At 42.1% G+C, this 144,179-nt stretch overlaps 2 protein-coding genes across 6 annotated transcripts; both read left to right on the top strand.

Moving 5' to 3' along the window:
* The first annotated feature begins 25,825 nt into the window (after window positions 1-25,825).
* On the top strand, window positions 25,826-36,123 carry LOC135558718 (E3 ubiquitin-protein ligase RNF31-like). 5 transcript variants are annotated; one of them, XM_064992784.1, is made up of 23 exons: window positions 25,826-26,106; window positions 26,442-26,643; window positions 26,844-26,990; window positions 27,655-27,810; window positions 27,894-27,950; window positions 28,120-28,288; window positions 28,654-28,813; window positions 28,956-29,098; window positions 29,334-29,506; window positions 29,673-29,906; window positions 30,196-30,543; window positions 30,779-30,964; window positions 31,273-31,479; window positions 31,672-31,845; window positions 32,066-32,164; window positions 32,366-32,455; window positions 32,613-32,727; window positions 33,137-33,249; window positions 33,483-33,593; window positions 34,766-34,814; window positions 34,909-35,005; window positions 35,105-35,270; window positions 35,360-36,123. In XM_064992784.1, the coding sequence occupies exons 2-23, from the start codon at window positions 26,443-26,445 to the stop codon at window positions 35,408-35,410; spliced, it is 3,246 nt and encodes a 1,081-aa protein (XP_064848856.1). In that variant the 5' UTR covers window positions 25,826-26,106; window position 26,442; the 3' UTR covers window positions 35,411-36,123. The 5 variants fall into 5 exon arrangements, with proteins under 5 accessions (XP_064848856.1, XP_064848858.1, XP_064848857.1 ...); XM_064992786.1 differs by having other exon boundaries at window positions 26,844-27,011; window positions 28,756-28,813; window positions 28,959-29,098; XM_064992785.1 differs by having other exon boundaries at window positions 26,844-27,011; window positions 28,756-28,813.
* A 17,392-nt stretch (window positions 36,124-53,515) lies between these two features.
* Window positions 53,516-138,172, top strand: LOC135558178 (XK-related protein 4-like). Its single transcript, XM_064991914.1, has 3 exons — window positions 53,516-54,318; window positions 120,037-120,236; window positions 135,208-138,172. The coding sequence occupies exons 1-3, from the start codon at window positions 53,633-53,635 to the stop codon at window positions 136,164-136,166; spliced, it is 1,845 nt and encodes a 614-aa protein (XP_064847986.1). The 5' UTR covers window positions 53,516-53,632; the 3' UTR covers window positions 136,167-138,172.
* Window positions 138,173-144,179: the final 6,007 nt, after the last annotated feature.

Below are 144,179 nucleotides of genomic sequence, written 5' to 3'. Positions count from 1 at the left end.
TATTTGGTTACACCTGAGCCGCTTCAATATGTGTCTCATGGAGAGAGATATATATATATATATGACTTTGAATACATTTAAGAGCTACAGAGAGCTCTTTAGCCTATATATTCTGGAATCAATCATACAGCTCCTATAACAACATAGTTAAGTTTCACATCTTCGTGTGACATCTTATTTTTTATTTTTTTAGATGAATCATTAAAACACTCATATGCCTAAATTCCATTGCTATTGGGAAACCAGTTGCTGATTCTGCTCCAATACTTGACAATGGTGGGTCTGGAAACACAGACTTGCCAGGTGTTGATGTTGATTCTTTCCTTTCATGAATGAAAAATTACATTTCAAGTTCAAAAATATTTCTAGAGCTTTGACATCAAGTAATGAAGCCCAGTTCAGATACAACAACCGACATGAGATGAGACGAGACCAAACTAGCTAGTTTTAGAATGTTGTGTTGTACAACCAGCCTGGTCTCAGACTAGACGTAACATAGTAAAGGAAATCTGGGACTATCAAAATTAGTATGATATGTTATGTTTGGTATGGTTATATAAGAAAAAGCGTTACTTAAGGCAAAAATAATTAGGGTGGTTGGTCGAGGTGGAAAGGTGGGCGTATAACGCGAATGTCTAGCAACCCAAAGCTTGCGTGTTTGAATCTCATCACGGACAACTTTAGCATTTTAGCTAATTAGTAACAACTACTTAGTATGTTAAGTAACCCTTCCCTTAACCTTAACCCCTTGCATAGCTAACGTTGGTCATCTAGCCAACATTAGCAACAACAGATTGGAATTCGTTACATATTATATGTTTTGCAAATTCATAACATATTGTAAAAATTGGAATTCAGAACATATTGTACGAATTGGAATTTGGAACATATCATACGGAATAGATGATGCACATCCACAAATGAATACATACCATACGAAACCTAACATAGCAGACTAATTGGAGTGTCCCGGATTTAGTTTACTATGTTACATCAACAACAACAGCTGACTAAAGACGGGGGAATTCAGATCAAGAAGACGAGACGATATTTGCAGTTTCCACTGTGTAACTCTTTACAATGAGGTGATCAAACATTGAAACAAAGTTGGCAGTTGTTGCAGCAAGGTGTTGTAGCAAACGAGTGTCATGACATATGTGCACCAGAAACAAGGTACCATTTGTGACTTGTCAGATAAATATCGAGATGCATCCAGCTGCAGCCCCACAGCAGCCTGTGACTAAACCTAGCCTGTCATTAAAACCAATACTATCGCCATCTCCTGGCCGTGGTAAATCCTTATCACATACATGTGAACTCCTTTCATTTCCTAGATTATTTTCTTACTTTCATAATTTATTGTCCTTCTTGCTTTCCTTTCTACTGGCCGTATTTAATCCCTACCACATACAGGTAACTGTGTGTGTGTGTCTCAGTCACCAGATCTCAACCCAATTGAACACTTATGGGAGATTCTGGAGCTGCGCTCCACCATCATCAACAAAACACCAAATTATGGAGTTTCTTGTGGAAGTATGATGTCGCATCCCTTCAATAGAGTTCCAGACAGTTGTAGAATCTATGCCATGGTTCTGGCGGAAGCTGTTCTGGCGGCTCGTGGTGGCCCAGCACCATATTAAGTAATGTTATGTTGGTGTTTCCTTTATTTTGGCAGTTATCTGTACATGTGAAATCCTACTTTTTTATACTAGATTCCTTCTTTGCTCCCTTTCCATTACTCTTTTCCTAGCTCTTTTTCTTTTCCTACATTCCTCTGCTCTCATTCCTTTCCTAACTTCATTTCCTCTCTACTGGTGGTTAATCACTGACATATACATGTGAACTCCTCCTTTTCTTTCATATATTCCTATCCTCACTACCTTTTTTTGCCTGCTTTCATAGCTTCCTTTCCTCCTTTCCTATCTATCTATCTATCTATCTATCTTTCTTTTCCTAGATCATTTACTCCTATTCCAGCTTCAAGTTATTTTCTTTACTCCATTCTTTCCTAGATTCCTTTACCCGTTCCCTTTTTTTCTTCCTTGCTAGCTTCCTCATCTCCCTTTCCCTATCCCAATTATTTTCCTAGCTCCCTCTCCTATCCCCCTTTCCTCTCTACTGCCTGAGACAATCCCGGGAAAGGAGGAAAGGAAGCTACTGTAGGAAAGGCGGACAAGAAAGGGAGCTAGGGAAGGAGGAAATTAATCTAGGAAAGAAAAGGAGGAAATTAAAGGAAGAAGGAAAGGGTGCTAGGTAAGAAAGGAAAGGAAGCTAGGAAAGTAAAAGGGAGGTAGGGAAGGAGCAGAGGAAAAGGAAGCTAGGAAAGGTGAAAAGGAGCTACGAAAGGAAAGGGAGATCAGGAGAGAAGCGATGACAGGGAAGTAGGGAAGGATAGGAGGAAATTAAGTTAGGAAAAGAGGAAAGGAAAGGGAGCAACTAAAGGAATCTAGGAAATGGGACCTAGAGAAAGGAGGAAAGGAACTAGGAAAGGTAAGGAGATGGGGAAGAAGGAAGGAAATTAATTTAGGAAATTAGGAAAGGGAGCAAGGAAAGAGCAAGGGAAGGAAGAATTGAATCGAGGGGAAAAAAAGGAGGAGTTCACATGTATGTTGTAGGGATTAAGACTGGATAGTATATAGTAGTTTTATTCACAGGCTGGAGTTAGTCACAGGCTGCAGCTGGATACTATTCTTAATATCAGCAAGCTATGCTAGCTATGTGCAGCAAAATAGCTAGCTAGCTTTCTGCTTGGAAAGCTAGCTGCTTGGCTGAACAAAGAACGTTAGCGCACTGTTCAAGTTTTAGTTTTACGTTTTAATGTGCGATAACATTCCGTGTATCAAATTAAAGGACTCATTACATGTTAGTATAACTTGAAGCATAATTTAACATTTTTATCCAAATTTTTCTGTCATTAAAAAGGATATAATGTATATTTGCTGTAACATTGAATATACAGTGTGTCTTTTACCCAAAGCATGTTTTTAATCTACAGGCCACATATTTCATCCTAGGGACAGTTTAACTGTTTTCTGTACAATAGGAACATGTTGTAGAAATCTCAGGTTTGTGTCAATAGGGATGTGCTGAATTCTCAGAATCTACGGGGTGGTCGTGACACCGTGTCCGGCCTATCAGAGCCCGCCCTCTGTGAATATCCCTATAAATTACAGGACTTGCTAACAGACAGTGGATCAAGTTTCTTTATAGCGAGGCCACTCGAAGTTGAACAGAATGATCCAATCTCCTTGGAAGTCAAACTCCTACTCAGACAGAAGCAATCATTCCAGAGTTGATCCTGCAGAACGTACTGTTTGCATTCGAGACTGACGGAGTTCACAATCCATCCCGGCTGGAAAGAGCTCTCATAGACTTCACTTTCGTGAGTGAGTGAGTGAGTGAGTGAGTGAGTGAGTGAGTGAGTGAGTGAGTGAGTGAGTGAGTGAGTGAGTGAGGCAGGCAGGCAGGCAGGCAGGCAGTGCTCTTTTTCCAGGCTCCATCCCAGCTTTATTCCATCCTAATGGAATAACTGATATACAAGTAAATTCCCCGGTTACATTCTAAATTTCCTCTGAAAGGGGTGTTGTGTGTGTAAAGTACTGGAAGTCCTTGAGTATTGTAAGGTCTCATTTACAAATCATAGCCTAGTTCATGTCTATTCCTGGTTGGTGTGTTCTATAATTTCACGGTTGTGAAAGCCTATGCATCCTTCTCACAATTTCTTTTAATGAATAAGAGCACAACATTCTCAAACGCCCTCAGAATGTGGTGGTGTATTTGCCTGAGTTGAGTACAGATGTTCATTTATATTGACCCGTGGAGCCTCTCTACGTGAATACCTGTGTTAAATCCCTTTGTACCCTATTTTATATTGTATCTTTTAACTACCTAATTTTGTAACTTATTTAGTCTAGTAAATTAAACCTTGAATTCATTATTTGTGGCACTGAAGTGCAAAGTATTTGTGGCACTGCGAGTGACTCTTTGCTATGAGACTCGAAATTGAGCTCAGGTGCATCCTGTTCCCATTTATCATCGAGATGTTTCTTGATTGGAGGCCACCTGTGGTAAATTCATTTGATTCGACATGATCTTGAAAGGACCACACCTATCTATATAAGGTCCCACAGTTGATAGTGCATGTCAGAGCAAAAACCAAGCCATGAGGTGAAAGGAATTGTCTGTAGAGCTCCGAGACAGGATTGTGTCGAGGCACAGATATGGTGAAGGGCAACCAAAAAATCTGCAGCATTGAAGGTCCTCAAGAACACAGTAGCCTCCATCATTCTTAAATGGAAGAAGTTCGGAACCACCAAGACTCTTCCTAGAGCTGACTACCCAGCCAAACTGAGCAATCAAGGGAGAAGCACCTTGGTCAGGGAGGTGACCAAGAACCCGATGATCACTCTGACAGAGCTCCAGAGGTTCCTCTGTGGAGATGGGAGAATCATCCAGAAGAACAACCATCTCTGCAGCACTCCACCAATCACACCTTTATGGTAGAGTGGCCAGACAGAAGCCATTCCTCAGTAAAAGGCACATGACAGCTTGCTTGGAAAAGGCACATAAAGGACTCTCAGACCATCAGAAACAAGATTCTCTGGTATGATGAAACCAAGATTGAACTCTTTGTCCTGAATGCCAAGCATCACGTCTGGAGGAAACACGTCACCATCCCCACAGTGACACATGGTGGTGGTGGCAGCATCATTCTGTGGGATGTTTTTCAGCTGCAGGAACTGGGAGACTAGTCAGGCACTCCTCTGATTTCAAAACTCGGTCAACCTCTTCCATGACAATGACATCGTTTCTTCCCTACCACTGTCATCAGAAGACTACAATGTCTGGTTCAATTAAAATGTTTTTACCTAAATCAGGGATTTCCTCATTGTCTGATTAATTTCCAGAATCAGAGTCAGCATGGTACATCTTTGTCAATAGCACAATTAATTCAGGGCAGCAATATTGAGAGCAGTAGAAAACCTTTTTCAGTTCTTCAAGATATCTTTCAAAAAAATTATCCACACACACTGAACAGCTCATTTTATAGACAGAAGCAGGCTACATGGCAGACCAATCCGAACTCATCTCTCAGACACCGAGAGGTGTAATTGATAGGCCAGGTAGCCAGCCCAAAGCTATGTGAAGCGCTGACTGAGTCAGAGGTGTGATTCATCTTAGGACAGGGAAGGCTGCACAACAATGTAATATATTCAACAACTGGGGATTAATGATTAGGCTACAAGCACACTTCCAGTAAAGCTGATTGCTTGAAACATAGTGGGAGTTAGGATACAGTTCCTAAATGTTATTGCTACATTTAAATCACCTCTGTGAATGCTTTTCAAAAGACCTCGATCAAGACTCACATTTCTGACAATGATAAAATCATCAATTGAATTGATTAAATTGGCACATGCTGCAAGGACAACCTGTATGTGCTGTGAGGTGAGGTGCAGCAGGGCAGGGCTCAAACAGCTTCTTGTTCCTATGGATCGGACTACCTCCCAGCGCCTCAGACTAAACTTCACTGCCCAGTGTCTGCCTAGCACTCAAAGCTAAAGAGCTTTAAGGTAGCAGCTCTTCGTTAGTCCCAGCAACATTCTGGACGGATGACGGGAATAATGAAGAAAGAAGTGTGCTGAAGAGTACTGACTGAAGAGACCCTACAAAAACAATGAATGCCACGCATCAGCATCACCATGGACAGTTTCACCTACGGAACCACAGCTCTGGAGGTCTGTTTCTCAGCCATCAGCAGTCCCATGCTGCTTTCCGCATCTGTTGTAGACCCACTTAGAAACTAAAACGAATACAAACATAAAGTAAATGCCAGTAGAATAGAATATATATTTGATCAGTTGTGATGTATGTGTAGCATGAATGTATATGTGTGTGTGCATGTGTGCTAAGGTGCGTAGAATCAGAGCAGGTTGTCAGTCCAGTTCAAGTGTTCAGCAGTCTGATGGCTTGTAGATAGAAACTGTCTCTGAGCCTGTTGGTATCAGACCTCATGCTCCAATACCGTCTGCCCGATGGTAAGGGGGAGAACAGCTGGGGTGTGTGGGGTCCTTGATGATGCTGTGTGATTCCTCAGGCACCGTTTCGAGTAGTTGTCCTGGATGGGTGGGAGTACGGTCCTTGTGATGTACTGGGTCATCTTCACCACCCACTGAAGGGCCTGGTGGACGTGGATGGAGCAATTCCTGTACCAGGCGATGATGCAACCAGTCAAGACACTCTCTATGGTGCAGCAGTAGTATTTAGACCCAGGGCTGCATGCTGAATTTTTTCAGCTGTCTTAGGAAGTAAAGATGCTGTTGGGCCCTCTTGACAATAATGGTGGTGGTGTTGGTCCATGACATCGTATTCTAGATTGGGATTGATGAGTTTATTGATTTGTTACCAAGGTCAGGGATGGGCAACACCAGTCCTTGGGGGCTTGATTGGTGATACTGTGTCTGGGAAACTTTTGCCTCAGCCCCAACTGACACACCTGACTCCAATAATCAACTCAAGTTCATTTTTTTTAAATCAGTCATATGTATGGGATACACATGGTTTATATCTTCCAAAGAAATGCTTACAATCATACACTGGATCTAGTTTTGTCCCGTGGAATAGATATTGTGGATCTAAATGCTTTTCCTCATAATCATGCACTATTACATTTGCAAATCGCCACAAATAATTTGCTCAGACCCCAACCAAGGATTATCAAAACCGTGCTATAAATTCCCAGACAATCCAAAGATTCCAAGATATCCTTCGAGACTCCCTTCACAAACGCAAGGACGTCAGAGTGAAAAATCAGTTAACCACCTAACTGAGGATCTAAACTTAGCCTTGTGTAATACTTTAGACAGTCACACCGCTAAAACATTTGTCATAAGAAACTAGCTCCATGGTATACATAAAATGCCTGAGCCCTGAAGCAAACTTTCAGAAGAATGGAACTGAAATGGCTCTCCGCCAAATTGGAAGTTCTGACTAGCTTGGAAAGGCGGTACCGTGCAATATCGAAAAGGGCTCACTGCTGCTCGATCAGCCAACTTTTCCAACCTGATTGAGGAAAATAAAAACAATCCAAAATGTATTTTTGATACTGTCAACTAAAAAGCAGCCTTCCCCAAGTGAGTTTGGCCTTCACTTCAGCAGTGATGTATTTATGAACTTATTTGACGAAAAGATAATGATCATTATAAAGCAAATTATTGGAAGGGGGGAGTTAGAGTTCCTTACTAATTAGTGACCTTAATTCATCAATCAAGTACAAGGGTGCCACTTTTGACACCATCGATCACCACATTATATTGCAGAGATTGGAAACACTAATTGGTCTACATGGACAAGTTCTCGCTTGGTTAAGATCTTATGTGTCAGAAAAATATAAATTAGTCACTGTGGATGGTTTGTCCTCTGACAAATAAAATGGTAAGTTTGTGTTCCTCAAGGTTCTGTTTTAGGACCACTATTGTTTTCACTATATATGCTTCCCGTTGATGATGTCATTCAGAAACACAATGTCAACTGTCACTGCTATGCAGACAACACCGCTGTACATTTTGATGAAACATGGTGAAGCCCCAAAATTGCCTACCCTTGAAGCCTATGTTTGACAAAATAAAATAACATTTTATTTGTCACATACACATGGTTAGCAGATGTTATTGTGAGTGTTTTGAAATGCTTGTGCTTCTAGTTCCGACAGTGCAGAAATATCAACAAGTAATCAAACAATTCCACAACAACTACCTAGTACACACAAATCTAAGTAAAGGGATGGATTAAGAATGTGTACATATAAATATATGGATGAACAATGACCGAGCAGCATAGGCAAGCTGCAATAGATAAAATACAATAGGTATAAAATACAGTATATAAAGTACATATGGGATGAGTAATGCAAGATATGTAAACATCATTATTAAAGTGGAATTAATAAAGCGAATGGTGATCCATTTGTTAAAGTGGCCAATGATTTCAAGTCTATGTAGGCAGCAGCCGCTCTGTGTTAGTGATGGCTATTTAACAGTCTGATGGGCTTGAGATTGAAAAACAGCTTCTATCTCTCGGGCCCTGCTTGATGCACCTGTGCTGACTTTGCATCCTGGATGGTAACGGGGTGAACAGGTAGTGGCTCGGGTGGTTGTTGTCCTTGATTATCTTTTTGGCCTTCCTGTGACATCGTGTGCTGTAGTTGTCCTGGAGGGCAGGTAGTTTGCCCCATGCATTGTGCAGACCGCGCCACCCTCTGGAGAGCCGTGTGGTTGTGGGCGGTGCAGTTGCAGTATCAGGCAGTGATACAGCCCGCCAGGATGCTCTCGGTTGTGCATCTGTAGAAGTTTGTGAGTGCTTTTGGTGACAAGCCGAATTTCTTCAGCCTCCTGAGGTTGAAGAGCCGCTGCTGCGATGATATGTTTATTCCTGTCGGAGCAACGCACAAAGAACCCCGGTGGCTGTACCGACTCTGACAGTATGTTTCCAGAGAGCCATGTTTCCGTGAAACAGAGTATGTTACAATCCCTGAAGTCTCTCTGGAAAGCAAACCTTGCCATAATGATGTTTACCTTATTATCTAGAGACTGGACATTAGCGAGTAATATACGCAGAAGCGGTGGGTGGTGTGCGCGCCTCCGTAGTCCGACCAGAAGGCCGCTCCGTCTAAAGGCGGTGATACAGCCCGCCAGGATGCTCTCGATTGTGCATCTGTAGAAGTTTGTGAGTGCTTTTGGTGACAAGCCAAATTTCTTCAGCCTCCTGAGGTTGAAGAGGCGCTGCTGCGCCTTCTTCACGATGCTGTCTGTGTGAGTGGACCAATTCAGTTTGTCTGTGATGTATATGCCGAGGAACTTGAAACTTACTACCCTCTCCACTACTGTTCCATCGGTGTGGATAGGGGGGTGTTCCCTCTGCTGTTTCCTGAAGTCCACAATCATCTCCTTAGTTTTGTTGACGTTGAGTGTGAGGTTATTGTCATGACACCTCCTCCCTGTCGGTCGTCTCGTCGTTGTCGGTAATCAAGCCTACCACTGGTTGATGTCACTCTGATATCCAATAGTTCTTCCCGGCTGTATGGAAGCGATGCGACCCTCTGTCAGCTCCATCTTGCTATACTCCCTAGCCTTGTAGCTCTATGAAGACCAGTCAGCTGGACTGGGGACAGGGAGGGTCGCCTCGCTTCATAAGGAAATGGATGGCAGCATTTATTTTACTTTTAAACTTGGACAAAACAGAGATGCTAGTTCTAGGTCCGGTGCTAGCCACTGGCTTCCTGTTAAGGCTAGGGGTGATTAAGGTTTTACTGCTAACCCACAAATAATTACATGTACTTGGCTCCTACACATCCCTCCAATTTGGTCCTGCCAAACATACCTACAAGTACACTACAGTCACAAGATGCAGGTCTCCTTGTTGTTCCTAAAATTTCTAAGCAAACAGATGAAGGCAGGGCTTTACCTACATTTTTATGGAATAGTCTGCCAATCCATGCGAGAGACGCAGACTGGAGTGACGAACCACCCTTGTCTCTGCCAAGATGGGTCCCCTCTCCCCACTGGGATTTTGTTCCTATTACAGGGGCCGAGTAACTGGCTTGCTAGTGTTTTCCCATGCTGTCCCTAGGAGGGGTGTGTCACGTCTTGCCAGGATTTCTTCGTTATACTCAACTTGAGTGGGTTGAGTCACTGTCGTGATCGTCCTGTCCGGTTTTGGGCCCCCCTCGGGCTCGTGCGGTGGGGTGAGATTAACGTGGGCTATACTCTGTCTTCTCTCAGTCTGTCCTCTTGGGTGTAATTCTCTTGTCTTATCTGGTGTCCTGTGTGATCTTAAGTATTCTCCCTCTAATTCTCATGTCTCTCGTTTTCTCCCCTCCTGGAGGACCTGAGCCCTAGGACCTACCTGGCTTGATGATGACTCCTGGCTGTCCATGTCCCCAATCGAACTGGTCGTGCTGCTGCTCTTGTTTCTGCTGTTCTGTCTGTGGCTATGGAACCCTGACCTCTTCATCTGACGTGGTACCTTAACCTGGACCTGCTGTTTTGACCCCCTCTCTCCCTCGCTCTTTCTTTTTACCCCGCTATCATCCAGAAGGCGAGGTCAGTACAGGTGCATCAAAGCTGGGACTGAGAGACTGAAAAACAGCTTCTATCTCAAGGCCATCAGACTGTTAAACAGCCACCACTAACATTGAGTGGCTGCTGCCAACACACTGACTCAACTCCAGCCACTTTAATAATGGGAATTGATGGGAATTGATGTAAAATATATCACTAGCCACTTTAAACAATGCTACCTAATATAATGTTTACATACCCTACATTATTCATCTCATATGTATACGTATATACTGTACTCTATATCATCTACCGCATCTTTATGTAATACATGTATCACTAGCCACTTTAACTATGCCACTTTGTTTACATACTCATCTCATATGTATATACTGTACTCGATACCATCTACTGTATCTTGCCTATGCTGCTCTGTACCATCACTCATTCATATATCTTTATGTACATATTCTGGGACAGGTTGAAGATGTCTGAGAAGACGCCTGCCAGCTGGTCAGAACACACTCTGATGATGCGGCCGGCAGCATTGTGCCATCTGGCCGCCGACATTGTGAGTATTCACTCATTTGAGTCAATGTGTGAAAGCATCTGGTTGTCCGGAGCAGCGAGAGTCTTCCTGTCTGGCTCTGTAATGTCTGCCTCGAAGTGAGCATAGAATGTGTTTGGCACGTCCCCCACCCTCCCTTCATCAAATCTGAGCACGACGCCATCTTGCTCATCCCGGCTTAATAGGAGGAATCTCAAACAGGATGTACCGGGGACGAGAACCATTCAACACCGGTCTGACCAATCGGAAAGCCACGCTCCAAGATTGTTTTGATCACGCGGACTAGAATATGTTCTGATCAGCCTCAGAGGACTATATTGACCTATACGCTGACTCGGTGAGTGCGTTTATAAATAAGTGCATTTGAGACGTCGTACCCACTGTGACCATTAAAACCTACCCTAACCAGAAACCGGGGATGGATGGCGCCATTTGTGTAAAACTGAAAGCGCAATCCACCGCATTTAACCATGGAAAGAGTTCTGGAGATATGGCTGAATATAAACAGTGAAGTTATTCTCTACGCAAGAAAATCAAACAAGCAAAATGCCGGGACAGAGACAAGGTGGAGTTGCAATTCAATGGCTCAGACATGAGACATATGTGGCAGGGTCTACAGGAAATCATGGACTACAAAAACATAAACAGCCACGTCACGGATGCCGATGTCACGCTTCCAGATAAACTAAACACCTTCTTTGCCCGCTTTGAGGATAATGCAGTGCCACCGTCGCGGATCGCTAACAGACAGCGGCCCCCCCTCTCCTTCTCAGTGGCTCACGTGAGTAAAACATTTAAACTTGTCAACCCTCGCAAGACTGCTGGCCCAGACGACATCCCTAGCCGCATCCTCAGACCAGCTGGCTGGTGTGTTTACAGACATATTTAATCGCTCCCTAACCCAGTCTGTTGTCCCCACATGCTTCAAGATGGCTACCATTGTTCGTGTACCCAATAAGGCAAAGATAACTGAACTGAATGACCACCACCGCGTAGCAGTCACATCTGTCATCATGAAGTGCTTTGAGAGGCTAGTCAAGGATCATATCACCACCACCTTACTGGCCACACTAGACTCAATTCACTGCATACCGCCCCAACAGGTCCACAGATGACGCAATAGCCATCACACTGCCCTATCCCATCTGGATAAAAATAATACCCATGTAAGAATGCTGTTCATTGACTACAGCTCAGCATTCAACACCATAGTACCCTACAAGCTCATCATCAAGCTGGAGGCCCTGCCTATGCAACTGGGTCCTGGACATTCTTACGGGATGCCCCCAGGTGGTGAAGGTAGGAAACAACATCTCCACTTCACTGACCCTCAACACTGGGGCCCCACAAGGGTGTGTGCTCAGCCCTCTCCTGTACTCCCTGTTCACCCACGACTGCGTGGCCATGCACGCCTCCAACTCAATCATCAAGTTTGCAGATGACACAACAGTAGTGAGCTTGATCACCAACAACAACGAGACAGCCTACAGGGAGGAGGTGAGGGCACTCGTTGTGTGGTGTCAGGAAACAAACTCTCACTCAACAACATAACAAAGGAGATGATCGTGGACTGTAGGAGACAGCAGATGGAGCACCCCTCTATCCACATCGAAGGGACAGTAGTGGAGGTGGAAGGTTTTAACTTCCTCGGCGTACACATCACAGACAAACTGAAATGGTCCACCCACACAGTCAGTATGGTGAAGAAGTCGCAACAGCGCCTCTTCAACCTCAGGAGGCTGAAGAAATTTGGCCTGTCAACCAAAACCCTGACAAACTTCTACAGATGCACAATCGAGAGCATCCTGTTGGGCTGTATCACCGCCTAGTACGGCAACTGCACCTCCCTCAACTGCAAGGCTCTCCAGAGGGTGGCGCGGTCTGCATAACGCATCACCGGGGGCAAACTACCTGCCCTCCATGACACCTACACCACCTTATGTCACAGGAAGGCCAAAAAGATCATCAAGGACAACAACCACCCGAGCCACTGCCTATTCACACCGCTATCATCCAGAAGGCGAGGTCAATACAGGTGCGTCAAAGCAGGGACCGAGAGATTGAAAAACAGCTTCTATCTCAAGGCCAACAGACTGTTAAATAGCCATCACTAACTCTGTGAGGCTGCTGCCTACACTGAGAACCAATCACTGGACACTTTAATAAATGGATCACTAGTCATTTTAAATAATGCCACTTTAATGTTTACATATCTTACATTACTCATATCACATGTATATACTGTATTTTATACCATCTTACTGCACCTTGCCTATGCCACTCGGCCCTCCATATACATATTCTCATTCACCCCTTTAGATATGTGTATTAAGTAGTTGTTGGAATTGTTGGATTACTTGTTAGATATTACTGCACTGTTGGAATTAGAAGCAAAAGCATTTCACTACACTCGCATTAACATCTGCTAACCATGTGTATGTGACCAATCAAATTTGATTTGCCTTGCAAGCGCCACTCTCAGCATTGTTCGGATATTGTGGTTGGGGTAAGTCCAGATTGTTGTGCCGACAACACATTTCCTAATGAAGCCTGTGACTGACGCTGTTTATTCCTCAATGTTGATGGATTTGTCCTGGATGGATCTTTGAGCATATTCCAATCAGTATTTTCAAAACAATCATGCAGCATTGAGTCTGCCTCCTCTGTCGTACTCCTCACTATTCTCTGTGTTGGTGGCTCCCTCGAGTTGCTGCTTGTAGGCGTAGAGTAGGAACAGAGAGACATGATCTGATTGGCTGAAGTGGGGCGAGGGATGGATTTGTATGCATCACAGATGTTCAAGGACACCTGGTCAACCACGCTGAATCCTCGTGGGACAGGATACGAGAGCATTAGTGAAGTCAGGCGATTAGGCGACACTAATGAATTCCAATTCATCCCAAAGGTGTTCGATGGGGTTGAGCCAGTCAAGTTATTCCACACCGATCTTGACAAACCATTTCTGTATGGTCCTCACTTTGTGCAAAGGGGCATTGTCATGCTAAAATAGGAAGCATTAAGATTTCACCTTGTCTGAAACTAAGGGACCTAGCCAGAAGTATGAACAACAGCCCCAGACCATTATTCCTCCTCCACCAAACTTGACACTATGCATTCAGGCAGGTACCGTTCCCCTGGCATCCGCCAAACCCGGATTCGTCTGTCAGACTGCCAGATGGTAAACGCATTTCCACTGCTCCAGAGTCCAATGGCGTGAGCTTTACACCACTCCAGCTGACACTTGGCATTGCGCATGGTGATCTTAGGCTTGTGTGCGGCTGCTCAGACATTGAGCTCCTTAGTAAGGCCATTCTACTGACATTGTCTGTTTAGATTGCATGGCTGTGTGCTCGATTTTATACACCGGTCAACAACGGGTGTGGCTGATGTAGCCGAATCCACTAATTTGAAGGGTGTCCACATGCACTAGATATACACAAAAGTATATGAAAAATAAAAACATATCTTGAATACATAAGTATTTACACCCCTGAGTCAATGCATGTTAGAATCACCTTTGGCAGCAAAATCTAAGCGCTTTTGCACACCTGGATTGTACCATATTTACACATTATTTTTAAAATTCTTCAAGCTATGTCAAGTTAGTTATTGATCATTCTAAGCTGAAATATGTAACTGTTTTAATTAAGGCCATGACATGGATCATTCAGATATTTGATTGAGAATTTTAGGAACTCTTTAGTTATTTTAGGAAATATTGAATTTGGCCTTCACTACAATAGCCCATATAAATGCACAGACATTATAAATGGCATAACATTCATAAATGGCAAAAGACAGTCAAAAAATAAATCACAAGGAATAAGGTTTTGAAGTGTCTGTCCTATCTAGGAGATAAAAGAGATCAGAGGGGGAAAAAATGGTGGGACACATTTAACCCCTTATTTATGTTCCTGCAAAACTACCTCCATTCATTTGTAGAGGTTGCCTTCAGACATGTCCCATGACACGTGTGAGGGTCATAGAGAAAAACTGAGAACATCATGTTTGTGAGAGTCTCCCCTTTCTACATTAGAGTCATATTAGTCCGTAGCCAAAACGGTTCAGACAAAAGCCGCCACATCAGTATTACCGACTTCAGACGCGTCCCCTGTGGCTGTGGGGGTCGTAGGGCAAAACTGAGAACAGCATGTTTGTGAGAGACTCCCCTTTTGAAGGCCAAACCATTTTCGTGAGAAGATCGTTTGGAGACATTTTCAGGACGTCTCCTGGTCTGACAAACAGCGCTGTAGCTCTGCCACTTTCGAGAAGGCGACATAGTCAGATGCGGATTGAGACATAGCCCATATATAAAACATCTCAAAATGTTATGAACTTGAAGGTGTCAGTCTGGTCATGATTTCACTTCTGTGGCCATGCAGAGCAGAGGGGGGCTGGGAAGGGTAGCCTAAAAGAAAATGGCATATAGGCAACTACAACATTACAACACTTTACTCTGCTCAACAGTGCAAAATTGAGGGATGAACTAATTTCACAAGCTAGTCAAAACACCCAGTCGCTCATCTTTGAAAGCAAGCTAGCTAATTAAAACAATTGTTTTGCCCTTACAACTTTCCTTAGCACGTTTTTATATCAATGGCCAGCAAGCACAAATTCCATTTGACAGCTAGGTTTATTACTGTAGAGACACGTAGTTTGAGACGGCTTTGTGTTTGTTAACAAAGGGGATGCAGTGGCGTTAGTACTGGTGGAGCAGTGATTTACTCACTGAGCTATACATGAACTTGGCTACTTCTTATGGATTTACTCCACCGCAGTTAACTACAATAGATAGCTAGCCAAACGTGTTAGTGACCCATAGGCCTACTCTAGCTGCTAATGTTACTGTAGCACTGCTGTGCATAACATGTCTCCAGAAACAACTACGAATCCCAGCTGTGTTGACATTTCAACTATCCACGTCTTCATATACTTTTGTCACTAGCTAGCTTACAGCTAATGTTAGCTAGGTAGCCGTGCTCCTGATAATTCAGCGAACGTGTGCCTTGCCAGGCTGCTTACTGTAGCCAAGTGACCTTCAGTAGCTCATCCGAATAATGGCCATTTTCTTACTTCAATGGCTCCAGACCGAACTAAGTGCATTACAGACAGAAGCCGTATCACCAGGTTGTAAACCGGAGGTAATGAGCCCACGTGTACATGTTTTGTAGGTGGTTCCAAATTAGCTAAAGCCAACCCTCGCAAGACACGTGTAGTCAGATCGAAATGTGCGTAATTATATCTGTTGACTTGACTTAAATCATTGTGCAACATTATGGGTAAACTCCGGGCATACCTTCGTCTTTCCGCTGAAAAAAAAAAAATCGGTTTAGGCATAAGTTTAGCAGTATTATTGGGGTTAGGTTTAGTTGAGGCAGGCAGAAGAGGCGCATTATCAAATAAAGAAACTAATTGGAGAGTCAAATAACAGGTTCAACGGTGTGCTGGTGCAACCAACAAAATAAGTTGTTGAGAGGCGTGGTTGATGACTGTAGGCTGTAGCTCGGAGACAGACCACTGACTGTCGTAGCGAGCATGGGGGGAGACAGGGTTGTATTCACTAAACAGAGGCAAACAGGATGAAATTGTGGAAGATACTAGGTCAACTTGTCCAATAAGAAACGTCAGCTTTCCGTTTCAAAACATGTGTTTGTATGAAGTGAACTTAAGATATCTGGTAAACAGATTGAAAAGTACTGGGGTCGATTGCGGTCTCATTTCCCAGCAGTGCTGATTCTTGTAGTAGCCTGCTTGTTTAAATCAAGTTAAACACAGACCCTCGATCTCCTGTGTGCAGTCGAAACATTGTCCCGTCTGAAATTAGACACGCTTACCAACCACATGGTGGGTAGGCAACTTCACAGCCCTATCAGTAAGAGTGTTGGGTAGGCTACTTTTTAGATAACCTTTATGGGAGTGTCTAAATTCATATTTCACTTGGGACTCCTTGACAATGAATATATGCTGTGCCTTTTGCAATTGATAGTGAATAAATCTTGCTTTTGTGAAGTCTTTATAGAGTTCAGCAGTCATGACGAGTCCAAATTCCCTTACTGATCATAAGCCCCATTTCATGAACATTTTCTACTTTTAATTTCAAATTCCTCCACCACTTCAAAACTCAAGGAGTTAATTTGGAGAAAAAAATAACTTTATTTTAGATAGGCCTATAAATAGGGTTATTAAAAATGTCTTCATTGTCATTTGTTGACAGTCTCTGGTCAGTCAGTACCTTGGGTTTCTTCCATTTGCTCCTGTAGAGAAAACACAGCATTAATAAATAACAATTAAAAATAACTTCAGCATAGGGCTTCATCTTGGAATGTTAATTGATGCTAACCCGGCCTCTGTAGGTAGAAATCTGAGGCTGAAGAAATGTAACAACGCAAATTCATACAGAGCTATTGATGCAAGCACTGACAATCCATGATATAAATATTAGTTTTAATCATGTTTTGAGATTATACAGTGTTTGTTTCCATTTACTTTTACAAACATTGGAGTAAATCAACCTTATATTTTTGGTTCTGAACGAGGTACAATACATAGATCCATGTATTTAATTTGCATGTCTAAAAATTAATTTGGCAATTAACAATTTCCCCTTTAAAAAGGGGTAATCTACAGTTGCTACATACATTTTTGTACTTAAATGAATTAATCGTACCTATTGATTCTGGAAAAATATAACTTATACATGCCTCATGTGGACTGTCGTACCCCATCAGAACCAAAACTATAAGCTTGTTTTACTCCAATGTTTGTAAGAGTAAATGGAAACAATGTGTAGTCTCAAAACATGTTTAAAACTAATGATATCAGATTGTCAGTCCTTGCATCCATAGTTCGGTCTATGAATTTGAGTGGTTACATTTCTCCAGCCTCATACCTCAGCTTTTTACAGAGACGGAGCAAGGGAAAACACTTTGTTATTGTTTCAACTGCTGATTGACAATTTAACCTTACTTTATGAAACAGACAGAATGGCGTGACTGGCCGTTCATAGAACGCATCCGTATCAGTCTAAACCATAAATCATCCATCAAGGTTGTTATCCTTGCCTCTTGTTTTACCAGATCTGCCATAATACCCAGTCCAGGGTTCTTCGTCACCATTCCTCTGGGTGTTCTGCTGTCCAAAAGGCTTGTTTGATGGGTTAGTCTGTGCTCTGTCTGGTGAAGAAACCAGTAACACCATCAGGTATTCAGCATTGAAATAACTAACAATACCGTGGAAAATAGTCAGTAGAATGACTAACATTATACAGAACAAAAATATAAAAATGCAACAATGATTTTACTGAGTTACGGTTCATATAAGGAGATCGGTAAATTGAAATATATTCATTAGACCCTAATCTTTGGATTTCACATGACTGGGCAGGGGCACAGCCACGGGTGGGCATAGGCCCACCCACTGGTGAGCCAGGCCCAGCCAATCAGAATGGGTTTTCCCCAAAAAAATTATATACAGAAATAATCCTCAGTTTCATCAGCTGTCCGGGTGGCTGGTCTCAGACAATCCCGCAGGTGAAAAAGCCGAATGTGGAGGTCCTGGGGTGGAGTGGGTCTGCGCTTGTGAGGCCGGTCGGAAGTACTGCCAAATTCTCTAAAACAACATTGAGACTGCTTATGGTAGAGAAATGAACATTCAATTCTCTGGCAACAGCTCTGGTGGACATGTCTACAGTCAGCATGCCAATTGCATCTGTGCCATTGTGTTGTGTGACAAAACTGCACATTTTAAAGTGGCCTTTTGTCCCCAGTGCAAGGTGCACCTGTGTAATGGTCATGCTGTTTAATGAGCTTCTTGATTTGCCACACCTGTCAGGTGGATGGATTATCTTGGCAAAAGAGAAATGCTCACTAACAGGGCTGTAAACAAATTTGTGCACAAAAAATGATAGAAAAGCTTTTTGTGCGTATGGAAAACATATGGAAAATGTCTGGGATCTTTTATTTCAGGACCTGAAACATGGGACCAACACTTTATATGTTACATTTGTATTTTTGTTCAGTATACATACCCTGTGGTCTATTCTGCCATCGTCCCCGTTTCTTTGAGTTGTTCAGCCCATATCCATTATCACAAGTTACATGATCAGGCATGGCCTTCTTTGCTCCCCTGGAATCTGCAGGAGAAAGATACTATATAAAGTGTCATTTTACAGCATTGTTTCAGTGTGCATTTGTGTAAGAATATATCAAAGCAGACTAACTTAGACCAAGTTTAGGAATTATCAAAAAGTATGGTATGCCCTCTTTACCCATCTGTCGTCTCTGATTCTGTGGAATGAGACGCTGCTGTGCCTGAGGCTTGATGAGATCGGCGGCCATCTTGGCCACATTTCCCTTATTCAGTCTGCCTGTGTGGCGCTTCCTGAAACTCACTCCGTTTGGCTTCGGCGCATCACAGTAGCAGTTCCTCTCCTGTAGCTTTGAACACATCAGACCACACGTCTTAAAGTGTCCGTTTGATGAGGTAGCCGTTGGCATCCTAACATCTGCAATCTGCTCACAGTTCTGTCGACTGGGTACAATAGGCCTAGTCTGTTTGGCAGGTTCCATCACCTCCGCCTCCATTTTCTGGTTGCAGCGACCTGTACAACTGCAGCCAGGTGCTTTGTCTCCTGCTAGGTATTTGGAGGAATATGGTTCAGGGTCATCTGGAGAGCCGGGAGGGCTCAGGACCCTGGGCTCTGTAACTTTCAGAGCCTTCTGATTTGGGCTACGTTGAGCCTTGGGTTTCACTGACCCTTGAGTGCTATTCAAAGATCCTTCAACACTTGGGATCATTGCACTTTGGCTTGTAGGATAACCTTTTTCCACAAGCTCCTTGTGTAGGTTGTGACTAAGTTTGAGCTGCCTTTTCCTCCTGGGAAGAGCTTCAGAGTTCAGCCTCTTTGATGGGATGAATTTATCCGTTGGCGTGCTGAAAACTTGCTTATGCTCTGCAGTGCCTAGTTGATGCTTTCTATAGTACATTTTTCCCATGTCGGCCAGCAAACAGGAAAAGGGAACATAAGGGGGAAGTGTGTCTACCGATGACAGGGACAACCTTTGACTTCTCTCGGTTATAGCCAACAGTTGACTAGCTGTGTGGCCTCGACTGACATTCGCATCTGATTCTTTCGCAGTCGACACTTCATGATCCAAAAGCCCATTCTGTATCAGCCACTCTGTGGAGGGGACATACGGCGCCAACGACTGCACTGACCAAACAGACGCATTAGCCTTTTGCTGTATTTGGCTATAATGGAAGGACTCTTGGCATGAAGAAGTATTCACATCAGCCATGTTTTCTGCCTCGTTCACATTTTCTAAAGTCAGCGAAAACCTCAGACTTCTCCTCCTCTCTGTTATAGCTATGACCTGACTGGCTGCGAGGTCTTGACTGACGTTGGAAGGATCTGCTTCTTTCTCAGTCACCACAATGCCGTTCTCCATAAGCAACTCTTTGGAGGGGACATACGGGGCCAAAGACTGCACTGACCATACGGACTCATTCAACTTTTTGGGTACCTGACTATAAAAGGACATCTGGCTTTGATTAGGATGATCATCTGACACTTTTTCAGACAACTCTTGTGCCACATCTTCTGGCACCATCAGTCCATTCTGTGTCATCCACTCTATAGAGATGCTACGTGAGTGGATGGTCTTTGTTCCTGCAGGTGGGTCTTTGCCAGTACCCTGGCTCCTCAGTATCCCCTGGAATCCAGTTTTGGAGGCAATGGGGGAATTAGGTTCTTCTTCTGGGCAGCTCTGGTTCTCTGCTTTGGAGCTTAGAGATGAGGGGGTGGTAGAGTTGGTGCCTCTTCCAAAGTCTGACCTCGCCCGTAGTCTAGCCAAGGGGAGACCATCCTTCACCACTTCAGGTGGTGGTTCAGTCTGTACTTCAGAGTTGACCATCTCTATGGGTGTGGCGTTGTGGTAAAACGTTCTGGACATCCTGCTGTTGTTCTGGTAGGCCATGGCAGCAGGACGGAATTGGTATTGTCTGTATTCTGCAGGGTGCAGCTGGGAATGAGGAAGAACATAACCTGGAACCTCCATGTATGGGTGGGGAAGGAAAGGTGGCATAACCATTCCCGGCATACCGTAACCTAAATACAAAATTACAAGGAATGAGTGTCATTGGATCTTTGAATTGTATTGAATACATTTTTTTTTAACTGACGGCAGAAAAGCATGGAGTTCCTCAAATTATGGAGGTATATATTTGAGCTGTACAATACATGTAGTAGATCAGAAGAAAAATGTGGTTTACTGATCATGAATATTACTTTATACCTCCAGACTGGACATTATACAGCATTTATACTACTGGGTAAGAAAAACATATTTAAACTTAGCCATCCCTGGAAATCCAGAGCAGGGGTTGTAGGGCATGGGCCACTGGTAGTGGTAGAGGGGGAGAGGAGGAGGGGGCTGCACATAGAAGTAGGGTCGAGACTGGTGCACATGAGGATGGGGCTGATGATCGGTTAGATGGGGCCCTGATCCTTCGGGTCCATGCACTGGGTGCCATGTGCCAGGGTTGGGCTGAGGAACTGGCTGGTGTGGTCCAATGTGCTCCGCTGCCACATGTGGTCCATTGTCAAATTGTGTTTCTGCCATACCTAAACTAAGGAAAGAAACAGATGGAAAGTAAATGGAAATGCATAAAAAATAAAAAAAATCAATGAACAGTCTAACAATTAGTGATGTCACGGAGCGCTGAGGTGTGTCGAAATCGCTAAACAGTTTACCTCAAACCAGTGTGCCGATGCCTGTATCACTATCAGAAGCACATGATCAATGACATCTGAAGCTTTGTTTCATCAAACAACCCAATTGGTCCTGTATTGGTTTCGGTAGAAGACAAAAAAGGCTACGCTTCGAATGCACTATGGTGTGTGGCACAACTATAAATGTGCCACAAGTGTACACTTTGTTGATCAAAGCCTTGATGAACCTACAGTATAACACAATTAGATGGAAAGCCTCAACACTTCAGGAAGCTTTGTTTGCCCATCAGTACCAACAAGGTGATTAAGTGAATTCAGGTCATTAAATAATTCCATTGAAAAATATGTGCATCTTACAAATGGTGACACCACCAATTAAATATAATGACCCTGAATAAGAAAATAACTGCAATACAGAGCACACAAATGTAAGAAATTACCTGCTCACCACCAGAACAATAGATCAACTTGACTTGCCTCACAACAAACTGATTAAAAGTGTGAGCCAGACACACCTGGCCTTAAATTGATGATTACCAAAGGTGTGGTTTCAGTTTGAAAAACAGTTCCTGGGATGTCTGGGGAAGCGACAGTTTTACTTCCACGCTGATTCAGTCATTTCAGTCATTCTAGTGCATTCTGGAAAAACAAGCACACATCAAAAGTCAACCCTCATCCCATTTTATTAACCTCTTCCAGTGCTTGACTTGGACTAGAACAGGTTCCGGTACTGTTTATATTTAGGTGCAAGAGCTCCACAATACTTTTGAGCTAATGATCTACAAGAGGAACAGGAGCTCCAGTATTAAAACATGAGGTGCCAGTACTCAGCCCCTGTGAGCTCCTTACCCAAGTCAAGCACTGATCTCGTCTTAATCTAAATGTTACATATCTTTACGACACTTAAGAGTATTGCCTCTACAGTACGCCCCTCCAAACTAAATTAGGTCATGCATTTGAAATGCAACATTTTGCCTCATAAAAGTCTTAATGTAATGTCAGAATAAAGAATGCATGTGATTATCTATTATCTTGAAGTATTCGTACAACCTAGATTGCAAGGCTAATTATGCTGGGCCTAACACGTTTCAATTACTGATCCAATCTGTAGAACACTAACCACAGCTTTCATGAAACTACTGAAGCATCAATCTATTATCCATGTTGATGAATGCATCCCTGTACTCTTTAATGTAAATGAAAAAACAGGTTTTAAAAGTGCGAGGTTTTATTGGCAACACTGTGCAGGCAAGTAGATATGTTTGTCAACATTACACAGCGATGTTCAAAATATCTACACAGTAACAAAACGAGACATGTAAACTTCCACTGGCACTTGAAGCCAAACATCTCCTCTCACCAAGAAATTGCATTTCCACTGCTTTATAATTGTATTCCCTGGGCTTCAACCCTCAGTGAACAATACACTGACACTGTAAGAGGAGTTGAAATGCTGTAGAGTAGACTGGGCCTACCCCTCCCAGGTCGTTTGGTCTGCTGGTCAACATGGGGTTAGTGTCACAGTACAGTCCGGTTGGGCTGCAGCCCAGGCTGTGATTAGGATCGATGCACAGCGTCCATCAAGGCTACAATCTACTGTACAGCAAGTTGCTGAACTGCTGCCTTAGATATTATTTTTGTAACACTTATTCAAACATTACGAGTGTTTTAATTTATTACAATGTGCTTTGTGTGCATTTTATAGTGCAAGTGAATTTATATATTAGGTCAGGGTTTCCCCAAACTGCTCCTGCTCTTCATGACACATGACTTCATTGTGGTCCTCACAGCAGATTTTAAACAGGGTCCTTCAGCTCAGCAGAATGGGATGGAATCAGAACCTTGTCACGGAGCCAGACAGTCAAGTGAGTGGTGGTCATGTGAAGCCCAATTCAGATCAAGGCTCCTAGTCAAGACTCCTAGTCAAGGCCCCTAGTCAAGGCCCCTAGTCAAGGCTCCTAATCAAGGCTCCTAGACAAGGCTCCTAGTCAAGGCCCCTAGTCAAGGCCCCTAGTCAAGGCTCCTAGTCAAGGCCCCTAGTCAAGGCTCCTAGTCAAGGCTCCTAGTCAAGGCCCCTAGTCAAGGCTCCTAGTCAAGACTCCTAGTCAAGGCTCCTAGTCAAGGCCCCTAGTCAAGGCTCCTAGTCAAGGCCCCTAGTCAAGGCTCCTAGTCAAGGCCCCACAGTCATGTTTTACATCCTCTGGAGGATCCTCTGTTCTCTGGCCTGTCCCACTATCCAAGGTTCTTCAGTATTCAGGTGGAGCTTCTCAGAGTGGTATTGCTTGGCCAGCTCCTCCAGGCAGCTCTGGCTGGACTCTGCATTATACCCTACCACTGTACTAGTGGAGTCATTGAATACGCTGCTGGGCAGAGTCCCTTGGCCTCATACTACCCTGTTGAGGCTGTCTCTGTGACAGAGGCCTCGGCTCCAGCTCCTACTGGGTTCTTTGGCCACGGTCGTCCCAGGGGAAGACACGTTCGTCCCAGGGGAAGACACGTTCGTCCCAGGGGAAGACACGGTCGTCCCAGGGGAAGACACGGTCGTCCCAGGGGAAGACACGTTCGTCCCAGGGGAAGACACGTTCGTCCCAGGGGAAGACACGGTCGTCCCAGGGGAAGACACGGCCGTCCCAGGGGAAGACACGTTCGTCCCAGGGGAAGACACGTTCGTCCCAGGGGAAGACACGGCCGTCCCAGGGGAAGACACGGCCATCCCAGGGGAAGACACGGCCATTTCAGGGGAAGACACGGTCGTCCCAGGGGAAGACACGGTCGTCCCAGGGGAAGACACGGTCGTCCCAGGGGAAGACACGGTCGTCCCAGGGGAAGACACGGTCGTCCCAGGGGAAGACACGGTCGTCCCAGGGGAAGACACGGCCGTCCCAGGGGAAGACACGGCCGTCCCAGGGGAAGACACGTTCGTCTGAGGTTGGGATAAGTTTGAACCTCAGAACAAGTGTTCTCTCACCCAACATAGGCCTGCTGCTGGAAGTGGTGACAGAACTGGACATCATAGGTCGCAGAGGAGATGTGGGGGTTAAACATCCTACTGTAGTCGACAGGCTGTGTCGGCGCCTGTGGAGCCACATACCCCAGGTACGGCATATGGAGCCATATATCGACGCCCATAAGGCATAGCTGGAAATAGAAAGAGAGAAAATATTAGAATTGTATTAGAAAATTACATGACACAAATGAATTAACAAAGATTTTTTTAAGAAAAAGTAGCCATTGTACCTGATGGGAGACGACCACATGGATTGATGTTCCATTGACACATATTATAAAATGGTTGAGTTGGTGGTTGAACATAGAAAATGGTCTTGTGTGATTAATTATATGGTGTGGTTGCCCAACTCCCATTGAGTGTGAAGGATTATTCATATTTGAAACAAGTGAGAAAATACAGTAGTTGATTGACTGATTGACACTTCATCCATCAGTAATGTTTCAATTTATCAAACTGAGTTGGCTAATAAATAAATCACCTTCCTTTGCTTTGTCATGGGCAGAAAGACAGCAGAGGATATTATACACCGCAATTCTACTGCAAAGAGGAAACCAAAAGTTAAAACGTCAGTTAACACATCATTACATTGTGGTCCCAAGTCAGTGTAGAAACTTAGCTGCAGAGGCTAAGCCTTCCAATAAGGCAACAATCTGACTGCATCCATGAACAACAAAAAATATAGGTACAGTATATGCCATTACATTGGCGTTAAACACATGAAAATTAGGTGACTACAAAGTAATAAAGACAAACAAACCTAACCGTGAACGTGATGGTCAGGAAAAACTGAGACCGTATATGAAACGAGAGCAAAACAAAACTTACCCATTACTCACCCTCCCCATCAGATGTATCACCTACGGTGCGTGGTGCATTGCAACACGCGCATCCCACTCCGATTCGGCTGTAACGAACTGTGATCTGACAGTCAAATTAGGCAATTAGTCATTTTCACCACAAGGTGGCCCCAAAACTACAAAAATGCGTGTACCGCATCAGCTTTACGACGTTTCTACTAACCAAGCCATTTTGGCTCCCCTGATCTCTCTTTGAGAATAAGGTTATGGCCATAGAGATAGATAGATGAACTCATCTTTGTGTCTGTGCCAACATAGCATCAATGACAGCATGGGTAGCGCCATTGAGGTTATCTCTGTCGATGTGCCCTTGAGCAAGGCACTTAAGCCTAATTGCTCCTGTAAGTCGCTCTGGGTAAGAGCGTCTGCTAAATGACTAAAATGCATGCTTCCAATTCAAATACTTCTGGCTTCATGTGCTATGGGGAGGTTTCCTTGGGGATACGTGGATGACATCAGTATTGTCACGATTTACTGTTTTGTTTTAGTCTATGAATTGACTCCGTTCAAATGGCGGAAGCTCCCACGCGCTGCCTAGGCTGAGGATGGCCTTTTGGCCACTAGAGCTCTCTATCATTCTCTATGGTAATGACACACAATGGCGATGCATGGAGGTTCGTTTCTTTGCGCAAGGCAGAATACGGCATTTTTCTCATGCAGTTGTTTACATTTATAGCTTGTACTGCAGTTATACTTTTCGACCCTGTTACTGCTGGTTTTATAAATGAATTAATGAATATTAATGAATATTTGTTTTTTAGCGAACAAGCCTGTGTTGAGATTCGTGCATAACATGGTGTTTTGAAAGCACCTGTTTTTTAATGAATTGATATCTCAACGTGATTCAATGGCTGTCCGTGTAGACAACTGAACGAAAGCACTGGGTAAGAGGATATGACAGTATTTTTACATGGGTGCAGTTGTAGGCTTTAACCTTGCTATAATTGCTACAACAACGTTAAGTTTCCTCATTGTGTTGTTGGAAATATAGAGTACTGCATAATGAGTAAATCAGTGTCTCTCTGGTGTGTGTGTGTCCGTTGATATGACTGTGCCTTGCGGTTTAACAGCAGGGCACACAGGTAACCGCTTATGAATGTATGTTAGTAAGGCAAGAATCTTGCCACTGCTCATCAATGCTGCCTGTGGTGTGTCAGTGCCCACAATGATTTTCTATCTGATCTGTGTGATTATTATTATGATGACGTCTCTTTTCCAGGATGGCCGGTATACTTTCAAACCAGCTAGAGAAGGTACGATGCCATGCGGAAGCCTGTCTACATTCCACTGGCTCAGTGCTGGAGATCCGGGCAGGAATATTAGCTATGGCCAACATACCCTTACCACCGTCAGCCAAATACCACTACATCGCTGCTGAGACTATGATCATTGACAACAGCATCGGTAACAACAGGAAAGAGGTTAGTTAGATTGAGTGTGTGCTCGAAACGGTAAACTATGTCCATATCACATTTCACCTTCACTAAGCCTACATCTTGGAATACAGAACTTGTTTTCCCCCTCTCTCTTTAATTGTGCTGAATATTTTTGTTCAGTGTCCATTCTTTTGTCAACCTCTTTCTGGATCAACCCTTTTTATCTTTGTTCTCTCTCCTGCCAGACCATAGGTTCCCTGCAGAGACTGTCCACAGCACTGAACATTCTGGAGAAGTATGGCTGTAACCTCACCAGCTCCAGTAGGCCCAAGTACTGGCGCACTGTCAAGCACAACAACCCCGTCTTCAGAGCAACAGTAGATTCCATTCAGGTGAGGATGTCTTCAATACAGGTAGGTTAGATTCTGGGTAATGATATGTAGTCTACTACCTTGCCTAATTCAATACAGTGTTTCCCCAAGGATTTCTTTCAGCAGCAGTGGCAAAGTTGGTCTGTAGCGACTGGGGGGGGCAGGCATAGGTCACAGTCTGTGACCTAACATTTTAGTGGCAGTCCCCTTGGCCGCAGAAACAAAATGTTGTTATTTTAAAGCTAAATTCCAGCAATTCTACACATTTTCCCATAAGGCAGAGAGAAAAAAAATGCAGTTTTAAAGATAATTTACTTGATAAGTCTTATGATATCTGAGTGACTCAAACATTGTAAATAAAATCAATGGGGGCCCCATATTTTGGTGATTGTTAGTTCTCAAAGATGATCTTATTTAAAAATATACTGCTCTATTATCTTTTCTATGTACTTTATATTTGGTTTTAGCCATTTAAATTTACACTGAAAACATTTTACCATCCTATATATATTGGAGTGGCAGCAATGATTTGCTGTTAAATTAATATTGGGTAACACTGATTGAGTCTATAGCTTACTATCGTTTTGATCAAGTTATTTGTTCACACACCATTAACTCTACTAAATTTTATGTCAACATTTTTGCATGAAACCTATCCCCTTTCCTCTCCTCGGTTCTACCCCAGGGAGGAAGGGCAGTGCTCTGTCTCTATGGTTACTCCAACCAGCAGCCAGACGGACTGAGTTTCCCTGATGTGGTCGTGGAGCCTGACATTGAGAAGGTCGCAGCGGTCACCTTGGAGGTCATGAGTCTACGCATGGAACTGGACATGCTCCTCAAGGTCTGAACCAATGGCATTGTCTGGAAGACTGGTTCATAAAAATCCGTTGTTGTACTGAGTCGTTGTTGTTGCTACTTTCACAGGAAGCTCACCCCCACCCAGAGTTCTTTGAGCGAATGGTCCCATCACTGAACCAAAAGGTATTTTTCCTTTCTCCCATAACCGGTCCTCTTCCTCTCTGCCTTCTACTTATTTTTTAGGTCACCCTAAAAGCCTCTCTCTGCTTCAGATAGTTTTTATATTTGTGTGGTTTTGTGTCTGTTGGTGTCCACTGCCATCAGATGACTGAAATTTACTTTATGATTCCAGGATGACTTTGGACCCATGTCTGATGCACTAGCTATTCCCTCCAGCCTGAGAGAGAGCCAGCCCCTATACATGTCTCTATCCTCCCTGTCTCAGTCTCCCACTAGTGCCTTTCTTCCCGTACGGACCGCTAACGCCTCAACCTCAACCTCCATCTCTACCAGACACACAGGTTAGAACTGTGCACAATCATGTTTTTGTTGGGTACCAGAAGTCCTCACAAGGATAGTAAAACAAGGAACATTTGGGTGGGGGGGGGGACATTTTGCCGGTCCCTACAAGGAAAAATGCTATTTTAGGTTTAAGGGTTAGGGTTACAATTAGGGTTAGAATTTAAGTCAGGGTTAGGGGTTACATTTAGGGTTATGGTTAGATTTAGGGTTTTGAAAAATAGGAATTTGGATGGGAATCAATTATTTGGTCCCTACAAGGATAGCAATACAAAGCTGTGTGTGTGTGTGTGTGCACGCATGAGTGTGTATATTTCTAATATCTGAAACGTAAATTTCACCTTTTCTCGTTTCTATTCCCCTGCAGCCAACTGCACTATCTGTGCTATATTCCCAGTGGCTGCCCATTGTAACTCTTGTGTCCAATGGCTGTGTACGGAATGTGACAGACTGTACCACTCTTCCGCAGAACGAGCCAATCACCACAGGACTGTCGTGACATCCTCTAAAATGCGAAAGAACCACAGGTAAAACATAACAAATAAGACAAAAGCGAAACTGCACAGTAAAGGAAGAAAATGGATACATTTTCATAGGTGGTGATTACTACTGAAAATGCATCTGGCTCTGTGTGTTTGGCACAATATTCACTTCCTCTGTCTCTCCCAGTAGCTCCCTCCCGTCATGGCACTGTACCCACTGCACCAGGGTCAACTCCATCCAGGACATATTGTGTGAGATGTGTGAGAGGCCATGCCTGGCCTCCTCTGGCCCTGCTAAGGATGAGTTCCCACAGCCCTTCACCATCACTGGTCAGTATACACACACATACACACACAACAGTGTATGTGTTTTAATAGTGGTGGTTTGCCTTTTCTCCACTCCAATCAGTCTCACACCTCTATTTCTGTGTTTTACTTCGTATGCTTGTTTTATTGTCTGAAAATGTAATGACACTCTTAAGATGATTTATAAGCTGTTGATGAGTTCATATTCACCTCTTCCAGAGCCCTGTGTTGAGTGTGTTTTCACTATGTATGTCACCAGAGTGGCAGTGTAAAAGCTGTACGGTAGTGAACGCAGGCAGTAGTATCCTGTGTGAGGTGTGTGAGCGCCCCCGCCTGGCCACCAAGCCGCCTGCAACCCCCACACACCCCCTTCCTACGCCCAACCGGCCTGCTGCTCCAGTACTGGGCAGGCCAGGAGACCCAGACAGCCAGGTAAACTACTGTTAATGTCAGTGCAGGAGCAGCACATTTGAGTTGAAATGAAAGTTTCGGATTCTGCCTTCATCAAACAGATTGTTGTTCCTCTATTCCCGTGAGTCTCGAAGCTCATGTCAATTATCTCTTCTTTTCCCATCTTCTCGCTACTTCTCTGTTGCAGTGGGTGTGCCAATTCTGTACTTATGTCAATTACACTCCAGCGTCAGTGTGTGAGATGTGTGACCTTCCTCGTCCAGAGCCCGCCAAAATGCCAGTCAAACTCCACCCTCCGTCCCAGGTCAAAAGGGTCCCTGTGCTGTCTGTCAAACCCAAAGACCCGCCCATGGAGGACCCTGATTTGAGGAGACAGAAACTGATGAGGGAAGAGGGGCTAAAGCTGATTGAGCTTATTAGAGTAAGTGAAGGCTTCCTGTAGAACTATAATATGGTGTGTAATCACATTATCCCACTAGTAATATTACAAGATATTAGCGAATTTAAGATTTAGATTCAGAAAAGTATTTTTTGTACCATTGCTGGGCGATTTGGTTGCAGGAATATTAAAACTACAGATTTCAGAAAACAAATGTGTGAAAATAACCAAGCATCCGCTTACTTATTCATACAGTGTGGTGAGTAGCAGCAGCTGAGGCCTAGTCAATATGTATGACAGATTTGTCTTTATTTCTCTCTCTCTCTCTCAGGATGGAGAGAAAAAAGGAGTGAGTCCAGAGGAGGTGTACACAGGCATGCGCGTCTCCGGGGGCGGCAACATCCTCCCCTGTGATTGGCTCAAAGCGGAGCTACCTCACCTGCTCGACCAGATCTGTGCCATGGCTGCATCGTCTCGAGCAGCAGACCTGAAAACAGGTCTGAACCAGAACGGACTCTCCAACGAGACTGGTACTGCAGAGGATACTGGTGTGGAGGAGGAGCAGCCCAGAGGGGGAGGAGTGACCCTGTCCAGGGCTGAGGCCAAGATGGCCTGGCTGTCTGCAGGGGGAGAAACTGAAAGAGCAGCCAGACAGTCTCTCAGAGACAGACACGCTAAGGTGAGAGACAGGGCAGACCTTGCCCAGGTCTAAGAACAGGTCTAAGGTCAGGTGTCCTGCCACTTTTCCCAGCTGAACTCTATTTACGTTTCCCAGACCTGTATTAAGCCTAGTCATGGACTAGAACACACTTTCAATGGAGATTCTCCACTAGGAACTATTTTGAATCCTGAATTAGCCTTTTAACACTCAAAGAAGGGTTTGGTTTCTCATATACCTGTCCTGTCATGTACAGGTGAAGGAGCTCTGTTCTCTGGGGTTCAACGATGAGGCGCGGTGTCAGGAGGTACTGAGGCAGAACGGGGGAGAGGTGCGGGGGGCTCTGTCTCTGCTGCAGCGACCGCTCATGGAGCCCTTCCACCAGCGCATGTGGAGCGACCAGCCCGAGCCCACCATCGACATCAACCACCCCGACAAACAGGTAGGACACTGGGGCTCTCAACTGCACTATGTGCTTCATTCGGCCCATACATTTAGCTGAACGCAGAATAGATATATTGATGATAATGTGCTCACAACTACCTCCATTAGAAAGGTCCACAGATCGTACATGTTCTTCAATCATCTGACAGTTGCTTGATCTCTCAGGTAAATCTATATTTTACAGTGAAAAGCATTATTTTGTTGTAAGGCATATCTCTCCTTTCATCATGCCTCTGCATCAGTTGGTCCACTCCACTGGTCTGATCTCTCTCTCTCCTCTTCCTCCTCCCTCCCCCCTGGGACCAGCGTGTGTGTCGGAGGCTGCTGGCGGTGTATGACCTGCCCAGCTGGGGCCGCTGTGAGCTGGCCCTGTCCTTGCTGCAGGAGCGCACTGCCCCCTACTCCCTGGACGATGTAGTACAGGCCGTACGCGAGTCACAAGACCGAGACTTCATCCGCCGGGTGCTGGCCAAAGAGTGCCCCATCTGCCTATCGGACTTTCCCCACAGCAAGGTACTCTCTCTCTCTCTCTATCGAGTGTGTGTTTTGGGGGACTTGTGGGTGTTTGCGTGCATGTCAGCACTAGCTTGCCTTTGCTCAAAATGAAGTAGGAGCTTTTCTGTGTGTTTTTTTTGCAGTATCTAACCCCTACAACTCTCATACACCTTTCTCTCTCGCTCTCTTCAACTTTCCTTCCTGTTTCAGATGCAGTCTCTGACCTCCTGTCAGTGCTCGGTGTGCTGTGGCTGTTTCCAGCAGCATTTCACCATTGCAGTGAGAGACAAGCATATCAGAGACATGGTGTGTCCCGTCTGCTGGGAACCTGACATCAACGACCCCGAACACCTCAACAGCTACTTCTCCACCCTGGACATCCAGGTAGTACATCACACAGAGAACAACCTCACACAACATATCCCTCAGATTCTCTCTTTGAAGAGAGAAGACACACAGAGTGAAGCCCAATTTTTGGGATTTCAGAGGCTTCTCTCCCTTCAAAAGGCAGGTGGCAGTGTGCATTCAGTGTGTGTGTGTGTGAGGTACTGTCTATAATGATGGCTACACCTGTAATAATAATTTCCTGTGTGGGTGTGCACAGCTGCGGGAGTGTCTGGAGCCAGAGGTATATGATCTGTTTCATAAGAAGCTGACTGAACAAGCTCTCATCAAGGACCCCAAGTTCCTCTGGTGTAGTCATGTGAGTTTAAATCTCAGTATCCTATGTATACAAAGGCAAAGGAAAAATATGTTTTTGCTAATCCCCATTGAGGCTGTTAAAAATAATAAAATGACATGCTACACCCATCTTCACTAGCTAAAAATGACCAGTACCTGCTCTTAAACTGTTGAATTATTCCTCTTCCCTTCCCTGTCTTATTTTCATAACTTCTCCCCCCAGTGCTCCTATGGGTTCATCTATGATGGAGACCAACTGAAGGTCACCTGTTTCCAGTGCAGGAACAGCTTCTGTGCACAATGCAAGAAACCTGTAAGTGTGAAACATGAACTCTGTGTGTGAGGGAATGTGAATCAGAAATTGCAATTATTTGGGGCTATGAGGAGATGATATTTGGCTTTAGAGTAAAGATGCTGGAGCCCCATCTCACTCCATTATCCCCTCGTCGCTCTCTCTGTGTGCCCTCTAGTGGGAGTCTCAGCATGGTGGTCTGTCATGTGAACAGTACCAGTCCTGGAAGAGAGAGAATGACCCAGAATACCAGAGGCAAGGCCTGGCCGGATACCTGCGTGACAACGGCATCAGTGAGACACACAGCACACACAACTTCTAAATGAAACACCTCCTCATTGAGAGCTACTGTAGTGTTTAACTAGAAAAGGCCGGTACTTGCAGAGGTGTGAACGGCCAGACACTTCACTAGGTGTTGGGCTGAGAGAGATCAAATTGGTCTTACTCATAGTTCATCTTCCAAACCAGCACATTTCATTAGCGTCATGAACAACACTCCCGTAGAGGTAATGTAGGCCTTCTGCTTGAACTAAGCCAGTTGACTAATGCCTTGTTTTAGCAAAGAGGTAGAGTCAGTTACAGGGCTTTTTAGGTCCCTCCACATCCTTTAATCAATTGATTAATTAATCAATCAAACTATTTACCCTCTTCCTCCGATGCATTCTCATGTCTGTACTCGCCCTCCCTCGCTCTCCCCCTCAGCCTGTCCAAACTGCAGGTTCCAATATGCCCTGTCTAAAGGAGGCTGTATGCATTTCTGCTGCTCCCAGTGCAGGTACCAGTTCTGCAGTGGATGCAACAACCCCTTCCACACTGTAAGTTCCTTCTCAAATGACTGTGTTGAGTTCGTTGATCGTTCTAGTTCCTGGCAAGGGGTTTGAATGAGAGTTGACTTGAATGTCGCTTTAATTTGTTTTTCTTCCTCCAGTCAATTTCATTCTGCACTCTCGGTCTCTCCCCACTCCCTCCTCTCTCTCCCTCCCTCCTCCCACACTCTTTCCTTCCTTCCTTCCCTACCCTATTCTGTCCCTCCCTCCCTCTTCTGTAGACGTGTGCAGTGATCCAGTGCAGTGTGACAGGCCTGCACGCCCATCACCCTCGAGACTGCCTCTTCTACCTGAGAGACTGGGAGCCTGTCAGACTGCAAGCACTGCTGCAGGTAGGCACACACACCATCCACACAAACACAGATGCTTACACACCATTACAATCACCATAACCACATTATAGCTCTGACTCACAATCGCAGTTATAACTAGGGCTGTCAAACGATTCAAATAAGTTAATGGCATTAGTTATTCACGGTTAATTATCCTTTTTTAATTTGCTCAAATGTAGCCCTAAAAGATGTGTCCATTTCAAAAAGCAGTGCATTGAGAAACAGGCATACTATTATTTGATTGTAATGGACAGAAACACAAAATCATCTACGTCAGAAGGTTTTCATAGCATTTTCACCATAAACAACACAAGTCACTGTAACATACAGCTAGCTGTCAATGCTCCCTACTCCCTCTTATCAATGTTCTTGAAGTTTAACACTTGCGCGCACACAGACACACACACACACACTCTCTTTCTCACACACACACTCTCTTTCTCACACACACACACACACACAGCTTTAAGTACTGTTAAAGCTTCAGGAATTCTAAACTAACTACAGGAAAAAAGAACTGGCTCTATGGGTACAAAGAGCTTTTAAACTTGTCCAACAATGTTATGAACACACTGTAACCATCTGTACTGTTCAACAACTTTACACACAGACCTCTCACTCACTCACTCACTCACTCACTCACTCACTCACACACACACACACACCCCATTCTTGCATACCCAGCCTACCTTTGAAGCATCTCTTTGAGTAGCATATTCCTTTTCAGTTCTTTCTCTGCCATCCAGATTTGTGCATAGCCTAGTCAGTGGTCAAGTTATCAGGTTGCTAGCTAGCTGATTAGCTAGCTAAACAATGTTTCTTATCAAACCATAAAATAGCGGCTTGCAAGTTGTTTAAAACAGCCCATGCCGTGTGCATGAATCCACAGAAAAAAATGCAAAGCATAGCTCGGTAATACTGGGCTTAACTTTAACATGATTTTGGCTCGCGGTCTTAAGCGACGTAAAGGTACAAGCATTAACTGTAGATGTGTTCTGCGCTTAAAAGGGTCCGTGCGGTGAAGAAATGGAGATGCTATTTCAAATCATTTAACTGTGATTAACATGTTCTTAACACGTCATCTCTGACAGCCGTCGTTATAATGGATTTTACTCTAAGAGTATCTGGAGATGGATTGTATTTCCTGTTCATTATTTGATTGTTGTTTGCAGAACAAGTGTGTTGAGTTCAACACTAACACCCCTCCAGGAACTCAAGCCGGTAAGATTCTATCTGTTCTTTAGTTTTTACTCAGAAAAACTTAAAAGAAATGGAGAGATGTACTACTTATTCTCTCTCGCCTCCCTCCCCTCAGGGATGTGTGGCGTGATTGAGCAGAAGGATGAGGGTGGGCAGCAGACGGACTCGGCCTGTGGGGCTCAAACTCAGCCTGGCCATGCAGGACTCTGCGAGTATGTCACTGCACTTTCGATAACAACAGAGTGTTCCCATGGAAAACATGAAAACATGCCTAGATGTAAACTAACTGGTTTTTGCCTAATCAATTCCAGGAAACACTACAGAGAGTACTTGGTGAGTCTCATCAATGGCCATTCCATCGACCCGGCCCCTCTCTTCAATGCCAACGAGCTGGTTTTGGCCTGTCGGAGATACCAAGTGGATGATGCCCGGGGGGAGATGGAGGACGACGTAACGTACTATCCTCGAATGCTGGAGGTTTGCTTTGATGATCCTTGTGGAGGGGTGGTGTTGTTTTTTTCCAAATATTTAGTCACTTGGTTTAATCATTTCTAATCTTATTTCAGAAACTGATTGATGAAGTACCACTTGGAGACAAGGTTCCTCGGAAGAAATGAAAACGAATCGTTTGTTTCTTTGCTTTTAACAATCAAGTGTTTTTAGTATTGAGTGTTGGGATTTTGACTCAAATCACCATCAAATGTGTTTGCGTCATTGTGACTGTTACACCACACAGCAGAAAGCTATGCTTATATCCCCATGATTGAGCTACAGTTATTTATGAATCTATATTTGGGGTAAATGCTCAGAGGCACATTATAAAAATAAAAAAAAGAGGTGTGTGTGTGTATGCGCATGTAATATTATATTTCAAGACATCTTTAAATAATGGCATCACTTCGTTGCACGCAGTCTGTAGGCTCTTAACTGTATCATTTGTGAAGAAAAGTACTTGAAACAGTCCAGACACAGTCTGCAATCAAAAGTTCAATCAAACTCTTCTGTTTCTCAGTCATGCTCTTTATCCAAAAGGTTCCTCGTACGCTTGCTGTAAGGGAGGTAGTTGTGTCCTCAGAGTAACTGCAAGGTTGACATAGTCACTGGACATTTTTCGGGAGTTAAATCAGTACAGCCCCTGCTGGCCCTGAAGCTTATTGAGCCAGTGAACTCAAGCTTGATGAGGAGGAAGGATTCTGCTTCAAGACAGGGCATTTCAAAACTGGAGATTTTTTTTTCCCCAATCAAGCAAGTATCATTGAGAACTACAGAATCTCTACAGTTAATTAATCACACACCATCATTAACAATAAACGTCAGATTTTACTCCATATTTATTGTATTCCCTTAATTGCTTTTTGACTACAGTGCCAGTGAATTATGACTGAATACCTCTTTGTGTAAATTGACTGACTAATTTGGGACTGATTTTTAAAGGATTTGACCCACTGTGTGTTGCAGCCCCAAACTGTATGGTTACCAGCTACCATTATTACCAGGTCAGATTATGACAAACACACAGAGCAAGAACATTAGTATTTCAAAACGTCTGAGCAGGAGTAGGCCTATTTGTTGACAACTCAAATATGAATAATCATACTCTTATTTCTGTTTTCTCTCCTCCCACACTAAGTCCGATGTGTCAGCCACTGACATGGCTGCTAATGTCTTGTGACAGATAAACTCTCTTGTGTTTGTCTCTGTGTCTCTTAGATGTTTGGAAGCATCCCTTGTCTGAAATAAATATTGGTGCAGCAGCAGGGTCAGAGATTAGTGGGGAGAGCACGCAGGGTTATGGGTACTGCTGTGATGTGTCCTCGTGCCACAGGGCAGGATTTGGAACAGAACAGGGCACACTACCAAGAGACAGACATCATATGTGTTCCCCCTGCTGAGGCTAAGCATGAAATGAACAAAATAGGACAGTCAGTACACAGCAATATATTTTCTGACATAACTCACACTCTCAGGACATTATGTTTACGTTAACCTAACCCAGAATTGTTGTCATAACACAATATTTTGAGCTCTAGTCAAGCTAGGCACATTTTGTTGTGTACGCTCTGGAATTGACCTCTGGTGTAGTGTGACCGAAGTTTGCATCTCGGTTGGTAATACTGGGGAAAGCAGGACTTTTTAACATGCACAACACCTGTTTGACCTTCATTATCTTGCACAACCAGATAGCAGCCCTGCAAAGCAAATGTTTCTGTGGAATGTTTATCAGCCAGCTGTGTCAAAGTAAATTGGCTCCATCAGATACATTCAAATGAGAACATTCAGTGTGTCAAGGAGCAAAAACTGAAAGATGACAAGTGAACTTCAGAGCTGCCAACTCTCCCACATTGGTCGTGAGATACATTTGACCCTTCTCAAGCGCCACACCTCTTATCTCACGCATTGAAAAGTACTACTTTTGATTTTTCTGATTAGTCCATTGTATAGTCAGTGCATTAACTTTTCAACTGGGCCTGCAATTTAACATCACAAGCGGAACCTCATTGTCCTGTCGCATTAGTCCCTTCATATGATGAATAGCATTTAGGCTGTGACAACAGAAAGGCAGCAGACAGACCTACAGTATCTTTTAGCTGGGATGTTTGGTAGGGTGACCTGATTTGGAACTTGATAAATATTTTTGACTGACAGATTGTGAACCCACATGTGTCATTTTGATTCTATATGGGGGACAATAAATATAACAATTACTTGGTTAGGGTGTAGGTGTGGATTAATGTAATCTTGTTTTCAGATTTGATTATCTATTAAGTCTCATCAGTGGAACAATTCTCATTTAACAATGGACTAAAATATAGGGTAATTTGTGTGCTTGTCAGCAAAAACCCTACTGTTATTCCCCACACTTACACTGAGTGTACAACACATTATGAACACCTTCCTAATATTGAGTTGCACAACATTTTTTCAGAACAGCCTCAATTGGTCAGGGCATGGCATCTTCAAGGTGTTGAAAGCATTCCCCAGGGATGCTGGCCTATGTTGACTCCAATGCTTCCCACAATTGTGTCAAGTTGGCTGGATGTCCTTTGGGTGGTGGACCATTCTTGGTACACACTGGAAACTGGTGAGTGTGAAAACCCCAGCAGCGTTGCAGTTCTTGACTCACTCAAACCAGTGCACCTGGCATCTACTACCAAACCTTGTTCAAAGGCACAATTTTTTTTCCCATTCACCCTCTGAATGGCACACATACAAAATCCTTATCTCAAAGCTTAAAACTCCTTCTTTAACCTCCGCTTCCTCTACATCAGCTTTCACCTTTTCAGTCTGTGATGGGAAGAGCAGGTGTTTCTAATGTTTTACACAGTGTATTTTATTATTCCACTTCTTCTCAATTTTTCCAGTGTAATCACATTTTAAATCTGATATACCTACTTGTGTCTTTGACAATGAATTATTCATTCCATTCATGGACAATTTTGAATAACTGATCAAAAAAAATGCTCCAGGCGTCAAATATAATTTGACGTTTTACTATTGTGCATATGCGAGGCAGAGATGGTAGAGGGGCTCATAAACACATATTTTGTCAATGTAAAGTAAGATGATGGCAAGGATTTTCAACTGGCATAAACCACTTGAATATGAAGATTCATTCAATTTTTCTTGAAGGTTGGGTTATTTTTAAAAATTAATTGTTATGTCAAGAAAATGTTTAAACACCCAGCACTTGGGAAACATACAGTACCAGTCAAATGTTTGGACACACCTACTCATTCAAGTTTTTCTTCATTGTTTACTATTTTCTATATTGTAGAATAATAGTGAAGACATTTACTATGAAATAACACATATGGAATCAAATAGTAACCAAAAAAAATGTTCAAAAAATCTAAATGTATTTTATATTTCAGATTCTTCGAAGTAGCCATCCTTTGCCTGGATGACAGCTTTGCACACACTTGGCATTCTCTCAACCAGCTTCATGAGGTAGTCACCAGGAATTCATTTCAATTAACAGGTGTGCCTTGTTAAAAGTTAATTTGTGGAATTTCTTTCCTTCTTCATGTGTTTGAGCCAATCAGTTGTGTTGTGACAAGTTAGGGTTGGTATACAGAATCTCTATTTGGTAAAAGACCAAGTCCATATTAAGCAAAGAACAGGCTCAAATAAGCAAACATAAATGACAGTCCATCATTACTTTAAGACATGAAGTTCAGTCAATATGGAAAATTAAGAACTTTGAACGTTTCTTCAAGTGCAGTAGCAAAAACCATCAAGCAAAGTGAGGCAAACTGCCTCTCATGAGGACCGCCTCAGGAAATGAAGAACCAGAGTTACCTCTGCTGCAGAGGATAAGTTCATTAGAGTTACCAGACTCAGATTGCAGCTCAAATATATGGTCCCAGGGTTCAAGTAACAGACACATCAACTGTTCAGAGGAGACTACGTGAATCAGGCCTTCATGGTCGAATTGCTGCAACGAAACCACTACTAAAGGACACCAATAATAATAAGAAACATGAGCAATGGACATTAGACCTGTGGAAATCTGTCCTTTGGTCTGATGAGTCCAAATTTGAGATTTTTGGTTCCAACCTCTGTGTCTTTGTGAGACGCAGAGTAGGTGAATGGATGATCTCTGCATATGTGGTTACCACTGTGAAGCATGGAGGAGGAGGTGTGATGGTGTGGGGCTACTTTGCTGGTGAAACTGTCTGATTTATTTAGTTTTCAAGGCACACTTAACCAGCATGGCTACCATAGCGATACGCCATCCCATCTGGTTTGCACTTAGTGGGACTATCATTTGTTTTCCAACAGGACAATGGCCCAGAACACACATCCAGTCTGTGTAAGGGCTATTTGACCAAGAAGGAATCAAATAAAATTTTATTTGTCACATACACATGGTTATCAGATGTTAATGCGAGTGTAGTGAAATGCTTGTGCTTCTAGTTCCGACAATGCAGTAATTACCAACAAGTAATCTAACTAACAATTCCAAAACTACTGTCTTACACTTGTGTGTATAAGGGGATAAAGAATATGTACATAAAGATATATGAATGAGTGATGGTACAGAGCAGCATAGGCAAGATACAGTAGATGGTATCGAGTACAGTATATACATATGAGATGAGTATGTAAACAAAGTGGCATAGTTAAAGTGGCTAGTGATACATGTATTACATAAAGATGCGGTAGATGATATAGAGTACAGTATGTACGTATACATATGACATGAATAATGTAGGGTATGTAAACATTATATTAGGTAGCATTGTTTAAAGTGGCTAGTGATATATTTTACATCAATTCCCATTATTAAAGTGGCTGGAGTTGAGTCAGTGTCAAAATCATCATGTCAAAATACAGAATTGCAGGGCATTAGCTTTAAAAGGTAAAAAAGAAAAATGTCTAGGGGTTGGGCCAGGGGGAAATGAATTTCACATAGAAAATCTCACGGCAAGCCTTCTTTGGCAGCCCTGGAACATGAGAACACAAATAGAGTATGATCCAGGGAGAACATTGTAAACATTAGAAGCATGAGACCATGAAATACTGTTCATGTAGCGGTAGGTTACTTTCTTTACTCCAACATCATTAATTACAGTCACCACATTCCATCCACCCACAGTTTTAATGCAAGTAAAGTCCTACCATATAAACAGCTGTGATGGAAACAGGACGTTTCCGTAGAATTTTGGAAATGTCTACAGGTCATTTGTCAAATTAATGATGTGAGAAATGGCGGTGGATACGTCTTTATGCACAAATATTGACATAACTTGGAGTCGCGCGATGATATGGTGCGTGGTCCTCCTACTACGACTCAGGAAACCACGCAGGTAGGCTACAGATGAAATAAATGATGAACTTCACAGGGTGGTGAAAATGCAAGGTGATGAGCTTGATGCTCCTTTCCAATAACTATTGAGGGTCCAATTCTGGTGACATGATGATCGATGCTTGGCTGCCTTTTGACCAATAAAAATAATCTCGCTCTTCTGTCCATAATAATCTCAGCACTAACCTGGTTTCCATCCAACCATCCCTTACAAAAAACTTCTACAGGAGTCCTGCATGAAAAATCCTGCACAAATCCTGCAGAATATCCAGTATATCCTACAGGTTTAGGAAGTCCCGCAGGATATCCCACAGGATTTTCAGGGCCACTTTTCTGTAGGACAAAATTCATGCAGGAACCCTGGAGGACACACTAGGAATCATGCACGTACTTCTGATGGAATTGTCCTATAGGGAAATGGCACCCAAATCCTGTGAGATATCATGTAGGTAATCCTGCAGGTAATTCCACAAGATTTTCAGGGTAATTCCTGTAGGACAATCTGCAGGATCCTTTCCTCATCCTTCAGATAATTCCCTGTAGGACAATCTACATTCCTTCAAAAGAATGGACGGAAAGTGCAAGACATTAGATTGCATGGCAATTTTATTATTCAATGCAGCAACAGCAGATGTGTTTGATTGTCCATTTCAACCACACTGCATGAAAGATAGTTCCTAGGAGATAGAAAACTTGATTTTGAATAAATATGGTAAAAGTGTATTTTGTAACGAGTGAGTGTAATGGTGACATCACATGAACAGCTTATGTGTATTAGTGTGAATGGAAAAGGATGTCTGCAATGGTAAACTTGGTGATAGTTGGTTTTAAAATGGCTGGTACACCAACAACATCTGTGAGTACTGCTATGCACGTGTGAGACTCCATTGTAAAGGGAGAAATGAGAGGCTGAAACTGTGTGTGTTACCTTCGCCTGCATGGCTGTCCAGTGCTGCTTTCTGTGGTAGTCAGTCTCACTGTTGTTCATAGGCTCTGTCTTAACTGGGGAGGAGAGAGATGAGAGTTCACAATATAATTGCTGATGTGTGTGTGTGTGTGTGTGTGTGTGTGTGTGTGTGTGTGTGTGTGTGTGTGTGTGTGTGTGTGTGTGTGTGTGTGTGTGTGTGTGTGTTATATGAAAAACAGCAACAAAATTGTGCAAATTATATACTGTAGTAGTAAAGGAAACCTACTCACCTTTAACTAGTAGACTACTGGGCTAATGAGACCACCAGAAACAGAAAATAGAAATGTATTGTGTTATCATGCACTTACCAACTCTAATGTGGTGTGGTGGCCTTCTGCTGAGCTGTTAGAAATAGGATACAGTGAAATGCTAGGTGTGTGTGTGTGGTTTCTGTGATCCCTGTAGTCTAAGCTGTAAGGGAAAGAAGAGAATTCACATGGTTGAGGTGGGGAAACTGTCAAAGCAAGCTAAAAGTAAAACAGAAAGTGATGTTTGATTTAAATATAAATTGATACACGTATTTTAACTATTTGTTAATTATGACCACTTTAATTCATTATAATGTATTTCAATTAAAATAATGTGATATCATAGAAAAACAATGTTGTAAACCCCTCTTTACTAATTAAATGCAATCACTTCCTTATTTAAGTACATGAAAGGTCATGATCTGTCATGTGACTTGGTTACCATTATAAAGTGTTAGCCAAGAAGCCATTAGCCTAGTAATAAAAATGTTTAAAACATTGCCATCAGTTTCAAAACACTTACATGTAATTGCCAACATTTTGGAATTGATGTATTCAAATTTAAAAGGCACACCTACCTGAGCTATCTTTGATGCAGGTGCATGGTGACATGCACACTGCTCTTGCCTCAAGGCCTTTGTAAGAGTTTTTACATATTGAATTCGACTATGTGTAACAAACCTGTTGTACAACCCTGATCTCCACACACACACACACACACACACAGACACACACACACACAAACACACACACACACCCTAGCTGAGCCCGGCTGGGTGGGCATTTTGCCTTTGCCTTTCCATTGGCTGTTCGATCAGTCCCTCTTTTTGCTTGGCGTATCCAGAACGTGGGCGTTTATAGTATCTGGCAGATAAAATAGCGCTTGCAGTGATGACTTCCGGAGCTAGTGCGCAACAGAAATGCTGGGTTCAGAACTGGGAGCTGAAATCTTCGACTTCCGAGCGCTCAAGACAGCTAAGATCTCGGGAAACAAACAAACAAACAAACTGGGAAAAATCGTTATGGACGGTCATCGAACTCTGAATTCAAAGTCAGAAACTCTGGCATATTTATAAAACTCCGACCTGAAGATCACTGATGTCATGATTTGACCATTTCTCCCTCCAAGTTCCCAGTTGCCTTGAAAGCACCAAAAAAATGGGTTTATCACAACAGCTTGTGAAAAGTTATCTTCACAATAATTTAAGGGTTTCTTGCTATCTCTGCCGCTGAAGAGAGTCTAGAAAAGTTCAATGGAATTTTGGAGTCGAAAGGAGATGGTTCCTCAATATAGAAAAAAAGTGAATTGATTATATCGAGTGTTGGAGGAGTTGATACCTAATGGGGAGGACAAGTCCATGTGGACTATCTGTGCATATGAGTTGTTCTCCTTTTTCGAGCGATATGTTTATCCTAGGCATCCTGTCATCTGATTTGTAAAAAAAAGATTTCCTTGTGTAAATTCATTAGGTAGGCCTATTCACTGCAGTATTATTCCTAATAATTCCTCTTTAGCTTTTGGATTCCCAGGAAAATATAGATAGCTTGTTGTACACTTATTTCTAGCCTTTTATTTACTACTACAGCTTGCTCTTGCTTGCTGAACGTAAAATACAGAAACCCCAAAAATCTGAGGTGAATTCATTACGCCTATTCTGCTGCAAAACTTTTCTTAAACTGAAGTAAACATTTGGTTATGAACGGTAAAAGCGTTCCTTAATGAATACGCCCATGGCTGCTATGGGAGGAATGGCATTTCATAATCTAACAATTTTTCTTGCACTTTGACACGTAAAATATGTATAGCCCTAATATTTCGCTTATTCGGCTGGCTGCGCAATAGGTTATAAGGTATGGATGCAAGATTCGTGAAATCCCAGGAAAACCCACAGGCTACAAAATCTATAGGAGATGTATGTGTTATACTCTGCCTAATAGGTTTTTCATGGAGTGAAGTAGACTTGCTCTCGCTAATTGCTGAATGTACAATAGGCCTAGACCAAATGAACTGTCTGTGAAAGTTGTGGAGAGAGAGTGCCGATAACATTGTTGCACTGATGTCTTACATGGTTGCACAGAACAGACAGTTGTGAGTTGTGAAAAACAAATCCAAACCAATTGACATCCATTAGAAAAACGAAATCACTTGCAAACCACTTGAGCAATGAGGCAAACAATGTCATTATGTAAAAGATGTGCAGGCTAAACAGCATTTGTTGTTGAATATCTACATTTAATTTAAATACGAGTTTCTATATTATATTTTTTATCAGGCTACATGTAGCATACATTGAAGTATTATTTACAGTTGTCACTATGACCACACCCTGAAGCGCTGAATGGTCTGTGTTTACCTGCTTATTAATATCCTAATACAATGTGCAGTAGGCTGCTTTGATCAGGTGATTGACTTACTAGCTTGCTATGATGAAAATCAAATTCTAACAATGCCAATGTTTTCAATTCGACTTAGCCTTCAAAAGCAGCTCATAAATAGAACATGTAAAAATGAACTATAGACATTGCATTCTACTGTGCAAATGTACTGTGTGCATTATAGGGAATTATAAACTGGGTAGTTGGAGCCCTGAATGCTGATTGACTGACAGCCGTTGTATATCAAATTATATACCACGGGTACGACAACTTTTATTTTTACTGCTCTAATTACGTTGGTAACCAGTTTATGTAAGGGATAAACGTCAATGTTCTGTACATTATCTTGAAAATAACGGACGACGCAGCGGGATGAGGCGGAGCCGTGTCCCTTTGCGGAGTTAATTTTCCAAGGTAATGTACAGAACGGAGGCGTTTATCTCGCTTATACCACAGTTGCTGAAGAAAACAATATGAAAGCACACATTTACTGGTATAAATGCTTTTTTCCCATTGATATTTCAATTTTAATAAACAAATTCATACCTTTTCATATTTTGGTTGCGAGACGTTACCCAGTCGTTCGTTCGATTAACTAGACAAGACCCAGTTGTTCGTTCTTTATGTTCCGTTGCCATTCTCGCTGGCAACATTCCTATCCCTTTTTATTGTATTTATTTAACCAGGTAGGCTGGAGGTAGGTCCTTGCTTGCTAGCGATGGCTAATAGTCAAACTCTGTTGCCAGAATGCAAATAGTCCGGGTTGCCATTTGAGTCTTATGGCTTGGGGGTAAAAACTGTTGAGAAGCCTTTTTGCCCTAGACTTTGCACTCCGGTACCGCTTGCCATGCTGTAGTAGAGAGAACAGTCTATAACGGGTGGCTGGGGTCTTTGACCATTTTTAGGGCCAGGGTGTGTACCGAAGTCTGTATATTGAGTATCCATCCCTATACACCTCATATTTTTTTATATTGGTCTTGAACACGCTGTAGGCCTAACATGATATGATTGGTGCTCCAGGCCATAACTTGCTTCATGCCAGGTATGGCAGTTGCATCGCGTGTCTCAAAACAGTATGATTAGTCATCGAATGAGAAGGTAGTCTCATTATTCAGTACATAATAGCACAACAAATATTACCGTTTGGAATCAAGGTTCTGTAACGTATACACTGGGAGTCGAGAAGCATGTGATATAACAATTAACATGGCTCAACACAACGTAGGAGTAGCGTCTAGACATGAACAAACAGAAACAATACTGCCTGGGGAAGGAACCTAGGGGAGTGTGGTAATGGAGAACAGGTGTGCTTGATGATGAAAGCCAGGTGCGGTAATGATGATTCCCAGGACCGGCGGTTAGTAAAACGGCGACATCGAACGCCGGAGGGGAGGAACGTGAGTAGACATGACAGGTTCACAGTTCATTCAACCCACTAAACTGAAGTGAGTTTGCCAAAACAAATCATTTCTCTTGCAAAATGTGTGTGTTGGGAGGGGACAAGAAGAAAGTAAAGACTCCGCCTCCCTGAATGTGACGATTTCCACTCTGGGGAGGAACACACGTGTGACTCTTAAGATTGCTTCGATATGATGGGTGTTATATCAAAAGCGTTTCTACCGACATTTCTCTCATAGGCTAATTAAATGTACAGACACAAAAATGTGCCTTTTTTTCTCTCCGAAATGTAGGCCTACTTGTATAAAAAAGGTGGATGGAAACAGGTTACTGATACAGGATTTGAAAGCATTGCAGAAGCCAACAGTCAGATGTTCTGCTGCATAATAGGTTTACAGTACATCAAGTGGTTCTTACATGATGGATTACTGACTGTCATCATGGATTGATATATAAAACGTGTTTTCTGTCAGGGGTGATTTTTGTCATGCCATCACTATTAGGCTAACAGTCTTATCCTTGTCCTGAAATAGAAGTGAAATGGAATCTACCAATTTAGGGTTGTAAGATTGGAGAAGTGACAGCAAAAACTAAGTGCTGTATGTTTAGATAGGTTAAAACCACGATAAACAGCTGAAGGGACATCCTTATATAATCAGTAGGTTTATGTACCCTTGATAGACAATCACTCTAATATATACAGATGTTTTGTATTTTACTGTCGACACTGAATGACTCAAAATCTGAAATACTGAACTGTTGCTTTATTTAATGTATAAGTTAAGGCGTCATCAGCACTTACTTGCAAATCTTACTATTGTAAGAGCTAGCTAACGTGTTCAAGTGAGAGATTTAAATACATCTATAGTGTGAGGTGGCTGATGTTTGATTGTCCGCATAAATTAGGGCATGGTCATCTACCCTATCTGCAGCAGCTAGGGGGGCAGCAAGGCCAGCTTGTCTCCTCCCATCCCCTCGCCTGAACTCTGGTATGGCCCCGAGGGTCTGGCCACTGCCACCCAGATGTGTCACTCCCTCTATCTCACTCTACAAATGATCCTGCTGGGAAGAGACAGGGCAAAGGCAGGGCATGGGGTCAGCAGCCTCCAAATAGACCTTTAGATTAGAGCACTCATTGCCTCTGTGTAATGTCAACATATGAAAGCTTTAGCTGTTGATTGTCATAGAAATGTTTCATTTCATTTACATATTATTGAAACAGCACTTGCATTTCTTTCTATATAACCAAGATATTACTCTGAGGACAACATATTATGTTGTGGTTGGTTGTTATGAAATTGTCTCTGTTCCTATACAGCATTATGTAACACAAGTCAACGCATAAGCAGCTGCTTCTTCATAAATGTGAGCGATGCATGCATCATTCTGTGTTGTTTACCAATGAAAACATCTCATTTGCAATGCCACAGCAATTAAGTCTGGGCTAATGAATCCTGTTTCCCCGAGCCGATCCAGCCCCCCCAGTAGACCATGGATCACAAGCACCCTGGTGTCAGATCCGGGGACCAAGCAGACAGATATCTCAGGGCCGTACACAGAGGGGCTGGGACAGACAGCAGGCACAGTGTTCCCCTGCCAGTGGGAGTTATACAGTGGAACGAGTGACAGATTGGCAGATAGAGAAATCATTTGAATATGGAACTCACTAACCCATTGGCTGAGTTGGCAGGTGACAGCAGGGCTTTGATTTTGTTGTTGTTGTTTTTGACTTGTGCTTCTCTCTTTCTCTCTCTCCCTCTCACTCAGAAAGCACAATAAAAGGAGAAATCAAAGAATGAAGCTAATGATATTGAACCTTTATCTGTTGGTTAGTGGCTTGTTTCACTTCAAAGGTTTGGGTATTTCAAACCCATTTCCACAGACAATTTTGTCACTATTATTTTGGAACTGCACCATAGCCTTTTAATGTTTGACACTTGCCGTTTTCTATTCTAGTATACCCAAGACATTTAACCCAGTGTTTTTTAAGTTTCAGCCGAAGCCTCTTCTCCTGACAGGCCTTGTCTGGTTCAGTAGACAAGCCTCCCTGTGTCACCAGTCTGAAAAGAGAGAGTGGCTCTAGCTAGCAGAATCTACTGTCCCACTTTCAGCTTGGTAGCTCTCTCACTACTCACACTGAACTGTCACAATGGCATGTTGTCTCACCACAGATCTTCACTCAATTCATTTTAAACATTGGTGTTCGTTGCGGAGCAGCTACGGCTGCATTCAAATAATAACATATGAAAAGATTATTCGCTTGACAAACAGATCACATTCATTCATTTACAGAATGATGAGCATACTTTATACAAGACCTGCTCTAGACCTGCTGATCGATATAACTTTTTTCAATATTCATCACCTCTGAATTCTGCATCAGTGTGTCTTACATATCTAATCTTTGCAGATAGCAAGAGTGAAATGAACCCCTTCTGACAGGAAGGTCAGACTTATCAGAAACTTCTTTGATGTATAATTGTTGTCACGGGTACTGTGTACAGAAGATGATGTGTACTTTATGTAGTATAGTATGTGAATTGATTGTAGTAAATGGACTGTATCCATTGAGTTGATAATACCATGTGTATTAGGAAAGGATTCACCGCAGCCTGCCTGGTTCTGATGACGTATGATGCTGAGGGCTGCTCTATTAACAGACTGTAGATACAGTCCAGATCTTTCATGCAACACTGGGCTTTGAATAAGCAACATCATCTGGATCTTTTAATATACACATGAAGCATACATATTTAGAGACTGTCTGCTTTCTTTTATGATAAAGCATCTTGGTCGGAAACATATTTTCAATCAAAAAAACGAGTGACTTTTGCATTGTGTGCAGCAGTTAACAGTAAGAGACAATACATTCAGATGATATTTCCTGGTTGCTACTAATGCAACTGACTCAAGAGGCCAGTGGAGATGTATGATTGCTCCTGTCTTAAAAAAATGAACCTTGGAAATCATTAGGAGGAATTCATGGGATTCAGAGCTGGGCATAACTATCCCTTTAACAGAGCGCCTGTTCAAATCAATGAGAGTAGACTACAGTAATTACATTGGGGTTGCATGGTGAGGGATGTCTCCGCATACCAGCTGTCTCTTTTGAATAACTAACATGCTTACCGATGGAAGATTTTAACAGGGATTTATGGTGGAGTAACTGACATTTTAGAATCCCACATGATTAACATGACTATGTGTGAGACTTCATTGCTGCAGACAGTTATGAAAAATGTACCTATGCTGTTACTTTAAATCAAGAGGTGAGCGGGAAAGGTTGGAGCTGTGCCTGGTGCTGTGAGGTGGCCCTTTATTTCAACCAGGCATTACTTAAACAGCTCACAGCAGCCCTGCTCTTTAATGAGTGCCATCTAATGAGAATTAATCAATTCTCCAGGTTCTCCACTACAGCAGTGTTGGTATCAGGGATGGACTGGGACCAGAAATCGGCCCCGAGGGCCCCACAAAAGCCTTTTTTTTCTTGAGACCCTTGTTATCCTAATATTGATCATTTTGCACAATTCAGACCAGCCCACTGAGCTAAAGATGGAACAAAATTTCCTCAAACTGCCTTTAGGACTGTCCATTTCTAGTTGGTTCTACGGAATGAGCCATTCCTCCACAGTGTGTTGTTTATGATGTGACAGGTGCCTCGGAGAGGCCACAGCACCAACTGACAGCACCATCACTCTGGCCTAGTTGCCCATAGGTGGTGGGGCTGTGGCAGTCCAAGAGCGAGCGAGAGAGATGGCCACAGGCACAGCAGCATACACATCACTGGCCAATGGCGGAAGAAGTATGACACCCATCTTCCGTTGGTGGAGCTTGAAATGGGATCTGCCAAACGCTGGCAGTGTGAGTCAAGCTAAGGTATGTACATCCCCTGTACCGCTAATGATGACAGATGTTGTCATCTTTGAATCTTTAACACGAGTCGCATATCTGCCCGGGAGGGAGGCTAAGGTTGTCAGGCGGGGCCTCTAGGTGCCACAGTGCCACTATGTAAGCAATGATGGATATGTTGCAGAGTTTAGGAATAGAGAAGTATAGAGTTGTACTCTTTTTCCTCATCTCTGTATTCTCACCTCTGTAGTCTCACTTGCCTGTCAATCAGTCATGGGTCATGGATTCATTTTCCTCTATGATTGGGTCCATATTTATATCTGGATGCTCTAAGAAACTTTCTGTACACACACACACATTTCAGTATTCACACATTTCTTTCACACCACAGCTTTTCCCATCAATGGTGTGTTTCCACCAAATGAACTTGTGCGGATAAAAATCTGTGCACACAAAATGTACTTTTTCGCTTAAGATTTCATGTACCAAATCAAAATCAAATGTTCAAAGTTTTTCCATCACATTTGTCAGGATTTGGCCAGGGTTGTTCCGGGTTTTGGTCAGTAGATGTCCCCATTGTGCTTTTTGTCCCTATGTTTTTCCCTTGATCCCCATTATTATTTGCACCTGTGTCTCGTTTCCCCTGATTGTATTTAAACCCTTTGTTTCCCTCAGTTCTGTGCTCTGTGTTTGTATGTTAGCACCCTGCCCTAGTGTTCTGTGTGCTCTTGTCGATTCCGGGTGAAGTTCTTGTGGTATTCTGTTTTTTGTTTTTTGTTTATTTTTGGTGAGTTTCTTTTGAGGTCTTTTTGTTTTTCCTTCCACCTTTTGGATTTGCCATTTTTTGTATTTTAGGATTTTTTCTTTATTAAATTACACCGTCTTAAGTACTGCTGTGTCTGCCTCATCTTCTGGGTTCTGCTGTCTATTCGTGGCTCAGTTGGTTAAGTGACTGTTTCTCACTCCGGAGACCCAGTTTTGAACCGGGTCCTGACAAAATTTTCACAAAAACTGTTGTGTTAAATAGCAAATGTGCCTGGTTATTAACCAGGTTTCCATCCAACCTTTTTGTGAGTAAAGTACATGCCAGATAAAATAAAAATCAGGATAGGCCTGATGGAAACAAAACATTTGTCTGTAAACTTTACAAATGTTGAAGTGGTTGAGGTGGATGAATTGTTTCCATTACCCATTTAGCCAAATTGCTCATTAGTAAATTGTATCCTATGCCCACCCACCAAGTGGCGATGTTAGCATGTAAATCTTGGTGCGACAAAATAAAAAATATGTAGGATGCATGCCAGCTAAGCCACAACATTAAACAATACATTAATTGCACTATAATGGTGACAAACGGTGCACGCCAACTGTAAGGGCCTACATAAAGGACAGTCCCAACAGCAGTCCCAACACCTTACCACTGCTATACCTGGCTATCAGCAGGTATACAATATTCGATGATTACATTTCTCTAAAACAGGTTATAGGCTACATGTGCACCATCAACTCAGAACAGTAGGCAAAATGAAGAGTGGAAAATAGACCAAATTATTCGGTGAGGCACATGGGCTACTAACAGCTTACTACACAACATAAACTTACTATTACTTTATTAGCTACAGTATACACATCTCCCTGGCGTATTACATCATTTATGTAGCAGCATACACAACATTTTTGGAATCACCTTGTGCTGTGCTCTCTTGAACGGGAAGGTGGTGTGGCGGTCCTTTTGAGGGCATATTTTGTCATCAAAGTCTGGCATTCTCTGGATTTATGGATTTATGGTGCTTTCAAGACAACTGGGAACTCTGAAAAAAACATGTTTGAATCATGATGACATCAGTGATCTTCAGGTTGTAGCTCTAGAAAGAGACCAGAGTTCCCAATTTACAATTCCGAGTTCGATGACCGTTCAAAACATATTTTCCCAGTGTGAGTGTGAGTTTTTTCCAGAGTTCCCAGTTGTCTTGAACTCACTGAACGATTTCCCAGTTCTGAGTTTCCAGTTGTTTTGAGCACGGTACAAATCATTCTTCATTGAGAGCATAGTCAATGTTGAATGTTTATCATTTTAAGCTGGGAAAAGAGACCCTTAATCCCAGACTTGGAACCACATAGCCACTCCACTGAATAGCAGTCTAGTGATTGCTTGTAGTTAGCCACTGATTCCTTCCAAAACACTCATTGCTGAATTTGCGATTTCCAACTTGTTGTGTAATGTTTATGTCCAATGGCCAATGAGCACTGATACGTTGTATCTATAATTTCTCTTCATATGACAAGGATTGAAAAAGATTTGCCAGTACATTGTCGACTTGATTCATGATGATGACTGCTAGCTAAGATCTTGAAAGTATGATGTTAACATGTCCAATCAAAGCTATGGTAGATATAATGTGATTTGACATCATTTTATCTGTGGCCAATGACATGGAGCCTTCTTGAATGGGCACTTCTAATGTAACTCTATGGCAGCATCCAAGGGGCAAGAATTTTCGAGCTCTCCCTGTAGATTTTGTGGTGACGTAGTGTCCCCATGAGTGACAGAACAGTGAGCCAATCATGGTGCAACTAGAGAACATTACAAAACCCCTACGCTCTGTATTTTCTGCTGGCTGCTCCACCACCAAAGAAAGCACTGAACTAGGCTGAAACACCTGCATTTTGGAGCTGCCTTACTCAAGAAAGCAAAAAAGAGACCATGTTTGTATAGGGCTTTATTAACTCTATTATTTTACATTGTTTGCAAACTGATATGTGACACACATTAATGCCAAAATAAAATGCAGGCCCTGCCCCATCTGCCCTGAATGACAGGTTGCCACTGCTCCCACCTATCTGTTTCATGTCTCAGGTAGTCTGCAAAAGCCAGAATGGATGTAATACAAGACTTTGGTAATATTTGCCATATTCTAATAATTGTCATGTGCCAACGTTTCACCACAGTCAGTGCCATGCTGAAACTTACACAACTGTAGATCTGAAACAATTGGATGGTGAAACTTGCCTGCCAACCAGAAAAGCAAGATGAAGCTATTCAGATATTCTTGAAAGTCAGGACAATCCTTGTCCTACAAATAAATATAATTTTTTATACTTGTGCAAAAAAATGATTTTGCAAGCAGTAGGCATTTTATAATGAAATGTGTAGTGGAGCTTCATAGTTACACACTGACATCACGTAGGCTACCTTCAAAATGATTCAGCAATCATAATTTATTCGAAAAACAACGTTGCCATCATCATTTTGTTCTAAGAAAAAAGTTCGACAAAAAAAAGAATCCACCGCTGTCAAATGGATACATTTTTTGTCAATCATTAGAAAGTTTCTCCTACATCTGTCGCAATGATTTTTTGATTTTGCGACATTGCTTTTGTCGAATAAACCCGGGTCAACCTGCCTTATGATGGTCTCGGGTCCCTCTAGTGATAAACGAGGGGACTTGGTCACCCACTCTATATGAGCAGTGCAGTATGAAGGAGGTTTGACGCGGGAGCTGTCCATGGTGCTGAATTAACCGTTTTATGCACTTTAACCAGCATGGATAAATAGCCTACATCTATGAATAGTGAAATAATTGACTACTTAACCACAAATCAGCATGTGCTATTGGGTGCGTCACTGCTCCAGTTATTCATCGCTATTGTATTATCTCATTGTGACAGCACGGAAGCCCTATTCCCTCTGGATTAGGCTGTTGTATTTTGAGCATCGTTGGTCAAGTGTATAGTCGACCTGACATATTGGCTATATGCCTACAATTCGTTTTATTGTAGTCCTTTGTAATACATTTTTATCCCCGCACATTTTCATAACAGGTCAGTAAAAAGGTATATTTTATATATTTCTTTGCCTATTTGGATTAATCGGCCCTGTCAGAGTGATTTGTAATATGCTGTAGTCCTATTGTGGCTATTGGTGAGAATAGTGAGGTAAGGAGCAATTGTGAAAGAGTTGCAAAGCAATGATGTCATAGTTTTAAGTATGTGCCATGGGAGAGCATATGGTTCGTACCCGCTGCCGAGCGGCAGTGTTGCTTTGTTATGAACAGGCGGCGCTGTAGCTGGCGGAAGAGTAAGTCGCCCAGCCCAGTATATCTTCGCCTGGAAAATAGAAGCCAAGGGGGAGACGAGAAAACGGGAGGAGAAAATACAGTGTTGGCAGGAGGAGAAAGAGAAAGCTACGATAATGGCCGCTAAATCGGATGGGGTATTGAAAATGAAAAAGAGCGATGTAGCTTTCACGCCTTTGCAGAATTCGGACCACTCGGGCTCAGTACAAGGACTCGTTCCAGGATCGCAGCCGGATTCGGGAATTGGGGATGGGGACTTCGTGAATGGGGAATCTCGGTGCTGTGGATCTAAATCGACATGTCTTCGCCTTGGCAGAGAGCAGCAAACTAAGTACACGATATGGGACTGTCTATGGATCCTCGCCGCAGTGGCGGTGTATTTCGCCGATGTAGGTACCGATATTTGGCTTTCTGTCGACTATTACCTCCGTCGCGAGTACTGGTGGTTCGGACTCACACTATTTTTTGTGGTGCTAGGGTCGTTCTCCGTCCAAGTCTTCAGTTTCCGATGGTTCGTCCACGATTTCAGCACCGAGGAGAGCTCCAATGCCGCCGGTGCGGCAAACTGCTCATCCCACATGGACGGGAAGCTGCTGACCGGTTCTGCTTCACATGGAGACGTGGGCGCCCAACCGTCCACACCTCAAAAACAGGCATCCACCGCTAGCAAGAGCAACACCACAAGCAACAGTAACAGCAGCACGGCAACCCGGACTAATAAGCAAAGGTCGGCGTCCTGTTCTGTCTTTATCTGGTCTGCGCAATCCGTCATCCACATCTTGCAGCTTGGACAGATTTGGAGGTAAGCGTTTTATATGCTATTTTGAATGAATGGAGTAGCTGCAGCCAATTAGCCTAGTAAGCCTACCAATGTTCTGCACGTAGGCCTACACATTTGTTACACTTAGACCCTATTGGGCATGATGGGAGCCATCATTCGTTATTAGGCACCACCTGCCATTGAACGTATAGCATTTCAGCTTTTACGCGCACTGTAAAGCCCTTTGAGTGCCCTGAGTAGACTCTTGGTGCGGTGATTGGTGTTATGTCTTGAATAAACAATAACTGGGAGAGAAAATAGTCTGTCGTAAAACAAAATGGGATCATAGATCATGATGTGATATCTTTGTGAATGTGCTTGATCAAATGGCGAACTCAAAGTTGTGTTTAATTAATTGAATTCCTCACACCACAGGCCGAGATGTATGCAGTCCAGCTTAGTATACAAATGTGTTACTCATTACAGCTAGGCCTATTATACTGGGCCTATTATTTACAAACAAGAAACAGTGTGTGTAAGGAAACCAACAGTAACAAATCACATTGATCTCCCAAAATTAATAATATATCAAATATATATTTTAGACATTTGGGTTCTGAACATTGAGGTTGAGGGTACGCTGTGTGCTATATAATGTGTATGTGTCAAGTAGACCTCAACACATGAGGAGTAGACATCAATACTGTTCCCCAACTGGTGGCCGGTGGTGTAATTTGGTTTTCTGAGCAAAACATATATGTATTATATATATAAACTACCGTTCAACAGTTTGGGGTCACTTAGAAATCTCCTTTATTTTTGAAAGAAAAGCTATTTCTTTTGTCAATTTAAAATAACATAAAATTGATCAGAAATACAGTGTAGATATTTTTAATGATGTAAGTAACTATTGTAGCTGGAAACAGATGACTTTTTATGGAATATCTACAAGGCATAAAGAGGCCCATTATCAGCCTTCTAGGCAGAGTTGCAAAGACAAAGCCATATCTCAGACTGGCCCCCCAAAAATAAAAGATTAAGATGGGTTAAGGAACAGAGACACTGGACAGAGGAACTCTGCCTAGAAGGCCAGCATCCCGGAGTCTGCTCTTCACTGTTGATGTTGAGACTGGTGTTTTGTGGGTACTATTTAATGAAGCTGCCAGTTGAGGACTTGTGAGGGCCTCTGTTTCCCAAACTAGACACTCTAATGTACTTCTCCTCTTTCTCAATTGTGCACCAGGGCCTCCCACTCTTTCTATTCTGGTTAGAGCCAGTTTGCGCTGTTCTGGGAAGGGAGTAGTACACAACGTTGTATGAGATCTTCAGTTTCTTGGCAATTTCTCACATGGAATAGCCTTCATTTCTCAGAACAATGTTCTCAGAACAAAGTTCTTCAGAACAAAGTTCTTTGCTTCTTGCCATTTTGAGCCTGTAATCTAACCAACAAATGCTGATGCTACAGATACTCAAATAGTCTAAAGAAGGCCAGTTTTATTGCTTCTTTAATTAGCACAACAGTTTTCAGCTTTGCTAACATAATTGCAACAGGGTTTTCTAATGATCAATTCGTCTTTTAAAATGATAAACTTGGATTAGCTAACGTGCCATTGGAACACAGGAGTGACGGTTGCTGATAATGGGCCTCTGTACACCTATGTAGATATTTCATTAAAAAACCTGCCGTTTTCAGCTACAATAGTCATTTACAACATTAACCATGTCTACACTGTATTTCTGATCAGTTTGATGTTATTTTAATGGACAAAAAATGTGCTTTTCTGTCAAACACAAGGAGATTTCTAAGTGACCCCTATCTTTTGAAAGGTAGCATACGTAACACCAGCAAATCAGCTCCAAGTTATTTTTAATTTTGGAAATCTGTTCCAAAGTATTCCCACACATATATAAATATAAATATATAAATAAATAAATATATATATATATTTACTTATGTATATTTGATTGAATACAAATGTAAGCAAGGTTTGAAATTATTATGTTTTAGTCAAATATTATATCTGTTTGGGCTTCTTGCGGTCAATTTGCAGTCTGCAAATAATTTGTAATTTTGTTCCAGCCCCTAATCATCCGCTCAATAAAAACATTGGCCCGCGGCTAGATCTAGTTGATGATCCCTGCTGTAGAGACATTAAACCAGCACCTAGCGACCTTGTCAAGGGGTTCTAAGCTCTTGGCGTAATGGTTAAGGTTTTGACTTGACAGTCGCTGTCCCTGGGATTGAGTCCCAGTTGGGGCTACCCACTGAATTCACTAAATTTGGTGTCAGAAGTGGGATGGCTCAAGGGCAGCCATTGGAGAGGCATCTACACGTGAGAGGAACATGATATAGAGAAGCATTGGGACAGACACGCTCTCCCGAAAGGAATGGATCATGTAGCGATCTTAACCGAACACCTAGCAACCCTGTCAAGAGTTTTGGACCTCTAACAGTTGGGTTTTGGCTTGACAGTCGCAGGACCCAGGTTCGAATCCCGGTTGGGGCTCCCCCTGAATTTGCTACAATACACACTCTTTGCAAAGAGCACATAATGTCAGAATAAATGCATTGTCATGAAAATGTACCCACATTAAATTCAAGTTCAATACCTAAATAGAAACTTATACTGATGTAGTGGTGATATTGAATAAAACTACATTGTAAATCTATTATTAATGAGATTGAGCTTCAACTTTGAAATGCCCTTCATTAAATAGAGGGGGGGTAACACGCTATTAGTGGATATTGCTTCCATTGTCAATGCAATTTCTCCCTGGTGGCATTCTATTTTGTGCATCCATTGTGTTCCAGTCACACACAGCTTACAGTAGGCCACATGTTATCTGCTATCTGGGCCAATTTAGTGTGTGTGTGTGTGTGTGTGTGTGTGTGTGTGTGTGTGTGTGTGTGTGTGTGTGTGTGTGTGTGTGTGTGTGTGTGTGTGTGTGTGTGTGTGTGTGTGTGTGTGTGTGTGTGTGTGTGTGTGTGTGTGTGTGTGTGTGTGTGTGTGTGTGTGTGTGTGTGCATTTGCAATGCCAGGGTTTTGTGTACTTGCAACGCCAGAGTCAGTTACTTGTTACTCCAAGGGCCAGCCGTGCTGCCCTGTTCTGAGCCAATTGCAAGTCCCTCTTTGTGGCACCTGACCACATGACTGAACAGTAGTCCAGGTGTGACATAACTAGGGCCTGGAGGACCTGCCTTGTTGATAGTGCTGTTAAGAAGATAGAGCAACACTTTATTATGGAAAAATTTGTTTTGACCTTGATAGTTTACAATCCAGGGTTACTCCAATCAGTTTATTCACCTGAACTTGCTCAATTTCCACATTAAATATTTTAAAGATTTAGTTGAGGTTTAATTAAATGATTTGTCCCAAATACAATGATTTTAATTTTTGAAAAATGTAGGACTAACTTATTCCTTGCAACCCATTCTGAAACAAACTACACCTCTTTAAGTGTTGCAGTCATTTCAGTCGCTGTAGTAGCTGACGTGTATAGTGTTAAGTCATCTGCATGCATAGACACACTGGCTTTACTCAAAGCCAGTGGCATGAAGTTAGTAAAGATTGGAAAAAGTAAGGGGCCTAGACAGCTGCCCTGGGGAATTCCTGATTCCACCTGGATTATGTTGGAGAGGCTTCCATTAAAGAACACCATCTGTGTTCTGTTAGACAGGTAACTCTTTATTCACAATATAGCAGGTGGTGTAAAGCCATTACACATAGGTTTTCCAGCAGCAGACTATGATCAATAATGTCAAAATCTGCACAGAAGTCTAACAAAACAGCCCCCACAATCTATTTATCATCAATTTATCTCAGCCTATAGTAAAGTCATTTGTGTAAGTGCTGTGCTTGTTGAATGACCTTCCCTATAAGCGTGCTGAAAGTCTGTTATCAATTTGTTTACTGTAAAATAGCATTGTATCTGGTCAAACACCATTTTTTCCCCCAAAACTTTACTAAGGGTTGGTAACAGGCTGATTGGTTGGTTATTTGAGCCAGTAAAGGAGGCTTTACTATTCTTAGGTAGCGGAATTACTTTTGCTTCCCTCCAGGCCTGAGGTCACATACTACTAGAAAGCTTAAATTGAAGCTATTGCAAATAGGAGTTGTAATATCGTCTGCTATTATCCTCAGTAATTTTTCAACTAAGTTGTCAGACCCCGGTAGCTTGTCATTGTTGATAGACAACAATCATGTTTTCACCTCTGACACACTCACTTTATGGAATTCAAAATTACAATGCTTGTCTTTCATTATTTGGTCAGATATACTTGGATGTGTAGTGTCAGTGTTTGTTGCTGGTATGTCAAGCCTAAGTTTGCTGAATGAAAAAATCCTTTAAGTAGTTGGCAATATCAGTCGGTTTTGTGATAAATGAGCCATCTGATTCAATGAATGATGGGGCTGAGTTTGCCTTTTTTCCCAAAATGTCATTTAGGGCGCTGCAAAGCTTTTTACTATCATTCTTTATGTCATTTATCTTAGTTTCGAAAAGTCACATGATTTCTCAATTTGCAGTTTGCATGTTTGCCAATCAGTTGTGCAGCAAGACTTATCTGCCATTCCTTTTGCCTCATCCCTCTCAACCATACCCTTTTTCAATTCCTCATCAATCCACAGGGATTGAACAGTTTTTACAATAATTTTCTTAATGGACACAGGTTATTAGTAACTGGGATGAGTAATTTCATAAATGTGTCAAGTGCAGTGTCTGTTTGCTCCTCATTACACACTATGGACCAACAAATATTCTTTACATCAGCAACCTAGGAATCACTACAAAATGTATTGTATGACCTCTTATACACTATATTAGGTCTAGCTTTTGGAACTTTGGTTTTCCTAGATATGGCTACTATATTGTGATCACTACATCCGATGGATCGGAATACTGCTTTCAAGCTAATTTCTGCAGCATTAGTAAAAATGTGATCAATATTTCCATGTGCTGTTTGTAAGTTCCCTGGTAGGTTGACTGATAACCTGAACCAGGTTGCAGGCACTGGTTACAGTTTGAAGCTTTTTATGTAGTGGGTATCTTGATGAAAGCTAGTCAATATTTAAATCACCCAGAAAATATACCTCTCTGTTGATGTCACATACATTATCAAGCATTTAATACTGACTGTTAGCACTTGGTGGTCTATAGCAGCTTCCAGCAAAAATGGGCTTTAGGTGAGGCAGATGAACCTGTAGCCATATTACTTCAACAGTATTTAACATGAGACCCTTACATGAATGTGGTTCTGAATATAAACAGCAACAACTCCACCATTGGCATTTCTGTCTTTTCTGGTAACTTTGTATTTCTACCGCTGTATCATCAAAGGTATTATCTTAGTGAGTTTCAGAGATAGTCAGAATATGAATGTCATCTGTTACTAGCAAGTTACTTATTTCATGAACCTTGTTTCTTAACCTACATATGTTAACATGGGCTATTTTGAGCACTTTTATGGGATGCTTGGTTGTTTTCATTGCTTTACTGGGAAGCTTAGCAGCAGTAGATATTACTCATGTTATTTATGTTAGTGCAGGGTGAGCTGCACACAGTGGACTCCCTACTAGGGCACACCGCCTCAGTGCTAACAGCATATATCTGGTTCATAGGCACATGATTGCTGCATACAATAGCTGTAGGATCAGCAGTGGCATTCAGGGCAGATAGAGGGACACAAATTAGGTTACTTACATTGTCTACCAACGCCCCTGGTATAATGTACATTTACTAAGGCATTATGACATCTTAGCGACACAATGGTAGGGATTAACTGAGCAGGGCTTACAAACTCAGGATGCTCACGAGCAGCCGGCTATTGGCTTGTGGCGGCCGAGTTGAGGGGGCAAGCAGTGTTACACACATCCATGCCACTATCCTGTATTCAGTCTCTAGGCTTCATAAGATACCAGAAAAAAGAGCTGTCTGACTCCATCTCAGTGCATTCCATTTCTGGACCTCGACTCACTCGCGTATCACGCGTTTCTATCCCCACGGGGCGTGTCCGGGTTCCGGCTCTGCTTCCAAGTTCCGGATGGGTCACAGAGTGTGTTTTCAACAATGCCTATGCCAACTGGGGAGGATGGCTTCTATGATGGAAGCTGTTATGGTGGGGCTATTGTTGATACGACCCTTCCAATGCTGAGTGCCAGCCGCACCCCTGGGTGCATCTCGCAGCCTAAGCCGGTCGCTTCGGGTGTCCCTGTCAGGCCCACGGGCCATGGCCCATTGGTGGGACCCTCTGCTATTTTAAGGGGGCTCCCAGGGGCTGAGTTGTATCCACAAGGTGATACCGCACGGCAAGTGGTACCGGTGCTGTTTATTATCGCTGTTTATTATCTATGCATAGTCACTTCACCCCTACCTTCATAAACACATTTCCTCAACTAACCTGTACCCCCGCACATTGAGTTGGTACTTGTACCCCCTGTATATAACCTCATTATTGTTGTTTTATTGTGTTACATTTTATTATTTTTTACTTTAGTTTATTTAGTAAATATTTTCTTAACTTTTCTTGAACAGCATTGTTAGTTAAGGGCTTGTACCTAAGCATTTCACTGTAAGGTCTACACTTGTATTTGGCGCATGTGACAAATAAAGTTTGATTTGATTTGTATCTGGCACTTGGCACTTCACCCTGCTTTTGTTGGGCCAACTTGTTCTGGTCAGAACCGAGAGTATGTCAGCAGTTGCGTGCATCAACATAACTTTGGCTCGCTCCCTATTGCTGGTGAGCAGTGAGCATTATACCAGCAACAGTGTGTGAAAACCTTACAGAAAACGTTTGACCTCTGTCATTGCCAACAAAGGGTATACAGTGGGGCAAAAAAGTATTTAGTCAGCCACCAATTGTGCAAGTTCTCCCACTTCAAAAGATGAGAGAGGCCTGTAATTTTCATCATAGGTACACTTCAACTATGACAGACAAAATGAGGGGGAAAAAATCCAGAAAATCACATTGTAGGATTTTTTATGAATTTATTTGCAAATTATGGTGGAAAATAAGTATTTGGTCAATAACAAAAGTTTATCTCAATACTTTGTTATATACCCTTTGTTGGCAATGACAGAGGTCAAACGTTTTCTGTAAGTCTTCACAAGGTTTTTACACACTGTTGCTGGTATTTTGGCCCATTCCTCCATGCAGATCTCCTCTAGAGCAGTGATGTTTTTGGGGCTGTTGCTGGGCAACACGGACTTTCAACTCCCTCCAAAGATTTTCTATGGGGTTGAGATCTGGAGACTGGCTAGGCCACTCCAGGACCTTGAAATGCTTCTTACGAAGCTACTCCTTCGTTGCCCTGGCGGTGTGTTTGGGATCATTGTCATGGAGTGGCCCCAAAGCATGATGTTTCCACCCCCATGCTTCACAGTAGGTATGGTGTTCTTTGGATCCAACTCAGCATTCTTTGTCCTCCAAACACGACGAGTTGAGTTTTTACCAAAAAGTTATATTTTGGTTTCATCTGACCATATGACATTCTCCCAATCTTCTTCTGGATCATCCAAATGCTCTCTAGCAAACTTCAGACGGGCCTGGCTTTAGCAGGGGGACACGTCTGACACTGCAAAATTTGAGTCCCTGGCGGCGTAGTGTGTTACTGATGGTAGGCTTTGTTACTTTAGTCCCAGCTCTCTGCAGGTCATTCACTAGGTCTCCCCGTGTGGTTCTGGGATTTTTGCTCACCGTTCTTGTGATCATTTTGACCCCACGGGGTGAGATCTTGCGTGGAGCCCCAGATCGAGGGAGATTATCAGTGTTCTTGTATGTCTTCCATTTCCTAATAATTGCTCCCACAGTTGATTTCTTCAAACGAAGCTGCTTACCTATTGCAGATTCAGTCTTCCCAGCCTGGTGCAGGTCTACAATTTTGTTTCTGGTGTCCTTTGACAGCTCTTTGGTCTTGGCCATAGTGGAATTTGGAGTGTGACTGTTTGAAGTTGTGGACAGGTGTCTTTTATACTGATAACAAGTTCAAACAGGTGCCATTAATACAGGTAACAAGTTTTCTACATTGTAGAAAATAGTAAAAAAAAAAACCTTGGATGAGTAGGTGTGTCCAAACGTTTGACTGGTACCGTATATATGCAATCTCTGTATATGTTTACACTTATTTCACTCATGTAATATAATATTGCTTTTCTGTAAGGGTTGTCGTTTTCAATTGCACCTGTGTTGTTTATAATATGGCTGTCAAAACCTCTCCATACAGTATGCCAGATGTGTATACAGCACATCTTTGGATTGACACATATCTCATTATAGGGTTTGCAAATGAGCAGCCTGGAATCGACCCCACAGTGTTGACCTTGCATTCTAGACCAGGTGTTGCATACATCTCAATGAAGAAGGAAGTATTTGCACAACCACAACCGTGAATGCACAGCAGCTGGGCTCATAATTGTAATTCATACTCCGAACGAACACGGACTAAGAGTGTGCACTTAGTGAATTACCTCAGACACACCATCAATTATGGTTCTTCATGAATGACATAGTGTATTAGTTAAATGAATGGTACTCACATATAACAAATACACTCACCGGACAGTTTATTAGGTACACCACCCCATTCCCCAATCTCTACTCGGTAATGCCCCGCCTTATCTCAGCTCACTGGTCACCATAGCAGCACCCACTCATAGCACGCGCTCCAGCAGGTATATTTCACAGGTCACCCCCAAAGCCAATTCCTCCTTTGGTCGTCTTTCCTTCCAGTTCTCTGCTGCCCATAACTAGAACGAATTGCAAAAATCTCTGAAGCTGGAGACTCACATCTCCCTCACTAGCTTTAAGCACCAGCTGTCAGAGCAGTTTACAGTTCACTGCACCTGTACATAGCCCTTCTATCTACCTACCTCATCCCCATACTGGTATTTATTTATTTATTCATTTATTTATTTATTTAGCTCCTTTGCACCCCAGTATCTCTACCTGCACATTCATCTTCTGCCGATCTACCATTCCAGTGTTTAATTGCTATATTGTAATAACTTCGCCACCATGGCCTATTTATTTCCTTAACATACCTCATTTGCACTCACTGTATATATACTTTTTGTTTTCATTTGTTCTACTGTATTATTGACTGTATGTTTTGTTTATTCCATGTGTAACTCTGTGTTGTTGTATGTGTCGGATTGCTACGCTTTATCTTGGCCAGGTCGCAGTTGCAAATGAGAACTTGTTCTCAACTAGCCTACCTGTTTAAATAAAGGTGAAATAAAAAAATAAAAAATTCACAAAAATGGATTGCGCCAACAGACAGTGAGTCACGTGGCCGTGGCTTGCTGTATAAATCAGGAATCAAAGCATTCAGTTACTGTTTGATTGAATGTTTAGAATGGGAAAAACCTGTGACCTATGCTACTTTGAGCGTGTTACGGTGATGAGTGCCAGGCTCGCCAGATTCAGTATCTCAGAAACGGCCACCCTCCTGGGCTTTCCATGCACGACAGTGTCTTGTTGATGAGAAAGACTTGAAGGAGAATGGCAAGAATCGTGCAAGCTAACAGGCAGGCCATAACTAGACAAATAACTGCGCAGTACAACAGTGTTGTGCAGAACGGCATCTCGGAATGAACAACTGGTCGATCCTTGTCACGGATCGGCTGTTGCAACAGACAACCAATCTGGGTGCCACTAAAAACAAGAAGAAGAGGCTAGTTTGAGGTCCAGTTTGAGTGTTTGTTGCAGCTGCAGCGACCCAGGGATGTGTGTGCTTTGGGGACCTTTAACAGAATGTGACTGGCAGGACGGGTGTTGTATGTGGAGGATGAGGGCTGCAGTAGGTATCTCAGATGGGGGGAGTGAGGCCTAAAAGGGTTTTTATAAATAAGCATCAACCTGTGGGTCTTGCAACGGGTATACAGAGATTACCAGTTATTAGAGGAGTATAGAGTGCAGTGATGTGTCCTATAAGGAGCATTGGTGGCAAATCTGATGGCCGAATATTAAAGAACATCTAGCCACTCGAGAGCACCCTTACCAAACAGCTGGTCGATCTATAAATTACATATCCATAATCTAGCATGGTCATCTGATTCAGGGTTAGTTTGGTAGCTGTGGTGAAAGAGGAGCGATTACGATAGAGGAAACCAAGTCTAGATTTTACCTTAGCCTGAAGCTTTGATATGTCAATTATTACTAGATAGCTACAGTAGTTGCCGTAGTAACCAAACAAAACAACTTGTTAGTATAGCTAACCAAACCATCAGTCCTAGCTTAGTATTATGAAAATCGAATTCAACAATACCAATAATATTTTCAATTTGATTTTTGCTTTCAAAAGCCGCTCAAACATAGAACATATAAGTATGAACTATAGCCATTGAATTCTACCATGCAAATATTCTGTTCGTTATTTAAGCAATAAGGCTCAAAGAGGTGTTGTATATGGCCAATATACCACGGTTAAGAGCTGTTCTTGCGCACGACGCAACACTGAGTTCCTGGACACAGCCCTTAGCCATAGTATATTGGTCATTATACCACAAACCCTCGAGGTGCCTTATTGCTATTATAAACTGGTCACCAATGTAATTAGAGAAGTAAAAATAAATGTTTTGTCATACCCGTGGTATATGATCTGATGTACCATGCCTGTCAGCCAGTTTATAAAGGGAAATAATGCACATTCTAGAATGCCTGTCAAACCAGTCAGAAATGAGTATTCAACAATACCATGGTTTATTAGTTTTATAGCTTAACTCGCCCATGACCAGGCTTCTGCTATACATATGCTGTGACTTCAAAAATTATTTATACCTCTTCACTTATTCTACATTTTGTTGTGTTAAAGCCTGAATACAAAATGTTTTAAAATATTTTTTCTCTAACCAGTCTACACACTATACCCCATAATGACAATGTGAAAGCATGTTTTTAGAAATGTTGGCAAATATCTCACTCCCCTGAGTCATTACTTTGTAGATGCATTTTGTGGCCACGATTAGAACAGTTTTTTGGGTAAGCCTTTGCACACCTGGATTGTATAATATTTGCTCATTATTCTTTTTCAATTCTTCAAGCTCTGATAGATTTTCAAGCTGATTTAAGTCAAACCTGTACCTAGGCCGCTGAGTGTCATCTTGGTAAGCCACTCCAGTATAGATCTGTGTTTTAGGTTACTGTCCTGCTGAAAGGTAAGTTTGTCTACCAGGTTTTGCTCTCGAATTCTGCTTGTGCTTATAGCTGTATTTATTTTTATTAGAAAAACTCCTTAGTCCTCGCCTATGACGAGCATAACCATAATATAATGCAGCCACTACCATGCTTGAAAATATAAACAGAGGTATACAGTGATGTGTTGTGTTGGATTTGCCCCAAACCAGTGGAGGCTGCTGAGGGGAGGATGGCTCATAATAATAGCTGAAACAAAGTGAAACCATGTGTTTGACGTTGATACCATTCCACTGATTCCGCTCCAGCCATTATCACAAGCTCGTTCTCCCCAGTTAAAGTGCCATCAACCTCCTGTGCCCCAAACTTAACACTTTGTATTCAAGACAAAAAAGTTCTACAGTTGCACCATCAAGATCATCCTGACCGGTTGCATCACTGCCTGGTATGGCAACTGCTCGGCATCTGACCGTAAGGTGCTACAGAGGGTAGTGCGTAAGGCCCAGTACATCACTGGGGCTAAGCTTCCTGACATCCAGGGAAATGTGTCAGAGGAAGGCCCAAAAAATGGTCAAAGACTCCAGTCACCCAAGTTCTAGACGGTTCTCTCTGCTAACGAATGGCAAGTGGTACTGGAGCACCAAGTCTTGGACCAAAAGGCTCCTTAACAGCTTCTACCCCCCAAGCAATAAGACTGCTGAACAATGAATCAAATGGCCACCTGGACTATTTACATTGACCACCCCTTTGTTTTTACACTTCTGCTACTCGCTGTTTATTATGTATGCATAGTCACTTTACAAATGACTTCGATTAACCTGCACCCCTGCACATTGACTCGGTACAGGTACCCCCTGTATATAGCCTCGTTATTGCTATGTAATTTTTACTTTTATTTTTTTATATTGTTTTTTCACTTTAGTTTATTTACCTAATATTTTCATAACTCTATTTCTGCATTGTTGGTTAAGGGCTTGTAAGTAAGCATTTCACTGTAAGGTCTACCTACACCTGTTGTATTCGACGCATGTGACAAATAACATTTGATTTGAAAAAGTACCACTTTTTTTACAGTATTACTTAAGTACCTTGTTGCAAACAGGATGCATGTGTACAGAATAAAAGTATTCCAAAAGTCTTCCTTCTTTTCACTGTCATTTAGGTTGGTATTTTGGAGTAACTACAATACTATTGATTCATACTCAGTTTTCTCATCATAGCCATAACTGTTTTAAAATCACCATTGGTCCCCTGAGCAGTTTCCTTCCTCTCCGTCAGTTGAGTTAGGAAGGACGCCTGTATCTTTGTAGTGACTATCTGTTTTGATACACCGTCCATAGCCTAATAAATAACTTGCACCATGCTCAAAGCCATATTCAGTGTCTACCAATCGGTGATCTTCTTTGCGAGGCATTGGAAAAACCTCCCTGCTCTTTGTGTATGAATCTGTGCTTGAATTGCGCTACTCGATTGAGGGACCTTACAGATGGGGTACAGAGATGGGGTAGTCATAAAAAAATCATGTAAAGCACTTATTGAACACAGAGTCCATGGATGTATTCATCCTTAAGAGTCTACTGATGCACCCATGCGTCAATCTAAGTAACATCATTTTAAGATAGAGATATGTCAGTTTAAGCTGGCGATATGTCTATTTGCATGGGCTGCATTTCAATCCACCGCATCCGCCTATGTTGTCCGAGCTGTTTGTCAGACGTTGAGACATCGTTGGTCTTCTCACCAAAATGTCTGTCACGTCTGAACGGTTTGGTCTACAAACTAATGTGACCCCACTATGGAAAGAGATATTCTCCGTTTTGCTCTACGACCCCCACAAGTGTCACGGGACTCGTCTGAAGGTAAAACGGTACTGGTTTTTAAAAAATGAATGCAAGTATGGAGATAGTTTTGTGCCAACAAAATAAAAGGGTCACATACGTGTCCAAAAAACACAAATATGGTATATCTCCTAGATATAGGAAAGACACTTCAAAACCTTATTCCTTATGACATATTTCTGTTTTGCCACTTATGATTGTGTTACTCAATTTCAATACATTTCTATGGGCTATAGTAGTGAAGGCCAAATTCAATGTTTTCTTAAATCATTTATGATACCTACAGGGGTCCTAAAATTCTAAATCCAATCGCTAAATAATCCATGGTAAGACCATCTTAAAACAATTCCATATGTTAGCTTAGTAGACCCCACCCCCTAAAAGGCTTTGACATTTCTACTCCTGAACGTATTTAGGCTTGCCATAAATCATTTCTAAAATGTTCTACAAACAAAATTCCACTTTGACATTATGATGTATTGTTTGTAGCTCACTGACACAAAATTGAAATGTTATGAATTTTATATTCAGGCTGTAACAAAATGTTGAAAAATGAAGGTAATCTATTTTAAATTCGGGCTGTAACACAACGAAAATGTGGGAAAAGCAAAGGGGTGTGAATACTTTCTGAAGTCACTATATTGTTATACAACTCTGTAACTCCATGAGTCAGTCCATTATTTAGAAAACTATTGTGTGCATTATAATGAATACAGCACAACACTCTTAATTGAATCCATTACATTCTCTACCTGCATCCTCATTCTGTCAACCACGGTGTGCATGACGAATGTATACTGAATGCTGTCATGGAGACGTTGCCTCTCCTTGGATACATCCCAAATAGCATCCTATTCCCTATGCAGTGCACTAATACCCCTATGGGCCTTGGTCAAAAGAAGTGCACTATATAGGGAATAGGGTGCCATTTGGGGTGCAGATCTTGTCTTGTGTTTATGAAGTATGATTGCCAGGATGCCGTGTGTGCATTATGTGATTTATGGCAGGGTAGCAGTGTATCCTCAAGCTGTACTACTGACTCAATGTTGTATAGGATGACGGTAGTAGGATACATTGAGCCAGTCTGTTTTTCTGTTCATAGTACGCATTGCGGGTTGTAGTTTTATGTTCAGAGAATGAGGCATATTTGCTGTTGATTGATTTATTTTTTTGAGTACAATTGTAAACATTTTCACAACTTTACATACTCCTCAATGGTGGTAGTTTTCTGTTGTACAACAATATACTGTAGGACTCATCAGGGGTTACCCCTATCAATAAATAGAAGGTTTCCTCTTTCATTTCCACTTCATGTTTTGTTTAGTCCTGTTTTGGACTTTTTATGGACTGTCGCAAGATACATTTCTGTGCTTGTGATTATGCATTATGTACTTCTAGTGCAGCTGTTGAATTTCATTATTGTTCAGTGTCTTTTTGCTGACTATTGGTTGATGCCCTCCCACATACTGAAGTATACCTGAAGATGCACAAACTGTCTTTCTGTTGTGTAAGATATAGTACAGTCTGTGTCAAACCTATATTACAGAATATAAGTCCATGCCCACTCAATCCCAGCAGACCACGCATTATTGTATTTAATTACCTAGGTGTAGCAATAACATCAGAGCACCATTCTAGAGGGTAACTTACAATACAATGCTGTCGAGGCAGTGAAAACGAAAAGTGTCTGAGATCCACGTGGCTAGTTGAGAGAGAAAGAGAGAGAGAGACACTACTCATATTGCCCACCCAGTGTCAGGAAACAAAAACCCAAACAACTGGTGTCGCTCTATCCTAATTGCCCCATAGAGAAACAGATTGTTTGCACTCCAGTACTGCTGTTTGAGGACCTTTCTTTTAATTAAGGTTGCAAAATACAATTATAGATGGAGAACATGCCTCATTTAACAAACAACATAAAAGTGAATCAGAGCTGCTATGGTGCGATGTTCACATAATAATGTGTATTTATTCACTGCAGACCCCCAACCTTCCTAGAGGAAGTCTTACCAGGAAAATGTCCTGTTCTGTCTGATTTGTATAGGTCAGCATTTTGACAAAATGAGGATGACAAACCTATTTACCTACCACCTGTGTATTATATTCTGTAATATCCCTGCCTATGTCGGTCATCCTAGGTCTACAGAGTGAGGTTGATACAGTACATTGAATGACAGACTGACCTAGTGGGGGCAACATAATAACCCAGCAGGTTAACTAACCCTTAACGTGTGTTCCATATTGATCTTCATTTGAGATCTCTACTTAAAAAGGAGCTTGGTCCTGAATGTTTGTGATGCATTACATGTTTGTGATGCCATTACAGCCCTCTTTCGTGGTCCTGATGGTTTATTGGCGGTTGAATATTTCATTTCTGGATAAGGTTATTGCGCCTGACGTGTACTGTACAAGGTGGACTATAAAGTATGATTGCTCTATTGACTTCCCTAGTGGGAGTCGTCAAACCCTAGATGGTGTAGCAATTGAGCAGGGAATGGTTATTCTGTCTATGATGCAGTTGTAAGTGAACTGTGGGCAATAATGAAAACAATATTATACCTCTCCGACATATTAAACCACTCTTTCTTTAACCATATTTGTTTGAATATGGTGTATTGAATAATAACTTGTGTAATTAAAAAGTAAATGGATGTAGATTCAATTTAGAATCAGTACACAAAGGAAAATCCCTAAGTGCTGCACACATCACATAGTAAAGCTGTTTTCTTAAACATAATGAAATAGCCACATTTTAAAAAGACTGTTTCTTATGCCAGTGAATGGCCCAACAAGTAAGCCTCCTAAATGCATTGCTGTGGTTATGAGTGGAGCAGCTAGGCTTTAGCAGCATGGGGGACTGATAGCTGCTACATACTCCCCATTCAAGGAGTAGAAGGATCTTGTAGGATTGTAACCTACTGATCCAGTCAATAAAAAGTGTGAGCAGGCAGCACACACCAAGTCCCATAATGCACAAGGCTTCCAAGGGGGAACCTGGCTGGAGTATACCATCAACACTACTTCTTCTCCAACATCCCCCCCCCCCGCCACTTTACTTACTCCCATGTCAGTTTTTTTCACCCACCAGCCAATGAAACACAGGGTTACATGAAGATTACCAAAGTCTATGACCTATCTGTTCCTTTTCCTCCATTTCCTATAATCAGATCTTACATGACTAAGTCAAAGTGAGTGTGGCGGAGGAAGGTAGGTGGAAGCATTTGTTGGGTCATGCTCTCCCACTAATGACATAACACAGCAGAATAAGAGCTTTATAGAGCTCCTTCTTGTTCCTGATGGAACCACAGAGAGAGGAGAGGAGAGTCTCCATCCGGGAGGGATGCCCACCTTGGATTAATATTTAACCAGGTTGCGTGCTGCTGTCTCTATGCTGCCACAGAACTCCCTGCCTCCTATTTCAGGGATCTGTGTGTGTGTGTGTGTGTGTGTGTGTGTGTGTGTGTGTGTGTGTGTGTGTGTGTGTGTGTGTGTGTGTGTGTGTGTGTGTGTGTGTGTGTGTGTGTGTGTGTGTGTGTGTGTGTGTGTGTGTGTGTGTGTGTGTGTGTGTTTGTTTGAGGGTCTTCGTAGGCTCTCATGTTCACTGCAAAAACCATCTGACAACATCAGGAACACTGGTCTGGATGGCGGATCTTCAGCTCAGGCTTTACACTCCTTAAAATATAATGTTTCTGCGATAAACTTAATGGCATGGCCACTAAAGCAGCTAGCCCCACACTGCTAACATCTCTCTCTCTCTCTCTCTCTCTCTCTCTCTCTCTCCTCTCTCTCTCTCTCAATTCGGGGAGCTTTATTGGCATGGGAAACATATGTTAACATTTTTGGTTAGACAGGTTTTTTAATTTCTTTCTTAGGTTTTTGCATTCTTCATCAAAACATTTGTCATTGTTGCTCATTTTCTTCTGTTTTCTGTTAGAAATGTTTTGATTTGATAGAGAAGTTGAGAGGTCAAATATACTGTTTAGATTTTCTACTGCCAAGTTGACACCCTCACTATTACTGTGGAACGTTTTGTCCAGGAAGTTGTCAAAAAGGGATTGAATTTGTTGTTGCCTAATTGTTTTTGGTAGGTTTCCACACTACATTACTTCCATCTATAGCATTTCTTAATATTACTCAGTTCCTGGCTTTGATGCCTCATGATTGAGTATCACTCTGTTCAAGTAGACTGTGTGATTTTTCTGTAATCTGAAAGGGGTGTCTGGGCTGACTGTGAACGCTCTGAGAGACTCTGGGTTGAGGTCAGTGATAAAGTAGTCTACAGTACTACTGCCAAGAGATGAGCTATACAGTTGAAGTCGGCAAGTTTACAAACACTTAGGTTGGGGTCATTAAAACTCGTTTTTCAACCACTTCACAAATTTCTTGTTAACAAACTATAGTTTTGGCAAGTCGGTTAGGACATCTACTTTGTGCATGACACAAGTAATTTTTCCAACAATTGTTCACAGACAGATTATTTCACTTCATCATTCACTGTATCACAATTCCAGTGGGTCAGAAGTTTACATGCACTAAGATGACTGTGCCTTTAAACAGCTTGGAAAATTCCAGAAAATGAAGTCATGGCTTTAAGTCAATTTGAGTCAATTGGAGGTGCACCTGTGGATGTATTTCAAGGCCTACCATCAAACCCAGTGCATATTTGCTTGACATCATGGGAAAATCAAAAGAAATCAGCCAAAACCTGTAGACCTCCGCAAGTCTGGATCATCCTTGGGAGCAATTTCCAAACGCTTGAAGTTACCACGTTCATCTGTATATAAATAGTATGCAAGTATAAACACCATGGGACCACACAGCCATCATACCGCTCAGGAAGAAGACACGTTCTGTCTCATAGAGATGAACGTACTTTGGTGCAAAAAGTGCAAATTAATCCCAGATCAACAGCAAAGGATCTTGTGAAGATGCTGTAGGAAACAGGTTCAAAAGTGTCTATATCCACAGTAAATCGAGTCATGTATCGACTTAACCTGAAAGGCTTAATCGTTATGTTTGGAGGAAAAAGGGAGAGGCTTTCAAGCCGAAGAACACCATCCCAACAGTGAAGCACGGGGCTGGAATTCTCATGTTGTGGGGGTGCTTTGCTGCAGGAGGGCCTGGTGCACTTCACAAAGTAGATGGCATCATGAGGAAGGAAATTATGTGGATATATTGAAGCAACATCTCAAGACATCAGTCAGGAAGTTAAAGCTTGATTGCAAATTGGTCTTCCAAATGGAAAATGACCCCAAGTATGCTTCCAAAGTTGTGGCAAAATGGCTTAAGGACAACAACGTCAAGGTATTGGAGTGTCCATCACAAAGCCCTGACCTCAATCCTATTGAACATTTGTAGGAAAAACTGAAAAAGCGTGTGCGAGCAAGGAGGCCTACAAACCTGACTAAGTTACACCAGCTTTGTCAGGAGGAATGGGCCAAAATTCCCCCAGTTTATTGTGGGAAGCTTGTGGAAGGCTACCCAAGACGTTTGACCCAAGTTAAACAATTTAAAGGCAATGCTACCAAATACTAATTGAGTGTATGTAAACTTCTGACGGACTGGGAATGTGATGAAAGAAATAAAAGCTGAAATAAATCATTCTCTCAACTATTATTCTGACATTTCACATTCATAAAATAAAGTGGTGATCCTAACTGACCTAAGACAGGGAATTTGTACTAGGATTAAATGTCAGGAATTGTGAAAAACTGAGATTAAATGTATTTGGCTAAGGTGTACAGTGGGGCAAAAAAGTATTTAGTCAGCCACCAATTGTGCAGGTTTTCCCACTTAAAAAGATGAGAGAGGACTGTAATTTTCATCATAGGTAAACTTCAACTATGACAGACAACATGAGATAAGAAATCCAGAAAATCACATAGGATTTTTAAATAATTTGTTTGCAAATTATGGTGGAAAATAAGTATTTGGTCACCTACAAACAAGTAAGATTTCTGGCTCTCACAGAACTGTAACTTCTTCAGGCTCCTCTGTCCTCCACTCGTAACCTGTATTAATGGCACCTGTTTGAACTTGTTATCAGTATAAAAGACACCTGTCCACAACCTCAGAGTCACACTCCAAACTCCACTATGGCCAAGACCAAAGATCTGTCAAAGGACACCAGAAACAAAATTGTAGACCTGCACCAGGCTGGGAAGACTGAATCTGCAATAGTTAAGCAGCTTGGTTTGAAGAAATCAACTGTGGGAGCAATTATTAGGAAATGGAAGACATACAAGAACACTGATCATCTCCCTCGATCTGGAGCTCCACACAAGATCTCACCCCGTGGGGTCAAAATGATCACAAGAGCGGTGAGCAAAAATCCCAGAACCACACGGGGGAACCTAGTGAATGACCTACAAGGAGCTGGGACTAAAGTAACAAAGCCTACCATCAGTAACACACTATGCCTCCAGGGACTCAAATCCTGCACGCCAGACGTGACCCCTGCTAAAGCCAGTACATGTCCAGGCCCATCTGAAGTTTGCTAGAGAGCAGTTGGATGATCCAGAAGAAGATTGGGAGAATGTCATATGGTCAGATTAAAACTTGTCGTGTTTGGAGGACAAAGAATGCTGAGTTGCATCCAAAGAACACCATACCTACTGTGAAGCATGGGGGTGGAAACCTCATACTTTGGGGCTGTTTTTCTGCAAAGGGACCAGGACGACTGATCCGTGTAAAGGAAAGAATGAATGGGGCCATGTATCGTGAGATTTTGAGTGAAAACCTCCTTCCATCAGCAAGGGCATTGAAGATGAAACGTGGCTGGGTCTTTCAGCATGACAATGATCCCAAACACACCGCCCGGGCAACGAAGGAGTGGCTTCGTAAGAAGCATTTCAAGGTCCTGGAGTGGCCTAGCCAGTCTCCAGATCTCAACCCCATAGAAAATCTTTGGAGGGAGTTGAAAGTCCGTGTTGCCCAGCAACAGCCCCAAAACATCACTGCTCTAGAGGAGATCTGCATGGAGTAATGCGCCAAAATACCAGCAACAGTGTGTGAAAACCTTGTGAAGACAGAAAACGTTTGAACTCTGTCATTGCCAACAAAGGGTATATAACAAAGTATTGAGATAAACTTTTGTTATTGACCAAATACTTATTTTCCACCATAATTTGCAAATAAATTCATTAAAAATCCTACAATGTGATTTTCTGGATTATTTTTTTTCTCATTTTGTCTGTCATAGTTGAAGTGTACCTATGATGAAAATTACAGGCCTCTCTCATCTTTTGAAGTGGGAGAACTTGCACAATTGGTGGCTGACTAAATACTTTTTTGCCCCACTGTATATCTCACTAGGTCAGGGTATTTAAGTCTCCATATATCCACTAATTCCAATATATCCATGACATTCATGATTTCCTTAAGTGCCCGAGGGTGATAGTTTGTAGTGTGATTTCCTTTCCGGTCCCTAGAGGTATTTAAGACCGTATTAAAATCTCCCACCATTATAATAGTCTGGTGTCTAGTGTTGCTTGTATAGTTGATAGATTCTTATATATATTTTCAAAGAAGTTTGGATCATCATTATTCGGACCGTATAGGTTAATAAGCCATATCTGTTTATTGGCCAATAACATATTTTCAATAATCCATCTACCTTGATGATCTGTTTGGACAATTTGTACATTTGGCTCAAGATGACTGTTAATTTAAACCATCACCCCTTTTGAATTTCTTTGCCCATCGGATAAATATATTTCACCCCCCAGTCCTTTTTTCACAAAACTTTGTCAAAACTTCATCAAAATTGTTGAATGAGTTTCCTGTAAACAATAGATATTATATTCCTTCTCTTTTAGGTAAATACTGATCTTCTTTTCTTATTATCTGCTAGGCCATTACAATTGTAACTGGCTATACTTATTTCACCACTTGCCATAATGAGACACAACTTTCAATTCTATTTATCAAAATATATGTTTGTAAACATACCATTAAAAAAGTAACATGATGGTGATCTATATAGCTGTACCATGATATTTGCATTGCTACTAAGTAAACCTCCATTTGGTCCCCACTATTCCACCCGCTGAAAGCCCTCCTCATCCCGAGTTGGGTTGTCATCCCAATGACCGGCAGACCACCCCCGACCCCCCCCGTATCCCATAGCCCTGAAAAGACTGGGATCCATCCTTCGAAAAGAGCACACAGTGCCATTTACAGAACAGAAGTTAACAGAACAAAACTGCCAAATGCATTTCCATCGCCCTCACCTCAATTTGTATTATAATATAGCCATCAAAAAACATATATTTTAAGAATCCTGTTTCTTATTTTCCATAATTAGCTATTAATATTTGTAGTAATGTAGGCAATATATGAAAATGATTTTTACCTCTCACCAGTCTTTCCATTACCAAAATTACATTATTACAAGCAATTATTATATTGGCAAACAATTGTTGTGAATCATCCTGTATTGTCCCTAACATCTTTTACTCCTTTGCAACAGTTGTGGGATACACACATAGACCCACACACTCATACACACTCAACCCTTTCCCCCAACACAACCATAGGCTCACATTGTCAACAGTTGCACCATTCCAGAGCCCAACTCAAGAAAGGTCTTGATTTACAAATGCATATACAGTTGCAGCTGTATGAGAAGGCCTGCAAGACCGCGCAAAAAAATGGGCAGAAATGGAGAGATTTTATTAACCATTGTCACGTCCTAGATGATGGAGGTCAAATGTACACCTTTTCCCTGAAACACCCACAACACGGTCCCCCGTATTGACCATATTCCCAAGCATCTCCATGCAGTCAGACGTTTGATTTTGTGCCACCAGGACCACAATAATATACCCCCTCTGTCAATGTCTGAGTGTTACCCCTCCCCATGGGTTACTGCAGCTAGTGTTGCCAGCACTGCCACTGCCTGGGTGGGGGCACCCCACCGGAATCCCCACCGGCTAGGTACAAGGGTGTCAAGGTTCTCATTAGCGGCTTTGAGAATTTCCTTGTACAGTATGCTCTCCCTTTAGGGGGCTTTGGCTTTGCAGGACCAACCCTGCCAAGCAGGCTCAGAATCTTGAGGGGGCAGTGCTGCTCTAGGTCTCTGACCGCATTTTGTCTGCATACAGACCGCTTACAGCAGGCCCATAAAACCGTTAGGGACTTCTCCTTAGTATGTGGGTCATTCAGGTGGGTGTCTAGGGTATAGGGTTGTGGACCGTTCCATCAATATAGGATCATAAATAAATAAATGAAATGTATAATTTATTTAAAACAGTTTTTGGTGTTTTATTAGGATCCCATTAGCTGTTGTAAAAGCAGAAGCTACACTTCCTGGGGTCCACACAAAACATGAAACATAATACAGAATGACATAATACAGAACATCATTCGACAAGAACAGCTCAAGGACAGAACTACATACATTTTTAAAAAGGAAAACAGCCTACATATCAATGCATACACACAAACTATCTAAGTCAAATAGGAGAGAGGCGTTGTGCCACAAGGTGTTGCTTTATCTGTTTTTTTAACCAGGTTTGCTGTTTATTTGAGCATTGTGATATGGAAGGAAGTTCCATGCAATAAGGGCTCTATATAATACTGTACGTTTTCTTGAATTTGTTCTGGATTTGGGGACTATGAAAAGACCCCTGGTGGCATATCTGGTGGGATAAGTGTGTGTGTCAGAACTGTGTGTAAGTTGACTATGCAAACAATTTGGGATTTTCAACAGATGAATGTTTCTTATAAAAAGAAGAAGTGATGCAGTCAGTCTCTCCTCAACTCTCAGCCAATAGAGACTGGCAGGCATAGTGTTGATATCAGCCCTCTGATTACAATTAAGAGAAAAATGTGCCGCTATGTTCTGGGCCAGCTGCAGCTTAACTAGGCCTTTCCTTGCAGCACTGGACCACACGACTGGACAATAATCAAGATTAGACAAAACTAGAGCCTAGTTTAGAGTGGGGTGTCAAAAAAGCAGAGCATCTCTTTATTACGGCTAGGCCTCTCCCCATCTTTGCAACCATTGAATCTATATATTTTGATATATTTTTTGATATATATATATATTTTATATATCATGATAGTAAACTATCTAAGGTAACGCCAAGTAATTTAGTCTCCTCAACTTGTTCAACAGACACAACAATCATTACCAGATTCAGCTGCGGTCTAGGACTTAAAGAATGATTTGTACTAAATACAATGCTTTTAATTTTAGAGATGTTCAAGACCAGTGTATTACTGGCCACCCATTCCAAAACAGACTGCGACTCTTTGTTAAGGGTTTCCGTGACTTCATTAGCTGTCGTTGCTGATGCGGATATGGTTGATTTATGAGCATACATAGACACACATGCTTTGTTTAACTTCTTGAAACTCCCCATCCCGGATCCGGGTTTGTGACTAAAGCCTCAGGCTCATTAGCATAACGCAACGTTAACGATTTCTGAAAATCGCAAATAAAATGAAAATAATGCGTCTGCTCTCAAGCTTAGCCTTTTCTTAACAACACTGTCATCTCAGATGTTCAAAATATGCTTTTGAACCATAGAAATTGACTAATTTGTGTAAGAGTATGCAAAGCTAGCATAGCATTTTGAGTAGCATTTAGCACGCAACATTTTCACAAAAACCAGATAACCAAATAAATAAAATCATTTACCTTTGAAGAGCTTCTGATGTTTTCAATGAGGAGACTCTCAGTTACATACCAAATGCGCAGTTTTTCCTGAAAGCGTCTGTGTGTAGGAGAAATCGTTCCGTTTTCTACATTGCGTCTGGCTACCGAAACGAACCGAAAATTCAGTCACCTACAACGTAAAACTTTTCCGGATTAACTACATAATATCGACTGAAACATGGCAAACGTTGTTTGGAATCAATCCTCAAGGTGTTTTTTCACATATCTCTTCATTGATATGCAGTTCGTGGAAGCTTGCTTTCCTCTCTGTATCCCATGGAAAAATACTGGCAGGTGACTTTTGCGCACCAATTTCGGCGCAGGACACCGGGCGGACACCTGGTAAATGTGGTCTCTTATGGTCAATCTTCCAATGATCTGCCTACAAATACGTCACAATGCTGCAGACACCTTGGGGAAACGACAGAAAGGGCAGGCTCATTCCTGTCACATTCACAGCCATATAAGGAGACAATGGAAAACAGAGCCTCAAAAATCCTTGTCATTTCCTGGATGCCATCTCATCTTGGTTTTGCCTGAAGCTCACGTTCTAGGGCACGCACAGAGAATATCTTGGTATTTCTGGACACGTCAGAGTGTTTTCTTTCGAATGCTATCAATTATATGCATAGTCGAGCATCTTTTTGTGACAAAATATCTTGTTTAAAACGGGAACGTTTTTCATCCAAAAATGAAATAGCGCCCCCATAGATGTAAGAGGTTAATGCCAGTGGCAGATCATTGGTAAAAATAGAAAAGAGTAGAGGGCCTAGAGAGCTGCCTTGTGGTACACCACACTTTACATGTTTGACATTTAAAGACTCTTCCATTAAAGAAAACCATTTGAGTTCTATTACATGGATAGCTCTGAATCCACAATATGGCAGAGATGGAAAAGCCATAGCACTTACGTTTTATCAACAGGTTATGGTCCATAATATCAAAGGCTGCACTGAAATCTAACATTACAGCTCCAACAATCTTCTTATCAATTTCTTTCAACCAATCATCAGTCATTTGTGTCAGTGCAGTACGTGTTGAGTGTACTTCTCTAGAAGCATGCTAAAAGTCTGTTGTTAATTTGTTTACAGAGAAATAGCGTTGTATTTGGTCAAACACCATTTTTTCCAACAGTTTGCTAAGAGCTGACAGCAAGCATATATGTCTGCTGTTAGTACCAGTAGAGGCTACTTTACCACTCTTGGGTAGCGGAATGTCTTTGGCTTCCCTCAAGGCCTCAAGGACTCTCCTAGGCTCAGATTAAAAATATGACAGATAGGAGTGGCCATAGAGTCAGCCACCATCCTCAGTAGCTTTCCGTCTAAGTTGTCAATGCCATGAGGTTTGTCATTTTTGATCGTTAACAATAATTTTTCCACCTCTCCCACACTAACTTTACAAAATTCAAACTTGCATTGCTTTTCTTTCATTATCAGTTTTTTATGCATAAATATAATTGCTGTAACGGCTTTCGTCTGGTGGAAGAGAAGCGGACCAAAATGCAGCGTGGTGGTTATTCATGCTCTTTAATAAAATGAACTCGACATGAAATAACAAACAAAACAAAGAACGAACGTGAAAACCTATACAGCCTATCTGGTAAACATAGAGACAGGAACAATCACCCACAAACACACAGTGAAACCCAGGCTACCTAAGTATGTTTCTCAATCAGAGACAACAATGACACCTGCCTCTGATTGAGAACCATACTAGGCCGAACATAGAAATACCCAAAATATAGAACAAACAAACATAGACTGCCCACCCAACTCACGCCCTGACCATACTAAATAAAGACAAAACAAAGGAAATAAAGGTCAGAACGTGACAGTACCCCCCCCCCCTGTGGGTAAGCACGGGAGATCTAGTGCTTACTACGCGCACCTCTCCCTGTGGCTCCACTCCCACATTTGCCCGGCACGAGCGGAGCGCAGGCAGAGGACGCACTGCACCCTCCCAGCGCCCCGGAGACACAGCACGCAGAGCCGGCGCAGGATACCCTGGACCAAAACTGCGTACCGGCAACCAGACCCGCTGAGCAGGCACCATACGCCCTGGCTCAATGCCCGCACTCGCATGACACTCTCGGGGGGCTGCCCTATAGCGCACCGGGCTATGGACACGTACTGGCGACACCGTACGCTTAACCGCATAACACGGTGCCTGACCAGTAACGCGCTGCTTATAATAAGCACGAGGAGTGAGCTCAGGTCTGCTACCTGGCTTAGCTCCACACCTCATGTGCCCCCTCCAAAAAATTTGGGGGGCTGCCTCTCGTACCTGTTGCACTGCCGTGCTGGCTTCGCCAACCTCATTCTCCTGTAACCTTCCTTGCACTGCTCCATCGAATCCCAGGTGGGCTCCGGCACTCTCCCTGGGTCGACCGCCCACCTGTCTATCTCCTCCCAAGTTGTGTAGTCCAGATTCTGCTCCCATGTCCCGAAATCCTGACCTCGCTGTTGCTGTTCCTGCTGCTGCTGCCTCTGTTCCTTCTCCTGCTGCTGCTCTTGCTGCAGCTGCTGTTTACCACGCCGCTTGGTCCTGTTGTGGTGGGTGATTCTGTAAGGGATTTCTTCCATTGACGGAGAGGCGGACCAAAGCGCAGCGTGGTTATTTTGATTCATGTTTTAATAAATCACTTCACATGAACAAACTTACAAAAACAAGAAACCCAGGCTACCTAAGTATGATTCTCAATCAGAGACAATTAATGACACCTGCCTCTGATTGAGAACCATACCAGGCCGAACATAGAAATACCCAAAATATAGAACGAACAAACATAGACTGCCCACCCAACTCACGCCCTGACCATAGTAAATAAAGACAAAACAAAGGAAATAAAGATCAGAATGTGACAATTGCTCACTGTTTGTCGTGGGCATTTCCTGCCTAAGTTTGCCCACTTGGCCAATGAAATAATCATTTAAATAATTGGCAAATCAAATGGTTTTGTGATGAATAAGCCATCTGATTCGATGTAAGATGGAGTTGAATTTGTCTTTCTGCCCATAATTTCATTTAAAGTACTCTGTTTTTTTCCATTGTTTGTTATATCATTGATCTTTGCTTCATAATCAAGTTTCTTCTTCTTTTTGTTGAGTTTAGGCACATCATTTCTCAAGTCAGCCAGTCAGGTGTACAGTCAGACATATTAGCCACTCCTTTTGCCCCATCTCTTTCAACCATACCGTTTTTCAATTCCTCATCCATCCATGGAGCCTTAACAGTTCTAACAGTCAGTTTCTTAACAGGTGCATGTCTATCAATAATTGGAAGAAGCAATTTCATAAATTCATCAAGTGCAGCGTCTGGATGCTCCTCATTAATCACATCAGACCAACAAATATTTTTAACATCATCTACATGAGAGTCTTAGCAAAATCGTTTTTTATGATCTCTTGTACACTATTTTAGGCCCAGCGGTTAGAACTTTGTCTTTTCTGGATACAGCCACTATATTGTGATCACTGCATCCAATGGGTACGGATATAGCTTCAGAACAAAGTTCTACAGCATTAGTAAAAATGTGATCGAAGCATGTAGATGATCTTATTCCTGTAGTGTTTGTAAACACCCTGGTAGGTTGATTAATAACCTGAACCAGATTACAGACACTGGTTACAGTAAGAAGCTTCCTCTTGAGCGGACAGCTTGATGAAAACCTGTCAATATTCAGGTCCCCAAGAAAGTAGACCTCTCTGTTTCCATCACATACACTATCAAGCATTTCACACAGAATATTTAGATACTGACTGTTAGCACTTGGCGGCCTATAGCAACAACCCAAAAGAAAAAGGCTTTAGATGTGCCAGGTGAGCCTGAAACCACAACACTTCAATAACACTTGACATAAGATCTTCTCTAAGCATTACAGGGATATGGCACTGAATATATACAGCAACTCCTCCCCCATAAGCATTTCTGTCTCTTCAATAAATGTTATATCCTTGAATCAAATTAATTATCTAAGTGAGGGGGAAGGAATGCTGTCACCTCCAGGCAGGTGTTTGTCCCCCTGTGTGCTGAGGGTGGTCAGGTTCTTGTCCGGTTCTGACATTTAGGTTGCCATAGACTTGTACATGCCCCGGGGCCTGGAAATGATAGATTCTCCATCCTGGAGGGAGAAATCAATCTTCATTAAAGTATGGGGATTCTAGTGGGGGGATATAAACTCAGCAAAAAAAGAAACATAGTTTCACTGTCAACTGCGTTTATTTTCAGCAAACTTCATATGTTTAAATATTTGTATGAACATAACAAGATTCAAAAAATGAGACATAAACTGAAGAAGTTCCACAGACATGTGACTAACAGAAATGGAATAATGTGTCCCTGAACAAAGGGGTGTTCAAAATCAAAAGTAATAGGCAGTATCTGGTGTGGCCACCAGCTGCATTAAGTAGTGCATCGCCTCCTCATGGACTGCACCAGATTTGCCAGTTCTTGCTGTGAGATGTTACCCCACTCTTCCGCCAAGGCACCTGCAAATTCCCAGACATTTCTTGGGGGAATTGCCCTCGCCCTCACCCTCCGATCCAACAGGTCCCAGACGTGCTCAATGGGATTGAGATCTGGGCTCTTCGCTGGCCTTGGCAGAACACTGACATTCCTGTCTTGCAGGAAATCACGCACAGAACGAGCAGTATGGCTGGTGGCATTGTCATGCTGGAGGGTCATGTCAGGATGAGCCTGCAGGAAGGGTACCACATGAGGGAGGAGGATGTCTTCCCTGAGATTGCCTGCAATGACAACAAGCTCAAACCAATGATGCTGTGACACACTGCCCCAGACCATGACGGACCCTCCACCTCCAAATCAATCCCCCTCCAGAGTACAGGCCTCGGTGTAACGCTCATTCCTTCCACGATAAATGCGAATCTGACCATCATCCCCGATGAAACAAAACCGCGACTCATCAGTGAAGAGCACTTTTTGCCAGTCCTGTCTGGTACAGCAATAGTGGGTTTGTGCCCATAGGCAACGTTGCTGCCGGTGATGTCTGAGGATCTCCCTTACAGCAGGCCTACAAGCCCTCAGTCCAGCCTCTCTCCGCCTATTGTGGACAGTCGGAGCACCAATGGAGGGATTGTGCGTTCCTGGTGTAACTCGAGCAGCTGTTGTTGCCATCCTGTACCTGTCCCGCAGGTGTGATGTTCGGATGTACTGATCCTGTGCAGGTGTTGTTATACTTGGTCTGCCACTGCAAGGATGATCAGCTGTCCGTCCTGTCTCCCTGTAACGCTATCTGAGGCGTCTCACAGTACTGGCATTGCAATTTATTGCCCTGGCCACATCTGCAGTCCTCATTTCCTCCCCAGTGGAGGTTCTTCGCAGCGAGGCCCATCCGTGCTGCTAGTTGAGTGCTAACGCTGGACATCTGGAGGTCTATGGAGCCCAGAGGGGCTTCTGCTGCTCCAGAAGGCCTCAACGCTGCCTAGCTTCCAGACCCGCCATTTAACATCCCCATTACAGCGCTTTCAGAAAGGATTCATACCCATTGACTTATTCCACATTTTGCTGTGTTACAGCCTGAATTCAAAACGGTTTAAATATTTTTTTTCATCCATCTACACACAATAGCCCATAATGACAAAGTGAAAACATGTTTTCAGAAATGTTTTCAGATTTATTGAACATGAAATACAGACATATCTACTTTATATAAGTATTCACACCCCTGAATCAATCATTTGTACAGGGACCTTTAACAGTGATTACAAATGTGTCTTTCTGGGTAAGTCTCAAAGAGCTTTCCACACCTGGATTGTGCAACATTTGCCCATTTGTTATTTTTAAATTCTTTAAGCTCTGTCAAATTGGTTGCTGATCATTGCTAGACAACCATTTTAAGGTCTTGCCAAAGATTCTCAAGTAGATTTAAGTCAAAACTCTAACTTGGCCACTCAGGAACATTCACTGTCTTCTTGGAAAGCAACTTCAGTGTAGATTTGGCCGTGTGTTTTAAGTTATTTTCCCACTGAAAGGTGAATTTATCTCCCAATGTATGATGGTATGCAGACTGAACCAGGTTTTGGCCTGTACTTAGCTTCATTACGTTTATTTTTTTATCCTGAAAAACTCCCCAGTCCTTAAAGATTACAAGCATACCCATAACATGATGCAGCCACCACTATTCTTAAATGTATGGTCAGTGCTACTCAGTCATGTGTTTTACTGTATTTGCCCCAAACATAACACTTTCTATTCATGGCAAAAAGGGAATTGCTTTGCCACTTTTTTTAGCAGTATTACTTTAGTGCCTTGTTGCAAACAGGATGCATGTTTTGTAATATTTTTTATTCTTTACAGATTTCCTTCTTCTCCCTCTGTCAATTAGATTAGTATTATGGAGTAGCTACAATATTGTTAATCTATCCTCAGTTTTCTCCTTTAAGAGCCATTACTCTGTAACTGCTTTAAAGTCACCATTGGGCTCATGGTGAATGTAATGGTTTTCTTCTGGGGAAATAGAGGCGGACCAAAATGCAGCATGGTTAGTTTTGTGCATCTTTAATAAAGATGAAAGTACAACAATCTACAAAACAAGAAACGTGAAAAACCAAAACTGTCCTATCTGGTGCCACAAAGACAGGAACAAGGAACATGAACACCCACGAAACCCTCAAAGAATATGGCTGCCTAAATATGGTTCCCAAATCAGAGACAACGATAAACACCTGCCTCTGATTGAGAACCACTTCAGGCAACCATAGACTTTTCTAGATAACCCTACTAATTCACAATCCCAACACCTACAAAAAAAACAAGACAAAACACACCATGTAATAAACCCATGTCACACCCTGGCCTGACCAAAATAATAAAGAAAACACAAAATACTAAGACCAGGGCGTGACAGTGAAATCCCTAAGTGGTTTCGGTCCTCTCCGCAACTGAGTTAGGAAGGACACCTGTATCTTTGTTGTGACTGGGGTGTATTGATACACCATCTACCAATATGTGGCCTTCTTTGTGAGGCATTGGAAAACCTACAGAGTCCTTGTAACTTATTATGTGACTTGATAAGTAAATGTTTTACTCCTGAACTTATTTAGATTTGCCATAACAAAGGGGTTGAATACTTATTGACTCAAGACCTTTCAGCTTTTCATTTTTAATTAATTTCTAAACATTTCTAAAAACATAATTCCACTTTGACATTATGGGGTATTTTATGGGGTATTGTGTGTAGGCCTGTGACAAAACATCTCAATTTAATCCATTTGAAATTCAGGCTGTAACACAACAAAATGTGGAATAAGTCAAGGGGTGTGAATACTTTCTGAAGGCTCTGTATATACAGAAACTACTACAGCTACTTCTCCAAAATGGCCTCCCAGAGAAGAGCCAATAATAGAGCAGTTGTGGTGCCAACTGGCTCTTCAGGCTGGCCAGCAGGTTGCACCTCTCTCAAAGATTAGCACCCCCCTCCCAGGCTCACACACTCACACACTCACATATTGTGTGTGTGTGTGTGTGTGTGTGTGTGTGTGTGTGTGTGTGTGTGTGTGTGTGTGTGTGTGTGTGTGTGTGTGTGTGTGTGTGTGTGTGTGTGTGTGTGTGTGTGTGTGTGTGTGTGTGTGTGTGTGTTGGTCAGTGTGCCAGACAGACCCGAGTCAATGTCTCTACAATCTGCCCACCATGTGGGGGGATGTTGGGATCTCTCTCCACCACCTGGATGTTGAATACACACCAGGCTTAGAGCTGACACAAGATAGTCAGGATGACGTGTTTCAGGAGCCTCATTATCTATTAATAAGTGCACACAGATTTTCTGATTATGGGCCTATACAGAATTGATCAGCTGCATGATTATTTTAACCTATGTACTGTATTATATTTGCAGTGTACAGATCAAGTGAGGATACAGTGTTCTTTACAAAAAAATAGTGAATACTTTTACTTAAATATGTCCAAAACATGAGCGACACAAATTGGTCTTTATACCTATTACTTAAATACTATAGTTTTGGCTATGTGAAACTACTCTTAATTTGGCCCCATGAAACTGGTTGGCTGACATTTTGAAAAAGGAATGCCCTACAGTGTGTCAGGTTTAACCTGCAATGGCACTATAGCTGGACATCTTTATTTAGACAGCCTGGCTTCCTGTAAATGTTTAGTGGTCTCATCATAAAGGGTTTTTGATCTAATGGGCTACGTCTCTCCCTGCTGGACATTATATATTCCTATGGGACTTTACAAAAATTGATGTGTACAGGGCAGGTTTCATGTTACATTTCTTAAAAGTGAGGGGCCTCCTGGGTGGCGCAGTGGTCTAGGGTCTGTGCCACCAGACACTCTGGGTTCAAGCCCAGGCTCTGTCGCAGCCGGCCGCGACCGGGAGGTCCATGGAGGAACGCACAATTGGCCTAGCGTCGTCCGGGTTAGGGAGGGTTTGGCCGGTAGGGATATCCTTGTCTCATCGCGCACTAGCGACTCGTGTGTTCTGGGCCGGGCGCAGTGCACGCTAACCAGGTCGCCAGGTGCCCCAGTATGACCCAATCATATTATATATAATTGTAATCAGTAGACTTCAAGGAACACTTACAGTGCCTTCAAAATGTATTCCTACCCCTTGCCTTGTTCAAAAGAAATTGTGTTACAGCTTAAATTCAAAAATGAAAAAATAATAATTCTCCCCATCTACACACAATAGTCCATAATGACAAAGTGAAAACACATTTTTAGACATTTTTGAAAATGTTTTGAAAATGAAATAAATGTATATCTAATTTTCATAAGTATTCACACCCCATTGCTATCACACTCCAAATTGAGCTCTGGTGCATCCATTTAACAATGATCATCTTTGAGATGTCATACAACTTGATTGGAGTCAACCTGTGGCCAATTTAATTGTTTGGACATGATTTAGAAAGAAACACCCCTGTCTTTATAAGGTCCCACAGTTGTCAGAATAGTATGTCAGAGTAGAAACTATACCATGAAGTCGAAGGAACTGTCCGTAGAGCTTCAAGATAGAATAGTGACGAGGCATATATCTGGAAAGGGTATGAAACTATTTCTAGAGTGTTGAAAGTTTCCAAGAGTCCATCATTGGGAAATTGAATAAATATGGATTTACCAAGTCTCTGCCTGGAGCTGGCCATCCAACCAAACTGAGCAACCAGGAAAGAAAGACCTTGGTCAGGGTGGTGGCCAAGAACCTAACAACAACTCTGACAGAACTACAACTGTACAGTTGTACAGTTCTACAGTTCCTTGGCTGAGTTGGGAGAACCTGCCAGAAGGAAAAGCACTTCACCAATCTGGGCTTTATGGGAGAGGGGCTAGACTGAAGCCACTCCTGAGAAAAAGGCACATGACAACAGTTTGCAAAAAGAAATGTGAAAGACTTATACTGGGGAGACGATTTCCATTCCAGCAGGACAATGACCCCAAGCAATACTGAAATGGCTTCAGAACAAGAATGTGAATGTCCTTGAGTGACCCAGCCAAAGCCCAGACTTGAATCCCATTGAGAATCTGTGGAAATAATTGCTGTTCACAGACACTCCCATTCTAGCTTATATTTTATTTAACCTTTATTTAACTAGACAAGTCAGTTAAGAAGAAATTCTTATTTACAATGACGGCCTACTCAGGCCAAACACAGACGACGCTGGGCCAATTGTGCATCCCCCTATGGGACTCCCAATCACAGCCGGATGTGATCCAGCCTGGATTTGAACCAGGTACTGCACTGAGATGTAATGTCTTAGACTACTGGGCCATTCTGTATGAATACTTTCAGTGTAAATTTTACTTTTGCATTTAATACACCACATTAAAAGAGTTTTCTGATGGCTTTTCATAATTGTTGCGATCATAAAGGACAAAACAAAGACCATATGATTTTAGTTGTTGATTAAACGTGTTCCCCAAACCAATTTTAAACTATTTTGTGGCCATGTAGACCCAACACAGGGGAAGCCATGACCCAAAACATTTATTTTCACATTTATTTTCACAATTGACCTTTAGGGGATGCTACAAGCCGACCTGAGGCTTTGCTGAAATGGCAGTCTATCAGGTTTTGTTCAGCACGGAAAAAGTTATAAATCTTGTGCCAATTTTCACGCCTCTACTGGAGTATATCACATTTATTATCATGAACTGCCTGCATATAGAAGACAGATTTCCGATATTTATATAAAATAAGATTTTTTATTACAGAACTGAGGGGCACGGGGTTGCGCGGTTGGCAGGCTTCTCTCCTGTACCTCTCAGATTATGGTCTTTAACATAGGCTTCTGCTGACTTGATTGGTTTCCATGGCGATGGAGGAAAATACTTTGATGACATAATGCCTGTGGCTTTTCTTTGTCTCTTTCATTCTTCTATTTCTGAGAAATGAACATGGCAGTGAACCTGTCAGTCTGTCTGTCGTGTCAGTCTCTCTCTGAGGGCCAATAAGTATTTTATTTATGAATAGTATTTTATGGCGGTAGAATGACATTAGCAGTGATTGTCATCACACACTGTCTGCCGTTTGAGCAATGGTGACAGGATGAAATTTGAGAGAAAAAAAATTCATAGAAAAGTACAATCACAGACAGTGGCTTGCGAAAGTATTCACCCCCTTGGCATTTTTCCTATTTTGTTGCCTTACAACCTGGAATTAAAATAGATTTTTTGGGGATTTGTATCATTTGATTTACCCAACATGCGTACCACTTTGAAAATGCTAAATATTTTTTATTGTGAAACAAACAAGAAATAAGACCAAAAAAATGAAAACTTGAGCGTGCATAAAGTCAATACTTTGTTGAGCCACCTTTTGCAGCAATTACAGCTGCAAGACTCTTGGGGTATGTCTCTATAAGCTTGGAACATCTAGCCACTGGGATTTTTTCCCATTCTTCAAGGCAAAACTGCTCCAGCTCCTTCAAGTTGGATGGGTTCCGCTGGTGTACAGCAATCGTTAAGTCATACCACAGATTCTCAATTGGATTGAGGTCTGGGCTTTGACTAGGCCATTCCAAGACATTTAAATGTTTAGCGGTATGCTTAGGGCCATTGTCCTGCTGGAAGGTGAACCTCCGTCCCAGTCTCAAATCTCTTTCCCTGTATTTAGCACCATCCATCATTCCTTCAATTCTGACCAGTTTCCCAGTCCCTGCCGATGAAAAACATCCTTACAGCATGATGCTGCCACCACCATGCTTCACTGTGGGGATGGTGTTCTCTGGATGATGGGAGGTGTTGGGTTTGCGCCAAACATAGCGTTTTCCTTGATGGCCAAAAATCTCAATTTTAGTCTCATCTGACCAGAGTAGGTTCTTCCATATGTTTCGGGAGTCTCCCACATGCCTTTCGGTAAACACCAAACATATTTGCTTATTTTTTTCTTTTAGCAATGGATGTTTTTCTGGACATTGTTTTCTGGCCCAGCTTTGTGGAGTGTACAGTTAAAGTGGTCCTATGGATAAATACTCCAATCTCCACTGTGGAGCTTTGCAGCTCCTTCAGGGTTATCTTTGGTCTCTATGTTGCCTCTCTGATTAATGCCCTCCTTGCCTGGTCTGTGAATTTTGGTGGGCGGCCCTCTCTTGGCAGGTTTGTTGCGGTGCCATATTCTTTCAATATTTTAATAATGGATTTAATGCAACCGCTGTGTCAGATGTTTTTTTTTACTTTACGGAAAAAGCATAATCTGAGAACGGCGCTCAGCCAAAAGAAATATACGCCATGTTGCACAGTCAACATTAGTCATAAATAGCATTATAAATATTCACTTACCTTTGATGATCTTCATCAGAATATACTCCCAGGAATCGCAGTTCCACAGTAAATGCTTGTTTTGTCCGATAATGTCCATCATTTATGTCCATTTATGTCCAAATATCTTTTTTTGTTAGGGCTTTTGGTAAACAAATTCAAAAGCGTGTTCAGGTCCTGTTGGACGAAAAGTTCAAAAAGTTATATTACAGGTCGAAGAAACTTGTCAAACTAAGTATAGAATCAATCTTTAGGAGGTTTTTATCATAAATGTTCAATAATGTTCCAACCTGAGAATTCCATTGTCTGTAGAAAAGCAATGGAACGAGAGATACCTCTCATGTGAAATGCGCGTGACTGAGAACGAGGCTGCTGGCAGACCCCTTAGTCAAACAGCTCCCATCCGGCCCCCCTTCACAGGGGAAGCCTGAAACAAGGTTCTAAAGACGGTTGACATCTAGTGGAAGCCTTAGGAATTGCAAAATAACCCATATCCCACTGTGTGTTCGATAGGGGCTGAGTTCAATAACTACAAACCTCAGATTTCCCACTTCCTGTTTGGATTTTTTTCTCAGGTTTTTGCCTGCCATATGAGTTCTGTTATACTCACAGACATCATTCAAACAGTTTTAGAAACTTCAGAGAGTTTTCTATCAATTACTAATAACAATATGTATATATTAGCATCTGGTACTGAGTAGGAGGTATTTTACTCTGGGAGCACTTTTCATCCAAAAGTGAAAATGCTGCCCCCTACACCAAAGAAGTTTTAAAGGCAGTGTCAACATAATGTATGTAAACTTCTAACCCACTGGAATTGTGATACAGTAAATGATGAAGTGAAGTGAAATAATCTGTATGTAAACAATTGTTGGAAAAATTACTTGTGTCATGCACAAAGTAGATGTCCTAACTGACTTGCCAAAACTATAGTTTGTTAACAAGAAATTTGTGGAGTGGTTGAAAAACGAGTTTTAATGACTCCAACCTAAGTGTTTGTAAACTTCCGACTTCAACTGAAGATACTAGATTTTACATGGCCACTTCATCAGCATACAAACTCCACACTTTATCTCATTCCATTCGTTACCTGTACTAATGTATGAGGTGTTCATGCATGTGTGTGTGTGTGTGTGTGTGTGTGTGTGTGTGTGTGTGTGTGTGTGTGTGTGTGTGTGTGTGTGTGTGTGTGCGTGTGTGCATGTGTGCATGTGTGCGTGTGTGTTTGTGTGCGTGTATGTGTGACAGATGCTCTCTAGAAGATGTACTGTGCTATCATGCGTTTTGAAAACTGTCACTCACTGACTCCTCAGTGATAGTGAGGCTGCTGTGTGTGACTGTGGCTGTGTGCAGGCCAGGGAAAAGTCTAGTGTGTAATGGTGCTCCTAGCACTAACCTACCCCCTCGTGTGTGTATGTGTGTGTGTACGTGTTCTTGGACGCACACTTTTCCAATATATTAAACTCTTATATACAAAATAATTCACATTTCTAAAAATGGAAATGTAAGATTGGACCAGTGTAAAGAAAGAAACTAGCACACCTGCACCACACTCCTTCCATTATCAACCAATAGCAGGCGAGTGACAGGGGCTCTGTCACTGCTGCAGTAGTCTAGTTTGCTGCTGTCACTTCTCGTTGATTGTCCCCAGGCGGTGTAGAGGCATGCCGAATCTAACCATGACAGTTCTACAGAGGTAGCTCTGGGTTTGATTATTCAGGCCAAGGCTTTGATGTTGATACATTCACTTCCTGCTAATCCTGCTGCTGCATTCCGACCTCCTCATGCCTGCCTTAAAACCACTTACCCCCTACTTCTCACAGTAAACATGACTTACTAAGAAGGGTTCGGTCAATATGTGTATGTAGTGAATCGATAGGCCCTAGTGCTTATTTGATGGATAACGATGAGTTTTCATTGTGAATATTGTGCTAGGGGACGAAGCTCTTTATCTACAATAACAAATGACTTAAACAGAGTGCTGATTCGATGTGATTTTGTTGAAGAGAGGTTTATTCCTTACCTAGCTGAGCCTGATTCACAAAATGCAGTCAACATACCTCAGCTGTCCCTCATATTTCTCGAAGCAATGTACAAGACACTGTCTGTCATTTACACACTTCCAACGGTCCCCTTGACTAAAACCCATTATCAATTGCAACAACTTTTACATATTATCAAACGCAGCATACTGTAAATACATTAAAAGGAAATCTGGTGTTTGGGATTCCTCCCAGACCTAGTTTAATCCCTGTCTTGAGAAGCATTCATATCCCTCAAAGTTTGTCACCACCACGTCGCACACTGGTTAATAAACGCTGCATTCCCCCTAAGCCGTAAGGAGCCTGGAGAAAATAGTTGTGAGAGAAGCTTTCAATTGTTTGCTGACAGCCATATCCGTCTCAGGATGACACAAAACCACGATCTTTTAATTCATTTATTATTTATTTGTTTTATCCATGGGAAGGAGGGTAGTAAACTACTTTATTCTACCTTAAAAACATTGAATAAAACTATTTTTCTGGCAACCTCACCCTACTGTGAGTCTAGTTTAGTCAAGTCTTAGGGCTGTGACGGTCATGTCATTTTGGATGGCTGTAATATGCCAGCCAAATTACCGTGGTCTCCGTAATAACCACTTAGTTTTTAAAAAGAAAATGCAAATGTTTTCCTCTCTTAAAAATAATGGTTATGGCGGTTATTTTATTTTCATCACAGTCTTGATCCATGACCGTCGGTTACACAGTTATACGTAATTGGTCCAGCAATACTAAGGATGCAATACATTTCTCGATTGGCAATTTCAGAGCCATGGACAGCGCCTCATATGTTCCATGGTTCATTGAAAACAAACATCTATTGAAATGTTAATCTCTCAATTATACGGCTCATGGAATTGTATACTGCTTCCCTTGAGGGCAGATAGTTTGCCCCGGTGATGCGTTGTGCAGACCTCACTACCCTCTGGAGAGCCTTACGGTTGTGGGCGGAGCAGTTGCCGTACCAGGCGGTGATACAGCCCGACAGGATGCTCTCGATTGTGCATCTGTAGAAGTTTGTGAGTGCTTTTGGTGACAAGCCGAATTTCTTCAGCCTCCTGAGGTTGGGGTCCTGTGTGGCTCAGTCGGTAGAGCATGGCGCTTGCAACGCCAAGCGTCGTGGGTTCGATTCCCGCTGGGACCACCCATATGTAAAAGTAGTGGCCCCAGCCGACTTGTAAGTCGCTTTGGACAAAAGCGTCTGCTAAATGGGATATATTATTATTATTATTATTGAAGAGGCGCTGCTGCGCCTTCTTCGCGATGCTGTCTGTGTGGGTGGACCAATTCAGTTTGTCTGTGATGTGTACGCCGAATAACTTAAAACTTACTACCCTCTCCACTACTGTTCCATCGATGTGGATAGGGGGGTGTTCCCTCTGCTGTTTCCTGAAGTCCACAATCATCTCCTTAGTTTTGTTGACGTTGAGTGTGAGGTTATTTTCCTGACACCACACTCCGAGGGCCCTCACCTCCTCCCTGTAGGCCATCTCGTCGTTGTTGGTAATCAAGCCTACCACTGTTGTGTCGTCCGCAAACTTGATGATTGAGTTGGAGGCGTGCGTGGCCACGCAGTCGTAGGTGAACAGGGAGTACAGGAGAGGGCTCAGAACGCACCCTTGTGAGGCCCCAGTATTGAGGATCAGTGGGGTGGAGATGTTGTTACCTACCCTCACCACCTGGGGGCGGCCCGTCAGGAAGTCCGGTACCCAGTTGTACAGGGTGGGGTCGAGACCCAGGGTTGGAGGGTACTATGGTGTTAAATGCTGAGCTGTAGTTGATGAACAGCATTCTCACATAGGTATTCCTCTTGTCCAGATGGGTTAGGGCAGTGTGCAGTGTGGTTGAGATTAAGATTGCATCGTCTGTGGACCTATTCAGGCTGTAAGCAAATTGGAGTGGGTCTAGGGTGTCAGGTAGGGTGGAGGTGATATGGTCCTTGACTCGTCTCTCAAAGCACTTCATGTTGACGGAAGTGAGTGCTACGGGGCGGTAGTCGTTTAGCTCAGTTACCTTAGCTTTCTTGGGAACAGGAACAATGGTGGCCCTCTTGAAGCATGTGGGAACAGCAGACTGGGATAGGGATTGATTGAATATGTCCGTAAACACACCAGCCAGCTGGTCTGCGCATGGTCTGAGGGCGCGGCTGGGGATGCCGTCTGGGCCTGCAGCCTTGCGAGGGTTAACACGTTTAAATGTTTTACTCACCTCGGCTGCAGTGAAGGAGAGTCCGCATGTTTTGGTTGCGGGCCGTGTCAGTGGCACTGTATTGTCCTCAAAGCGGGCAAAAAAAACATCCTGGTCCGTGACTGGGCTGGTTTTCTTTTTGTAATCCGTGATTGACTGTAGACCCTGCAACATACCTCTTGTGTCTGAGCCGTTGAATTGCGATTCTACTTTGTCTCTATACTGATGCTTAGCTTGTTTGATTGTTACACTGTTTGTATTCGGTCATGTTTCCGGTCACCTTGCCCTGTTTAAAAGCAGTGGTTCGCACTTTCAGTTTCATGCGAATGCTGCCATCAATCCACGGTTTCTGGTTTGGGAATGTTTTGATCGTTGCTATGGGAACGACATCTTCAACGCACGTTCTAATGAACTCGCTCACCGAATCAGCGTATTCGTCAATGTTGTTGTTTGACGCAATACGAAACATATCCCAGTCCACGTGATGGAAGCAGTCTTGGAGCTTGGAATCAGATTGGTCGGAACAGCGTTGAACAGACCTTAGCGCGGGAGCTTCTTGTTTTAGCTTCTGTCTGTAGGCAGGTAGCAGCAAAATGGAGTCGTGGTCAGCTTTTCCGAAAGGAGGCCTTATATGCGTCGTGGAAGTTAGAATAGCAATGATCCAAGGTTTTACCAGCCCTGGTTGCGCAATCGATATGCTGATACAATTTAGGGAGTCTTGTTTTCAGATTAGCCTTGTTAAAATCCCCAGCTACAATGAATGCAGCCTCAGGATATGTGGGTTCCAGTTTGCAAAGAGTCAAATAAAGTTCGTTCAGAGCCATCGATGTGTCTGCTTGGGGGGGAATATATACAGCTGTGATTATAATCGAAGAGAATTCCCTTGGTAGATAATGCGGTCGACATTTGATTGTAGCTACAGTTAAAGTCGGAAGTTTACATACACTTAGGTTGGAGTCATTAAAACTTGTTTTTCAGTCGGTTAAGACATCTACTTTGTGCAAGAGACAAGTACTTTTTCCAACAATTGTTTTCAGATTATTTCTGTAATTCACTGCATCACAATTCTAATGGGTCAGAAGTTTACATACACTAAGTTGACTGTGCCTTTAAACAGCTTGGAAAATTCCATAAAATGATGTCATGGCTTTAGAAGCTTCTGATAGGCTAATTGACATCATTCGAGTCAATTGGGGGTGTACCTGTGTTTATTTCAAGGCCTGCCTTCAAACCCAGTGCCTCTTTGCTTGACATCATGGGAAAATCAAAAGAAATCAGCCTAGACCTCAGAAAACAATGTTAGTGCTCCACAAGTCTGGTTCATCCTTGGGAGCAATTTCTAAACGCCTGAAGGTACCACGTTCATCTGTACAAACAATAGTACGCAAATATAAACACCATGGGACCACGCAGCCATCATACCGCTCAATATGGAGGTGTGTTCTGTCTCCTAGAGATGAACGTACTTTGGTGCGAAAAGTGCAAATCAATCCCAGAACAACAGTAAAGAACCACAGTAAAATGAGTCCTATATCGACATAACCTGAAAGGCCGCTCAGCAAGGAAGAACCCACTGCTCCAAAACCGTCATAAAAATGCCAGACTACGGTTTGCAACTGCACATGGGGACAAAGATCGTACTTTTTGGAGAAATGTCCTCTGGTCTGATGAAACAAAAATAGAACTGTTTGAACATAATGACCATTGTTATATTTGGAGGGAATAGGGGGAGGCTTTCAAGCGGAAGAACAAAGTCCCAACAGTGAAGCACGGGGGTGGCAGCATCATGTCGTGTGGGTGCTTTGCTGCATTAGGGACTGGTGCACTTCACAAAATAGATGGCATCATGAGGTAGGAAAATTCTGTGGATGTATTGACATCAGGTTAAAGCTTGGTCGCAAATGGGTCTTCGAAATGGACAATGACCCCAAGCATACTTCCAAAGTTGTGGCAAAATGGCTTAGGACAACGGCGTCAAGGTATTGGAGTGGCCATCACAAAGCCCTGACCTCAATCCCATAGAAAATTTGAGGGCAGAACTGAAAAAGCGTGTGCGAGCAAGGAGGCCTACAAACCTGGCTCAGTTACACCAGCTCTGTCAAGAGGAATGGGCCACAATTCACCCAACGCATTGTCGGAAGCTTGCGGAAGGCTAATTTTTACTAGGATTAAATGTCAGGATTAAATTGTAAGAAACTGAGTTTAAATGTATTTGGCTAAGGTGTATGTAAACTTCCGACTTCAACTGTACAGCTACAGAATCCTCAGATTACCATCAGTAATATTCTGAATAGAACTGAATCCTGAATAGAAGTGGAGGTAGCAAGCTTGCTTGTTGTCGTTGTGGAGTATTCTCCAAATACAACTTTCAGGACTTTCGCTAAAATCAATCCAAATCCAATGTTTCACATTTTTTTCTTCACTCTTTTCTATGTGTTGGTCGCACCGTTGATCATCTTCGGTCTGGGTGTGTAGCAAGCCTGCGCTAGAGAGGTAATGAATGTTCCCAAACAATCTTTGGCAATAAACAGATATTGAGTGATACCCTTACAGTGTTACAGCCAAGTCAATGGGGAATCTGTTCTTCAACATTGATCTATAGCTGGAGCAAGCTGTATTTAAAGTTGCACTATGCAGAAATCGCTCTTCCACTTCCTGGTTTCTAAAACTTTAATAGTTGTCCTAATTTCAGTTTTTGTGACAAAATAAACTAGTATTGTGTGTAGATAGTTATTGTACCATCTCAAACCGGTGTGAAATATATTTTCCATAACCCCAAATATGGTTGTTTCAGCTGTTTGAAGCTGGTGTACAAAACCGAAAGTAAAAGGAAGCATATAAATAAAGCACAGAACATATCTACTGCTTCTTAGACTTGCCTTCAAGTTGAATGACAGCTCTATACCTCACATTTCTATGTGAATTTGGTCAGTTCGCCCAAAAAGTTACATATTGCCACTTTAATTGAAACTGGAGGGCATCATTATATTTCATCCTGTCATGATGGGGCTCAACTGACTATGGGCCTGTATCTCGGTCTGTAGTACTCCAAATCACTGTTTCCCTAACCGCAACGGTCCTCCACTGATCTCAGATCATCTGACCCACGTCTATTCATTTTGATCCAGGAACTTTCGCTACTCGCCACATATGTTCAATTGATGTTCTCTTGTGTATCTTTGTTCCAAAGAAAACACCAAACACATTGCCTCTCTCTGTCGTACGACCATAACCCACACTCATATATCATGCACATAATACAGTATATGTAAGCTGTCTGGCGAAACTGGCAGCCAACTGCAAGTGTTTGTAGTGTTGTCACAATGCCAAGCCTGCCCGCGGAAATGATCCCATGGTGATAGCACATTTTATCAATGCGCTGCTGAAGGGCACTTAGTGTTACGCCAGGCAAAATCCACCCAGGGAAAGTGCTTACAACAAGGAAATACTGTATGCCAAGTGCCTTATGACCATCTAAGGCCATCTCCTCAAAGCCTTCTCACAGATTTAATTTTCAAATACTTTATCGACAAGGGGACTTAATTTCATGTCCCATTAGGTTTATATTTAATGAGAATGAAGTGGAGTATTGATGATATTTCGGAGCGTAACCTTATATGGCCTTTGAAGCTTAAATGGCTCTGCTGCAAGGAAATATATGGGCGAAAGAGTGGGAAATTGAAGCAGAATCTTTAAAGCAGTACGTTCCATTTGCCAAACGTTTCATTGCCTTTTGTCTCTACAAAATGTCAGTAGCCTTTATCTATCATTTGTAATTAGACTATCAGTCATGTAGACAGAAATGCAGCATTTGAACAGGTATAATGAACATAAAGGGACCAATTTGTCTTAAGACACTCAGTATTAGGAGTTTCCCCCCTGGTAAAACAAACTGAGATATTCCTATAAGAGAGACCTATTTGGCATGCTATATGCTTATGATTGTTGTTTAAACGATGTATCAATCAAAATATAGTTCCATTGATCAAACAGGACTAAGTTGCCTACAGTGTCACTTTGTGATGGATAGACCTTGTGGAGGAGCACTGGGCACAGGGACCAGGCAGTGATGGGCCTCCTGTGCCAGACTGGGACATCATCGTCTGGGATCGATGGTCGCAGACAGCTGCTGTAATGTCCCCCAGGGAGGGGAGAACAGGGAGGGAGGGAAGGGGGATGGGGAGGGACAGTGAAATGGACAAATGGAGCGGACGGACCAACATCCTCCAGGGGACCAATCCCTCCCCATCCCCTTGAGCTGCTGTAATTTCCCCCAGAGGAGGGGAGACAGAGGAGGGAGGAGAGGAGGGAAGGGAAGGGGGATGTTGGAAGGGCAGTGAAATGGCCAATGGGGCAGACTGACCAACATCCTCCAGGGGACCAATCCCTTTCATCCACTTGAGTCAGCCACTCCAGCACACACACGTGCGCTCACGTACGTATGCACACACACATGCACACACACAACATATGACCACTGTAATGACAATGACGTTAGAATGAGATCAGCCCTATGGACAGACATCACAACCTGATGTATGAAAATACACTCTGTTTAAAGACGTGCACGTCAATGTCATTGTCACCGTATACCTGGTTAAAATCCTGCAGACAGTATTGAATTTGTGTCGACCTTTGTTGTGCCAGGACAGGAGGGGAAATAATCAATTTTACTTTGGAACGTATTATCTTTCAACAATGAATGGAATTTCTTTGTCTCTGGATAGATTATCTATTAGATAAGCTGCACAGCAAGTATGTACATTAGCTTGTTCTTTGGCTATGATTGCATTTCGTCAGCTTTTTTAAGATAAATTATACTTAGCAATACATGTACTATATAGACACTGCATGATGTCTTTTATTAAAGACCAACGTTCCTTCGCAAGGTAGTATATCGATACTTAATGTTTGGAGGGCAGCACTACATGTTATGACGGAACTTGTTCAATGAAAGATTGATTGCATTATTTTATTACAATACCTGTCCTCAGCCACCCATAGCAGCGCAGGCACCAAAAGGTGTTCTCATCCCTTTAATCTCTATCATTACCATCCAGAGGAAATGAATGGCTCTGATATCTCATAACTGTGATTATAATGATACTTCAAGAGGAATCAAGTCATTCTGTCTGGGGTTTATAAGTATTTTTTATTCAGTTGACCAGCCATAAGCACGCACAAAAAAAAAAAAACGCCAGTGTCTATATTCATACATGACTGAATGTTAAATGCATTATACTGTACCAAGCATGAAGATATTATACAGTAGGCCCTTTGCGGTTGGTATTTCCATTTGGATATAATAACACTCAAATCCATTAAATGCACTTCATGTAGAGTGGAAATCCTGGCGTTTAAATGCATCATTATTGTGATTGAGTTAACAAAGGTTAATGCGATGGATTTGGATAATTAAAGGTTGGAATATTAGAATATATGTACTGCGGCATACAAAACAGATGCTCTCAGTGATTACAAACATTGAACTCTTGAGTCCAGTAGTACTCATAAGTCACATGGAATACATAGTAGTTAGTCTATGTCATATAGTTTTTAATGTAGTCCTATTGGAAGATACTCAAATTAGCTTTAACCAATAGTTATTAGTTAGTGGCAAAATCGGGAAATATGGAAGAAACAATGATTTTTTTCTTTGGTATCCAAACTAAGATTCTGCAGTTTGCGCCAAAATCTCTCAATATACTCAAGCTATTTGTCATGAAGCCAGTTCCACAGTTACTGATTTGGGCCATCTGTTACATTGCTTTTGTGATACGTTTCCCTCTGGTTTTAGGTGTCATTGCTTTTGCACAGCATAAAAGTGCTTTTCAGGAAGGGCTATTTGCCATAAATGCTTCTAATGGAAACTGTGGGTGTCTCTACTTGACCCGGAGAACCTACTTTATGTAGTGTTATCTGTAATGGCTTTACAGTACAGTACTACTACCACAGGCATTAAGCTCCTCTATTTACTACTGTATATTATATCTCTGCATGAATTTTAACTGGGCATTTTTATCTTCACCATTCTTCTAAGTGTCAAATCTACTCTGTTATGGCCTAGAAAATAAGAAAAGACGTTAACCTTGCGTAGTGCAGACAGGCAGGCTTGAACAGAACGGCTATCGTGAGAACATCTTTGGCTCCTTGAGGGTGAATCTCAGAGGAACCACGGGAGAGAGGGGGGCTTATGGCTGCTGGACATGCCTGAATGTCACTACGGTCTGAATGTAATCTAGGTTACTCATGTGTGCATTGCTCTTGGTGCATATGCCATGTGCACACTGCCCCTCGCACAGCCAGCCATTTTGTTTCAGGGATTTTAATTGGAATGATAACATGGAGAGAGAGGAGAGAGTTTTGGAGGGAAATTCATAACCACACATCTCCTTTAATGGCATAAAATACTACCGCAGAAAGAAGAAATCTCAAATCTGTATCAGCTGAGAAGCGTTATGGTTGAATGATGTCATGCTATGTGTGTATATATTTACTTGTGTGTCACTTCAGCTGCAATGACATAGACATACACTGAAGGAGCACAGTAGCTGTACAGAGTGATAATGTGGCCCATACTGTATAATGATGATGATTGTGCTCCAGATGTGTGCTGAATCACACATAGTTCACACTCAGAAGTCTGGGCCTGAGGGGACAAGCTCACCATGCGCCTAATGAGGGACACATTAACTGGGGAGGAAGGGGTCTTATACAGCTGTGTGTGTGTGTGTGTGTGTGTGTGTGTGTGTGTGTGTGTGTGTGTGTGTGTGTGTGTGTGTGTGTGTGTGTGTGTGTGTGTGTGTGTGTGTGTGTGTGTGTGTGTGTGTGTGTGTGTGTGTGTGTGTGTGTGTGTGTGTGTGTGTGTGTGTGTATTGAATCACTGTGTCCAGGATGAAGACTGATAGGGGCTGTGCTAGGCTGTTGAGCTAGGCTGGGCCTCTATCTACCTCACTGGAGAGTGTCAGTCACATGCCGTGCTCTCTGAGTACAGTGTAGACTGAGGTTTACACGCTGTGACATAGCAGTGACATCCGTGGGTTCCGGCATGCAGCACAGCCTGACAGAAGCACAGGCAGCCTAGCCAGCTCTCTGACTGACAACATGGCTGCCTGTGGCTTCATGGCTACTGCCTCGTCCTTCTGTTTGTGGATGAGACACATTTGGACAAAAATGAAAATGCTGCAGACTACTGATCTGGAATACTGGTGGGAATAGTGCTACGAATTATTCATCATGGGCAGGAGGCAGGACTGGACTGGGCTGCATGCTGAGGAGGCTCTGGCTCTGGTTGTGGCTCCAGACTGCAGTGTGTGGAGAGTAGTAACAGCACCCCATAGCCCTGCCTGTCTGTCTGATATGGGCCTCAAAGGGCCAGTACTACAGATTACTGGGTTATGGTTACACAGCCCTGGTCTGGTCCCAGTCGGTCCTACCTCCATGATCAGCAGAGCTAATAAAGCCAGGCCAGGCCCAGTGGAACCAAGAGGGCCACACACACACACACACACACAAAACCACTTCAAAGATGAGTAGTATTAGAGGTGCAGTATTTCTGTGGTCTTCTAATTGACTGCAGCGGTCACAGTCACTTTGTGGTGTCTCTTTGGTGAATCTCGCCATGATATTCTCTGATTGACAATGAGAATGCAGTAATTAGCAGGTTCAGTTGGTCAACAGTGTCCCGGTGAAGCTATGATTTACTATGAGAGATTGAAATTCCATCTACGTTTCTCCTCCTGGCAGTATGGCAATGTAGTTGCTGTGGTTACCAATCAAAATGGTACCATTTGACTCAAGCCCATGTTGGTATTTGTGATGTTTGTTTGCTGTCTCCTCTATGTTCTCACAAGAGTTTTGAGTGGATGCATGAAATCGTGCCTAGGGATCACTATATAATCCACTATAGACACACAGACCTCTAGAGAGAGAACACATACATGCACCTGATGGTGATGGTGGTGCTTATCAATGTGCTTAAAGAACAGGTGTTTTCTGGCACTGCAGTCTCAGCCTATGTTCCAAATGGCACCCTATTCCTTTTATAGTATACTACCTTTGAACAGGGCCCATAGGGACATGGTCAAAGGTAGTGCACTATAAATGGAATAGGGTGCCATTTGGGATGCATCCTGTTATGTTCCTCCATGGTGAGTCTGTCTCCCAGGTCTTGTAGCCCGTCTCTGTCAGACAGCCTCAGAGCCCGGCTCTTTCCACCTCAGTCTCCCCCATAAAAGCAAAGGCTTGTTCCACTGACCAGTCACCTTTCTCCAGCGACCACTAGCAGGTCAAGTGATCTCCAACTGTAAAAGATGAGTTTCACTCAATGCTAGAGTGTTGTATAGATAGAATTTCTAGTGAAAATGTCTCGGTGGCTTGATTTCACATACATACATACATACATACATACATACATACATACATACATACATACATACATACATACATACATACATACATACATACATACATACATACATACATACATACATACAAACATACATACATACATACATACATACATACATACATACATACATACATACATACATACATACATACATATACACACACATACATATACACACACATACATACATATACACACACACGCGCACACACACACACACACACACACACACACACACACACACACACACACACACACACACACACACCAAGCACAGGCGGTATAAAGTTATCATAGCTGTTGGTCTCTGGTCTGGCTCTTTTGGAGGTGAGTCACAGGACCCAGTGCTTGGAGAATAGATAAGGCTTTGGCAGCTTTGGCAGCAGAGAGATACAGTATATTGGTGAGGAGAAAGTGCGTACGTGCGTGTGCGCACGAGTATGTGTGTGTGTATGAGATGTCAGTAGGAGCAGGAGTGTGTATGTGCGGGGGAACGAGGTAATAACCACACCGGGCCACTGATGGGAGGGAGGGAAATGAGACAGTGATGAAGGGGACAAGGCTGGACCCTACAGTATGATGCCAGAGTGATGTGAAGGATAGAGCCATTGAGAACAACTCTGTCACAGAGAGACAGAACAGAAGAGCCATCACCACCAGCCCCAGAACCCACAGAGAAACTGCACAGAGCCACGGAGGGAGTCGACAGGCAGGACAGAACAGAGCCAGTGAAGGAGTCAACAGGCAGGCAGAACAGAACAGCGCTAGATGCCCAGGCCAGTAGCATGACTAGGAACAAACTGGATGCCCTTGTGAGACAAATTCAAGTAGGACCTCCTCGGTTTAGAAATGTTTTCTCCTGTGTTGTGCCGAATGAGCACGATCATGGTTTACAGACGATGAGAGACATCGAGAGACTAGACAAGTGTTCGATTATGCATTTGCGCTATTGTGTTTGAGGGAATTGTGTCTGTGTTTGATAACATTGTTTATTCTGTGTTTCAGGGACTGATAGAAACATTAAACAGACAACTAGATGGTAATTGTGTGACTTGCTTCAAGTGGCAGTGGATAGGATAGCCTGAACATTTGAAGTTGGTTTGGTGTCTCTCGTTTGAACGGTTCAAGAGTTACTGTTGGCGGGTTATGTTATTCTATTTTGTGCTAATTTATGTAGTTATACTGTAGTTAAAGTTTTAAAGAATTTGAAGTTAGGATAGCCTGAACATGTTGGTTTAGTATATCTAGCTTGAAGCGTTCAAGAGTTACTGCTGGTGTGTTTGTTACGTTCCCCAGTTTCTGTGTTGTAGTTTGTGTATTTGAGTGTGTGTTTCAGGAGATGGCTTCCTGAAACCCCCCAAGCAACTGATTAGTCGACTCCATGGCTAATTGGAGCTGACCCGCCCCCTCAAGTTACAGCTGTATCCCATTAGACTCCTTCTGAAGCTATATATGTTGGTTGTGTTCTCAGAGAGAGAAGATGGCAGAAAGATCATTGCTGAGAGAGGAGGCTGAGGGTGATACACTGTGTTGGTTGTTCTCAGAGGGAGATGATTAGTGTGTCCTGTATTGGTTGAGTGAGAGTTGATTGGTTATTTCTGTGTGTCAATAGGACGCAGTGTTTTGATTCCTGAAATTGTTTGTGTTATTCTGTTTCATTTGTACCTAGGGGGGGAAGGGGAAGGCACTGAGGGAGTGCTTAGGCAAGAGGCATACATATACCCGTAGTATATTCACTGTCTAGGCACACTAGGTAAGACCTGGGCGGACCACACCCTGTATTTTGGTTAGGGCACCGGGTGGTGCTAAATTAGGTCAGTAGTGGGTAGGCAGTTAAGGTAGGAGAGGGGGGGCTTTGACATTTACTTTCTCTGCTTTGGTTCCGTCCAGCCCTTTTTCCCCATATTACCGTGTGAAGGAATAAATTTGTCATCCTTACTCACACCTACATTCCATACCTCTTTCACTTCACGGGGAGTTGAGTTGTAGCAGGGTGTTGCATTCCCTCTTCACAGAGGCGTGCGGCACAGTGTTATTTTATGCGAGTGTAGCATATATGAGTTAAAGTTACTAAAAGTTTGTGTCCAGTATGAAGTTAGAGGTACTCTATGGGTATCTGTAACAGATACCAATTGACTGCCCGCCATTGCACTAATGCAAGTTAGCATTGGCTTGTGAAACTACCTCTAACTTCCTTAATACTGGACACAGAGTATTAAAAATGGTGTCCAAGAGTTAATTTGACTGGGGAAGTAGACAAGGGCCTCATTGCCAAAATCCAGAAGAATCCCTTTAAAGTATAAAAAATGTTTCTATCTTAAACACTGTAAGCGGAGTAGCGTTGTAAAGAATAATGACTAAAAGTCAAATCATTTTCACAATATCTAGGTGTGGCTGCTGTCACAAGCCACATTAATAATGAAATAGTTGCTTGTGTCACAGCAAATGCAAATCTCTAAGAAATATACAGTGAGCTCAAAGTATTTAGGCAGTGACACATGTGTTGTTGTTTTGGCTCTGTACTCCAGCACTTTGGATTTGAAGTGATACAATGTCTATGAGATTAAGGTGTGGACTATCAGCTTTAATTGGAGGGTATTTTCATCCATATCGGCTGGACCGTTTAGAAATTACAGCACTTTTTGTACACAGTCCACCGTTTTAGGGGACCATAACTATTTTGACAAATTCACTTATGTGTATTAAAGTGGTCAAAAGTGTAGTACATGGCCCCATATTCCTAGCGCGCAATTATTACATCAAGCTTGTGACACTACAATCCGTAATCATGGGTGTAGGAGCTAACAGACGTTTTTAGGAGTGTCTTAGGAAATCCTACTGATTTGATATATGGTGAGCCAAAGTTCTGAGCCTCACAAAGTCAGTCAGTCAGTCACATAGTCCTATGTGGTGCCTGTCATAATCACTTTCTCAGGCTGGTGCAATTTGGACAACGTCAGTGTTTGTTATGAGAACAACTTGGGGTATAAGCCTTGTCTGTGCTCAGCCCTTCACTCTAACATAGACGCAGGTCTATTTTGTGTGTATTCACCTATTTGAATGAGTGTGTATATTATGGGCCCATCCACAGGCATTATTGCTCTATGCACGTTTCTTGAGCCACTCTTCAGACTGGCATTGGCTGAGCTGTAGAAATAATCCCATTTCAGGGAAGGAAGCACAACATCTGCCTAATCCCATTTAAAATGCTGATTATCACCACACCATGCAAAGCCCTGGCTCTCCACTGCAGTATTAACATCATCCAGAGGCCAGTTACCCATCCAGTTATCCATCCACAACCAGCGCTGCGCATACTGAGGGGCTTGGTGCTGTGGATGATATGAAATAGATAGTTAGTTACCATGAGGGGGAGATGTTTTCAAAGGAAATTAGTCTTAAGCAAACAAATGATCCTACTGACATCCACTGATTCAGTACTGCAGTATTATTGGCTTTTATGGTATTGCACAGTATTTCATCATGGTAGTATCCTGGTTCAACCTGGAAGATTAGCTTTGTTTTTTTTATCAGGCAAGAACATGTGTGGTAATCTGGGAAGATGATCTCTGGGTTAGCTTTGACAATGTGGAGGAGCAGTGAGTGAGTGAGGAGGGATAGTGTCCTGTCTGTCTTCATGGTCATGTTAGGGGGGTGGGATGGGGTGCATCATTATGTGGTTCAGGACCTGGAGCCCATTCAGTGAGAAAGTCGGGCAGGAAGATCCCACTGAGACTCTGCTGCTTCCCCAATGCAGACCTGGACCTGGACCAGCACACACACACCTGCCTATCCACTGGCCTGAAGTCAGAGACAGACCTCAAGCCCATGAAGGGATGGGATCTGCTGCAGTGTTTATTGTTGCTGTTATTTGTGTGTAGCTTTTTTATGTCCAGCTTTTGGGCAGTAAGTGAAGTCAAGATATTTGAAGCATTCCTCTTTTGATTGATCAATCTTGAATAGGTCATTTGATCATTGAAAGGGCAGGAGGGAAGTATCCTTGTGGTTTGCATAATACTTTACCACTATCATAATCATGCTTGTCTGTAGATTTGTAGAGCTTCCATGGCAGACATACTAAAGTCTAATAAAGTCTAGTGCATTCGGGAAAGGATTCAGACCCCTTGACTTTTTCCACATTTTGTTATGTGTAGATTCCACACCAATCTACACACAATACCCCATAACGACAAAGCGAAAACACCTTTTTGCAAATGTATTACAAATAAAAAACAGAAATACCTTATTTACATAAGTATTCAGACCTTTTGCTGTGAGACTTGAATTTGAACTCCTTTGCATCCTGTTTCCATGGATCATCCTAGAGATGTTTCTACAACTTGATTGGAATCCACCTGTGGTAAATTCAATTGATTGGACATGATTTGGAAAGGAGCACACCTGTCCAAATAAGGTCCCACAGTTAACAGTGCATGTCAGAGCAAAAACCAAGCCATGAGCCTCCGAGACAAGATTGTGTCAAGGCACAGATCTGGGGAAGGGTACCAAACATTTCTGCAGCATTGAAGGTCCCCACAAACACAGTGGCCTCCTTCAATCTTAAATGGAAGAAGTTTGTAACCACCAAGACTCTTCCCTAGAGCTGGCCGCCAGGTCAAACTGAGCAATCTGGGGAGAAGAGCTTTGGTCAGGCAGGTGACCCGAGATCTTGGTCACCTGCTCTAGAGTTCCTCTCTCAGCAGCACTACACTAATCAGGCCTTTATGGTCATGGCCAGACGGAAATCACTCCTCAGTAAAAGGTACATGACAGCCTTGCTTGTAATTTGCCAAAAGGCACCTAAAGACTCTCAGACCATGAGAAACAAGATTCTCTGGTCTGAAGAACCAAGATTGAACTCTTTGGTCAGAATGCCAATTTTCTGGAGGAAACCTGGCACCATCCCTACGGTGAAGCATGGTGTTGGCAGCATCATGCTGTGGGGATGTTTTTCAGCGGCAGGGACTCGGGGACTCGTCAGGATTGAGGCAAAGATGAACGGAGCAAAGTACAGTGCTGAAAACCTGCACCAGAGCGCTCAGGACCTCAGACTGGGGCGAAGGTTCACCTTTCAACAGGACAACAACCCTAAGCACACAGCTAAGACAATGCAGGAGTGGCTTCGGGACAAGTCTCTGAATGTCCATCAGTGACCCAGCCAGATCCCCGACTTGAACCCGTTCAAACATTTCTGGAGAGACCTGAAAACAGCTGAGCAGCAACTATCCCCATCCAACCTGACAGAGCTTGACAGGATCTGCAGAGAAGAATGAGAGAAACTCCCCAAATGCAGGTGTGCCAAGCTTGCAGCATCATACCCAAGAAGACTCAAGGCTGTAAATGCTGCCAAAAGTGCTTCAACAAAGTACTAAGTAAAGAGTCTGAATACTCATGTAGATGTGATATTTCAGTTTTTTACACTACCGGTCAAAGGTTTTAGAACACCTACACATTCAAGGGTTTTTATTTGGTGTTCAACACCATAGTGCCCTCAAAGCTCATCAATAAACTAAGGACCCTGGGATAAACACCTCCCTCTGAAACTGGATCCTGGACTTCCTGATGGGCCGCTCCTAGGTGGTAAGTGTAGATAACAACACATCCACCAAGCTGATCCTCAACATGGGGGCCCCTCACGGGTGCGTGCTCAGTCCCCTCCTGTACTCCCTGTTCACCCATGACTGCATGGCCAGACACGAATCACAACACCAACATTAAGTTTGGCTATGACAGGTAGGCCTGATCACAGACACGACAAGACAGCCTATAAGGAGGTGGTCAGAGACCTGGCCGTGTGGTGCCAGGATAACAACATCTCCATCAGCATGATCAAGACAAATGAGATGATTGTGGACTACAGGAAAAGGAGGACTGAGCACGCACCCATTCTCACTGACGGGGCTGTTGTGGGGCAGGTTGAGAGCTTCAGGTTCCTTGGTGTCCACATTACCAACAAACTAACATGGTCCAAGCACACCAAGACAGTCGTGAAGAGGGCATGACAAAACCTCAGGAGACTGAAAAGATTTGGCGTGGGTTCTCAGATCCTCAAAAGGTTCTACAGCTGCACCATCGAGAGCATACTGACTGGTTGCATCACTGCCTGGTATGGTAACTGCTCTGCCTCCGACCGCAAGGCACTACAGAGGGTAGTGTATACGGCCCAGTACATCACTGGGGCCAAGCTTTCTGCCATCTAGGACCTCTATACCAGACAGTGTCAGAGAAAGGCCCTATAAATCGTCAATGACTCCAGACACCCTAGTCATAGACTGTTCTCTCTGCTGTCGCACGGCAAATTGTACCGGAGCGCCAAGTCTAGGTCCAAGAGGCTTCTAAACAGCTTCTTCCCCCAAGCCATAAGACTCCTGAACATCTAATCAAATGGCTACCCAGACTATTTGCATTTCCCACACCCACCCACCCTTTTATGCCGCTGCTTCTCTGTTATTATCTATGCATAGTCACTAATAACTCTACCTACATGTACATATTACCTCAATTACCTCGACTAACCGGTGCCTCCACACATTGACTCTGTACCAGTACCCCCTGTATATAGTCTCGCTATTGTTATTTTACTGCTGCTCTTTAATTACTTGTTCCTTTTATTTCTTATTCTTATTCCTATTTTTTACTGCATTGATGGTTAGGGGCTTGTAAGTAAGCATTTCATTGTAAGGTCTACACCTGTCTACACGCATGTGATTAATACAATACAATTTAATTTGATTCTTTATTTTTGCTATTTTGTACACTGTAGATTAATAGTGAAGACATCAAAACTATGAAATAACACACATGGACTCATGTAGTAACCAGAAAAGTGTTAAACAAATCAAAATATATTTTATACTTGAGATTCTTCAAATAGCCACCCTTTGCCTTGATAACAGCTTTGCACATTCTCGGCATTCTCTCAACCAGCTTCATGAGGTAGTCACCTGAGTGCATTTCAATTAACAGGTGTGCCTTGTTGAAAGTTCATCTGGAGAATTTCTTTCCTTCTTAATGCGTTTGAGCCAATCAGTTGTGTTGTGACAAGGTAGGTGTGATATAATAAAGATAGCCCTATTTGGTAAAAGACCAAGTCCATATTATTGCAAAAATAGCTCAATTGAGCAAAGAGACGACAGTCCATCATTACTTTAAGACATGAATGTCAGTGAATACAGAACATTTCAAGAACTTTGAAAGTTTCTTCTGATGCAGTCGCAAAAACCATCAAGCGCTATGATGAACCAGGCTCTCATGAGGACCGCCACAGACCCAGAGCTACCTCTCCTGCAGAGGATACGTTCATTAGAGTTACCAGCCTCAGATTCGAGCCCAAATAAATGCTTCACAGAGTTCAAGTAATAGACACATCTCAACATCAACTGTTCAGAGAAGACTGTGTGAATCAGGCCTTCATGGTCGAGTTGCTGCAAAGAAACCACTACTAAAGGACACCAATATAGAAGAAGAGACTTGCTTGGACCAAGAAACAAGAGCAATGGACATTAGACCGGTGGAAATTTGTCCTTTGGTCTGGAGTCCAAATTGGACATTTTTGGTTCCAACCGCCGTGTCTTTGTGAGCCACAGGTGTGGGTGAACGGATGATCTCTGCATGTGTATTTCTCACCATAAAGCATGGAGGAGGAGGTGTGATGGTGTAGGGGTGCTTTGCAGGTGACACTGTTGTGATTTATTTAGAATTCAAGGCACATTTAACCAGCATGGCTACCACAGCATTCTGCAGCGATACGGAATACCATTTGGTTTGCGCTTAGAGGCACTATCATTTGTTTTTCAACAGGACAATGACCCAACACACCTCCAGGCTGTGTAAGGTCTATTTTACCAAAAAGGAGAGTGATGGAGGCAGCAGGTAGCCTAGTGGTTAGAGCGTTGTGCCAGTATCCGAAAGGTAGATCGAATCCCTGAGCTGACAAGGTAAAAATCTGTCTTTCTGCCCCTGAACTAGGCAGTTAACCCACTGTTCCTAGGTCGTCATTGTAAACAAGCATGTGTTCTTAACTGACTTGCCTAGTTAAATAAAGGTTAAATAAAATGTAACAAAATGGAGTGCTGCATCAGATGACCTAGCCTCCACAATTACCTGGCCTCAACCCAATTGCGATGGCTGGGGAAGAGTTGGACAACAGAGTGAAGGAAAAGCATTCAACAAGTGCTCAGCATATGTGGGAACTCCTTCAAGACTGTTGGAAAATCATTCCAGGTGAAGCTGGTTGAGAGAATGCCAAGAGTGTGCAAAGCTGTCATCAAGGGAAAGGGTGGCTACTTTGAAGGATCTCCAATCTAAATTATATTTTGATTTGTTTAACACCTTTTTGGTTAGTACATGATTCCATGTGTTATTTCATAGTTTTGATGTCTTCACTATTATTCTACAATGTAGGAAATAGTAAAAAAAAAAGAAAGAAAGAAAAAGCCTTGAATGTGTCGGTGTTCTAAAACTTTTGACCGTTAGTGTATTTTTAATACATTTGCAAAAAAAGTGTATCATTTCCGTGCACGTTTCGACATATCTAAAAATAGGTCAGGATTCCAAATCATGTCTAAAACACTCACTTAATGCAAATTAGAGGCATACATGCAAGAGTAAGAGATGTTTGTAAGGATTCTGTATGACACCGAGGTTCTCTTCTCCATACATCTCTGTAATAAGAACGTTTGTGAACGAAGCTTTTTTGTTATTCTATAAAATAATTGTCTAAAGGACAAAGGAGGTTAGATGCTTGGCTTGTACCTAAAGCAATGGTTGGAACACTTGTTTTATAGCTTATTTAAAACACAACACTGCATCTTTTGATGGGGGTTTTATAGAGCAAATGCTCCAATTAGAGAGACCCCAAAGCAAGTATTATGGTAGATCCCATCGTCACAAATTGGCTGTCCTTGTTGTACTGTAGTACAGGCCAGTGGTTGTGATGAGTGACTTCCTAAAGGGAGAGGCAGGTAGTTCTTGAGGGGAAAATGGCCTCTCTCCTCCTTCTCAGGAAATCAATGGAGGAAAGGAACTAGCATGATGAAGTCCCCTAGATTTCACCTTCTATTGAGAGACAAAGAAGTGCTCAATTTGCATGTATCTGGATTCATCATGGGTAAGCTTGGTGGCAATATGTTTCATGAGTTTAGAGTTTAGAGATTATAAAATACTGTAGTCTTGTTGTGAGGAATGATGTGATACTCAGGGATGAAATATAATCCATTAGTTTACATCATTGTGCAAACATCAAAATAAACTCATTAGCTCAAAAACCATCCTAGGGAATATTTTCACTCAGTACTACAACCATTGTAAACGAAGATTTATGGTCGCTAAAGACTGACACGAAGCATGTCAGTCTTGCCTAGTTAAATAAAGGTTAAATAAATAAATCAAATTAAATAAAAATGTATGTCATAAAACAAAGGGCTGGCATGGATTTGCTTGACCCATTTAGTGCAAGTCATTGTTGGTTCACCTCTCTATTGCTTGTGAGTGTGAGTGCTGCTTTGGTTGGCTGGGTGCCTTGGTGGGTCACGGGGATAATGTGTCTGTGTCAGGCCCCCAGAGACACCCTGGGAATGGGTCATCTGGCACTAGGGCTGGGACAGGGCTGGCAGGGTCATATACATTAGGGAACAGTTTAGCAAAACTTTTTAAACGTTCTTCAATCAAAAATGGAAAACAAAGCATTTTATATTGGACAAGTTCAGGTTGTCCTTTCCTGATTCAGGACTTCTATCTTTCATTTGTTGCCAAATGAATACAACGCAGGTGCCAGTAGGCAGGGCCTCTGTTGGAAACTATTTCCAGGGCCAACAGCAACTGCTTCCTGACAAAACAGCCAGTGTAACAATTCACAGTATGGCTACATTTCAATTGGGCCATATTCAGTCATTGACCTTTAGCAATGACAGTCAACCTAGTCAGAATTGTTGTTTATAGATCAAATTTTCCTAAGCATCCTGTCTGGGGGTCTGTTTTGAAATGGGAAATGGGGTTCTTAGAAACCTCTGAAGTGTAGTTACCATAGTGATCCTTAGCTGACCCCGGAAACTTTAAGACAAAAACAGAGTCACAGAAAGTTGAACTCAGCTCGCAAACCTTGAATTCATATCAATGAAATGCATAATGCTCACTGTTTGTATTTGGTTTTTACTAGAGAAACATAAACATGGTATGTTCACAGGTGAGATGTGATAAGTACAAATCCATAAACAAAATATACCGTTGAAGTCGGAAGTTTACATACACTTAGGTTGGAGTCATTAAAACTAGTTTTTCAACCACTCCACAAATTTCTTGTAAACTATAGTTTTGGCTAGTCGGTTAGGACATCGACTTTGTGCAACAGAATGCATTTAGCAGTAAGAGGCTGCCTGCTGTTGTGTTGTGTTATCCTGTGTGTTAGGTATGCCTAAGGATGCACATGGATTTGGTGTGAATTATGTAGTGCTATTGCAGTTGATCCTGTGAATACTGACAGTGTGGGAAGAAACAAACACAGAGACAGTGATGTGATTGTTAAGTCAATTTAAAAATGTTTTTGATAAACACTACTGTTCTAAAGTTTGGGGTCACTTAGAAATGTCCTTGTTTTTGAAAGAAAAGCACATTTGTTGTCCATTAAAATATCAAATTAATCAGAAATACAGTGTAGACATTGTTAATGTTGTAATAATTTTTTGCAGACAGATTATTTCACTTATAATTCACTGTATCACAATTCCAGTGGGTCAGAAGTTTACATACACTAAGTTGCCTGTGCCTTTAAACAGCTTGGAAAATTCCAGAAAATGATGTCATGGCTTTAGAAGTTTCGGTTAGGCTAATTGACATCATTTGAGTCATTTGGAGGTGTACCTGTGGATGTATTTCAAGGCCTACCTTCAAACCCAGTGCCTCTCGCTTGACATCATGGGAAAATCAAAAGAAATCAGCCAAGACCTCAGAAAAAAATGGTAGTGCTCCACAAGTCTGGTTCATCCTTGGGAGCAATTTCCAAATGCCTGAAGGTACCTTGTTCATCTGTACAAACAATGGTACTCAAGTATAAACACCATAGGTCCACGCAGCCGTCATACCGCTCAGGAAGGAGACGCGTTCTGTCTCCTAGAGATTAAAGTACTTTGGTGAGAAAAGTGCAAATCAATCCCAGAACAACAGCAAAGGAACCTTGTGAAGATGCTGAAGGAAACAGGTACAAAAGTATATATATCCACAGTAAAACGAGTCCTATATCGACATAACCTGAAATTCCGCTCAGCAAGGAAGAAGCCACTGCTCCAAAACCTCCATAAAAAGCAAAACTATGGTTTTCAACTGCACATGGGGATAAAGATCGTACTGTTTGGAGAAATGTCCTTCAGTCTGATGAAACAAAAATAGAACTGTTTGGCCATAATGACCATCGTTATGTTTGGAGGAAAAAGGGATAGGCTTGCAAGTCAAAGAACACCATCCCAACCATGAAGCACAGGGGTGGCAGCATCATGTTGTGGGGATGCTTTGCTGAAGGAGGGACTGGTGCATTTCACAAAATAGATGGCATCATGAGGCAGGAAAATGATGTGGATATATTGAAGCAACATCTCAAGACATCAGTCAGGAGGTGAAAGCTTGGAAGCACATGGGTCTTCCAAATGGACAATGACCCCAAGCATATTTCCTTAGTTGTGGCAAAATGGCTTAAGGACAACAAAGTCAAAGTATTGGAGTGGTCACCCTGACCTCAATGCTATAGAAAATGTGTGGGCAGAACTGAAAAAGCGTGTGCGAGCAAGGAGGCCTACCAACCTGACTCAGTTACACCAGCTCTGTCAGGAGGAATGGGCCAAGATTCACCCAACATATTGTGGGAAGCTTGAGGAAGGCTACCTGACTCATTTGACCCAAGTTAAACCATTTAAAGGCAATGCTACCAAATGCTAATTCAGTGTATGTAAACTTCTGACCCACTGGGATGTGATGAAAGAAATAAAATCTGAAATAAATCATTCTCTCAACTATTATTCTGACATTTCACATTCTTAAAATGAAGTGGTTATCCTTAACTGACCGAAAACAGGGAATTTATACTGGGATTAAACGTCAGGAATTGTGAAAAACTGAGTTTAAATGTATTTGGCTAAGGTGTATGTAAACCTCTGACTTCAACTGTAAGTATTCAAACACAGTCCTTTCAAAGTGGTGTTGCATATAAAGCCCCACAGTGGCGGTGTCATACCCATAAAACCTAGCGGTGAAACAGGGAAATGGTTCCAATCATTTTTCTATCATTCATTTTTTCCATAGGTTATTTTAGAAACACTTGAAACAAGGGCTGTGTTTCGTGCAGGCTTACACTGGTGTGATGTTTTGATAACTATGTACATATGTTTTGGACAGGGGGACTTTTATCAACATATTCGGCTCTATTTTCTCTGAGATTCCAAAATGCTAATTTGCATCAGACATCATGCAAAACTACAAATCCTTGCATGCTCCCGTCATCTCTAGCGGACACCTTTACCAACAGCTATTGTGTCAATTTAAACCTTGCACAAGACAGTTCACATAATTGTCCATTTAAAGAAATGTAGCTAATGATTTCATGACTACATTTAGCTAACATTAGATAGTTGATCCAGATATTCTTACCATTCTTGCCTCGATTCAACAGTCTCGTCAAGATGATCATGGCATTTGTCATTCTTTATGATAGCCACATTAGCAGCTAATTAGCATTTAATTTTTTTTGGGGGGGGGGGGTACATACAGGCAATTATAGGTTGATAAGAGTCACCTTTACACGGTTATCAGAACATCAAACCAGGCTAAGCCTACACAAAACACAGGCCTTATTTTAAGTGTTTCTAATATCCCCTATGGGAAAAATTAATGGTGGATAAACGATTGGAACCGTTTCCCTGTTTGACAGCTAGGTTTTATGGGTATTATGTCTCATACTGTGGTACTCTATAACACACATTTACAGATGTAGGATCTTAATTTGAGCCAGTTTCCTATAGCAAGGCTGAAATGGAAAGTGGAAATTACTTTTGGAATTATTTGTGAAATTACAAACTTTAGAAACCTTTTTAAACCTCATACACTACAAGGTTAAAATGTCCTGCGTTGCAGCATAGTTCTACTGCAACAGTGTGATCAAATTAAGATCCATCCTACATCTGTGATGAGGCACTTATAAAACATTATTTGTGACAAAATGTGCGTAATATCACTGTTCTTGATTTAGAGCCGTGCCAGAAATGATAGAGTGCATATATTCAGTGCGCAGAATGGGCACCAAAACACAGACTAATTAGTTGCAAAGTTGGCATCCCCTCAACATATTCTCATGTGATGGAGTAGTAGATGCAGTACTGAAATTGCCCCAGGGTGAGACGGTAGATTCTGGGGGGTTATGTTTGGAACGTTGCCCAGACTACCAGTGGAGCATAATATTTTGTGTATGTGTGTGAGAATTTAAATTAATAGATTGGTGTAGAAGTAGTCAATAGCTCATATTCATTCTGAACCTCTCTCTCTCTCTTTACCTTTAAAAATGTATGTTTGAGAAAAAAGCTCTTTCAAGCCATTTTGTTTAAATAGTTAATTAGCTGGGAATAGCTAGCAGATTAGAGTGGACTCCATCAACTCAAGGGCTGAGTCCCAAATAGCACCCTATTCCCTATATAATGCACTACTTTTTACCAGAACCTTATAGGTAGTCTAGAACAAGCGAACGGATAGCTGGTTTCTGTCCGGGGGGAGAGAGATGAAGGGAGACATTTGAGACATTCTTACTGTGTAACAATTAAGTTCACTTTTTAGAAAACAATTGGTCTTTATTCTCTTATTTATTTATTAATTTGCAATGACAGGTTAAATGTACATGTACACTACCATTCAAAAGTTTTGTGGGTTTTTGAAACCTGACGAGTTTCAGAAGAAAGTTTTTCGTTTCTGGCCATTTTGAGCCTGTAATCGAACCCACAAATGCTGATGCTCCAGATACTCATCTAGTCTGAAGAAGGCCAGATTTATTGCTTCTTTAATCAGAACAACTGTTTTCAGCTGTGCTAACATAGATGCAAAAGGGTTTTCTAATGATCAATTAGCCTTTTAAAATTGTCAACTTGGATTAGCTAACACAACTTGCCATTGGAACGCAGGAGTGATTGTTGCTGATAATGGACCTATGTACATTTGAAGTCGGAATTTTACATACTCCTTAGCCAAATACATTTAAACTCAGTTTTTCACAATTCCTGAAATTTAATTCCAGTAAAAATTCCCTGTCTTAGGTCAGTTAGGATCACCACTTTTATTTTAAGAATGTGAAATGTCAGAATAATTGTAACGGCGTTCTTCTTTAGTTGAAAGAGAGTCAGACCGAAATGCAGCGTGTAGGTTACTCATGTTTATTTAGTGAAGACAAACGAACGAACTATACATGAACAACTAAATAATACAAAACAACAAACGGAACGTGAAACCTATTACAGCCTGACTGGTGCACACTACACAGAGACAGGAACAATCACCCACGAAATACAAAGTGAAAACCAGGCTACCTAAATACGGTTCCCAATCAGCGACAACGAGAATCACCTGACTCTGATTGAGAACCGCCTCAGGCAGCCAACCTATTTAACACACACACACCCCTAATCAGCTACAATCCCAAACACTACAAAACCCAATACGAAAATACAATACATAATAAACCCATGTCACACCCTGGTCTGACTAACTAATAAACTAAAACACAAAATACTAAGACCAAGGCGTGACAATAATAGTTGAGAGAATGATTTATTTCAGTTTTTATTTCTTTCATCACATTCCCAGTCCGTCAGAAGTTTACATATACTCAATTAGTATTTGGTAGCATTGCCTTTAAATTGTTTAACTTGGGTCAAACGTTTTGGGTAGCCTTCCACAAGCTTCCCACAATAAGTTGGGTGAATCTTGGCGCATTCCTGACAGAGCTGGTATAACTGAGTCAGGTTTGTAGGCCTACTTTCTCTCACACACGCTTTTTCAGTTCTGCCCTCAAATGTTCTATAGGATTGAGACCAGGGCTTTGTGATGACCACTTCAATAACTTGACTTTGTTGTCCTTAAGTCATTTTGTCACAACTTTGGAAGTATGCTTGGGGTCATTGTCCATTTGGAAGACCCATTTGCGACCAAGCTTTAACTTCCTGACTGATGTCTTGAGATGTTGCTTCAATATATCCACATCATTTTCCTGCCTCATGAAGCCATCTTTTTTGTGAAGTGCACCAGTCCCTCCTGCAGCAAAGCACCTCCACAACATGATGCTGCCACCCCCGTGCTTAACAGTTGGGATGGTGTTCTTCAGCTTGCAAGCCTCCCCCTTATTCCTCATTATGGCCTAACAGTTCTATTTTTGTTTCATCAGACCAGAGGACATTTTTCCAAAAAGTATATTTGTCCCCATGTGCAGTTGCAAACCGTAGTCTAGCTTTTTTTTATGGCGTACTATTGTTTGTACAGATGAACATGGTACCATCAGGCATTTGGAAATTGCTCCCAAGGATGAACCAGACTTGTGGAAGTCTACAAATGATTTCTGAAGTCTTGGCTGATTTCTTTTGATTTTCCCATGATGTCAAACGAAGAGGCACTGAGTTTGAAGGTAGGCCTTGAAATACATCCACAGGTATACCTCCAATTGACTCAAATTATGTCAATTAGCTATCAGAAGCTTCTAAAGCCATGACATCATTTTCTGGAATTTTCCAAGCTGTTTAAAGGCACAGTCAACTTAGTGTATGTAAATGTCTGACCCACTGGAATTGTGATACAGTGAATTCTAAGTGAAATAATCTGTCTGTGAACAATTGTTGGAAAAATGACTTGTGTCATGCACGAAGTAGATATCCTAACTGACTTGCCAAAACTATAGTTTGTTCACAAGAAATTTGTGGAGTGGTTGAAAAACTAGTTTTTATGACTCCAACCTAAGTGTTTGTAAACTTCTGACTTTAACTGTAGATATTCCATTAACAATCAGTCGTTTTCAGCTACAATAGTCAGTTACAACATTAACAATGTCTACACTGTATTTCTGATCAATTTTACGTTATTTTAATGGACAGAAAAATGTGCTTTTCTTTCAAAAACAAGGACATTTCTAAGTGACCCCAAACTTTAGAACAGTAGTGTTTATCAAAAACATTATTAAATTGACTTAACAATCACATCACTGTCTCTGTGTTTGTTTCTTGCCACACTGTCAGTATTCACAGGATCAACTGCAATAGCACTACATAATTCACACCAAATCCATGTGCATCCTTAGTCATACCTAACACACAGGATAACACAACACAACAGCAGGCAGCCTCTTACATGCTGACCAGACCGGACACTGCTCGTGCGCGCCAACGAGCGCCTGCGATGCCAAGTGCTAAAATAGAACTCCTTTCTATTTCTGACGCATATCGCGCTGAAAGCCCTGCCTCTCCCATCTCATTGGTTTATAGAAGCGTGTCATCTCGTCATTGGTTATACCCACCTGGTTGATTGAAAGACTGTTTTGCCGGTCGTCGTGGTAATACTATGAAAGTTTAGAAGCCGATCACCATATAAGTTCAAAGATGAAAAAGCCTGGAAGGAGGAGAGATGACTAGAAACGATTCGGTTGGCTGTTTTATGTGTGGATTAATTGTCAGAGTAGAGGACCTTGTGCATTTCAGGTAAAATAACAACTCAATGTTTATATCCCAGGACAAATTAGCTAGCAACAGCAAGCTAGCTAAATAGGACAAAATAGCTAGCAAGTGCAAGCTAACTAGCTAAATTGACATACATGTGTAATGCTTTTCGACCTGTCCCCAAATTAATGTCATTGGTTCAGAGTTTGTTTTGACATTTTAACCTGCGTGTCGTGATCGCCTTTGGTGTGGGGGGACAAAATACATTTATGCACAATAGCACACGATGGCTCACGCGCACAGCTGGTTTGGGTTCCATGTTACTGCTAAATGCATTCTGTTGCATAGGAGCTGTAAGACCCAATATTAGAAATGAATCCTAGTCAAATGAATTGTAGATAGAATTGTAAAAGAATGAAGAGAGATGAAAAGGGCTGCATGAAAACTCTAGTATGATATTATTCTTTATATACTGTACGTGTATAAAACTCTAATATGATATGATTATTTTTATACTGTACATGTATAAAACTCTAATATGATATGATTATTTATATACTGTACGTGTATAAAACTCTAACATGATATGATTCTTTATATACTGGACGTGTATAAAACTCTAATATGATATGATTCTTTATATACTGTACGTGTATAACCAAACAGGGGATTCTTTACGCCAAAAGATCCAAACTTTTTGACAAGGCCCCTGCTGGTGCTTTTCCGTCTAGACTTACCCCCACACCAGGGTGTCACCAGTGTTTTATGGTAATGTAGGCTCCAGTGTTATTGTGTTTCCATCAGGAGTGTGACATGACAGAGGTGAATCAACAACATCTGCATCATCAAGATTGTTGTTTTGTAAGAAGGTGTTGAAGTCCACAGTTAGCCTTTGTTATGTAAATGGTGGCTAAAAAGCACACAGGGCCTTGGCTCCAAGTCAAAGCTGGTCCGCTGGAGTCATGGCCCAGTGAGACATGGGTGCCAGCCAGCGTAGATTGAAACAGAAAAGTTTGAGACTATTGGTTAAAACACTGGGGTAAATCCTCGGTGGAACTGTCATTTGGCTCATGGATGTATTGTTTCCTTTTGTTCCAGGTATTTCCACGCCATCTACCTGGGCATCCGGAGCCGGCGCAGTGGGGACCATGACCGCTGGAGGTTCTACTGGAGGATGGTGTACGAGTTCGCTGACGTCAGCATGCTGCACCTCCTGGCCACCTTCCTGGAGAGCGCTCCTCAGCTGGTCCTGCAGCTCTGCATCATCATCCAGACCCACAAACTGCAGGCCGTCCAAGGTACTGGCTGGAACCACACCCTGTATTAACACTCTCCCACCTCATCTATCTGCCACTGTACACATACTGTCAATACACAGGCCATCCAACATACTTTCTGAAAACCCCACTTTCTAACACTCCATTTTCACTACTCCTCCCGTTCACTATTCCCATTCACTATTCCCATTCTGTCTGTTGTAAAGCAGTCCCACTGCACTGTTAGAATTTTACAGGTTGGGATGTATCGGTTGCCACGGTTTAAAAGAACACCCCCCACCCAGGTGTTATATTGTAAGCCAGGGCTGTATGGAATACTTATTTGTCAGTGTCAATAGAAGCAAATGCAGGCATAATGTAATGCACAGTGGTCCTCTCTCCAATGCAAAGAATCATGTTCAATTATATTAACTGGGCTGGCACGCAGAGACACGCAGAGACACACACACACACACACACACACACACACAGAGACACGGGGAGGGAAGCTGGCCACATTTAGGCCAGTGGAAGGCTTCCAGGCCTGCTGTGGGCTTAAACGATACAACAAGTCTTCTCCTTGTCCCTCATCCACTCCACAGTCTTGCTTTGCGCTGCCTTCTCTGCTGTGCTGAGTCACTGGAAGGAGTCTTTGCTGCACTTAAGAGGCACTTATGCTCTTTCTGCTACGTTAAAGAAGATTTGGCCTCCTCTGAGGAGAGGAGAGGAAGAGGAGAGGAGAGGAGAGGAGAGGGTGGTTCGGCAAATTCTGTGATCAGCTTGAGAGGGAGAGAAAAAAAGAATAGAGAGGATGCTGACGTGTTTGTGGATCTAGTCACTGTCAGATGTATTCCTTCTTGTCAGTCTCTCTCCATACATCATTGCAAAATTATTCTATTCATACTGTATGAGTTGCATCACAAGATTTACTAGTGGACAATGTACATAATGCAATATGTTAATCACTGTAGCTAGGAGCCTTGGGAAAAGGAGAGAGAGTATATTTTTCCATTTGAAATTCACAAGCTGCTATAGTACAATGGGCCAGCCAGAGAAATGTGGATGGAGCGTATGGGGAAAGTTAATTGATCTGAAAATCCCATCCTCGGCTCACCGAGACTCGAGGACCCTCCCCCATACTGTTTTACTCATAAACACTTTTCTATAAAAAAAATACATGAAAATGTGGTTGTTCAATGTTGGCTCCTCTAATGTACGGTGTGTTATACATTTGGTTTCTATCACCAACGAGACCTGACCATTAGATATCTGGACCCCCTCGGTCTCTCTAACCTCAATTGACCTCAGGTAGCATCACTCATAGGACTCCTCCAATGCTTCAAGGGAGGAACCAGTGTGAAAAGAAAATGCTCAATCAATGGTCACTTCTATTACCTGGTCTAAACCCTTGTAGGGGTTTCTTAGTTTCTTTCCATTGACTATGTACTGCAACAGTACCCTTCCCATTTGAAGAGAATATGGAGCTTTCTGTTGACATGATGCTGCATGTTAATCTGTCTCCATGTATGGGTTTTCTCAGTCCATTCATTTGTTCTCATTCATTTCTCAGGAGACTAGAGACTGCAACAACATATTTACAGCATACAATCATCTTGTCATCTAATAAGATTAGGGCAATATAATTACATTTTTTTTTTCATGACAGTCTCTCTCTCTCTCTCTACTTCTCTCTCTCGCAGTCTTTCTCTCTCATTATTTCTTATAATGTTTCCCTACCCCTCTCTAAGTTTCCATAGCTACTGTGGTTTTATCCCACACTAGCAGTCAGCCAGCCCTCATCAGTCGTCAGATTTTCCTTTTTTACACTCTGTCAGAGTGACACACTTCCTTCCTGGGAGAAGAACTATTCTCCAGGAGGCCTATCCTACCAGCTCCTGTAAGTGAGCAATTCTTCAGCTTGACTGTATTTCTTGCAGCACTTTTCCTGAGTTACCACCTACTTTGTCTTCACTGCAATCATAAGTACCATCCCCAGGGGAAAAATAAGGGGTATTCAGCAACCCAACTCTGCCTGTAGTCAAGAGTACAGTGCAGTTGGTTTGCCTATAGTATGAATATGAAAACACATTTCACGTGGGTACTCCTTTAATGGAAAAGAACAGGAGAAATTAGAGAAAGTGTTGTAAAATATCAACACTATGTGATAACAGAGCGAGCTACCATCGATAGCTTTTTGAAATGCAAGCCAAGTCCTACCTTCTGTGTTAAGAAACCATTTAACCCAGTGGCATATCACCGCTCATTTGTCTAAAGCATTTAGGTAGAACAATACAGCCTATATAATCGGATAAATTAGACCCTGTGTTTAAACACCCACCATAGTAAGGATGAGCTTGCTTTCTCCCTTTCCAAATAACTGTGTGTTAATGTGTTTGATAAGGCTGGCTCAGGCCCCCTGTGTTTGCTCTTTAAATGACTTGTCTTCGTTCCTCTCTCTGCTAGATAAGTTAATTGAGGTAATGTCTTCTTCTTCGCCACAACAGTCTGTCTGACTCTCTCCCCTGTTCTGGATTTATTTTAGAAGGCCAATCCTGGCTGTTTTTCAAATCCCTGCAGTTAAGCAAGATGTTATTTTGATCATGCAGCCATGATCTCCCTCTCTCTCTCTCTTCAATTTAAGAGCTTTATTGGCATGTGAAACATATGTTTACATTGCCAAAGCAAGTGAAATAGATAATAAACAAAAAATTAACAGTAAACATAACACTCACAAAAGTTCCAAAAGAATAAAGGCATTTCACATGAAATATGTGTCTCTAATATGGTCATACATTTGGCAGGAGGTTAGGAAATGAAGCTCAGTTTCCACCTCATTTACTGGGCAGTGTTTTGGGGGATATTTTTTGCAGAATTCTGCATGCAGAGTCCCAATTTGGTGTTTGTCCCATTTTGTGAATTTTTGCCTTGTCACTCAGATCATTCACATCTCTTTCTCTCTCTCTCACTCTCTCTCTCTCTCTCTCTCTCTCTGTCTCCTCTCTCTCTCTCTCTCTCTCTCTCTCTCTCTCTCTCTGTCTCCTCTCTCTCTCTGTCTCCTCTCTCTCTCTCTCTCTCTCTCCCTCCCTCTACCCCCTATCTCTGTCTCTCTCTCTCTCTCTCTCTCTCTCTCTCTCTCTCTCTCTCTCTCTCTCTCTCTCTCTCTGATGTCTCAACTCATTGCATTCCTATTTTGACCAATTTATGAGGAATATTTTGCCAATTCTACAATCGCTTCACATTCTATTTTCCAAAAAGGAGACATATTCTTTCCAACCTTGAAAATGCTAGGGATTCCTTTCACATCAGAGCAGCATTCACTTCGTTTGAAGTCAATCCAGGACAAGGAATTCCATTTTGTATGCATCGATAAGGTGCTGTGTGATGTCTCGGGAAGATCAAAGAACTTATTTTTGGACATCACAGTCTGAGTAGCGGCTACAGATGTCATATTATTCAACCTTTGAAACCAGATAAGAAGATAAAAGTAGAAGTTGCCCTAAGATTTAAAGACATGCTACGATACTTTGGCGACTAGTAAGTAGTTTTTAAACCTGCTTCTTTGGGCTGGATGTGTCAGTGTGTAGTTCATACATGCACAATCTATGAGCATAATTACTGCCTTACCTCAGTTCGCCAAGAAATCCCTACACTCTTAGAAAACGGATTCCAAAAGGGTTCTTTGGCTGTCCCCATAACATAACCCTTTTTGGTTCCATTTAAAACCCTCTGTGGAAAGGGTTCTTTGGCTGTCCCCATAACATAACCCTTTTTGGTTCCATGTAAAACCCTCTGTGGAAAGGGTTCTTTGGCTGTCCCCATAACATAACCCTTTTGGGTTCCATGTAAAACCCTCTGTGGAAAGGGTTCTACATTGAACCCAAAGGGTTCTTCCTGGAAACAAAAGTAGTTATTCAAAGGGTTCTCCTATGGGGACAGCCGAAGAACCCTTTTAGGTTCTAGATAGCACCTTTTGAAAGGGACTGATTTGGCTGGGTCTAATTGTGTTGCTGTACTGGGGCTCTGTAGGGTCTGTTTGTTTCTGGAAGCTGCGCAGAGCCATTTTTTCCTATGTTTACCCACACGTGGGGCAGCCCCTTAGCAATTCAAGTTTCAGCCAATGAGCTTCAGCCCCTCGCCATTGGAGTGACAACTAATAAGACGTACACACAGTAGAGAGAGAGCATTTGTGACGTAGTACGCAATTTTTGGTGGCCACTTTTGGCTCGTGGTGATAATTTCAGAACTACTAGCTAAAAAGTATACAAAAGTACCAGAGAATCTTTTTCAAGTGTCACCGAGAGAGTTATCTAGAGAGTAAGTTATACAGCTCTGTTGCTTGCAGTGAGAAATCCATAGTGTCGTTTTATAAAAGCAGTGACAAACCAAGGAACTATCAGTAACACTATGGTTGCCAAAGGCATGGGTCGATGAGGAGAAAACCACTCTGACAAAGCTCAACTGTACAGTATACCAGGAAGCAGACACTCATAAGCGTTTTATTTCCTATATCCATTTCCCAGTGCTGTCAACAGTGACCTTGCTACTGCTGCTGCTGAAGCAGGTATATCCCATCAGTTGGTTATTTTACTGTTAAGTCCTCTGTGTGGAAGATACTAAGGAGACACAGGCTCCATCTGAAAATGACAATTCCCTATATAGTGCTTATACTCTATAGTAATTATATAGTACTTTTGGGCAGATCCTTTGCAGTCCGAAATGGCCCCCAATTCCCTATATAGTGCACTAGTCTGGTTAAAGGTAATGCACTGCATATGGAATAGGGTGCCATTTGGGATGTTGCAGCCCCAGACAGTGCTGCAGTGCTGCTGCTGTGGTTTACATAACCCCCTCTCCTCCCTGGTCCTCAGCCCGCCCCATTCCCCAAATTACTGTAGCTTCTGTGAGCAAGACGAGCAGAGAGGAGAGGAGAGGAGCATTACATGACCAGTCAAATCACACAGCCCAGTAACCAGGAAGCATGCTACTGGACCATTCCAGCCAGGCAGGTTCCTCTGGCTTTGGCTTCACTCCCCTCATCGAGATGCACTGCACATTTGTGTGTGAGGGCAGAGGAGGGGCTATGCTTCCTTCCGCAGAAACACACACGCACTTGCACACACACACTCACACGCATGCACTAAACTAAACACATGCACGCAGGGCCTAGCTCCAGAATAAGAATCGCAGCCTCCTCCCAGTCCCCTGCCACTCCTGGCCTTAGCCTGCTAATTATCCCACTCCACACAGTAGTCATTAAACCCTTTCATCATGCACCAACAGCCAACACCTAATGGCCTGGCCTGCATCTAACTGGGTTTAACACTGTCATTAATCAATGACAAGCAAATACACACATGTAAATAAATAGACCAATCAATATAGTAGATGCAGTTGATTTAAAAAAAGCATCTGCTTAAAGGCATAGTTATATTATTGATAGATAGACAGACAGCTGTCTGATTCTCCCAGCTCAATGTACTGTACGTGGTGGACAGACCGTAGTGGTTGAAGAAAGATAATTATTTTCTGTCATGTTTAATGAACATGTTGTCCTACTGTATACATCACACCGTCCAGTTCTGACATCCTTAAATAAAACTCGGTTTGACTTTAAAGTGAAATGTACTAGAAAGCGCAGGAGTCAGCCATATGTTCACTTCTGATAACAAAATGCAATTGACTGTGATGGTCCTGGGTGTTAAAGGCCAGGAACAGGGAGATAAGTCATGCCTATAGTTCCACGTAGTCCCATAGAGACTTATTTAGGAGACATTACACAAAGGGAAGCCACAGAAAGGATAATAGGCTCACACTTTGCTGTACTGAAAGGCTTCTTGAGTAATGTGACAGGGTTGACGTGGCACCAAAATGCTCTGAAGAGCCGTGGTGCCACATAAATATCCATCCACAAGGAGGCAAAGAGTTTTGAGTGAGGCACTAAAAAAAAAGATCTTCATGCTTTGATATATGCACATACATCGAAGATGTCCTATATTTTCCACTTCATCTAAGCTCTTCATTTACATTTGGAAGGGTGTTTGGGTGGCTTTCGTTTTCAACGATTGACGCTGGATCTACTAATCCATATGCAGGATAATTAATTGATTATGTATGAGGTTGTTTCTATATGGACAGAAAGTGTCTGTAGCAGCCACATCATAACCCAAAATCCAGGTTAGACAGACAAATATCTTTCCCACAACAGTGCAGTCTAGAGAATGTTAAGTATTCCTTGCCATCATCATGTTTTTCTCTCACTTTTTCCCACTAAAGCACAGCTTGTTGCCAGACCTCTTTGTGGATGAGGCTCCACTTCACAGTGGTAGCTCTAACTCTTTATTGTAAGAGGAGCCAAGGGAGCTGTGTTAAAATGAATAGCAATCATCTCCATTTCAATGTGGTCTGATCTGATCGAACCTTTAAAGGCACAACCTAGTCCACCCAGCCAGGCCTTTAGACTATTGGATGAACTGAGGTTATCGGCGCAGCTCAACCAGTCTTCATTCACCAGATCGCTTCACTCTCTCTTTGCTCTTGAGAATGTAATAAAGCAACAGAGCAAGTGTGTTTACTGAGAGGCCGAGCTGCCTCGAATTATGGCAGAGTACGTGACTGTCGTGTGCCGTAATAACGACTGTTCCTCACTTTGTATTTGCACAATGATTGAATAACATGGTTTATTAAGCTTCCCAAAGAAAATGGAGGCTGAATGGGGACATTCCATTCTGAACAGGCTGATGGAAAATAAGCCTTAACTTTTAATTGGATACAAAGCTGTTGCAATTAAGATTTCAGAGCCACTCGTGTTAATGGGAAGCCATCTTCGTTTGGCATGGTCCAACAGCACCATTGTATAATTGCCAGAGAGAGGTCCAGGTCTCCATCCAAAATGGCACCCTATTCCCTATATAGTGGGGGGCTCTATAGTGGGCTCAAAAGTAGTGCACTATAGGGAATAGGGTACTATTTGGGATGTATACCAGGATTTTATATGGTCCTCCTCCGTGTGATTAAAGGGTTGCATGAACTTGAATGGCTGCCAATTAGCATCTTATTGCTCCTGCTTTCAGTGTTTATAGTCAAATTGTAGTCTAAAGAGTTTCTCTTGAATCCCTAGGGGTTTACAGAGGAATAATAAACAGTAGATATACTCAACAGAATTTACTTCACAAAGCTAGTTAAATGCAGTGAATTCAGTCTGTCGACTTGTTCTTTCTCTAATGTCTGCTCTAGTGTGTGTGTGTGTGTGTGTGTGTGTGTGTGTGTGTGTGTGTGTGTGTGTGTGTGTGTGTGTGTGTGTGTGTGTGTACAAGTGCATGTGTGGGCTGTTGTCTCCCTCTGGTATCGAGGCCAGGAGATGGTCTCCTCTCACTCTTGATAGATGACGATCACTCCAGCAACATGAGCACTTAGTAACCATGGCACCCAGCTCCTCAGAGAAACCCAGTGTCATTACTCTCCAGCCAGGATTCCCTGGACCTCTGCCATCACAGCCATCTTTACTGGAGCTAACTGAGTACCAAGTAACAATAAAGTCCCTCAGTTCAGAGCTCAACACCACCAGTGGGCCTTGTATTTTACTGTATTTTACAGGCAGCTTGGAAAAGAATGGGGTTAATATTGAGCTAATTGTGCAGTGGTGTAAAGTCCTTAAGTAAAAATACTTTAAAGTACCACTTAAGTCGTTTTTGGTGGTATCTGTAGTACTTTACTATTTATACTTTTGACAACTTTTACTTCACTACATTCCTAAATAAAGGTATGTACTTTTTACTTTTGTTAGGATATAGCCTTATTCTAATATTGATGAAATCATTTTTTTCCTCATCGATCTACACACAATACCCCTTTATAATGACACTGGTTTTGAGATTTTTTTTGCTAATTTAAAAAAAATAAAAAATAAACTTCAATATCACAATACATAAGTATTCAGACCCTTTACTCAGTACTTTGTTGAAGCAACTTTGGTAGGGATTACAACCTCGAGTCTTCTTGAGTATGACACTACAAGCTTGACACACCTGTATTTGGGGAGTATCTCCCATTCTTCTCTGCAGATCCTCTCAAGCTCTGTCAGGTTGGATGTGGAGTGTTGCTGCACAGCTATTTTCAGCTCTCACCAGAGATGTTTGATTGGGTTCAAGTCCGGGCTCTGGCTGGGACACTCAAGGACATTCAGAGACTTGTCCCGAAGCCACTCCTGCATTGTCTTGGCAATGTGCTTCAGTTCGTTGTCCTGTTGGAAGGTGAACCTTCGCCCCAGTCTGAGGTCCTAAGTGCTCTAGAACGAATTTTCATCAAGGATCTCTCTGAACTTTGCTCTGTTCCACTTTGCCTCGATCCTGACTAGTCTCCCAGTCCTTGCCGCTAAACAAAATCCCCACAGCATGATGCTGCCACCACCATGCTTTACCGTAGGGATGGTGCCAGGTTTCCGTCTGGTCACTCAACCATAAAGCCCTGACTGGTGGAGTGCTGCAGAGATGGTTGTCCTTCTCGAATGTTCTCCCATCTCCACAGAGGAACTCCAGAGCTCTGTCAGAGTGACTATCCTGTCTCTGAGCTCTATGGACAATTTGGTTTTTGCTCTGACATGCACTGTCAACTTTGGGACCTTATATAGACAGGTGTGTGCCTTTCCAAATCATGTCCAATCAATTGCATTTACCACAGGTGGACTCCAATCAATTTGTAGAAACATCTCTAGGATGATCCATGGAAACAGGATACAAAGGAGTTCAAATTCAAGTCTCACAGCAAAAGGTCTGAATACTTATGTAAATAAGGTATTTTTATTTTACATTTTTTATAAATTAGCAAAAATGTCTAACAACCTGTTATTCGCTCTGTCGTTATGTTGTATTGTGTGTAGATTGCTGAAGATTTTTATTTATTTAATCAATTTTGGAATAAGGCTGTTATGTAACAAAATGTGAAAAAAGTCAAGGGGTCTGAATACTTTCCAAAGGTAATGTATTTTAGCAATTACATTTACTTTTGATACTTAAGTATATTTCAAACCAAATACTTTTAGACAATTACTCAAATAGTATTTTACTGGGTGACTTTCACTTTTACTTGAGTAATTTTCTATTAATTAAGGTATCTTGAATATTACTTAAAAAAAAAAATTCCCACCATTGGTAGATATTGCTATGCAGTTCCTCCCACTAAGGTCTATGGGCCCGGGGCTGGGTTTCTACTAAGCTAACATATGGAATTGTTTTAAGATGGTCATACCAAGGATCATTTAGCTATTTTATTTAGACTTTTAGGACCCCTGTAGGTATATAAAAAATGTATTAGAAAATTATTTGATGAAATATTGAATTTGCCCACACTGCTATGAGCCCATAGAAACGCATTGAAAAACAGATTCATACATGGGGGAAATAAGATAGTCCAAAATTAAATAAAAAGGAAGTATGTTTTGAAGTGTCTGTCCTTTATCTGAGAGATATAGGAAAGCTCCAAAACAAAATATATATATATAAACACAGTGGGGAGAACAAGTATTTTATACACTGCCGATTTTGCTACTTACAAATTTTCCTACTTACAAAGCATGTAGAGGTCTGTAATTTTTATCATAGGTACATTTCAACTGTGAGAGACTGAATCTAAAACTAAAATCCAGAAAATCACATTGTATGATTTTTAAGTAATTAATTTGCATTTTATTGCATGACATAAGTATTTGATGCATCAGAAAAGCAGAACTTAATATTTGTTATAGAAACCTTTGTTTGCAATTACAGAAATCATACATTTCCTGTAGTTCTTGACCAGGTTTGCACACACTGCAGCAGGGATTTTGGCCCCCTCCTCCATGTAGACCTTCTCCAGATCCTTCAGGTTTCGGGGCTGTTGCTGGGCAATACGGACTTTCAGCTCCCTCCAAAGATTTTCTATTGGGTTCAGGTCTGGAGACTGGCTCGGCCACTCCGGGACCTTGAGATGCTTCTTACGGAGCCACTCCTTAGTTGCCCTGGCTGTGTGTTTCGGGTCATTGTCATGCTGGAAGACCCAGCCACTGTCAGGACCCGGTTACGAACCTGGGTCTCCGGAGTGAGAAACAGTCACTTAACCAACTGAGCCATGAATAGTCAGCAGAACCCAGAAGATGAGGCAGACACAGCAGTACTTAAGACGGTGTATTTAATAAAGTAAAAAGGAGAAGTCCTTAAATAGAAAAATGGCAAATCCAAAAGGTGGTAGGAATAGCACAAAAAAGCCTCAAGAGACACTCAAAAACAAAAACAGAATTCCACAAGAGCATCCACCGGAATCGACAGGAAAACACAGAACACTAGGGCTGGGTGCTAACATACAAACACAGAGCACAGAACTGAGGGAAACTAAGGGTTTAAATACAATCAGGGGAAACGAGGTACAGGTGCAAATAATAATGGGGAACAAGGGAAAAAACATAAGGTCAAAAAGCACAATGGGGGCATCTAGTGACCAAAACCCGGAACAACCCTGGCCAAATCCTGACAGCCACGACCCATCTTCAATGCTCTTACTGAGGGAAGGAGGTTGTTGGCCAAGATCTCATGATACTTGGCCCCATCCATCCTCTCTTCAATACGGTGCAGTCATCCTGTCCCCTTTGCAGAAAAGCATCCCCAAAGAAGGATGTTTCAACCTCCATGCTTCACGGTTAGGATGGTGTTCTTGGGGTTGTACGCATCCTTCTTCTTCCTCCAAACACGGCGAGTGGAGTTTAGACCAAAAAGCTCTATTTTTGTCTCATCAGACCACATGACCTTCTCCCATTCCTCCTCTGGATCATCCAGATGGTCATTGGCAAACTTCAGATGGGCCTGGAAATGCGCTGGCTTGAGCAGGGGGACCTTGCGTGCGCTGCAGGATTTTAATCCATGACGACGTAGTGTGTTACTAATGGTTTTCTTTGAGACTGTGGTCCCAGCTCTCTTCAGGTCATTGACCAGGTCCTGCTGTGTAGTTCTGGGCTGATCCCTCACCTTCCTCATGATCATTGATGCCCCACGAGGTGAGATTGACCGTCATCTTGAACTTCTTCCATTTTCTAATAATTGCGCCAACAGTTGTTGCCTTCTCACCAAGCTGCTTGCCTATTGTCCTGTAGCCCATCCCAGCCTTGTGCAGGTCTACAATTCTATCTCTGATGTCCTTACACCCTCTCTGGTCTTGGCCATTGAGAATACAGGTAGTGAGTGGAGAACAGGAGGGCTTCTTAAAGAAAAACTAACAGGTCTGTGAGAGCCTGAATTATTACTGGTTGGTTGGTGATCAAATACTTATGTCATGCAATAAAATGCTAATTCATTACTTAAAAATCATACAATGTGATTTTCTGGATTTTTGTTTTAGATTCCGTCTCTCACAGTTGAAGTGTACCTATGATAAAAATTACAGACCTCTACATGCTTTGTAAGTAGGAAAACCTGCAAAATCGGCAGCGTATCAAATACTTGTTCTCTCCACTGTATATACACAGACTACCATTCAAACGTTTGGGTCACTTAGAAATGTCCTTGTTTTTGAAAGAAAAGCATATTTTCTGTCCATTAAAATAACATCAAATTGATCAGAAAGACAGTGTAGACATTGATACTGTTGTAAATGACTATTGTAGCTGGAAACTGCTTATTTTTAATGGCCCATTATCAGCAAACATCACTCCTGTGTTCCAATGGCACATTGTGTTAGCTAATCCAAGTTTATCATTTTAAAATGCTAATTGATCACTAGAAAACTCTTTTGCAACTATGTTAGGACAGCTGACAACTGTTGTTCTGATTAAAGAAGCAATAAAACTGGCCTTCTTTAGTTGAGTATCTGGAACATCAGCATTTGTGGGTTCGATTACAGGCTCAAAATGGCCAGAAACAAAGACTTTCTTCTGAAACTCGTCAGTCTGTTCTTGTTCTGAGAAATGAAGGCTATTCCGTGTGAGAAATTGACAAGAAACTGAAGATCTTGTACAACGCTGTGTACTACACCCTTCACAGAATAGCGTAAACTGGCTCTAACCAGAATAGAAAGACGAGTGGGTAGAAGTGCAAACAGATCCATATCCTACAGTGTTTTCAATAGGCGATGAGTTGAAAATCGACCAACCTCAAATTTCTCACTTCCTGGTTGGATTTCATCTCAGGTTTTTGCCTTCCATATGAGTTATGTTATACTCACAGACATAATTCTAACAGTTTTAGGAACTTCAGAGTGTTTTCTATCCAATACTAATAATAATATGCATATATTAGCAACTATAACTGAGGAGCAGGCCATTTACTCTGGGCACCTCTGTGCACCTTTCATCCAAGCTACTCAATACTGCCCCTGCAGCCTTAAGTTAATGCATTTGAGACTATCAATTGTGTTGTGACAAGGTAGGGGTGGTATTCAGAAGATAGCCCTATTTGGTAAAAGACCAAGTCCATATAATTGCAAGAACAGCTCAAATAAGCAAAGAGAAAAGACCGTCCATTACTTTAAGACAGGAAGGTCAGTCAATGCAGAACATTTCAAGAACTTTGAAAGTTTCTTCAAGTGCAGTCACAAAAACCATCAAGCGCTATGATGAAACTGTCAATCATGAGGACCGCCACAGGGAATGAAGACCCAGAGTTACCTCTGCTGCAGAGGTTAATTAAGTTAATTAGAGGTACCAGCCTCAGATTGGAGCGCAAATAAATGCTTCACAGAGTTCAAGTAACAGACATATCTTAACATCAACTGTTCAGAAGAGACTGCATGAATCAGGCCTTCATGGTCAAATTACTACAAAGAAACCATTACTGAAAGACACCAATAAGAAGAAGAGACTTGTTTGGACAAAGAAACATAAGCAATAGACATAAGACTGGTGGAAATCTGTCCTTTAGTCTGATGAGTCCAAATTTGAGATTTTTAATTCTAACCGCTGTGTCTTTTTGAGATGCAGAGTAGGTGAACGGATGATCTCCGCATGTGTATTTCCCACCATGGAGAAGGAAATATTATGGTGTGGGTGTGCTTTTCCGGTGACACTGTCTGTGATTTATTTAGAATTCAATGCACACTTAACCAGCATGGCTACCACAGCATTCTGCAGCGATACGCCATCCCATCCGGTTTGCGCTCAATGGGGCTATCATTTGTTTTTCAACAGGACAATGACCCAACACATCTCCAGGATGTGTAAGGGCTATTTGATCAAGAAGGAGAGTGATGGAGTGCTTCATGAGATGACCTGGCCTCCACAATCACCCGACCTCAACCCAATTGAGAAGTTTTGGGATGAGTTGGACCGCAGATTGAAGGAAAAGCAGCCAACAAGTGCTCAACATATGTGAGAACTCCTTGAAGACTGTTTGAAAAGCATTCCAGGTGAAGCTGGTTGAGGGAATGCCAAGAGTGTGCAAAGCTGTAAAAATAAAGAAAAACCCTTGAATGAGTAGGTGTGTCCAACCCTTTGACTGGTACTGTGTGTACCGTTTAAGTCGGAAGTTTACATACACCTTAGCCAAATACTTTTAAACTCAGTTTTTCACAATTCCCGATGTTTAATCCAAGTAAGAATTCCCTGTCTTACGTCAGTTAGGATCACCACTTTATGTTAAGAATGTGAAATGTCAGAATAATAGTAGAGCGAATTATTTATTTCAGCTTTTATTTCTTTCATCTAATCCCCAGTGGTTCAGAAGTTTACATACACTCAATTAGTATTTGGTAGCATTGCCTTTAAATTGTTTAACTTGGGTCAAACGTTTCGGGTAGCCTTCCACAAGCTTCCCACAATAAATTGGGTGAATTTTGGCCCATTCCTCCTGACAGAGCTGGTGTAACTGAACCAGGTTTGTAGGCCTCCTTGCTCACACACTTTTTGAGTTCTGCCCACAAATTGTCTCTGGGATTGAGGTCAGGGCATTGTGATGACCACTCCAATACCTTGACTTTGTTGTCCTTAAGCCATTTTGTCACAACTTTGGAAGTATGCTTGGGGTCATTGTCCATTTGGAAGACCCATTTGCGACCAAGCTTTAACTTCCTGACTGATGTCTTGAGATGTTGCTTCAATATATCCACATCCACATTTCCCGCCTCATGATGCCATCTATTTTGTGAAGTGCGCCAGTCCCTCCTGCAGCAAAACACCCCCACAACATGATGCTGCCACCGCTGTGCTTCACTGTTGGGATGGTGTTCTTCAGCTTGCCAAGCATCCCCCTTTTCCTCCAAACATAACAATTGTCATTATGGCCCAACAGTTCTATTTTTGTTTTATCAGACCAGAAGACATTTCTCCAAAAAGTATGATCTTTGTCCCCATGCAAATCATAGTCTGGCTTATTTATGGAGTGTTTGGAGCATTGGCTTCTTCCTTGCTGAGTGGCCTTTCAGGTTATGATGGTATAGGACTCGTTTTACTGTGGATATAAATACTTTTGTACCTGTTTCCTCCAGCATCTTCACAAGGTCCTTTACTGTTGTTCTGGGATTGATTTGCACTTTTCGCATCAAAGTACGTTCATCTCTAGGAGACAGAACACGTCTCCTTTCTGAGCGGTATGACGGCTGCGTGGTCCCATGGTGTTTATACTTGCGTACTATTGTTTGTACAGATGAATGTGGTACCTTCAGGCGTTTGGGAATTGCTCCCAAGGATGAACCAGACTTGTGCGTGCGTGTGAGTTATGTGCTGTATAGACAATACGGATAGTATATGTGTGATGGGCTGTATAGACAATACGGATAGTATATGGCTAGAAATATGTAGTATATGTGAAGAATACTATCTGTACAGCAATAGTTAAATAGGATAGGCTTTGACTAGAATATAGTATATACATATGAAGTGGGTAAAACAGTATGTAAACATGATTTGTTACATTATTAAAGTGACTAGTGCTTCATGACGATGTACATAGGGCAGCAGCCTCTAAAACTCCACACATTACTACCAATATGTAATGCCTGTAAATGTGATTGTGACTGTGTCTCTAATTCGGTTTTTTTTGTCCGCTCTGTGTTTCCGTAGGAATGACAGCGGCTGCCTCCCTTGTGTCTCTGGCCTGGGCCCTGGCATCCTATCAGAAAGCGCTGCGAGACTCCCGGGATGACAAGAAGCCAATCAGCTACCTGGCTGTCATCATCCAGTTCTGCTGGCATTTCTTCACCATCGCTGCCCGGGTCATCACCTTCGCCCTGTTCGCCTCCGTGTTCCAGCTCTACTTCGGCATCTTCATCGTCCTGCATTGGTGCTTCATGACCTTCTGGATAGTCCACTGCGAGACCGAGTTTTGCATCACCAAGTGGGAGGAGATTGTCTTCGACATGGTAGTGGGCATCATCTACATCTTCAGTTGGTTTAATGTGAAGGAGGGTCGTACTCGGTGTCGGCTCTTCATCTACTACTTTGTGATCCTGCTGGAGAACACTGCTCTGAGTGCCCTGTGGTACCTGTACCGCGTCCCTCAGAGCACCGACGCCTTCGCCGTCCCCGCCCTCTGTGTCATCTTCAGCAGCTTCCTCACCGGCATCGTCTTCATGCTCATGTACTACGCCTTCTTTCACCCCAACGGGCCCCGCTTCGGACACTCGCCGAGCCTCGTGCTGGACGACCCCACCGCTGCCTTCATGCTGCCCACCGAGGGGGCCACCAACTCGCTGAGGTCCAATCGGGGTGTGCCCCTCATCTCGGGGGATGGCACCATTGGCAGAGACGCCAAATACACTGAGAGGGACGGCTGTATGCCCGTGTTTCAGGTGAGACCCACCGCCCCCTCCACGCCATCCTCCCGTGCCCTACGCATTGAGGAGACAGTCATCAAAATAGACCTGTGTCGGAATCGCTATCCGGCCTGGGAGAGGCACGTACTGGACAGGAGTATACGCAAGGCCATCCTGGCCATCGACTGTTCCCCCACGCCACCCAGACTCCAGTACAAAGATGACACTACTGTTCAGGAGCGTCTAGAGTACGAGACCACGTTGTAGCCCTGCACCGCTGCCTGGATGAAGGATCCATGGAAATGCTCAACTGTAATAAAGGATTACCACCAACTTGGATTTACAGCAGGACTGTGGCAATAATATGTTATGAACTCTCTCTATATACATACTAGCATTGAACCGTGATGTTGGTTGTCATGGTTACAACTTCAGAATAGAGAAAGTTGCACACTCCATGTATAATTTCCCAGCAATTCAATGGATATTTACCAATGTTTTGGCATCACTGTGATTTCCTCAGGCACAGGCACACTTCCTCACCCTGAGGATGGCACAGTGATGCCAAAACGTTGGTAAATACCCATTCAATTGCTGGGAGATTATACATGGAGGGTGAAACTTTCTTTATTTTAATAGTTTATAGTTTATTCGCCATTCGTCAGCACCTCCACATAAACTATTATTCGGGGTGTGCGTGCACCAGCTGTTTTTATTGTGTTTTTTTTTTTTTACAACTTCAGAATAGGCACAACTTACTAGTTGATGTGACAGAGGGATATATTCATGTTTTCTAAACAGTTTTTTTAATTTATTTTTTATTTGGTTGATGTTGTTGTTATTGTTCTTGTAGTTTTTACTTACCTCTGTCAGGGAATCTCTTATTTAATAAAAGTCCACTGCACACACAAATACAAATCCCCATAGTCTGTCATAATAACAGCAGCATTCCAATGAATGACATCATGCCCTTCATAATAGGTGGGTTATGAAGGTTCATAATAGGTTATAACAGGTCGTTATGAAGGTTGTCTGAGCTCTGCCAACCAGGTGGAACCAAGCAGAGGACCATACAAATCCTCATATGACAAAAGTACCAAAGTACTCTATATAGGGTCATTGCTGGTTCCTGTTTACCTACGGCATCTCAAAAATCTGCAATCATCTCTACTACCACCATCTTAGATCTGCAAAGATAGACTGTACATTTACAGATACTAGTAGTATCCCCTGATATACAGTGGACGTGTTATTGATTTTTTTAAAAAGGTCATCAAATGGTCCTGATACATATTAGGATGGTTCTAGTTACAGTGGGCAAAAAAAATTTTTAGTCAGCCACCAATTGTGCAAGTTCTCCCACTTAAAAAGATGAGAGAGGCCTGTAATTTTCATCATAGGTACACTTAAGCTATGACAGACAAAATGAGAGAGAAAAAATCCCGAAAATCAAATTTATTTGCAAATTATGGTGGAAAATAAGTATTTGGTCAATTACAAAAGTTTATCTCAATACTTTATTATATACCCTTTGTTGGCAATGACAGAGGTCAAATGTTTTCTGTAAGTCTTCACAAGGTTTTTCAAGGTGGCTGACTAAATACTTTTTTGCCCCACTGTATTTCTGTGATGTAATTAGCAACATGACTAGAGAGTTGTCTGTCATATTGTACACGTGTACTGGTCCCAAGTTCTGATGTCATCAGCCATGTTGTGCTTGTGCCAAAAGGTCTGAAACTACTGGATTGTGTGAACTGAGTCTGCAGGTCGGTGGCTGTGACAGCGCCAGTAACTGGACAGTACTAGATTGAGGCTGGGCAGAACTACTATTTACTTGAATACAATGTTGAAGAAAGAGTACTGTACCCGGGTATCATGCTGTTTATATGCTACATAAAACCGAAATGTTCATGTACTGTGGAGAGACTGAAGGACAAACCTCATCTTTGTTCTCGCCTTGATAAAAGGCACCAGGCCAAATACCTTCCTGGCAGCTCCCATTTACAGTCCAGCCTCGTGCAGCTCTGGTCTGGGCTGCTGTGCGTCCATCCGGCTGATAAGGATCAGTCTACTAGCTGGGCCACACAGACCTGTTCTGTATGGGGAGGAGGAGAGGAGAGGAAGAGACGGGGACACAGACGAACAGCCACTTCAGCCAAACTACTCTCATACCTGAAGCACCTGCAGGATGTACTATCAGATTCAAGATGCAACATTCTTTTTAACGTTGTACGTAACTGATGTGAAAATTTTATTGCCATCCGTGCGTGTTGGGGGGGGGTGGGGTGTGTGTGTGTGTGTGTGTGTGTGTGTGTGTGTGTGTGTGTGTGTGTGTGTGTGTGTGTGTGTGTGTGTGTGTGTGTGTGTGTGTGTGTGTGTGTGTGTGTGTGTGTGTGTGTGTGTGTGTGTGTGTGTGTGTGTGTGTGTGTGTAAGAGAGACAAAGCATGGCACAGGAGGGCATGCGTAGATGCTACAATCAGTAGTCATTTTGTCTGTAGCTATATATTGTAGTGCAAGGAACTAGAGATGTGCACTTCAGCCCTATGGTGCAAAATGCTGCTGTAGCCTATACTCAACACAAGATCAGTACCACACAGAGGAATTCTAGGGCGTATACCACTGATATCATTGTAACTGTCAACACCCAACATGAATGGTGTCAAGATGGTGTTTTGAGCAGGGAAAAAAAGTGTTTCACCTTTGTGCTCTGACTTAAGCCCCAGGCACTATGACTGTGGATGTGATATCTAAAAAAGAACATTGTATCTTTAAATCTTGAAAAGGCGTCTGCACAAAAATGAAAGTTTGTTTCTTCTTTTTCAGTTCTAGGTCACAAGTGCTTATTTTTTTTACGTCTTGTTCATTTGAAGTATGGAGAGAAGAGGGTGACAAAGAGGAGAGAAAAAAACACGCTGAAAACTTGTCAGTGGAATTAAACAGAGCACATTGACAGAAGGAAATCGTGGCATTCAATGTGACCATTTGAGGGGAAAAGCTCCTGATTAGTTCAGTAAGACGTGCCAGTTGTGTTCGGCCAGAGCTAGATTTTTTTATCTCTTCTGAATGGTATAGATATATTTTAGGTCAACTGTTTTTGTTGAAATGTCTTATTATTTGTAGCATTCGTATACGTTAGTAGGTGGGTAATTCTTCATTTGAACATGGTTTACTTTGTTTTCACATAATTGGCCTTGTTGCCGCTCCATCACACAAATTGTCTTTGTTACAGTGTCTGTTCCATTGTGTTCTGTGGTATGTTTTAATTAACTCCATTAAATATTCAGAAGTGAATTCTGCTACAAGTTCAAGAGATTCTCGAAAAAGGTCTTTTTTTGGTAATACATGCAGAAGCACTTGGTAAAATCATGTCCACAGCTCTATTTACTTCTGAGTTGGATTCAGTGTGGAGCAGCATTCAGTAATTGATGCAGCACTCCTTATCAGAACAACTCTTATCTGTTCTTTTTCTCTCGTTAACTGATCTGTTTCCAGTTTCTTTTGAAATGAGATGCTTTGATTTATTTAGAATGAAGACAGAAACCAAATGGCCGCGGTGAAAATGAGGGAAGCACAGGGTTCGAAATGAGCTAATTATCATCAATGGCACAACACTGTGGCTTTTGTCACTCACTGTGGCATGGATGATGGTGGTTAAAGAACAGGATTCAGAAGTGTGATGATGCACACACAACTTTGCAGATTTTATTAGATTTTTGGACAAAAAGGCTTCTTTCTATACGCAGGACTAAACTAATTGACTAATTGGATCAGCACAAACTCATCACATAAACATTATGTCTCATTTTAACCCAATTTAAAAACCAAAATGCAACAAATGGCCTCAATGTTTTGTTGACTTTCCACTGCAAATATCAGTCAAAGCTGAATGTTGAACTGACATCCGTGCCCAGTGGATTTGGGAGATTGGCTGCATATCCAGACCTATATTTGTCATCATTTGATACAACAGAATATCTTTTAATCAATGGGGAGAGGTTCTTTAATTCAGAGCACACTTTTTAAATCAATAATTATAAAGCCTTTGTAAGAATGAGGATGTGAGCTAATATTTTGGGGAAGAAACAAAAAACAAGGCTACACTGCGATTTAGGATCTCTTATTTAGGTCTGCCACTGATGATAAACATATGGAGGTAAAATGAATTTCTCATCATCAACTAGTGAATCGTTGAAGGTCACTTGGCAAGGTTCCATCTCCTCATAAATAAAACATTTTGTATATAATTCTCTTAATGTTACCCTGCACATGTCTCTCTTTCGCTGTGCTTCCCTTCATTCAATCTGGTCCATTTTAACATGAGATTTTATCTTGTTTTGCTCATATCATGTTGTTTGCTTTCAACTGCTGTTTTCATTTTCAGTGGGGGTCCCAGTGTTGCTGATTTATTGTGGTCACTGCTTCAACTAGACTAAACTGAAGTCATATTTTGCAGAATATTGGTGTAGCTGTGTCCTCATACAGTGATATCCACATAGGCTTCCTCAGTATCAATGTATATTGAGAATAATTAACAGATACGAACAACTGCTGTTTGTCCCATCCACATTAGCACCCAGTGGCCTCCCCTATACATCACCCCTAAAAAGACAAGACTTACAATTTCACCTTTTCTAAATGTTGTTCTATTTTTAGGAAATAGTAGGGTTGAGCTTAGTGTCAAATATGAAAATGTGTCAGTGACTTTTATAGGGTCAGATGAGGTCAAATGAGTCATTATCAGTACATTGAAAGTACTTTCCCTGTTGTCACAACTGAGTGAGAGAATTTAATTTGGTCTTGTGGGTGATAATGATGAATTATTGTTACACCATCTGTAAAACCCATCTATACAGAAACACTCTGAAACATTTCAGGACGGTGTCTTATTCTTTTTATTTTTTATTTTTGTTTGTTAGCACATCCAGGGTTGAATCTCAGACTACCATTGTTCATCATCATCTCTGAAATAGTGTGTAAATTGTACATATACCTACCTCAACTTGGTTTCTGAACAGAATACCCTCCTCTGACATCATTGATAAATGATAATGTGTTGATCTTCTTACCAAGATCATACGTGGAAATGTGAAACAAATGATATGGTGTTGAGTGTTTTGATGGTGGAGGGTATTCTGCTCACTACTTGATTTAAGTGTATCAGACAGCAGACTGGAAAAGACACTTGTCAGCAAAACCAATTATTGTTTAAGAGGAATTGATGGTTGTGACGATTTAAGCTGCTTACATCTGTTTCGTTTGCCTTAAGAAAACATTTGTGCTTTTTGTCTTATTTCTTTCATTCTCATAAGGATTTGTTTTTGTGCACCATGTGTGGTTATGATGATCAAAGTGGGCTCGAGGTTTATCAAAGTTTTCTGTTCAGGGCCCAATAGCATTGTGTTTCGATAAAGTTACTGTGCTTATACTATGATATAATTCTCCATGATGCAAGATAAACCTATTAAGCTCACAGTTTAAATGGACACCCCTGACTTTTACCCCAAAATGAAATACTATTATTTCCTGTCTGCGATTTGGGTCCATTATTGTTGTTTGAGTTTTGTTCTGAGGTATACATCAACATTAGATACTGGTAATGTAGATGAATAGCAGTGATATACTGAATGATACTAGGCCACCCCTATAGCACATTAGTACAAGCACAGTAACGAATGAACATAGGAATAATGGCATTCCATTTTGTTTGACTTCTACAGCATAATGTACAGATGTTCTTAGTGTCTCAGTTGCAAATGGAGGATCACAATAGTAATTGAAAAACAAAACTATCTAACTGTAAATAAATGTATGCAAATGTATATGTTAAAAGAACATTCCTCTTGGAGTCCTGATTGTGAAGGGTGTCTGTTGACTGGAGGTCGCCGCCACAAGATGGCAGTTACATATGATGTAATACAGATTAAAATAGTGTGGTGTATGTGATGTATTAAATGACAAAAATGCAAAAAACTAAAAAACTGTTCATTATTGGTCTTTAAGTAAGTTGCATTGTGTGATGAAAGTCTGAAGTGCTTAAAATGCATTAAAATCAGATCAAAACTAATTTTATTGTAAATTGAAGAGTTAAAAAATAACCTGACATTTTTGTATATATTGGAATTTTGTAAATTTTTATTTGATTCTAATGCAACACAAAGTACCAAAATTAATTTAATAAAGTACACTGTGGTGATTTTGTCAGCCTCCACTTAGTTAATTTTGGTTTTGTTAGCACAGGTTGTCTGTCACATGATGTGTATGCAACTCTAGAAGATATGGGTAGGCTATAATATGGTAATGTGTATTATACTAGGGTTAATATATTTTCACTAGAGCCACTGGTTATACAGCATTCCAAAAGCATTGCTCTTGATATAATGCAGTGTTCACAGAATGGGCAGAGACTGGAAAAAAGAACAGCACATTTATAGACATTTGAGTGCATTGAGTATGCAAATAGGTAGGTGTGGGAAAATACATTTTCCATTATGACATACTAGATAATAGGTGCAATTTACCTCTTCATTCAGTATTGAAGAGGCTGTATCTCTGCATAATGAACGTGTTTGTGTGGGATAGCAGTTATACACCAGCGGTGTAAGTTTTCTGAGCTCCCCAAAAAGACAAATGTTTATTTGTAGGCATAAAATAATGTAAAAACACCAGCAAATCAGCTCCAAGTGATTTTTATTTTGGAGATCTGTTCCAAAGCATTCCCATGTATAATAAAGAGATATACAGTGCATTCAGAAAGTATTCACACCCCTTGACTTTTTCCACATTTTGTTGTGTTACAGCCTGAATTTAAAATTGATTCAATTGAGATTTTGCGTCACTGGCCTACTACACACAATACCCCATAATTTCAAACTAGAAATTAGACATTTTTACAAATGACTAAAAATTGAAAAGCTGAAATGTCTTGAGTCAATAAGTATTCAACACCTTTGTTAAGTCAAGCCGAAATAAGTTTAGGAGTAAAAATGTGCTTAAGTCACATAAGTTTCACGGACTCACTCTGTGCACAGTAATAGTGTTTCATCTGTAAGGTCCCTTAGTCGAGCAGTGCGTGTCAAACAGATTCAACCACAAAGACCAAGGAGGTTTTCCAATGCCTCGCAAAGAAAGTCACCTATTGGTAGATGGATAAAAAACAAAAACAAAAAAGCAGACATTGAATATTCCTTTGAGCATGGTGAAGTTATTTACCCTTTGGATGGTTTATCAATACACCCAGTCACTACAAAGATACAGGTGTACTTCTTAACTCAGTTGCCTGAGAGGAAGGACATCGCTCAGGGATTTCACCATGAGGTCAATGGTGACTTTCAAACAGTTACAGAGTTGAATGGCTGTGATAGGAGAAAACTGAGGCTGGATCAACAACATTGTAGTTACTCCACAATATTAACCTAAATTACAGTGAGAAGAAGGAAGCCTATAAAGAATATAATATTCAAAAACATGCATCCTGTTTGCAATAAGGCACTTAAAACCTCAAGAAATGTGGCAAAACAATGTACTTTATGTCCCGAATAAACAGTGTTATGTTTGGAGATAATCCAACATAACACATCACTGAGTACCACTCTTCATGTTTTCAAGCATGGCAGTGGTTGCATCATGTTATGGGTATACTTGTCATCGGCAAGGACTAGGGAGTATTTTAGGATAAGAACGGAATAGAGCTACGCACAGGGAAACTCCTATTGGAGTTTTCTAACAGACACTGAGAGACAAGATCACCTTTCAGCAGGACAATAACCTAAAACACAAAGCCAAATGTACACTGGAGTTGCTTACCAAGAAGACAGTGAATGTTCCTGAGTGGCCAATTACAGTTTTGACTTAAATCAGATAGTAAATCTATGGCAAGACTTGAAAATGGCTGTCTAGCAATGATCAACAAGCAACTTTACAGTGCTTGATGAATGTTATGTGCAAATATTGTACAATCCAGGTGTGCCAAGCTCTTAGAGACTTATCCAGAAAGACTCACAGCTGTAATCGCTGCCAAAGGTGATTCTAACATGTATTGACTCAGGGGTGTGAATATTTATGTAAATGGTTATTTCTGTTTTTGATTTTCAATAAATTTGCTAAAATGACTTAAAACATGTTTTCACGTTGTCATTATGAGGTATTGTGTGTAGATGGCTGAGACAAAAATTTTGACTGAATTCAGGCTGTAACACAACAAAATGTGGAACAAGTCAAGGGGTAGGAATACTTTCTGAAGGCACTGTATGTATTTGTGTACAAATCTAAGCAAGATTTGA

The sequence above is a fragment of the Oncorhynchus masou genome, chromosome 17, assembly GCF_036934945.1.
Source record: "Oncorhynchus masou masou isolate Uvic2021 chromosome 17, UVic_Omas_1.1, whole genome shotgun sequence".
NCBI classification, from domain to species: domain Eukaryota; kingdom Metazoa; phylum Chordata; class Actinopteri; order Salmoniformes; family Salmonidae; genus Oncorhynchus; species Oncorhynchus masou.
The sequence above is the reverse complement of the archived record's forward strand: the minus strand, read 5'-3'. Positions and strand labels throughout refer to the sequence as shown.

What these genes read in the sequence shown, in the direction of transcription:
- LOC135558718 (XM_064992782.1), top strand. Translation starts at nt 26,443, where the DNA reads ATGGCCGGTATACTTTCAAACCAGCTAGAGAAGGTACGATGCCATGCG. An exon ending in CAGGAGACCCAGACAGCCAG is followed by an intron (nt 29,507 to 29,672) that starts GTAAACTACTGT and finishes TCTCTGTTGCAG; the next exon opens with TGGGTGTGCCAATTCTGTAC. An exon ending in CCTGCGTGACAACGGCATCA is followed by an intron (nt 32,728 to 33,136) that starts GTGAGACACACA and finishes TCTCCCCCTCAG; the next exon opens with CCTGTCCAAACTGCAGGTTC.
- LOC135558178 (XM_064991914.1), top strand. Translation starts at nt 53,633, where the DNA reads ATGGCCGCTAAATCGGATGGGGTATTGAAAATGAAAAAGAGCGATGTA. An exon ending in CAGCTTGGACAGATTTGGAG is followed by an intron (nt 54,319 to 120,036) that starts GTAAGCGTTTTA and finishes CTTTTGTTCCAG; the next exon opens with GTATTTCCACGCCATCTACC. An exon ending in CAAACTGCAGGCCGTCCAAG is followed by an intron (nt 120,237 to 135,207) that starts GTACTGGCTGGA and finishes GTGTTTCCGTAG; the next exon opens with GAATGACAGCGGCTGCCTCC.